Source organism: Bidens hawaiensis, unplaced genomic scaffold (genome assembly GCF_021521415.1).
Source record: "Bidens hawaiensis isolate Kalapana, Puna unplaced genomic scaffold, B.hawaiensis_p1.1 tig00020699_1, whole genome shotgun sequence".
Classification (NCBI taxonomy): Eukaryota; Viridiplantae; Streptophyta; class Magnoliopsida; order Asterales; family Asteraceae; genus Bidens; species Bidens hawaiensis.
In genome coordinates, this window is record NW_027493184.1 from 73,824 (window position 1) to 199,595 (window position 125,772).

General features: G+C 40.1%; 6 protein-coding genes, 3 long non-coding RNA genes and 3 pseudogenes across 11 annotated transcripts; 7 read left to right on the forward strand and 5 right to left on the reverse strand.

Moving 5' to 3' along the window:
• The first annotated feature begins 11,619 nt into the window (after window positions 1–11,619).
• LOC143561536 (uncharacterized) lies at window positions 11,620–12,732 on the forward strand. The gene is made up of 3 exons (XR_013140322.1): window positions 11,620–11,650; window positions 12,456–12,611; window positions 12,698–12,732. It is a non-coding gene; the product is annotated as an uncharacterized LOC143561536 (long non-coding RNA).
• Window positions 12,733–17,301: 4,569 nt separating this feature from the next.
• LOC143561546 (DNA mismatch repair protein MSH5-like) lies at window positions 17,302–24,540 on the forward strand. The gene is made up of 32 exons (XM_077049601.1): window positions 17,302–17,446; window positions 18,302–18,333; window positions 18,563–18,657; window positions 18,802–18,882; window positions 18,958–19,030; window positions 19,536–19,599; window positions 19,687–19,841; window positions 19,919–20,020; window positions 20,095–20,122; window positions 20,198–20,229; window positions 20,329–20,386; window positions 20,505–20,591; window positions 20,848–20,904; window positions 21,254–21,355; window positions 21,462–21,506; window positions 21,586–21,663; window positions 21,763–21,813; window positions 21,946–22,027; window positions 22,219–22,292; window positions 22,375–22,474; window positions 22,602–22,698; window positions 22,810–22,899; window positions 22,987–23,051; window positions 23,140–23,198; window positions 23,347–23,423; window positions 23,507–23,593; window positions 23,687–23,748; window positions 23,821–23,882; window positions 23,962–24,015; window positions 24,098–24,183; window positions 24,253–24,284; window positions 24,357–24,540. Exons 1-32 carry the CDS (start codon window positions 17,405–17,407, stop codon window positions 24,425–24,427), a joined length of 2,280 nt encoding a protein of 759 aa, XP_076905716.1. The 5' UTR covers window positions 17,302–17,404; the 3' UTR covers window positions 24,428–24,540.
• A 1,026-nt stretch (window positions 24,541–25,566) lies between these two features.
• On the reverse strand, window positions 25,567–29,154 carry LOC143561548 (GTP-binding protein OBGC, chloroplastic-like; annotated as a pseudogene). The gene is made up of 7 exons (XR_013140326.1): window positions 28,124–29,154; window positions 27,091–27,364; window positions 26,644–26,932; window positions 26,390–26,549; window positions 26,196–26,304; window positions 25,926–26,060; window positions 25,567–25,660 (listed from the first exon to the last, which is right to left on the reverse strand). The product of XR_013140326.1 is annotated as a GTP-binding protein OBGC, chloroplastic-like (transcript).
• Window positions 29,155–31,500: 2,346 nt separating this feature from the next.
• On the reverse strand, window positions 31,501–33,741 carry LOC143561547 (uncharacterized). Its single transcript, XM_077049602.1, has 5 exons — window positions 32,903–33,741; window positions 32,731–32,781; window positions 32,556–32,648; window positions 32,286–32,450; window positions 31,501–31,972 (listed from the first exon to the last, which is right to left on the reverse strand). Exons 1-5 carry the CDS (start codon window positions 33,716–33,718, stop codon window positions 31,829–31,831), a joined length of 1,269 nt encoding a protein of 422 aa, XP_076905717.1. The 5' UTR covers window positions 33,719–33,741; the 3' UTR covers window positions 31,501–31,828.
• Window positions 33,742–34,819: 1,078 nt separating this feature from the next.
• LOC143561537 (uncharacterized) lies at window positions 34,820–35,313 on the reverse strand. Its single transcript, XR_013140323.1, has 3 exons — window positions 35,279–35,313; window positions 35,085–35,193; window positions 34,820–34,949 (listed from the first exon to the last, which is right to left on the reverse strand). It is a non-coding gene; the product is annotated as an uncharacterized LOC143561537 (long non-coding RNA).
• Window positions 35,314–37,420: 2,107 nt separating this feature from the next.
• Window positions 37,421–38,533, forward strand: LOC143561538 (uncharacterized). The gene is made up of 3 exons (XR_013140324.1): window positions 37,421–37,451; window positions 38,257–38,412; window positions 38,499–38,533. It is a non-coding gene; the product is annotated as an uncharacterized LOC143561538 (long non-coding RNA).
• Window positions 38,534–43,184: 4,651 nt separating this feature from the next.
• Window positions 43,185–51,062, forward strand: LOC143561555 (DNA mismatch repair protein MSH5-like). Its single transcript, XM_077049608.1, has 34 exons — window positions 43,185–43,226; window positions 44,080–44,111; window positions 44,302–44,435; window positions 44,580–44,660; window positions 44,735–44,807; window positions 45,313–45,376; window positions 45,464–45,618; window positions 45,696–45,797; window positions 45,872–45,899; window positions 45,975–46,006; window positions 46,106–46,163; window positions 46,282–46,368; window positions 46,625–46,681; window positions 47,031–47,132; window positions 47,239–47,283; window positions 47,363–47,440; window positions 47,540–47,590; window positions 47,723–47,804; window positions 47,996–48,069; window positions 48,152–48,251; window positions 48,379–48,475; window positions 48,587–48,676; window positions 48,764–48,828; window positions 48,917–48,975; window positions 49,124–49,200; window positions 49,284–49,370; window positions 49,464–49,525; window positions 49,598–49,659; window positions 49,739–49,792; window positions 49,875–49,960; window positions 50,030–50,061; window positions 50,134–50,157; window positions 50,605–50,720; window positions 50,810–51,062. The coding sequence occupies exons 1-34, from the start codon at window positions 43,185–43,187 to the stop codon at window positions 50,894–50,896; spliced, it is 2,475 nt and encodes an 824-aa protein (XP_076905723.1). The 3' UTR covers window positions 50,897–51,062.
• A 256-nt stretch (window positions 51,063–51,318) lies between these two features.
• LOC143561549 (GTP-binding protein OBGC, chloroplastic-like) lies at window positions 51,319–54,901 on the reverse strand (annotated as a pseudogene). The gene is made up of 7 exons (XR_013140327.1): window positions 53,891–54,901; window positions 52,843–53,116; window positions 52,396–52,684; window positions 52,142–52,301; window positions 51,948–52,056; window positions 51,678–51,812; window positions 51,319–51,412 (listed from the first exon to the last, which is right to left on the reverse strand). The product of XR_013140327.1 is annotated as a GTP-binding protein OBGC, chloroplastic-like (transcript).
• Window positions 54,902–56,822: 1,921 nt separating this feature from the next.
• Window positions 56,823–59,758, reverse strand: LOC143561550 (uncharacterized). The gene is made up of 6 exons (XM_077049603.1): window positions 59,748–59,758; window positions 58,219–59,027; window positions 58,047–58,097; window positions 57,872–57,964; window positions 57,602–57,766; window positions 56,823–57,288 (listed from the first exon to the last, which is right to left on the reverse strand). Exons 2-6 carry the CDS (start codon window positions 59,002–59,004, stop codon window positions 57,145–57,147), a joined length of 1,239 nt encoding a protein of 412 aa, XP_076905718.1. The 5' UTR covers window positions 59,005–59,027; window positions 59,748–59,758; the 3' UTR covers window positions 56,823–57,144.
• Window positions 59,759–62,109: 2,351 nt separating this feature from the next.
• On the forward strand, window positions 62,110–73,588 carry LOC143561556 (2-oxoglutarate-dependent dioxygenase DAO pseudogene; annotated as a pseudogene).
• A 14,172-nt stretch (window positions 73,589–87,760) lies between these two features.
• LOC143561539 (2-oxoglutarate-dependent dioxygenase DAO-like) lies at window positions 87,761–98,111 on the forward strand. Its single transcript, XM_077049596.1, has 3 exons — window positions 87,761–88,101; window positions 88,691–89,012; window positions 97,854–98,111. Exons 1-3 carry the CDS (start codon window positions 87,761–87,763, stop codon window positions 98,109–98,111), a joined length of 921 nt encoding a protein of 306 aa, XP_076905711.1.
• A 579-nt stretch (window positions 98,112–98,690) lies between these two features.
• On the forward strand, window positions 98,691–122,393 carry LOC143561544 (zinc finger protein CONSTANS-LIKE 3-like). The gene is made up of 3 exons (XM_077049599.1): window positions 98,691–99,402; window positions 100,340–100,622; window positions 122,245–122,393. Exons 1-3 carry the CDS (start codon window positions 98,710–98,712, stop codon window positions 122,298–122,300), a joined length of 1,032 nt encoding a protein of 343 aa, XP_076905714.1. The 5' UTR covers window positions 98,691–98,709; the 3' UTR covers window positions 122,301–122,393.
• Window positions 122,394–125,772: the final 3,379 nt, after the last annotated feature.

Here is a 125,772-nt window from a genome sequence, read left to right on the forward strand (position 1 = left end):
CTTTGCCACATGATTCAAATTCATCAGTGTTCTGGTAGCGTCCATCTCTTTTATGCACTTCTGATGAAGATCTTTCAGCCACCAAAAACTGTTTTGATCATGAATAAAATGAAGTAGAAATAGCCGAAGATGAGTTAGCATCCTAGTAGCTTGTTGAAGTTTTGATTACGACCAATAATTGGATTAAATTATGAAATAGTGCAAATAAGTAGATAACTCTTTAGAGTTCTATTTCAGCTTTTAGACCAAGTCTATTTTCTTTTTTAAATACCCTTTCCAATCTAAATTACAAAACCAGCCCCTTGACTATTAGACTATATTATTAGATTATTCAAATAATTTTAATGCGTAAATGACTAAACTGCCCCTCTAGTCAACATAATTATTTAACCAGTTAAAAACTTGCGGTTATTTGAAAAGAGAATGAAATTAATAAATTGAAAAGGTTATAAAAAGTATTTTTGATTAAAAGTGTTATTTTTCTATAAAAAGAAACTACAGGATTGAAAGAGTAGTTTCTTTTAACCTTAATTCCACTATTATTCATTAAAAGGGGTGTTTACAAAGGCAAACGAGTAACAAGCTGCATCAATAGCCTTTTGATTAGTCAAACTAAGTCGTTTAAAAGTTACATTCATAGATCTAATAGCAGTACTATTATTGGCCCGTTGGACACGACTAAATCGCTCTACAGACTCACACACAAATAAACCAAAAACGCAAAGTGTTTGGTCACTCTGCACAAAGTAGTTGTTAACTAGGGTTTTCCAAACTTCTCGCCGCTTACTTGAAAAATGCTCGTTTGGTTTCAGCTTTGTTTGGTTTAAAACAATCCAAGCACAAGCAAAGGTACGCTCGGTTCGACTTCTTTTTTTCTTATTATATATCGCACAAAGGATAAAATGGTCATTGACATAATCACAGTTGTTGACATAATCACATGTATCGACATTCTATAATCATAACCCAAAATGTAACATCCTGTTTTTCCAGTTTCGGTTAATAAAATAATATTTACTAGTTATGAGTTGGGTTAAATAAATATGAGTGATGGACTTAGATTAATAAGGAATGGAGAAAGACCATGGGCTTAAGCCCATGACCCATCATATATAAACAATAATTACTCCATAATCCATTCATTTCACACATTCCATACACCACCCAAAACACACACTTAAGCTTTCTCTCATATCTCTCTCTCTCTTTCTCTAACCGAAACCAAGAAGAAGAATCGATTCTCGACCCAAGGTAATGATAGTATGATATTGTATGGATCCAAACCCGCTAGATCTAGTCGCGAAACGACGAGCCGACACCCTAAACCGTTAAAATCACAAGATCCGGATGGAATCGGGTATAAACCAAGCAAAAGATGAGCTTAGGGGTCACCCTAGCTCAGATCTGGATCGAACGGAACGAAAAACGGTGAAGAACAACTGAGATCTCGCTTTTCCGGAGAGATCCCGGTTTTCCAGCGATGACGGCGCCGGAGATGTGGGTACGAGGATAAAGGGTGTCAGAGAATGTTTCTAACATTCTCTGACCTAACCCTAGTTCGTTAGCGGAGAAATAACGAATTAACAAACAATTCGTTATGCCCATTCGTTAAGAAGAGATGACGAATTAGAAGCAGTTCGTTAAGCCATTCGTTAAGTAATTCGTTAACCGGGAACTGACGAATGAACCCCCAGTACGTTATAAAAACCAGTTCGTTATAAAGGTCCATTCGTTAAGAAATAACGAAGAAGTCCATTCGTTAAAGAATTGGATTACGAACTGAAGTTTGAAAGAATGACAGAAAGGTCCCTGTACTTAAGATAAAATGGATTAATTACAAAGAAGCCCTCGAACTTTTTGAGTTAGCAAATAAAATAATAATTAAAAATTCTAATGAAAAATGTATTAAGACAGATCAGCTCGACCCCAGACCCTGCTAGGGGCCGCCGCCCCTAGAACCCCACTGCCATGGGCGCTACCCCCGGACCCCCGTTCATTGAGGGTTATAATAAACTAGAGACACGATGGGTAGTGATAGTTAACTGATACATGTAATTGTTATACAGTTAGTCGCGCACAACTAAAGAAAGGAATAACCATTAAGATGAACGTAACCGAGCTCAGGTGAGTTTCTAGCCCCATTCCTTGTTATGTTTTCAGGGCTGTGTGCATACTCGATGTGATTAGTTAATACACTTATCATAAGTGATAAGTGTATGCCATATGATTTATGTGAAAGATATGAATGATTGCTTGTCGGTACGTGAACGATCTTCAAATATGACATGTACTGCCAGGTTATAATTAAAAATATGAAATTTATATATAATGTATGGATGATATATGTTATGAATGAATATAAAGGGATGGCTAGGTACAGAAGAAAGGGATCGAGCCCTAATAATACTCGAGGCAGAAAGGGACCGAGCCCTAATAATACTCAAGGCAGTAGGGCGTAATGCTCTTTAAAACGTATGAGCATGTAAAGTAGGGGTGTTCTTCGGGTTCGTTTTTCGGGTTTCGGGTTTTTCGGGTCGGGTTCTTCGGGTTTCAAAGTTTTAAATCTTGACCCGAAACCCAACTCGAATTTCTTACGGGTTTTTCGGGTTTGGGTAATTCGGGCTCGGGTTTTTTCGGGTTGGATTAATCGAGTTTCAAGTATCCTAGAAAACAAAACAAAAAACAAAAAAATTTATAAACTACAATGCTAAAATTAAAATAACATATTATTATTTGCTCATAAGCAAATAATCAAATAATAAATCAACATAACATGATAAAACAATCCAAAAGAAGAGTAAACTAACTCCAACCATAATCGCTTTCAATCGGGCGTGATTTAATTGTTCAATTACGATTGCTATTAGTAATAAACGGAAAACATAAATTAACAATAAACAATCAATCTATAATAGTTGTAATGACAACAATCGATCATGACTAGATTTTGATAACTTTAGTGGCTAAGACTAAGCCTATTACACCTATATATATATTTAATTTCAAAACTAAAAGTTTATTCGGGTTATTCGGGTTGACCCAAAACTTATAAATCAAACCCGAGAACCAACCCGAATTACTTCGGTTCGGGTTCGGGTTAGTCTTTTCTCGGGTTCGGGTTTTTCGTGTCGGGTTAGTTCGGGTTCAGGTACGTGATTTCTCGGGTTGGGTTTCGGGTTTCGGGTAAAAGTGACAGCCCTAATGTAAAGTATAAATAGATGTAAAGAATGTAAAAGAAGAATAAAAGAAAGAATGAAATAAAGAAAGAAGGTATATACTCATGTATGTACGAAAGAAAGATGAGCAGGTTAAGTATATGCTATGTATCTACGGATGCGTATGTATAAGTATGTGAAAGTATTGTATGTTACTTGATTAACTAGAACTCACTCTGCGTAGCTGATTTTTAGTATGCACGCAGGTGAGTAGAATGAGGCAGCTGGCTTGAGCGGGGCACATGGCAGGAGAATAAGAGACTGGCATCCAAAGACTCAAGATGTTTTATGTTTAATTGAAAGACAAAAATGTTTGCTAAGACATGTTTAAGAAGTTATATGTAATGTTTAATGAGAGTTTTATATTCCGCGAAAGTTTTAATTAACTCTGATATTTAGAACTGTTTTTATGAGTAAATCCAACGTCCAACGTAGGGCACCGGTAACGTGGCCTTACACAAAAAGTCAAAAACCGAACAACCCAAAACCAAATTTATGGGTCAGTAGTTTTTCCTAGCGGAAACCCAAAACCTAAAAATCTAACTCGAAGAACACCCAAACAAAAGTTTCACACACACTTCACATTTAGAACTAAAAGATAATTTATTGGATTATATACAAGTATATAACTAATATTTTTAAAAAAGAAAAAAAATAATCATAACCTACAACTCCTCCTTGGCGCCCACTCACTCTAATGTCTTATAACTCATTTGAAGCATAAACGTCTATTCGATCATCAACCTCTCATAAACCTATATTTATGTTTGATTTGAGAAACATTTTTGTTTAGATTACACTATAAAGAAAACATATCAATACACCGCCTCCATAAGTATACACTAGCTTAATGCCACATCATTCGAGCCATAGGCCGTATGATAGTGTGAAAAAGGTGATATGGACTGTATGATATTGTCAGCAGCCACTTTAGTTATTTATTTGGCATCAACCTCATGTTGAAATAGTTTTTATAATCATCACTAAATTGAGGAGATAGATGGAAATAAGTGTATGCTTGTGAACGCGGCCAAAATTGCTAGTTTTAAACAAATGAAAAGAAATAACAACTGTAAATTACCTCAAGGCCAGACCCAACCTTAAATGACAGCACCTGAATTAGTATCATCTTCATCAACTCATGACCATAATATCATTCTCCTCGTCATAAAACGACTTCGAAGCATAATAATCATACGATAATAACCCTTTAATATTGTCCATAAAGTCAACAATTTGGTTCCATCACAATTCTTTCAACCGGTGAACCCGTGATCATATACACAGGTTTGGATGACAGTTCAAACCAGGTACAAAATTTGGTATTTCCCAAAAACTCATCAAACAATTGGGTAAAATCAGTACTTAACCCAATTCTAACTCCTCCAGATAGAGTTGACCACAGAATCTTTTGGATATCCTTCGATGGGTTGGATTGGATGGAGAATGAAGTATTATGATTAATCTAAGATTAATAATAAAGAGACAGCAATTGTTTACAAAAGTAAGGACTTTAAACGTTGGGTTAGGTCTCCTAGCCCGTTACATTTCTCTAACAAGGCAACCATTTGGATGTCATTTTTATCTTGTTGTTAATGGGACAAACGTGTTTGATATATTGGTTCAATGGAAGAACATTAGGCATATTTTTAAAGCTAGTTTTAATACTCACGATTATTATGTACTTGGAAATTATGATCCAAAAGGCGACCAGTACTCAACATCAACGTCATACCAGCCGCTTTTTTATCATAATTTCCGAGTTCATAATAATCATGGATATCATAACTAGCTTTAAGAACATGTCTCATGTTCTTCCCTTGGACCAACGTGTCAAGCTTGTTTGTCCCATTAAGACGATAAAAATCAGGACATTCCAACATGTCTGACTTGATGGAGAGTGTAACATGCTTAAAGCCCTAACCCAACGTCTAAAATCCTTACTTTTGTAAGGAATTGCAAATCCCGATTATTAATCTTAGCACCAATCACAACCCTCCATTCTCCATTCGCACCCATCCAACCCGTTGATGGATCTCTAAAATTTTATGGCTCAACTCCATCTGGAAGAGTCAGTATCGGATTTAGTGACGATTTTACCCATTCATTTAGCAATGGGTCCGGTGAGTTTTTACAAATGCCAAATTTTACACTTGGTGTGAACTGCCATCAAACCCTGTGTATATGATCATGTGTTCACCAGTTGGAAGAATTGTGGTGGAACCAGATTGTTGACTTTATGGACAATATTAAAGGGTCATTACCGTATGATTAGTATGCTTCAAAATCGTTTTATGATGATGAGACATACATTATGGTCATGGGTTAATGAAAGTGATACTAATTCAGGTGCTATCAGTAACGGTTGGTCTTGTTTTATCTTTTCATTTGTTCAAAACTAGCAGTTTGGGCTACGCTCACAAGCATACACTTATTTTCATAAAAGATCTATTAGATTTGAAATAAAAGATCTATTGGCATCCAAGTAAAATGCATGCTTATCTGATATTCAATTGGAATGATGTTCCGTAAAATTGTTTTTTAGCTGGTCCTCTAGAGACCTAATTAGATTTTGTTATAATATTCCCCCAAGAATTTAGTATAGTTGCCACTAACCTTGAAGATCTGGAATCGGGTTGCAGTGGATCTAAACCGAGCATATCTTAAACGGTGCTTGTTAAACCCTCAACTCAACTAGGTAGATCTGACTCCATGAATCAATGATACGAGTGGATCTCGACTCAGATGGAGATGGAGATGGAGATGGTGGTAGGTAGGGAAGGTATTGTGACTTGTCAGGAGGAAGGATGATGTGGGTGTATTAGGGGTAGAGGTGCACAAATCGGTTTTTTTTTTTAAAAACCGGTTCGGTTATTAACCGAACCGGTTTTTTTTGGTCCGGAAAAAAACCGGTTCGGTTAATAACCGGACCGGTTATTAACCGGTTTTTGTATGTCAAAACCCTAACCGGTTAGACCGGTTAGGACCGGTTTAGAAACCGGTTTTTTATTAACCGGTTTTTTTATAACCGGTTTTTAGGTTAACCGATTTTTTTTTTTTTTTTTTTTTTGGGGGTTTAAGGTTTAGGGTTTAGTTTGGAAGACCGAAGCCATTCTTTGCTTTCGTTGTTAGGGTTCTTTGCTTGGAAGATTAAAAACACATAACTTTCATTTATAGTTTTTATATTAAAAATACAAACATTAAATCGTTATCGCATATTCGTAACTCAAAAATACAAACATTAAAGAATGCTTAGACACGATTACATGAACAACTTGCTGTTTCTTACTCATTATTTGCCTCCATGTTTGCTGTTTCTTTAACTAATTTTCTTCGCTACCCGATCCCGAGCTATTCCTTAGGTAATCGTCGTACGCGGCTTCTTCATCGGTCATTGGTTGAGTGTGTCCTTGATTGACCTCGTCTTCATACAAGCCCGCCTCATAGTCCATTTCCCCCTCGAGTGAGCGTTGATGTTGTGCCCTATCTAAAGAGTCCAAGTAATCCTTGTAGCAAATCGACATCTCTACAGCTGGTGGAGTGAGTCGAGTCCTCCTAATCGATATAACCCTGCCAGAAACAGAAAAAGGCAGACTCCGAAGCTACCGTGGAAGCTTGGACCGTTAGTAAATCTTTGGCCATGGCGGCGAGGATCGGAAACTCATCCTCCTTACCTCTCCACCAAGCCAGCAAATCAAGACTTCTAAATTCATCCGGAGTCATGTGTTTCACAAAGTTGGTACCACCATAACTTCCAAGTTCACTGCTTGGGGTGTTTACCTTTTGACGTTTACCGGCGTCTTCCCAAATCATGTAGTACATCCCCATTTCAAGGTCGGTTTGGGATTGGGATTGGGCAACAGCTCTTAACGAGTCATGAATTTAGGAAGACGACCCGTATTTTGTAAGGTAAACATCATACATGTTTGACAAGGTGGTGTTGAAAGCATTCTTTAAAGTTTGGTTATAATAGGGGTTTTGATCGTCGTTTAACTATAGCTCATCACAAATTTTTTCTATTAAAGCTTCAACACCACCAACATTGATGCAAGGGTTTAACGCAGCAGCACATGTCAAAACAGCGGGTAGTTCTTGAAAATATTTTCTAAATTTTTCTTTCATTTTTACACCCATATCAAAATAAGGTGCACCCCTACAATGAAGTTCACTCAACTTTGTGCACATGACAGCAATTTTTTGGTAAAGCAATGGGGCTTGTTGGATAGTAAACCCCGGATAAACTAGTTGTGCAAGATTTAAAAATTTGAAGGACCTCCGTAACGATCTCAATCAATAACCAGTTTATAGGATCGTACGGTGCACATTTACCCCTACTTGACAAAATTTGATGAAACGAAATTAATGATTCTTTTTGTTGGATGGCTTTCTCAAACATATCACAAGTCGAGTTCCATCTTGTTGGACAATCCCAATTTGGCCCCAACCATTGACAATTAGCTTCTACACAAAATTTTTTGTATCTTGAAAATGTTGTATTGTTGCTAAAAACATCTCGTAACATTCTTTTAAAATTGTTTCTTTGCGTTTCGATCACGTTTAACCCATCTTGCACGGCCAAGTTGATAATATGTGCAATGTATCGGCTATGAAAAAACGCTCCATCACAAATAGGTTTATACTTTAATTTAAATGGCCAACCGCGGCCGTATTGTTGGACGCGTTATCAAACGAAATTGAAAAGATTTTATGTTCAATCTTGTATTGTCGAATGACTTTATCCAAGAGTTTAAAAATATTTCTACCCGTGTGCGGGTAATCAAACAATTGAAACGCAACTGTTCGTTTCATCATTTGCCACGACTCGGGGTCAACCCAATGAGCCGTCACACAAATGTATGAGTCGGGCGAACCATTAGGTACCGACCACACATCCGTTGTTAAGTTTACACCAGTTTGTAAGTTTGAAAAGTATGAAATTAGTTCGGATTTAGCGTTTTTCCATGCTTTAAGACAATCTCTTCTAAGGGTCGAACGACTTACGTGTTGGTAGCGTGGTTGAACATACTTTTGCATCATCTCCGTGAATTGAGGGTTGTCGAAGTGGTTGAAAGGAAGTGTTTGTTGAATCACAAAGTTTGAAAACTGTTGACGTACCGCTTCAAGGTCGTACGTAAACACCGTTCCTTGATTCGTCATCTCCGGCTACGAACTACTTCCCGATTCGTCCTTCAAGGCCTTGCAAAAGGGCCTTTGTACATGCTCTTTTAAAGTGGAGTTTGCATCTTTGCCATAAAACTTCAAACAATGTTTGCATCGAGCTTTTTGGCTACCGTTAGACATTTCGCATAGGTCGAAATGTTGCCAAACATCTTGGTTTCGTTTCGTGGGGATGACCCGAACGACCGTTTCTCCTGTGTTCGAGGCACCCATGTTGACGGATGAAGCAGCACTTTGGGAGGCCATGATAATCGACTACGAAATAAGAGCGTATGGAGTGGTAATGTGGTATAATTGAGCGTGAGATAACAAAATAATCGCGTATGAAATAAACGTTTAGAGCGTTTGGAGTTGTATAATCGAGTGTGATCTAACCAATACACAACCTAAACTATATATAGATGTTTGTGGGGGTAAAATGGTAAAAAAAAAAAAACGGTCAAAAAAAAACGGCTGTATAGCCGTTATACAACGGAAAAAAACCGGTTTTTAACCGGTTAACCGGTTATAAAAAAACCGGTTAACCGGTTTTTTTATAACGGTCAAAAACCGGTTTATAAAAAAACCGGTTAACCGGTTTTTTTATAACCGGTTATTAAAAAAAACCGGTTTTTTATAACCGGTTCGTTAACCGGTTTTGGCTCTAAAACGTGTAACCGATATACAAACCGGCGGTTTGTAAACCGGTCAAACCGGTTTTTAAAAAAACCGGTTTTCTTAAAAACCGGTTTCCGGTTTAAACCGGCAAACCGGTTCCCGGACCGGTTTTTTTGACCACCTCTAATTAGGGGTGAGCATAAAACCGAATTGAAACCGAATAACCGAAGTAACCGAATCGAAAAAACCGAACCGAAGTATTAACCGACGGTTAAATTTTTAGTTTTTCGGAAAACCGATTTTTGGGTTTAGGTTAGGTTATCCATTTTAATAAAACCGAAAAAAACCGAACCGAACCGATTAATCGAACCTATGTTTTCTGCTTGTTTTTTTAAGATGTAATGACCAGAAACATAACACCAAAATAATCTACCATTGATGATGATGAAAATGATCAAGACTGGGTCTAAACTTTGAAGACGAATAAGACAATGAATAAAGATTCGAGAAACCTTTAGTTTTTTTTTTATTAAGAACATTGTTGAAGTTTAAACTCTACTACTTAAACAACTTTGTATTTGTTTGGTTCCACATAACACGTGTCTATTTTTGTATTTTGAATTCAATATGTATGAGGTACTCTATTTTTTTTTTTTTTTTTGAATTCTTTGTTTTTTTTGTAATTTCTACTCACAATAAAAAAAACCGAAAATAACCTAAACCGAAACCGAAAATAACCGAAAACTGAATAACCGAATAATCGAATAACCGAAAACCGATTGGTTGATATTATAAAATAACCGATAGCTTAGGTTTAGGTTTGGTTTCACCCAATAACCGAACCGTGCTCACCCCTAGGGTGTATTGTGTATATGTTTTCTTATTTTGGTCCGTGTGATTTATTTATAGATATATTTTTAAAAGTTTACATAGAATGGTAAGTGGTTGTGAGTAGAGGATAGAAAAAATTGAATAAGAAATGTAAATTTGAATGAACACTATTCATTCTCTATTTCTTTTTTAATATATTTTATTTGAAAATGGTTGTTAGTGTATGGGAGATAAAAGATAATAATAAATATGTAAAAAAATAGTATTTAATTTTATATGAAAGAGAAAATTTCGTGTTTTTAGTGTAATTATAGAGATAGAGACGCTGATATGAATGCTCTAAGTTATAAAGTTGTAATTTATCAAACTTCTTCATTTACGTTTCAAACATCATTTAACTTTTCAGAAAGTTAAAAAATCATAAGGAATCTCAAACACACCCTGAACAAAAACTAGCTTATAGCCTGCTAACTTATAACACATGACATTTATTTATGTAAAACTATATTATGGCCCCGTGTATTGCGTGTGTTCTTTTGATTATTGATAATTTATTTAAGTTGAATTTAGTTTTTTGTACATAAGTTGTATTACACGGGTTGTTACGATTATTTATTGTTAATTTATTTCGGTTGATTTTAATATTATTTTGTTCGAAAGTTTGTTTAGATTTTAAACTTATATATATTAGTCTCTTTGTCCTTTCTCTGACGTGTATTATACATGTTTGTATTACTCATGTTGTTTCGGTTGATTATAATTTAATTTTCTATGTATGAAAATACACAAATGTAATCCCTGCTAAAAACTAAATTTTAATGAATATGATAGTGAAGATGGGAATGTTTACATCAAATTTGAAAGTGACATGTACACGATTTAGAGAGATTATTCAAGGATTTTAAAATTATAAAACGTATCATATTAAGAGAATTCTTTTAAGTTAAGAGTTTAAATCATAGAAATGTTACACGTCTCAAGAGGATGTTTTTTAGAAAAGTATTTACCACTACCCTATTCATGTTCTCTTTAAGATATTTACCAATAAAGGTAAAACGAATTAACACTTTTACTTTAGTTTAAACTATTAAAATTGTTCATGAAGTTTTATCAAATTTCATTTGCAGTCCCTATATGTAAAAAGAGTAAAATATTCTTTTGTTCAACATAGTTACATAGTTACTTAACTAGGAAATTCCTAAAATACACACTTTAAAAAAGTTATTTCGAGTTTTACCCACGATTTGCAACATGTTCCCAACATACACACCACAAACAACTCGGAACGACTAGATTCTTGCTGTCAACAAGTATTTCCTAAAACTGGTCAGGACAACTATTTTAGGCTAGGAAATTGTCGGGATGAGTAATTTGTAGCACTTAACAGGTTGGGGCGACTATTTTAGGTTAAAAAAAACAATTAGGACGAGGTTTTTTTATTAAATTGTTGGTATTTTTCTTAATATTATGTTTAATTTAATCATAATTAGTTTTTATTTTATAACTTTTAAAATAAAAAGTTTTACAAGATGTACCTTTTTTTTATCCATGTGCCGACATATATCAGATGATTATTATTATTATTATTATTATTATTATTATTATTATTATAGGAGAATGAAATTAATGAATTGTAAAGAAGCTAAAAACAAATTTGGACAAAAGTGTTATTTTTGACAAATCATCATAGAGATAAAAAAAAAAACAAAAAAACATAGTTTACTTCGTATGTAGCATCCTATCATATTGTCACACACTCGAATCGATTATTTACTTTTGAATACTTGTAATTTTGGGGTTTTAACTTCTGTTTACGTCCAAGGCATCTGGTATGTATTTACAATTACCAATTTAGTCTTTTGGTATACTGCTTTGAATTTTGATCGTGTACCCTTTAATTGCAAGATTGATATGATTTTCATTTCAATCTTAAGGGCTACGGGTGGAGCCGAGCCAAGCAAGAGCTAGACTAGGCTCGAGTTCGGCTGAGTTGTGTTTTCAAGTTCTGTTCGGCTCATTATTATTCATTAATTTATTTATGTGTTTTTATATATTTTGAGAAAAAATTTAAACGAGCCTAAGCTTGGCTCGAGCACGTGTAATACCTTAAACGAGCCAAAGATTGTGTAGTGTGAAATTAATGAATACGAGTCCAAAAGAGGAAAAACTTAAAACTAAACAAGGCTCGACGAGCCTAAACGAGCTTCCCATATAAGGCTTGAGTTCAGGCTAACTAAACGACCTTTATTTGGGGCTCAAGCTCGGCTCGTTTCGAGCTTCTTATCGATTCGAGCTCGAGTACCTCGCTAGCTGCTCGGCTCATATGCACCCCGTGAGAATTAGATGGTTTGAGATGAGACAGATCAAATATCTTTCAAAATTCTAATTACTTGGAGAATTGGTTACAAGATTTTATTTTGTTCAAGTACTGAAATTTGTATATTTTTTCTGGTGTTGGAAGCCTTAGAACCGTGAAACTTGAATCGAAACTGATCAAATGAGCATTTTATATTAACAGTTTGTACATCTTGAATTTGTTAAATATTAGTACTGTGTGAGTAGAGTTTGTTGTTTTCTAGCTATGCTGTTAAGATCCTGCATTGCTGATATGTTCGAAAAATAATATCATTTTAGACTGTCACAATAGGATTGAAAAACCATCACTATATAGAAGATGGATACGAGTAATCGGCTGTCTACTGAGAGTGCAAATTGCATTGTTGGTGACCCTGCCATGGAATCTGGTGATTGGAGGGCTCAACTGCAACGATTAAGGACCGTGGACAAGATGTATGCACTTATATGGTTCTTTTTTAATGTCCTATTTATTTGTATGTGCATAATAATGCCGACGGCTAAATGTTTATTATGTGTAGAATGGATACTTTGAAGAGGCATCTTCCATTCACCAACTTTTTGTTTTTTATTTTTTTGGGGATAAATTTACAGACTAGTGATGTATTTTTACATTTTTAAGAAAATTATAATTAGATATGAAAAAATATGTTCATCAAAATTATCTGTCAAGAGAGAAAATTAATAAAGAACACTCAGGACAATAGCAGTATTTACTGCATACAACATTGATCCACAAAATATTCAAGAATTCTGTGGAAGCATGAAAATTTATTGCAACCGGATTGATGCAGGTAAAGTTACAATTATAACAATGCTCGGAAAGTTGCATAGAAAGTGTGAATTTATTAAGGGCACTGTGTTCCAACCGGGCAATTTCACGGACAAGCTTTCTCAAAATCTTTCTGCTCTTTGCGACATAATTCATATTCATCGATGTTCTGATACATACAACCAACATAAGCATCCATATCTTTTGTGCACTTCTGATGAAGATCTTTCAGCCTGCAAAATCAAATTTCCAAAATAGACCTACAAATTCCATTAATAGTTGACCTCGCAGACTATTCTTCACAATGATCAAACAAAAACTGAGTCTTCCTTAACAAATATATAGAAAAACCTCGTAGAAAAGCCAGATGAGGCAAGATATGAACATCTAGATTGACAAGAAAGTAGCCAAAAGTTATCAATCCATTTGATGCACATGTCATGAGCTCCACAAAAAACCTAATGAAACACTTTATCATCAATTGATCTTCCTAGTTGATTACGCACGTCATAGTTGCTGTCTTGTTGGGCTAGGCAAAGTCACCCACTTGCATACAACCTAATCTGATCATGTGCCCTCCTCGAGCTAGCTCCGACAATCAAAATACTAATCAATGAAAAGAATAAATCTAGGAGATCATCTATGTGCCCAAAGCTAAAAAATGAAACCCTACCTAAGATATCTTTATATAGTGTAGATGTTAGGGTGCTCGGGGCGAAGGCGTAAAGAGAGAACCCAAAGAATTCCGCGTGTCACCTAACCAATTTCACAAACCGAATTGTAACCGACACTAAGGTGGTGTTACTGTTACCGAACAAGCATTGACTAACCAATTCCTCAACAAGCATTCTTCAATCGGTTTCACGAAACCGATTCTCCATTAAGAATTTCGACCCCGAGAGGCTTGCGCTGAGCATACCGAGCAACCAAAACCTCCATGGAGGAGGTGCCCTGGGTACCCGTACACACTTATTCAGTAAAACTAAGACACACTATCCCAATGTTATCCAACATGCTACTGTGAGTTCATCAACTAACTAGTGAAAGCATATAATACCCTAAAAACCATAATTTTTCTGTGCAATTTATGTTTAGCATTAAAATTAGACATAAAATAAAATGTATACTCACAACGAGAGGACACAGCGGGTCACTTGGTTAGTTGGTTGCCTTTATCAAGGCATTTATCAGGGTTAGGATCGTCTTTTTTGCACTTAAGAAACGCAACATTTTCGCCTCTGCGTCTACCGGATATGTGCTGACATCAGCACCGCCGACGTCGGAATTGGTTCTCCGGCAACGTCTACTGCGCTTGCCATCTCAATTTGATATCAATTGCAAGCCCTCTCGAAATCAGAATTGAAATTGATGTCGATGCTTTCAAAATTTTAATCCACAGAAATTATATCAAAGATAACCACGAAACAGAATTTCGGTTAGGGTTTACGCGCACCTTTCCTTTGAGCTTTTGCAGGAAATTGATTGAAGTCTTGAAGGTGAATAGTGAGTAAATAAGAAAGCAGGGGTTTAAGGACCAGCAAATGCAACCAGGTACCCTTAACGGCCTTTTCTTTAGTTTTTTTAAAAGAGAAAAAGAAAATGAGAGTAGTTAAAAAATTGGATGTTCGTGAATGGAAAAGAAATGAGTAACGGGATTTTTGAGGGATTAAATTAATATAGTTTTTTAATAAGTTATCCTTCTAAAAATAGTATGATTATTTTTTTCTTTAATTTCTTTCCAACTCAAGAACACCTAATTAAAAAAAAATTTCTTCTCTTCCCTTCCTTTTCTTATCATTTCCTCTCATTTTCTTTTCTTTCCTTGGTTAAAAAACTCAAGAACAAGGCGTTACGGTACCATCTTTTTCTTTTTTAATTAAAAATCGGGTTAGATACCGACATTTATCTAATTTTTTCTTATGGTACATGTGGCTGTATGGGGCTTGAGTTTGGGCGATTTTGGGTGAGAAGGGCGCGAACACCCCCCCCCCCCCCGGGCCGATTTTTGGGCAAAAAGGGGCGGGGGCGGAGTGTTCTTGTCGCCCAAATTGTTTAAAAATAATATTATTTTATTATTATTATTACCGTTTCAAACGGTCAAAAATAATTTAAAAAAAAATAAATTAAACAATATATATATATATATATAAACATACACATTCTTCTTTATTTCATACATAATTCATACCTAAATTCTTCAAAAAAATCTAGCAAAATGAATCCTACAAACAACTCGAACCAACCGAAATCCATGGAACTCACCGCTATCATGACCGAAATCATCAAAAAACACGTAAAGTTTGTCGAGGAACTCAACGATATTGTGAGAGAAACCAACAAACAACACGAAAAGATTGCTGCTATGATGGAGTTGTGGGAAATGAGTAAAGAATACGAACCCCTCAAAGCGGTCGGGTCATACGAAGAGGCCGTATTATTGCAACGACGACGAGTCGAAAAAATGCGCGAATATTATGGATATTAGTATTTTTATTTTTAGTTACATATCTTTTTTTTAGTTATGTATTTTTTTGTATTTCTTTTTAATTTTAATGCATTTTTATTTAATTATTTAAATAAATTGGTTTTTATTTGATTAGTTTAATTATAAAAAGAAAATAATAAAAAAGATATTGTGGGCCCAACTTGTAACACCTACACCATTACATCCCAAAAACAAATTCTCACCCCTTGCTGACTGGGCGCCACGTGTCGCAATTCACCCCAAATTGTAGCTCCTCCACTACACATAGCATTAGTACCTTCATCGAGTTTTTCAAAAAAATTGGAAATTGTACCGGTCTGTACATAGCTCATAAAGGAACCCGATGAGTGGTTTGTTTTTTATTTATTTATCTTTGTTTAGATTTAAACATGTGACCCCCCTTCTAAAATACACATGTCTCTATCAAGTGAGCTAGCCCTACATTAATCGATGTGGTTTATTACTTGCTATGTTAAAAATAAAACTTTTACTTTCTTAAATTATAAATTTATATATTAGACTTAAAAGTTTGTGGCTCCTAATTGTGACATGTTAAATTTTATTGACGGAATATATTATATCCGATGTTAAACGTGTTAAACTTTTCGTTATGAGAGGAGTGAAAAAGGGACATGTAAGCGCTTAATTGGCAAAAGCGTAAGCGTTTAATTGGCAAAAGTGTGTTCACCTTTCATCCTCGTTAAAAGAGCATTATGGGAGATGAGAGTGAAAAAGCCAAATTAAACAAAGTAATACTAGCACGCATGGTAAACTATCGTTCATATACATACCATTCATTTACTGTTAAGCATTATTGGTAAAAATCTGCTTGAAAGAATCTATATAGAAAAAGGTAATCCAGTTTGTATAATATATGAAAGTTTTGTTGACTTCCTTTTGGTGACTTTTGACTAGTTAAGTGGTAGTATAATATATGTGCCAATTTATTACAATTCCATATTTTGTAGGCTTGGAAGTACAATTCCATCTTAGAGATTATGTGATTCACGTGTTCGTTTCACCTAGTTTATCAGAACTTGTGTTAAATTGAGTAACTCGGACACCTAATTCAAGACCGGTTAAAATTAATATTTAATTTTAGTTCTCTGTCTTAATTTTGGTAATTTTGGGATGAATTTGGGTTTGGTACGGATGAAAACCGAAATATGAAACAGATTAGTATAAAATATTTCATATTTGGTTATTGCCAACCCAATGTGAAACACCAACCCGCCCCGTATCATCAAGTCTTTGGTTTTGATTTTCCATAAATTTTGAGTTCGGGTTTGGTTCAAAGAAAAACTATAATGTGAAACATGTTAGCATATAAAATTATATTCGGTCCCGCTCAACCCCAGTCCAACTAAACCTCAAAACCAGGATCGACCCCAACACTATATTAGTCTTGTCTCCAATTTGATTATTTATAATCTTCAAGTTCAGTTCAATCCGATTCAGCTTCACCTGATACACAACCTTGTTTGGAAGTCGACATACGTACAAAGACAATCAACTTTCATCGTCTTCAATTAGGTCGGGATAGAATTAATAAAGGTCAGCGACATAGGGAGTAAAAACAAGGAAGACAGTTATTGTTAAGTGACTACCGGAGTCTATGAAATAGAGTTTAACATCTCTGTAAACTGCTCCTTCTAGAAGGTTTTTAAATACTTTAAACGGTCCAAATTCAAAGACGAAAACTTTGAACCGATACGATCAACCCAAAAGTCAGTCACCATATTCCGCATCAGAGTATAATATCATTCATTACTAAATCTAAACTAACTACATAACTTTGCGATATTATTACAAAAAAGTAAACCGAACCAAAATAGAAATAAGTTCAATAACCAACTCGATTTTCCTTCTTTGAACCCAACGGTACCACGGTGCGTTTAAATACCAGTCCATCACACACACAACACACTTCGTCGATCATTTCAATCATCAATTTCGTGCTCGATTGGTGCTATGGAGGAGGAGGTTGACGAAACTGCAGAATCAGCGCATCAGGTGTATTTTCGACGTCATTCGGTAGCTCGTACTCGTAATCAGTATATTATTCATTCGATCAGTTCGTTTCTTACACGTAATTACTTCGATTGATTAGGCATTGTTGAATGTTGATGCTGATGCTTGATACTTTGACTTATTGTGCGTTGTAATTTCATTTGCTATGTGTGTGTTGGTATTATACACTTTGATGACATGTGCAAATTGCTGCTGTGACTCTTGTTAGTTAGCTACTTTGATGACGTGTACAAATTGCTGATGTGGCTCTTGTTAGTTAGCTGATGTGGCATTAGTTAGTTAGTTGTTAATAGTTTTGTTATATAGCTGGTAGTTTGCAACAGTTTGATAGTAATGAAAATATGAGTTCATCTTTCTCTCAATCATCTCTGATTTCAGTGTGTGTGCATAATTAGACGCATTATTGCAAGCCAGTTTCCCACCAATTGCAACTTATTCAGTAGAATAAACTTTATAGTCAGTGATCCAGTAAATAAAGAAGATGAGAGAACATGAATATGGAGCAATAGAGATTTAAGTTTTAATTTTAATGAGCAAACTAGACAGGCAGAATGGCAGATAGTCTCTCGAATGGCTTTTTTAAAAACGGTCGAATCAGGCCTTGCCACGTAACAAATTGATGTTGTTTAATTAAAGGATTCCCCCATAAAAACTATTTAACGTGCTTTATTAACATTCATTCCCCTGTGCATTCTACCTTCTCCTAGATACATCTTTGGAAACACATGTTATTTTGCCTTAAGGGGATCCATTTGTGTTATAACTGTTTGTCCTAGCGTTTAATAATGCGATATTATGTGTGAATTTGTTTGGTACTAATGTGGCTTTTTCATGCAGGTCTACATGGCTTGCCTCATGCATGGTCATAGGTAAGCTTCTTAGGTGACAACAGTGGTATGCATAAGCACACTATAATGATCCATTCTTGGTTTAATTGTAATAGTATATCATTTAGTTACTGGGAATAATGTGTTCCAACTGCTAAGACTACCATCTTGATGAATTTCATGTGTCATCATCATTGAGTTGAAGTTTACATAATAATCTTAAAATTTGCAGTATCCTGCGGTTAACTCATTATGAAAATCATGTTGTCAGGGTTGGAGTTTCCTATTATGATAGTCTTACACGTGAACTCCATGTGCTGGAACTTTGGGAAGACAATACTGCAGAGTTTCCTCTAATTGATATGGGTAAATGATACTTTTGCTTATCCTCTTAAGTACAATATTTCATCCAAATTGGAGCCAACTGCTTTAGCTCATCATTTAAGATCTGGTCACCCTTCCCATTTTTAGTGTTAACTTTACTTTATTACCTATTTTATCGTGTCTCAGTCAAGTATCAGGTTAATCCTGTGATTATATACACAAGTACCAAAAGTGAAGAATCTCTAGTAGCTGCTTTACAGAAAAATGGTAACATCATAAGTTTCTTGAAGTCTCTATGCGTGTTGACGTCGTGTTCTGTAATTACTCCTGTTGGTGATGCAGATGGTGCAAGTGAGGCGCATACTGTGAAGCTTATGAAGAGTTCAATATTTAGTTATGAACAAGCATGGCACAGGTATGGTATGCATTAGGAAGGTTTTCAATTATACAATTTTACCTAATATATGGTTGCAGCCAAAAGTTTTTATTATTGATGACTGCTTTGAGGGGCACTGAATGTAAATGCATTTGACAAACATACTTTTCAACTAATGGCTAATAATACTATCTACCTTTTAGCAAATATGAACATTGGGATTAGATAATTACAGTTCATGGGTATTGTAAATACTTTTTCCTTTTATATGATCTGCCATTGTACAAGCGAAGATCATTATTTGCATATACCTTTTGTTGTGTAAATTGAAATATTCAGATTGTAATAACTAATAAGCTATTGTTCTAATAAGTAATATAAATCACTGTTATAAGACAATAGAGGCATAAGATGAATTAATTTGAATATGGCGCGTTTAGTTGCATCATTTCATTTTGCCTAATGATGTAGACGTGTTATCTCTCTGCCTCTAATCTTTTTTCTTAGTACCTATGATATTTTCTCTTTTATTTTATCAATACAGATTAGTATATCTCCGGGTAACTGGAATGGATGATGGGTTAAACGTCAAAGAAAGAATCTGCTTTGTAAGTTATCATATAATTTTACCAAGTTTTGTTGTTGGTTTGATGCGATTTTTTAAACCACTTCATTTTGCTTTCGTTTAACTGTAGCTAAGTTCTATGATGGACATTGAGAGTGAAGTGCAAGTTCGTGCTAGTGGAGGGCTTCTTGCCATATTGGAGACAGAAAGAGTTGTGGATACTATTGAACAAAATGAGTGTGGGAGTGTATCAATTGCAATAGATTCTGTCATGCAAATTTCATTGTATCTGATCATAATCTTTCCTTTATTCATACTAGAATCTACTGGTCTCTGTAATAATTTTCCCATCTAAAATGCAGAAACAAATTTCTTAAAGTTGACTCTGCAGCTCATGAGGCATTGCAGATATTCCAAACTGACAAACATCCAAGCCACATGGGAATTGGTAGAGCAAAAGAAGGGTAATCTTTTTCCTAGTTCTGTTATTCATGTCTTAAAAGTAAGTACTGAACTACTGATATCTGTTTATTTGCAGGTTCTCTGTTTTTGGCATGATGAATAAGGTGTGGAGATTGCATTCTTTATTTAAGTCTGCTTTTCCTTAAAAGTTATAATCTAATCAGTGATTTCTATTTTAGTGTGTAACACCTATGGGTAAACGTCTTTTAAGGTAAACATGGATTTCCAAGTTTAATTTCAGTAATTATAGAACTTTACCTACAAGTTTATACTGTTGGTGTTGGATAATTGTTCTTTTTTTTTGTATAAGGACATGGTTTCTCAGGCCCATACTAGACCTTGACAACTTAAATAGCCGTCTTAATGCTGTATCCTATCTTTTGAATAATATATCAGAGTTTAAGGATGACTTATACTCATTTTTCTGTGAATTTATTTCATATCTACAAAAACCCTTGTGAGTTGTTTCCTTTACTATATATTCAGATTTCATTCTTTATTTCATCTGAAGAACTGTTGACTTCTTTACTTGATACACTGAAATCTGTCAAGGATGTTCCCCACATACTGAAGGTACAACACCATCTTTTTCCTGTTTGATCACATGCTAATTTCTTTGATTGAATTTTTGTTATGGGTGATCCACAACTTCTGGAGTTGCTTTGCATGTACACTACATTTCTGCAGTAATAAGAATATTTGTTATCTTGCCATTATGATCCACTATAGCTAGTGTCGAGTCTGTTAGTATGTTATAACTGCTGAAGAATTATTCTTTTGTCTTTATCATGTATAATTTTCCCTCATTTTCATTTCTTTGTCATGGCAGAAATTCAACTCTCCAAGTTCAGTGTGCACCTGTGGTGATTGGACTGCGTTTCTGAAGGTATTCTTTGTTCTTCGTTTCATACTTTTTTTAAAGTTCCACCTAGTAGTACTCATTTTACAGAAAAGTGCGTAGTGTTCAAAATATGTCCTTCACTCTGGTCTCCAATCCTGATGTTTTTGGTCTGAAACACCTTATTTTGTTAAAATCTGCTTCTAGAGTCAGGAGCTCATGTGAACTATCTTTGCTGTGTGAATTATATAAGCAACTTGTTCGCATTTATGCGTCTGTAACATCTGTTGTAGTTGTTGATTATTGACATGAATATTAGATGACAAGTTGTGATGCTTATACATTTTATGACTTTATTAGCAACTTTTATATAACCATGTATGCTTTTATCTTGTAGAGCCTTTCTGCACTTCTGCATATCAACAAGATATTTGAACTAGGAATTTCTGAAAATCTTCAGGAGCAGGCTAACTATTTTAGTGTAAATATCTTTGAGAAGGTATTGAATTGTTTTCCCTTGCATGGTAACCCTGTAGTCTTTAGTCATATGTTACCATATCATTGCTTTAGTTGACAGGGTATTAACTGATTTTGAATTGTGACAGGCTGCTTCATGCATCTCAATGGACTTAGCTTATGTATATGAACTGGTTAGTTAGATTAAATTGCAGAAAAACATAAACATATTGAGTTTAGCAGTTATTTTCTGATTTATTGTTATTTTTATAGGTGATTGGTGTTATTGATGTAAATAGAATTAAAGACAAAGGTTACGAGACAACTGTGAAAGATGGTTTTTGTGATGAGGTTTAGGACATGATTATTGGCTTCCTTAACTACCCATTTTACTTCTTTATGTGCATATTCCATTCTCTTGACATAATTTTTCTTCATAATGCAATGCAGCTTGATGAACTGAGGCAAATATATGAAGAATTACCAGAATTTTTGGAGGAGGTGCTATTAGTTCCTATTACAAGTTGTTTTTTGATTATACAAATGTTTTAAATGAGTCAACAGTGGAACATGAAACAAAATTATTAACTTTGTGTATCATTGTGCTAATCTGATTATACCACTGCTTTACAGGTGTCAGCATTGGAACTTGCACGTCTTCCTTACATGTACAGAGACAAGGTGCTTCCACAAGTGGTTTATATAAATCAAATAGGTATGTTACACTTCTTTACCATATTTGATCTCTACAGTTTATTAGATATTAACCAGCAATACTTCATGATCAATTAAGACTTGGAGTTGAATGGACTGCTATCTTTTGAAACAAGCTGAGCTATTGTTTATCAAATGTTGAAATTGAATGTTTCTTTCATGTTCTTACTTTTGACTAATGTTTCCAAATAGGATATTTGATGTGCATTTTTGAAGAAAAGCTAGATGAATGCTTTTTAGAGGACCTTCAAGACTATGAATTTGCTGTAAGCTGGTTGCGTTAAGCAATTACTGTTTGTGAACAAGTTTTTCTGAACCCAAATTAGAAAACATGTGCTCTGTTTCTAGTTCTCAGATGAAGATGGTGATGTTAAAAGGTTCTACTACCACAATGCAAAGACACAAGAACTGGACAGCCTTCTAGGAGACATATATCATAAAATTCTAGGTATTAAATAACTTGTAACTTTCTTGTACATTTTAAATGAATTTATACACAACTTTAGGAACAAGTTCATATATGTTTTAATAAACATTTCTTGTTTCCTTTTTCTGTTTACCCAATCCTTTCCAAGACATGGAGAGAGCTATCACAAGGGACTTGGTGTCACATATTCTTGAGTTCTCAATGCATCTACTAACAGGAATCAATTTTGCAGCAGAACTTGACTGGTCAGATACATTCTCAATTTGTTCATTCCTTTTACTTTTTCATTTCCATAGAAGGCTTCTGTAGCATGGTACATTGTATGATCTTGGCTATAATTTCTCATGGATTTGTAGCCTTTTGTCATTGGCGTTGGTTGCTCGTCAAAACAATTATGTAAGGCCCACGCTGACTGCTGAACCCGTGCTTGATATTCGTAATGGAAGGTCAGAGTTTTGTGCCACTTTTCATAATAGACTGCTTAAGTGAATTCATATGCATTTAAGTAGGGAGTAACAGTTAGCTGGTTCTAGACATGTTTTGCAGGAAATGACAGTTGACACTTTTATTCCTAATGATACAAAGATAGTTGATCAGGGTATTGTTTCTTATATTGTTTGAATTTAGAAATTGTTATTATATCTTATAATATATATTTTACAAGTTTTTCATATTTCATTTCTCAGGGAATGTTCATATCATCACAGGACCTAATTACTCAGGCAAAAGCATATATATAAAGCAGGTTATTTCTATATACATTATGTTTCTTTTTGTATTTGTTTCATATAAACTTGCCTGCTGAACACAATCAAAGAATTTAAAAGTTGTTATGAAGATTGATTTTTTTTTCAATTCACCAATGACATTGTCATTTATAAATTAAAACACAGGTAGCATTGATAGTTTTTCTTGCCCACATTGGAAGTTTTGTTCCAGCAGATGCCGCGAAAGTGGGTTTAACTGATAGGTTGGGTTTTTCTTTATCCTTTTTCTCTTTATAAATGATCATAATAATCTTCAAAAATATTTACTAGTACCCGGAAATGATAGGATTTTCTGTGCTATGGGAGGCAAGCTTATGACTGCTGAACAATCCACATTTATGATTGATTTACACCAAGTGGGAATGATGCTAAGGTATGTTTTATGTAACTTAATGAGATCTTATCATCCAACCAAGAAATATTTTATATTTTTTTGAAGTTGACACTGGTGTCAAAAACTTATAAGGCATGCTACTTCTCGGTCATTATGTTTACTAGATGAATTTGGCAAGGGAACTCTTACTGAAGGTTAGTCATTAACGCTCTACGTTTAATTGGTTTTGCATTGTACACTAATCATGCCCTTATTTCCCGTTTTAGATGGTATTGGTCTCCTTGGTGGAACTATTGATCATTTTATCTCGATGTATGATCCCCCAAAGGTTTGTTACTCTTTAACTACTCATCCCTTATAACTTATGGAGTAGATCATATGACTATATGAGACTGTTTATGGTGCAGGTTCTAATTTGCACTCACTTGACCCAGATATTTGTTGATAGTCAATTATCTCAGGTATGCAACTTGAAAGATTTAAAGTTTCTGGAACATATCCATGCCTGACGAGTTAATATTTCTATATATTGACGAACACCAGTCGGATAAAGTCAAATACTACACCATGAGTGTGCTAAGGCCCGACAATAGTAGTGAAGACCTTGAGGAAATTATATTTCTATATAGGTAAATCAACAATGTTTAAAAGCTTACTTTGTTAGACATGTAGTTAATTTGACTTCTTGTATATGTCAGGCTAGTTCCTGGACATACACTTCTTAGTTACGGTGAGTTGGTATTTGCTATTCACTTTGGTGTTTCTGTTTTTATTTTTCACTCACTTTAATTCTCGCTTTCAGGTCTTCACTGTGCTCTACTTGCTGGTATGTTTAAACCATGCTACGTTAAAATAAAAATCGTGTGCATTTAATCCTATGATATCATTTTATTAATTACCACGATGATTTGCCAAAATATTCTTAGGATATCAAGTTAAAATTTTCTAATAATAAGGATATCAGTGTAATCCTTTTCTTGTAGAAATCATATATTGACAAAAGCAGGTCCGGGGGTTGTTGACCTCCGATCAGCTAAATTATCAATAGGGTATCCGGTGTCAATATTTTCTAGTAGTTTGACCCCTCTAACTGTGACGGTATAGTTGTGCAAATGTAAAAGGGTGTCTATTGTAACCCTAAATTAAAATTTTTTGTTCTATCGACCGAAGGAAAATGCATGAAGTTTTGTTTAGAGGAAAGTATTAGTTGTAGAAGGATATTCCTTTTCTTCTTTTTCTTTAATTGGGCTTGTGATATTATACAATCCTGTAGGTGTTCCTCAAGAAGTAATTCGGAGAGCAGCATCTATATTGGATGCTACCACTAAAGGGGTACATATCGATCGAGCATGTGATGAAAAGCTAACAGTTCAAGATGATCAATATAAGGTGCCATATTCAAAACATTAGATAAACGCATTACAGTTGTCTTTATCTATTTGCTCATATTAACTATAGCAGTATGAATCAAATGACAGGATGCTGTGGAGAAGATGGTAGCTTTTGATGCTATCAACGGCGATTTGACCCAGTTCTTTCAAGATATGTGTCCTAGTCAACCTTGATTTTTGTACCTCAAATCATTTTTGGCAGACATGCATTCCACGCCATTATTACATAGGTCAAACAAACAAGAATAACTGACACACACCATCTAAGGTTTTAGTGAGCATTGTTTAACAACACATTAGGTCATACGTCTTTAATGACTGTGACCCTAATGTAACTCTTTATAACAGGGATTTATCGTATGTGGGTGAGAGTGTGAGACCTAGAGTAGAAGCACACATGTAAAACACGAAACTCTTAAAAAGCATATTGACATAACATAGAATTCTCAAACTATTACAACAATTCTCAAACTATTAAAAAGCATACATCCCTCTCTCTTTTATATGATAAATATAAATCTGGCAGGTTCAGTCTAAATTATGAGAAAATTTATGTGTTTTACAACAAAAAAAGAAATAATTTAAACTGACAGAATCAGGGATGGACTGTGGGCTCGATATATTTTGGCCAATCGTCTATGGGTGAGATCCTGCCCTGCTGAGGCATATCCTTCCATTACTTACGGCAATGCATAACTCATACACATGTCAGCCACTGCATGTAAGCATCTACATATTATTAGGTTTAGCAAAGTGATAATAATAGTTAAACACGTTTTTAGCTAGTGAAATGAGTCTTTTAAATACTTAAAGCTAAAGAAGTAGGTAACAAACTAACAACATTAGCCTACTGCCTACCCTTGGAAAATTGGTTTTAGTTTTGTTGCAGCTAGTATGAAACTGATTATCCAATACTTGTAATTCGCGATATTTAGATGTATATATATATAAAGTTAAGTATGTGGTTGGATAATGCACACCTTCATAAATAAACAGCTCCTTTCTTTGACTAGAATAAAAATGGCTTATTTCCACTCTGCCCATTTCACAGAATCTGTTGAGATCTTCCTGTTAGGGCCAAAACTGTTTGGAGAATCATGCCATACCATTTCCATCTAACATGTACAAAAAGATATCAATCAGCCCAAGTATGTTATCCATGTAAACATTTGCACAGGTGGCAAAATGGGTAAGTCAGTCGAGTCTGGGTCGGGTAACGGGTTAGGTCAAAACAAGTTGGTTGACCATACCTCACCAATGATGACTGTATCGCCTTCCTTCACACCACGTTTAATTAACGACTTGTTAACACCACATGCATCTAGCACATGCTGAAACCTTCAATCAGAATCCATATATCTGTTGGAGAGCATGTACATTTCAGTATCATACTATCATTACAATTTACAACAATATTAACCAAAATAGATTAGAATAAACGTACCTCCAATTAGTCATTTGAACAAACCGTTGCAAGCCAGCTCCTTCAATATGCCATGTCTTCGAACTACTATCATGAGAGATTTGAAATTCATTAATGGGAGCCGTCCGTTGCTTTTTCACCATTTCAGCCACATGACTAAAATGCACAGGATCTCTCCAACCTACATGCGACAAAAATCATCAGATGCTTTTTAAAATAAAAAAGAAAAAGAGCAAATGTCTATGAATTTTAACAAAAATACGAAAATCACTTACTTTCTCCTTTTTTGTCTTCAATTTGTTGGCGTATAAGTTCATAAGCAGCAGTAATCAATTCTCTAGTTCCTTGTCTATTTATTGCACTGATGCAAAACGGTTCAATCCCACGCGATTGAAGGTGTTTCTGGAATGATTCCCACTTTTCATATGCATCAGGGAGATCCATTTTGTTGTATGCAACTATATACGGTTTTTCAGCAATTTCAGGACTAAACATTTCTAGTTCAAGCCGAACTGCATCGTATTCATACTCGGGTTGTTGAGATGAGCCATCAACAATGTGTACCTAAGCCTCCATTTTTATGACAAAATTATTAATTCACAATAATATTTTGAAAAGCGTCAAATATAAAAGGTGGTGACGTTGTGTAACAGTATATAACTAAGAAATGAAAATGTAAAATGAAAAGTTATTATAAAAACGAATATGAAAAAGAGGTATACCAGAGCCGAACATCTTTCGGTATGCCTAAGAAATTCATGGCCCAAACCAAAACCTCTGTGCGCGCCTTCAAGTAAACCGGGAAGATCTGCTACAACTATAGTTGAATCATAATCAAATGAAACCACACCGAGATTTGGAAGTAATGTGGTAAAAGGGTAATTTGCAATGTTTGGTTGAGCAGCACTAATAACACTTAGGAATGTGCTTTTTCCTGCATTTGGAGCTCCCACTATTCCAACATCTGCAACTAATTTTAGCTCTAATTCCAACCACCTGCTCAAAAACACCAATCACAAATGATCATCATTCAAACCTTCAAGACGGTAGCAAAGTGGTAGACACTAGAGTCCCTCGTCTCGCTTATCTTAACAAGCTGACACATTAAGCCCAAGCACAACTTGCTAAAACTCGAGCCAGTTAATGGCACGTCAATCAGGCTGTTTTATTTTTTAAGTAAATTCAAATTTTTTTTAAAAAAATTTGTAACTTAATACATTTTTATATATACAAAAAACTAATAATAATATTGACAACATACACAATTACACATAACTACATAAGTACATAACTTACAATTTATAAACTACATAGCTTATAATTTATATATATATATATATATATATATATATATATATTATAATTTAGATTATATTTTAGGGTTATATTTTATATATAGTTATATACTAAAATTTGGGCTTTACTTTTAGCATGTGGGGAATTTTCAATATTAAGATTTTTTTTAAACCTTCATTAAAATATGTCAAATTGGATTCGAGTTAAAAACATATACATATATAAATTCCAGTTAAACTAGTTAGCTACTGAGCCAGCCACGAGTTGTGCCAACCTAGGCAAAGACTCAGCTCGTTTAAAGACCGAGCAATCTCATATAGATATAGCTTACAAACAAGCCTATTTTAAGTGAGATTTTTCAAAAGAGCTTTGAGCAAGCTGTGAGCTAAAATGGCACCCAAACACCCCTGAATCATCATATAAGAACTCAAACCTGAATAAGAACGAAAAATAACTCACATTTCAGGGCCTTCTTCACCATTCTCCGCAATTCTCGGCACCTTATTCGTCCCCGACTTAAACGAAGCATTCCCCCTCCCACCTCTCCCACCCGGCAACAACAAAGCCTGATCACCGGATGCAACAACTCCAACAACACATCTCCAGTCACCCCATCCTTCCCCGCCGCCCTAACCACCGTCCCAGGCGGCACCTTCACCACCACATCCTCCCCTTTCGCCCCATTCATCTTACTCCCCTGCCCATGCCCTCCCCTCCCCGCCCGAAAATGAATACTATTCCTAAACGGCAACAACGAATTCATCGAACTCTCCACTTCCAAATACACATTCCCCCCTCTCCCACCGTCTCCCCCCGACGGCCCACCTAACGGCACAAACTTCTCCCGACGAAACGCCACCACTCTGTTCCCACCGTCACCCGACCGCACATAGATTTTCGCCCGGTCGAAACATCTCATCACCGCCGGAACCCCTTTCTCCTTCTCCTTCACATCCTCTTCCAATTCCTCTTCGTTTTCGGACCCGAATTCGTCTAACACATACTCCTCATCCTCTTCGAACTCGTCATCCGAACCCACCTCAAATAACTCAAATTTACCGTAATCAAACACTAACCCATCATTAGATTCAACCTTATCTTCCTCTACATCATCTTCTATCTTAAAATTATTATTATTATTGGAACTATTATTATAACTATTATTATTATTGATTGGTGGGTTTGGTTTCTTTTGTTTATTAAGTTGAACCGGTGGGGTTAAATCGGAGAGTTTGATTTCGGAAGAGGGATCTGAGGGGTTAATAAAGAAGTCGTCTTTGGGTGGTAAGCGGGTGAAGGTGGTGGCTTGGCCGCCGGAGACGGAGGAGAGAGGCTGAGTGTTGAGCTTTTTGGTGTTAGGGTTTTTGAGGGTGGGGTGTTTACGGGGTGGTTTATTATTGCTGTTGCGAGCTTGAGCGTATGGAGAAATGAAGGTGGATATGGATAAGGAAGAAATAGACGCCATTTTTGGGTGTTGAGTAAACTGGAGTACGAGTTATGAGCATACTAGTACTTGCAGGTTATAAATAAATTATAATATAAGATTTGCTTTTATTTTTTTTTATTTGTTATTTTTAAGGGGTGTTTGAGATTCTTTATTTTCACCGATTTATAACTTATAAACCTTTTGAAAATTAATAAGGTGTTTTAGATTACTTATATTGTGAGAGAAAAAAGTTATATAAGTTACAATATTATAACTTATTAACTTAATGAAAAATTATAAGGAGGCAAAATAAAGAATCTCAAACACCCCCTTAGTAATGTTTGATTCACGTAAGTGAATACTTATAATGAATTATTTAAGTTACGTCTTACGAGCTGTCAGTTCAGATTCGGAGTTCGCTCGGCTTTTAGTCCCACCGTGTATTATGCCAGAGTCCAGAGAGTTATGCTATGTGGCGGCACAACAACTGTCAAGTGGCAACCGGCAGTATGGTTTCCCGGGTAAAAGCCAAAGCCAAACTCTGAAGCAAGTGTAAGCCCGCTTATGAAAACATAGTCGGGCCAAAGTGGGGTAACGAGGCTCTCCAAATTAGAGAGTGCGGTGGCCTACCATACAAGAAAGTTTTCGTTCTAACAAAATTATCTGAATTCAACACCCGAATAAGTTACAACCGCATTTCATATTTTAAGTTTAAACATATTCGATTTTGTGTGGAATTCGAAAGTTGGTGATGTGCTTACGTGTTGGCTCTATGTTCATTTTATGATTCACATCTCTTATAACACATAGTCTTATATAAGTCGTATAACTTATGATGTAGCACGTTACTATCAGAGCCGGCCTAGGGGTGTGGCCGGGTAGTCTACGGCCACAAGCCCGACACTCGTTAGGCCCGAATTTTTTTTTTATAAAAAAAATATATGTATTTTTATGAAAAAAATTTATGTATAATCAATGTTTCAAAATAATTTCATAACCACTAATTTGGTCTAGTGACAAAGAATCATGACATCTAACCAAGAGGTTGTGGGTTCAAGTCTTAGTTGAGACATTTTTATGTTTATTTTTATACACAACTCAAATCCTTAACTAAGTAAGCCCACTTAAAATTAAATTGTTTAAACCCAAAATAAATGTTCCTTTTATTTAAGGCCAAAAAAATTCGCCTTTGGTCCAAAAAAAATTTCGTCTTTTCGGAGCCGGCCATGGTTACTAGTAAACCAGTCAGTTTCGGTAAGATTATACGAGTCTGGTAAAGTTATACGACATGTTTGTACTCAAATTGATCCCCATAATGGAAGTTTGTATATTTGTATACATCATACATATAGAGAGAATGATTATTGTTCAATTATAATAGGTTTCATCTTAATGGGTTTAGCCCTAGGGTTGTATGTCCAATTCTTATGTTTGCTAGCTTAATCTCTAGCTTCTCAACATCATGTCTGACTCGTGTAACTTATGTATAAAATATCCCTATCAAATACAAAAGGAATTTTGTATAAAATTGCCCACTAAAAGTAATGACCCACCAAAAAATAAATAACTTAGAGCAATTACAACTGTGGCCTTGGACTCTAAAGTCCGAATACACATGGCATTGACATACTGATGATGCAAGCATATGACATTGTTGTGGAGCTAAATCTGAAATTTAAAGTCCGCAGCTTGCAACCTTGAAACAAACCGCATAATGGGCCCTCCACCAATACCCAAAATTAAAGAAAATAATATAATAAGTTAAGTAAATTAAACATCAAGCTTCTATCTATGTTTTCAACAATCAGTTTGTGGATAATAATAATAATAATAATAATAAACAAAAAATCAAAACCCTCCACAACGGTCACATTAAAAAAATTGATACAGAATTAAAATAATAATAATAAAATCGAAAACACCCCAACAGTGACCCTGAACAAAATTAATACATAATTAAAAAACCTTATAAAATTTTAACATTTTAACCATTTAGTGTTTAAATATTATTTATGAAAAGAGGATTATATTTAGACATATGAAATATAGAAATAAATATGTTATAAAAAGTAGTTAAATGTAAATTAATTGTATAAGTAGATCATGATGTGGTAGCTTTTGGAAGTTTGTTGTTGTGGGAGAAAGTGAAAAATTTTGATAATGTGACAGTTTGTATAAGTTTGCTGTTATAGATGCTCTTAAACATGAGATGATTTGTGTACTATTAAATGTATAATGTTTCTCTAGAACGAATTATATTTGATCCCATTAGACCTGATATGGCCCACGCATCTCTGATACAAGGAGGCCTAACACTCCATGCATAGGAACCTTTCTTTACACATACACTCCGAAAGGTGGTCCCCGGTCTTGAACCCTTTTAACGGTTCACTTCCGTTCATTAAGTAATGGCGTTCATGGCCTCTAGTGTTGCTGATGGTCTTAGAATTTCGAGTTTCGTTTGACTCAGAAATTCTAAACACTTACGTATTCACGTATGTACATATAATTAAAAAAGAAAGAAAAGTATTTTTCTATATTAAGCAAAAAACCAAAACTAGTTGTAAAAGAGTAACTTAAAATGAATGGATGGTCTAATGTTTTGACAAACAATCTGAATCAGCAAAATGTCTGAAGGGTTCAGATTTTAGACCAAGTGCTAAATGCCAAAAAAACCAACACCCCTATGTATGTATGTACATATGATGACTAAAAACTGAAATGAAATAAAATGTGATTTAAGAATCTGTGGATAAAGGTTGTGGTGAAGCCTTGCAAATGGGACACCAGTTCTTGAGTCCCAGCCACTGGTTAATGCAGGCGGTATGGTACCCATGTCCGCATCCCAACCTTCCTACTTCATCTCCCCTCACAAATTCCTCCTGAAATATAATAATAAAAAAACTTATTAATAATTATTACAATAAACTTAAGACAATAATGATGTATACCTATCCGATCCATAAAACAAAAACGACCCATAATAAATGTTATTTCCTCCTAAAAATCGTCCTACCTATCCTCCTAATGTCACATGTTAATCATCCAAACAAGGGTAACATAGTGGGGCCCTTTTGTAAGCGTATAGATGATTGTCACGTGTCACTAGGAAGACGAGTATAAAGATTTTTATAATAATATAGCATTTCCCCTCAAAACATGTTATCAAATTTATGCACATGTAACATATGATACCTGACAAATGCTACATTTCTTTTCATCTGCACATGAACCGGACACCATTTTTTCATCCTCCGATTCTGCACACTCATATACACCAGTTTTAATGCACTTAGACAGTTCCTCTGCAGATAATGCTGTGTTCACAGTACCCATTTTCTCTTCAAGCACAAGTAGTTCCTGTAAATGAAATAAAAACACAGTATAATAAAGTCAAAGACGAGAAAGTAAACCTCGTATGACATTAAAAGATGAACAATAGAGCCAAAAGACAAGAAAATAAACCTCGTATGACATGTTATCAATATCCAATCTCATGTCCCTATGTTGATCAAAGAAATTAAGCCCACCAAGGAGTAAACTTGCTTCTAGTAATTGCTGTAGATATAAAAGTAATGTTAGAATCATGTACAATTGTCACCTGTAATTTATAAAGAATTAAAGACGAGAGACTAATTACCTCATATGTTAACTCATTATCTTCTTCAAACCTGCTAAGTGCCAGTAGTACCTGCAAAACACCACATTACAAGACAACATTACTACGTAACACACGCGGCATATCAAAATCAACAAAATAGGTCACATCCTTTGACCCGTTTGAAGTTAAAAGACAAACTCAGAGAAGTTACATCTGCAATTCCTTCAATGCTGTAATGACGGGCCCCGTTATCATTCCCAGAGCCAGCAATAGAACGATCTGTAGAACTATCACCCGTGCTATGATCACCACTATGACTTGATTCTTGAGTACGTGGCATGTTGGTAATGACATTTTTAGCAGGCCGCTGACTGTTTGACCCTTTGGAAGCTTTTGAATTCAATGGTTTCCGTGTCCTAACTGACGAAACAACATTTGAGGTTCTAGAAGATACCAAACTTCTTGAACTTTTAAAATCAGAAACACGCACTTCGGTTGTTGATGTCCCAACAATCTTTTTCCCCTTAGCAGATGAACTGCTTTCTCCTTGAGTCAACCTTTTCTTCCTCACAATGTTTGACTCACTATTTTGAACTCTTAAACTACTTTCCTCCTTCCTAATTTCAGTAGTTTTGGATTTCAACTTACGAGTTTGAGTTCCAGACGCATTACCTCCAGACTCATTTGAAACACTGCTTGATTCCATCTTAGAATCTTGAACAATTGAGCCTTTTCTGGTTGAAGAGGAACTGCCTATTACTTCCTTGCTAGAAGATGAACGGATAGACGGCTTCAAAGGCTTCGGTTTTGGTTTTTCTAAGGGTTTTTTAGTAACACCTTTAGTATTAGTATTAAGCCTGCCACTGCAACCAATTCGGCTGCATAATGGACCGGTTCCATCTCGATTTCCAGCAGTAGTATCTCTTACACCAGTGACTAGTTTCTTTTTCGGAGCAGAAGTACCACTAACAGCTCGTTTACCATAAGGTCCATCCATATATATTCTCTTCAAATCTTTATCTGCCATAAATATTTCTGATATTAGATGTGAAAAAACATATTATAAAAACTCGATTTTAACAATACAAACTATGATGAAAAGCTAACAGTTCAAGATGATCAATATAAGGTGCCATATTCAAAACATTAGATAAACGCATTACAGTTGTCTTTATCTATTTGCTCATATTAACTATAGCAGTATGAATCAAATGACAGGATGCTGTGGAGAAGATGGTAGCTTTTGATGCTATCAACGGCGATTTGACCCAGTTCTTTCAAGATATGTGTCCTAGTCAACCTTGATTTTTGTACCTCAAATCATTTTTGGCAGACATGCATTCCACGCCATTATTACATAGGTCAAACAAACAAGAATAACTGACACACACCATCTAAGGTTTTAGTGAGCATTGTTTAACAACACATTAGGTCATACGTCTTTAATGACTGTGACCCTAATGTAACTCTTTATAACAGGGATTTATCGTATGTGGGTGAGAGTGTGAGACCTAGAGTAGAAGCACACATGTAAAACACGAAACTCTTAAAAAGCATATTGACATAACATAGAATTCTCAAACTATTACATACATCCCTCTCTCTTTTATATGATAAATATAAATCTGGCAGGTTCAGTCTAAATTATGAGAAACAGAAATTATCTATCTAGGAACTAACTCAGAGAGAAAATTTATGTGTTTTACAACAAAAAAAGAAATAATTTAAACTGACAGAATCAGGGATGGACTGTGGGCTCGATATATTTTGGCCAATCGTCTATGGGTGAGATCCTGCCCTGCTGAGGCATATCCTTCCATTACTTACGGCAATGCATAACTCATACACATGTCAGCCACTGCATGTAAGCATCTACATATTATTAGGTTTAGCAAAGTGATAATAATAATTAAACACTTTTTTAGCTAGTGAAATGAGTCTTTTAAATACTTAAAGCTAAAGAAGTAGGTAACAAACTAACAACATTAGCCTACTGCCTACCCTTGGAAAATTGGTTTTAGTTTTGTTGCAGCTAGTATGAAACTGATTATCCAATACTTGTAATTCGCGATATTTTGATGTATATATATATAAAGTTAAGTATGTGGTTGGATAATGCACACCTTCATAAATAAACAGCTCCTATCTTTGACTAGAATAAAAATGGCTTATTTCCACTCTGCCCATTTCACAGAATCTGTTGAGATCTTCCTGTTAGGGCCAAAACTGTTTGGAGAATCATGCCATACCATTTCCATCTAACATGTACAAAAAGATATCAATCAGCCCAAGTATGTTATCCATGTAAACATTTGCACAGGTGGCAAAATGGGTAAGTCAGTCGAGTCTGGGTCGGGTAACGGGTTAGGTCAAAACAAGTTGGTTGACCATACCTCACCAATGATGACTGTATCGCCTTCCTTCACACCACGTTTAATTAACGACTTGTTAACACCACATGCATCTAGCACATGCTGAAACCTTCTATCAGAATCCATATATCTGTTGGAGAGCATGTACATTTCAGTATCATACTATCATTACAATTTACAACAATATTAACCAAAATAGATGAGAATAAACGTACCTCCAATTAGTCATTTGAACAAACCGTTGCAAGCCTTTAGTTTTTTTTTTATTAAGAACATTGTTGAAGTTTAAACTCTACTACTTAAACAACTTTGTATTTGTTTGGTTCCACATAACACGTGTCTATTTTTGTATTTTGAATTCAATATGTATGAGGTACTCTATTTTTTTTTTTTTTTTTGAATTCTTTGTTTTTTTTGTAATTTCTACTCACAATAAAAAAAACCGAAAATAACCTAAACCGAAACCGAAAATAACCGAAAACTGAATAACCGAATAATCGAATAACCGAAAACCGATTGGTTGATATTATAAAATAACCGATAGCTTAGGTTTAGGTTTGGTTTCACCCAATAACCGAACCGTGCTCACCCCTAGGGTGTATTGTGTATATGTTTTCTTATTTTGGTCCGTGTGATTTATTTATAGATATATTTTTAAAAGTTTACATAGAATGGTAAGTGGTTGTGAGTAGAGGATAGAAAAAATTGAATAAGAAATGTAAATTTGAATGAACACTATTCATTCTCTATTTCTTTTTTAATATATTTTATTTGAAAATGGTTGTTAGTGTATGGGAGATAAAAGATAATAATAAATATGTAAAAAAATAGTATTTAATTTTATATGAAAGAGAAAATTTCGTGTTTTTAGTGTAATTATAGAGATAGAGACGCTGATATGAATGCTCTAAGTTATAAAGTTGTAATTTATCAAACTTCTTCATTTACGTTTCAAACATCATTTAACTTTTCAGAAAGTTAAAAAATCATAAGGAATCTCAAACACACCCTGAACAAAAACTAGCTTATAGCCTGCTAACTTATAACACATGACATTTATTTATGTAAAACTATATTATGGCCCCGTGTATTGCGTGTGTTCTTTTGATTATTGATAATTTATTTAAGTTGAATTTAGTTTTTTGTACATAAGTTGTATTACACGGGTTGTTACGATTATTTATTGTTAATTTATTTCGGTTGATTTTAATATTATTTTGTTCGAAAGTTTGTTTAGATTTTAAACTTATATATATTAGTCTCTTTGTCCTTTCTCTGACGTGTATTATACATGTTTGTATTACTCATGTTGTTTCGGTTGATTATAATTTAATTTTCTATGTATGAAAATACACAAATGTAATCCCTGCTAAAAACTAAATTTTAATGAATATGATAGTGAAGATGGGAATGTTTACATCAAATTTGAAAGTGACATGTACACGATTTAGAGAGATTATTCAAGGATTTTAAAATTATAAAACGTATCATATTAAGAGAATTCTTTTAAGTTAAGAGTTTAAATCATAGAAATGTTACACGTCTCAAGAGGATGTTTTTTAGAAAAGTATTTACCACTACCCTATTCATGTTCTCTTTAAGATATTTACCAATAAAGGTAAAACGAATTAACACTTTTACTTTAGTTTAAACTATTAAAATTGTTCATGAAGTTTTATCAAATTTCATTTGCAGTCCCTATATGTAAAAAGAGTAAAATATTCTTTTGTTCAACATAGTTACATAGTTACTTAACTAGGAAATTCCTAAAATACACACTTTAAAAAAGTTATTTCGAGTTTTACCCACGATTTGCAACATGTTCCCAACATACACACCACAAACAACTCGGAACGACTAGATTCTTGCTGTCAACAAGTATTTCCTAAAACTGGTCAGGACAACTATTTTAGGCTAGGAAATTGTCGGGATGAGTAATTTGTAGCACTTAACAGGTTGGGGCGACTATTTTAGGTTAAAAAAAACAATTAGGACGAGGTTTTTTTATTAAATTGTTGGTATTTTTCTTAATATTATGTTTAATTTAATCATAATTAGTTTTTATTTTATAACTTTTAAAATAAAAAGTTTTACAAGATGTACCTTTTTTTTATCCATGTGCCGACATATATCAGATGATTATTATTATTATTATTATTATTATTATTATAGGAGAATGAAATTAATGAATTGTAAAGAAGCTAAAAACAAATTTGGACAAAAGTGTTATTTTTGACAAATCATCATAGAGATAAAAAAAAAAACAAAAAAACATAGTTTACTTCGTATGTAGCATCCTATCATATTGTCACACACTCGAATCGATTATTTACTTTTGAATACTTGTAATTTTGGGGTTTTAACTTCTGTTTACGTCCAAGGCATCTGGTATGTATTTACAATTACCAATTTAGTCTTTTGGTATACTGCTTTGAATTTTGATCGTGTACCCTTTAATTGCAAGATTGATATGATTTTCATTTCAATCTTAAGGGCTACGGGTGGAGCCGAGCCAAGCAAGAGCTAGACTAGGCTCGAGTTCGGCTGAGTTGTGTTTTCAAGTTCTGTTCGGCTCATTATTATTCATTAATTTATTTATGTGTTTTTATATATTTTGATAAAAAATTTAAACGAGCCTAAGCTTGGCTCGAGCACGTGTAATACCTTAAACGAGCCAAAGATTGTGTAGTGTGAAATTAATGAATACGAGTCCAAAAGAGGAAAAACTTAAAACTAAACAAGGCTCGACGAGCCTAAACGAGCTTCCCATATAAGGCTTGAGTTCAGGCTAACTAAACGACCTTTATTTGGGGCTCAAGCTCGGCTCGTTTCGAGCTTCTTATCGATTCGAGCTCGAGTACCTCGCTAGCTGCTCGGCTCATATGCACCCCGTGAGAATTAGATGGTTTGAGATGAGACAGATCAAATATCTTTCAAAATTCTAATTACTTGGAGAATTGGTTACAAGATTTTATTTTGTTCAAGTACTGAAATTTGTATATTTTTTCTGGTGTTGGAAGCCTTAGAACCGTGAAACTTGAATCGAAACTGATCAAATGAGCATTTTATATTAACAGTTTGTACATCTTGAATTTGTTAAATATTAGTACTGTGTGAGTAGAGTTTGTTGTTTTCTAGCTATGCTGTTAAGATCCTGCATTGCTGATATGTTCGAAAAATAATATCATTTTAGACTGTCACAATAGGATTGAAAAACCATCACTATATAGAAGATGGATACGAGTAATCGGCTGTCTACTGAGAGTGCAAATTGCATTGTTGGTGACCCTGCCATGGAATCTGGTGATTGGAGGGCTCAACTGCAACGATTAAGGACCGTGGACAAGATGTATGCACTTATATGGTTCTTTTTTAATGTCCTATTTATTTGTATGTGCATAATAATGCCGACGGCTAAATGTTTATTATGTGTAGAATGGATACTTTGAAGAGGCATCTTCCATTCACCAACTTTTTGTTTTTTATTTTTTTGGGGATAAATTTACAGACTAGTGATGTATTTTTACATTTTTAAGAAAATTATAATTAGATATGAAAAAATATGTTCATCAAAATTATCTGTCAAGAGAGAAAATTAATAAAGAACACTCAGGACAATAGCAGTATTTACTGCATACAACATTGATCCACAAAATATTCAAGAATTCTGTGGAAGCATGAAAATTTATTGCAACCGGATTGATGCAGGTAAAGTTACAATTATAACAATGCTCGGAAAGTTGCATAGAAAGTGTGAATTTATTAAGGGCACTGTGTTCCAACCGGGCAATTTCACGGACAAGCTTTCTCAAAATCTTTCTGCTCTTTGCGACATAATTCATATTCATCGATGTTCTGATACATACAACCAACATAAGCATCCATATCTTTTGTGCACTTCTGATGAAGATCTTTCAGCCTGCAAAATCAAATTTCCAAAATAGACCTACAAATTCCATTAATAGTTGACCTCGCAGACTATTCTTCACAATGATCAAACAAAAACTGAGTCTTCCTTAACAAATATATAGAAAAACCTCGTAGAAAAGCCAGATGAGGCAAGATATGAACATCTAGATTGACAAGAAAGTAGCCAAAAGTTATCAATCCATTTGATGCACATGTCATGAGCTCCACAAAAAACCTAATGAAACACTTTATCATCAATTGATCTTCCTAGTTGATTACGCACGTCATAGTTGCTGTCTTGTTGGGCTAGGCAAAGTCACCCACTTGCATACAACCTAATCTGATCATGTGCCCTCCTCGAGCTAGCTCCGACAATCAAAATACTAATCAATGAAAAGAATAAATCTAGGAGATCATCTATGTGCCCAAAGCTAAAAAATGAAACCCTACCTAAGATATCTTTATATAGTGTAGATGTTAGGGTGCTCGGGGCGAAGGCGTAAAGAGAGAACCCAAAGAATTCCGCGTGTCACCTAACCAATTTCACAAACCGAATTGTAACCGACACTAGGGTGGTGTTACTGTTACCGAACAAGCATTGACTAACCAATTCCTCAACAAGCATTCTTCAATCGGTTTCACGAAACCGATTCTCCATTAAGAATTTCGACCCCGAGAGGCTTGCGCTGAGCATACCGAGCAACCAAAACCTCCATGGAGGAGGTGCCCTGGGTACCCGTACACACTTATTCAGTAAAACTAAGACACACTATCCCAATGTTATCCAACATGCTACTGTGAGTTCATCAACTAACTAGTGAAAGCATATAATACCCTAAAAACCATAATCTTTCTGTGCAATTTATGTTTAGCATTAAAATTAGACATAAAATAAAATGTATACTCACAACGAGAGGACACAGCGGGTCACTTGGTTAGTTGGTTGCCTTTATCAAGGCATTTATCAGGGTTAGGATCGTCTTTTTTGCACTTAAGAAACGCAACATTTTCGCCTCTGCGTCTACCGGATATGTGCTGACATCAGCACCGCCGACGTCGGAATTGGTTCTCCGGCAACGTCTACTGCGCTTGCCATCTCAATTTGATATCAATTTAGAATTGAAATTGATGTCGATGCTTTCAAAATTTTAATCCACAGAAATTAGATCAAAGATAACCACGAAACAGAATTTCGGTTAGGGTTTACGCGCACCTTTCCTTTGAGCTTTTGCCGGAAATTGATTGAAGTCTTGAAGGTGAATAGTGAGTAAATAAGAAAGCAGGGGTTTAAGGACCAGCAAATGCAACCAGGTACCCTTAACGGCCTTTTCTTGAGTTTTTTTAAAAGAGAAAAAGAAAATGAGAGTAGTTAAAAAATTGGATGTTCGTGAATGGAAAAGAAACGAGTAACGGGATTTATGAGGGATTAAATTAATATAGTTTTTTAATAAGTTATCCTTCTAAAAATAGGATGATTACTTTTTTCTTTAATTTCTTTCCATCTCAAGAACACCTAATTAAAAAAAAATTTCTTCTCTTCCCTTCCTTTTCTTATCATTCCCTCTCATTTCCTTTTCTTTCCTTGGTTAAAAAACTCAAGAACAAGGCGTTACGGTACCATCTTTTTCTTTTTTAATTAAAAATCGGGTTAGATACCGACATTTATCTAATTTTTTCTTATGGTACATGTGGCTGTATGGGGCTTGAGTTTGGGCGATTTTGGGTGAGAAGGGCGCGAACACCCCCCCCCCCCCCGGGCCGATTTTTGGGCAAAAAGGGGCGGGGGCGGAGTGTTCTTGTCGCCCAAATTGTTTAAAAATAATATAATTTTATTATTATTATTACCGTTTCAAACGGTCAAAAATAATTTAAAAAAAAATAAATTAAACAATATATATATATATAAACATACACATTCTTCTTTATTTCATACATAATTCATACCTAAATTCTTCAAAAAAATCTAGCAAAATGAATCCTACAAACAACTCGAACCAACCGAAATCCATGGAACTCACCGCTATCATGACCGAAATCATCAAAAAACACGTAAAGTTTGTCGAGGAACTCAACGATATTGTGAGAGAAACCAACAAACAACACGAAAAGATTGCTGCTATGATGGAGTTGTGGGAAATGAGTAAAGAATACGAACCCCTCAAAGCGGTCGGGTCACACGAAGAGGCCGTATTATTGCAACGACGACGAGTCGAAAAAATGCGCGAATATTATGGATATTAGTATTTTTATTTTTAGTTACATATCTTTTTTTTAGTTATGTATTTTTTTGTATTTCTTTTTAATTTTAATGCATTTTTATTTAATTATTTAAATAAATTGGTTTTTATTTGATTAGTTTAATTATAAAAAGAAAATAATAAAAAAGATATTGTGGGCCCAACTTGTAACACCTACACCATTACATCCCAAAAACAAATTCTCACCCCTTGCTGACTGGGCGCCACGTGTCGCAATTCACCCCAAATTGTAGCTCCTCCACTACACATAGCATTAGTACCTTCATCGAGTTTTTCAAAAAAATTGGAAATTGTACCGGTCTGTACATAGCTCATAAAGGAACCCGATGAGTGGTTTGTTTTTTATTTATTTATCTTTGTTTAGATTTAAACATGTGACCCCCCTTCTAAAATACACATGTCTCTATCAAGTGAGCTAGCCCTACATTAATCGATGTGGTTTATTACTTGCTATGTTAAAAATAAAACTTTTACTTTCTTAAATTATAAATTTATATATTAGACTTAAAAGTTTGTGGCTCCTAATTGTGACATGTTAAATTTTATTGACGGAATATATTATATCTGATGTTAAACGTGTTAAACTTTTCGTTATGAGAGGAGTGAAAAAGGGACATGTAAGCGCTTAATTGGCAAAAGCGTAAGCGTTTAATTGGCAAAAGTGTGTTCACCTTTCATCCTCGTTAAAAGAGCATTATGGGAGATGAGAGTGAAAAAGCCAAATTAAACAAAGTAATACTAGCACGCATGGTAAACTATCGTTCATATACATACCATTCATTTACTGTTAAGCATTATTGGTAAAAATCTGCTTGAAAGAATCTATATAGAAAAAGGTAATCCAGTTTGTATAATATATGAAAGTTTTGTTGACTTCCTTTTGGTGACTTTTGACTAGTTAAGTGGTAGTATAATATATGTGCCAATTTATTACAATTCCATATTTTGTAGGCTTGGAAGTACAATTCCATCTTAGAGATTATGTGATTCACGTGTTCGTTTCACCTAGTTTATCAGAACTTGTGTTAAATTGAGTAACTCGGACACCTAATTCAAGACCGGTTAAAATTAATATTTAATTTTAGTTCTCTGTCTTAATTTTGGTAATTTTGGGATGAATTTGGGTTTGGTACGGATGAAAACCGAAATATGAAACAGATTAGTATAAAATATTTCATATTTGGTTATTGCCAACCCAATGTGAAACACCAACCCGCCCCGTATCATCAAGTCTTTGGTTTTGATTTTCCATAAATTTTGAGTTCGGGTTTGGTTCAAAGAAAAACTATAATGTGAAACATGTTAGCATATAAAATTATATTCGGTCCCGCTCAACCCCAGTCCAACTAAACCTCAAAACCAGGATCGACCCCAACACTATATTAGTCTTGTCTCCAATTTGATTATTTATAATCTTCAAGTTCAGTTCAATCCGATTCAGCTTCACCTGATACACAACCTTGTTTGGAAGTCGACATACGTACAAAGACAATCAACTTTCATCGTCTTCAATTAGGTCGGGATAGAATTAATAAAGGTCAGCGACATAGGGAGTAAAAACAAGGAAGACAGTTATTGTTAAGTGACTACCGGAGTCTATGAAATAGAGTTTAACATCTCTGTAAAATGCTCCTTCTAGAAGGTTTTTAAATACTTTAAACGGTCCAAATTCAAAGACGAAAACTTTGAACCGATACGATCAACCCAAAAGTCAGTCACCATATTCCGCATCAGAGTATAATATCATTCATTACTAAATCTAAACTAACTACATAACTTTGCGATATTATTACAAAAAAGTAAACCGAACCAAAATAGAAATAAGTTCAATAACCAACTCGATTTTCCTTCTTTGAACCCAACGGTACCACGGTGCGTTTAAATACCAGTCCATCACACACACAACACACTTCGTCGATCATTTCAATCATCAATTTCGTGCTCGATTGGTGCTATGGAGGAGGAGGTTGACGAAACTGCAGAATCAGCGCATCAGGTGTATTTTCGACGTCATTCGGTAGCTCGTACTCGTAATCAGTATATTATTCATTCGATCAGTTCGTTTCTTACACGTAATTACTTCGATTGATTAGGCATTGTTGAATGTTGATGCTGATGCTTGATACTTTGACTTATTGTGCGTTGTAATTTCATTTGCTATGTGTGTTGGTATTATACACTTTGATGACATGTGCAAATTGCTGCTGTGACTCTTGTTAGTTAGCTACTTTGATGACGTGTACAAATTGCTGATGTGGCTCTTGTTAGTTAGCTGATGTGGCATTAGTTAGTTAGTTGTTAATAGTTTTGTTATATAGCTGGTAGTTTGCAACAGTTTGATAGTAATGAAAATATGAGTTCATCTTTCTCTCAATCATCTCTGATTTCAGTGTGTGTGCATAATTAGACGCATTATTGCAAGCCAGTTTCCCACCAATTGCAACTTATTCAGTAGAATAAACTTTATAGTCAGTGATCCAGTAAATAAAGAAGATGAGAGAACATGAATATGGAGCAATAGAGATTTAAGTTTTAATTTTAATGAGCAAACTAGACAGGCAGAATGGCAGATAGTCTCTCGAATGGCTTTTTTAAAAACGGTCGAATCAGGCCTTGCCACGTAACAAATTGATGTTGTTTAATTAAAGGATTCCCCCATAAAAACTATTTAATGTGCTTTATTAACATTCATTCCCCTGTGCATTCTACCTTCTCCTAGATACATCTTTGGAAACACATGTTATTTTGCCTTAAGGGGATCCATTTGTGTTATAACTGTTTGTCCTAGCGTTTAATAATGCGATATTATGTGTGAATTTGTTTGGTACTAATGTGGCTTTTTCATGCAGGTCTACATGGCTTGCCTCATGCATGGTCATAGGTAAGCTTCTTAGGTGACAACAGTGGTATGCATAAGCACACTATAATGATCCATTCTTGGTTTAATTGTAATAGTATATCATTTAGTTACTGGGAATAATGTGTTCCAACTGCTAAGACTACCATCTTGATGAATTTCATGTGTCATCATCATTGAGTTGAAGTTTACATAATAATCTTAAAATTTGCAGTATCCTGCGGTTAACTCATTATGAAAATCATGTTGTCAGGGTTGGAGTTTCCTATTATGATAGTCTTACACGTGAACTCCATGTGCTGGAACTTTGGGAAGACAATACGGCAGAGTTTCCTCTAATTGATATGGGTAAATGATACTTTTGCTTATCCTCTTAAGTACAATATTTCATCCAAATTGGAGCCAACTGCTTTAGCTCATCATTTAAGATCTGGTCACCCTTCCCATTTTTAGTGTTAACTTTACTTTATTACCTATTTTATCGTGTCTCAGTCAAGTATCAGGTTAATCCTGTGATTATATACACAAGTACCAAAAGTGAAGAATCTCTAGTAGCTGCTTTACAGAAAAATGGTAACATCATAAGTTTCTTGAAGTCTCTATGCGTGTGACGTCGTGTTCTGTAATTACTCCTGTTGGTGATGCAGATGGTGCAAGTGAGGCGCATACTGTGAAGCTTATGAAGAGTTCAATATTTAGTTATGAACAAGCATGGCACAGGTATGGTATGCATTAGGAAGGTTTTCAATTATACAATTTTAACTAATATATGGTTGCAGCCAAAAGTTTTTATTATTGATGACTGCTTTGAGGGGCACTGAATGTAAATGCATTTGACAAACATACTTTTCAACTAATGGCTAATAATACTATCTACCTTTTAGCAAATATGAACATTGGGATTAGATAATTACAGTTCATGGGTATTGTAAATACTTTTTTCTTTTATATGATCTGCCATTGTACAAGCGAAGATCATTATTTGCGTATACCTTTTGTTGTGTAAATTGAAATATTCAGATTGTAATAACTAATAAGCCATTGTTCTAATAAGTAATATAAATCACTGTTATAAGACAATAGAGGCATAAGATGAATTAATTTGAATATGGCGCGTTTAGTTGCATCATTTCATTTTGCCTAATGATGTAGACGTGTTATCTCTCTGCCTCTAATCTTTTTTCTTAGTACCTATGATATTTTCTCTTTTATTTTATCAATACAGATTAGTATATCTCCGGGTAACTGGAATGGATGATGGGTTAAACGTCAAAGAAAGAATCTGCTTTGTAAGTTATCATATAATTTTACCAAGTTTTGTTGTTGGTTTGATGCGATTTTTTAAACCACTTCATTTTGCTTTCGTTTAACTGTAGCTAAGTTCTATGATGGACATTGAGAGTGAAGTGCAAGTTCGTGCTAGTGGAGGGCTTCTTGCCATATTGGAGACAGAAAGAGTTGTGGATACTATTGAACAAAATGAGTGTGGGAGTGTATCAATTGCAATAGATTCTGTCATGCAAATTTCATTGTATCTGATCATAATCTTTCCTTTATTCATACTAGAATCTACTGGTCTCTGTAATAATTTTCCCATCTAAAATGCAGAAACAAATTTCTTAAAGTTGACTCTGCAGCTCATGAGGCATTGCAGATATTCCAAACTGACAAACATCCAAGCCACATGGGAATTGGTAGAGCAAAAGAAGGGTAATCTTTTTCCTAGTTCTGTTATTCATGTCTTAAAAGTAAGTACTGAACTACTGATATCTGTTTATTTGCAGGTTCTCTGTTTTTGGCATGATGAATAAGGTGTGGAGATTGCATTCTTTATTTAAGTCTGCTTTTCCTTAAAAGTTATAATCTAATCAGTGATTTCTATTTTAGTGTGTAACACCTATGGGTAAACGTCTTTTAAGGTAAACATGGATTTCCAAGTTTAATTTCAGTAATTATAGAACTTTACCTACAAGTTTATACTGTTGGTGTTGGATAATTGTTCTTTTTTTTTGTATAAGGACATGGTTTCTCAGGCCCATACTAGACCTTGACAACTTAAATAGCCGTCTTAATGCTGTATCCTATCTTTTGAATAATATATCAGAGTTTAAGGATGACTTATACTCATTTTTCTTTGAATTTATTTCATATCTACAAAAACCCTTGTGAGTTGTTTCCTTTACTATATATTCAGATTTCATTCTTTATTTCATCTGAAGAACTGTTGACTTCTTTACGTGATACACTGAAATCTGTCAAGGATGTTCCCCACATACTGAAGGTACAACACCATCTTTTTCCTGTTTGATCACATGCTAATTTCTTTGATTGAATTTTTGTTATGGGTGATCCACAACTTCTGGAGTTGCTTTGCATGTACACTACATTTCTGCAGTAATAAGAATATTTGTTATCTTGCCATTATGATCCACTATAGCTAGTGTCGAGTCTGTTAGTATGTTATAACTGCTGAAGAATTATTCTTTTGTCTTTATCATGTATAATTTTCCCTCATTTTCATTTCTTTGTCATGGCAGAAATTCAACTCTCCAAGTTCAGTGTGCACCTGTGGTGATTGGACTGCGTTTCTGAAGGTATTCTTTGTTCTTCGTTTCATACTTTTTTTAAAGTTCCACCTAGTAGTACTCATTTTACAGAAAAGTGCGTAGTGTTCAAAATATGTCCTTCACTCTGGTCTCCAATCCTGATGTTTTTGGTCTGAAACACCTTATTTTGTTAAAATCTGCTTCTAGAGTCAGGAGCTCATGTGAACTATCTTTGCTGTGTGAATTATATAAGCAACTGGTTCGCATTTATGCGTCTGTAACATCTGTTGTAGTTGTTGATTATTGACATGAATATTAGATGACAAGTTGTGATGCTTATACATTTTATGACTTTATTAGCAACTTTTATATAACCATGTATGCTTTTATCTTGTAGAGCCTTTCTGCACTTCTGCATATCAACAAGATATTTGAACTAGGAATTTCTGAAAATCTTCAGGAGCAGGCTAACTATTTTAGTGTAAATATCTTTGAGAAGGTATTGAATTGTTTTCCCTTGCATGGTAACCCTGTAGTCTTTAGTCATATGTTACCATATCATTGCTTTAGTTGACAGGGTATTAACTGATTTTGAATTGTGACAGGCTGCTTCATGCATCTCAATGGACTTAGCTTATGTATATGAACTGGTTAGTTAGATTAAATTGCAGAAAAACATAAACATATTGAGTTTAGCAGTTATTTTCTGATTTATTGTTATTTTTATAGGTGATTGGTGTTATTGATGTAAATAGAAGTAAAGACAAAGGTTACGAGACAACTGTGAAAGATGGTTTTTGTGATGAGGTTTAGGGCATGATTATTGGCTTCCTTAACTACCCATTTTACTTCTTTATGTGCATATTCCATTCTCTTGACATAATTTTTCTTCATAATGCAATGCAGCTTGATGAACTGAGGCAAATATATGAAGAATTACCAGAATTTTTGGAGGAGGTGCTATTAGTTCCTATTACAAGTTGTTTTTTGATTATACAAATGTTTTAAATGAGTCAACAGTGGAACATGAAACAAAATTATTAACTTTGTATATCATTGTGCTAATCTGATTATACCACTGCTTTACAGGTGTCAGCATTGGAACTTGCATGTCTTCCTTACATGTACAGAGACAAGGTGCTTCCACAAGTGGTTTATATAAATCAAATAGGTATGTTACACTTCTTTACCATATTTGATCTCTACAGTTTATTAGATATTAACCAGCAATACTTCATGATCAATTAAGACTTGGAGTTGAATGGACTGCTATCTTTTGAAACAAGCTGAGCTATTGTTTATCAAATGTTGAAATTGAATGTTTCTTTCATGTTCTTACTTTTGACTAATGTTTCCAAATAGGATATTTGATGTGCATTTTTGAAGAAAAGCTAGATGAATGCTTTTTAGAGGACCTTCAAGACTATGAATTTGCTGTAAGCTGGTTGCGTTAAGCAATTACTGTTTGTGAACAAGTTTTTCTGAACCCAAATTAGAAAACATGTGCTCTGTTTCTAGTTCTCAGATGAAGATGGTGATGTTAAAAGGTTCTACTACCACAATGCAAAGACACAAGAACTGGACAGCCTTCTAGGAGACATATATCATAAAATTCTAGGTATTAAAAAACTTGTAACTTTCTTGTACATTTTAAATGAATTTATACACAACTTTAGGAACAAGTTCATATATGTTTTAATAAACGTTTCTTGTTTCCTTTTTCTGTTTACCCAATCCTTTCCAAGACATGGAGAGAGCTATCACAAGGGACTTGGTGTCACATATTCTTGAGTTCTCAATGCATCTACTAACAGGAATCAATTTTGCAGCAGAACTTGACTGGTCAGATACATTCTCAATTTGTTCATTCCTTTTACTTTTTCATTTCCATAGAAGGCTTCTGTAGCATGGTACATTGTATGATCTTGGCTATAATTTCTCATGGATTTGTAGCCTTTTGTCATTGGCGTTGGTTGCTCGTCAAAACAATTATGTAAGGCCCACGCTGACTGCTGAACCCGTGCTTGATATTCGTAATGGAAGGTCAGAGTTTTGTGCCACTTTTCATAATAGACTGCTTAAGTGAATTCATATGCATTTAAGTAGGGAGTAACAGTTAGCTGGTTCTAGACATGTTTTGCAGGAAATGACAGTTGACACTTTTATTCCTAATGATACAAAGATAGTTGATCAGGGTATTGTTTCTTATATTGTTTGAATTTAGAAATTGTTATTATATCTTATAATATATATTTTACAAGTTTTTCATATTTCATTTCTCAGGGAATGTTCATATCATCACAGGACCTAATTACTCAGGCAAAAGCATATATATAAAGCAGGTTATTTCTATATACATTATGTTTCTTTTTGTATTTGTTTCATATAAACTTGCCTGCTGAACACAATCAAAGAATTTAAAAGTTGTTATGAAGATTGATTTTTTTTTCAATTCACCAATGACATTGTCATTTATAAATTAAAACACAGGTAGCATTGATAGTTTTTCTTGCCCACATTGGAAGTTTTGTTCCAGCAGATGCCGCGAAAGTGGGTTTAACTGATAGGTTGGGTTTTTCTTTATCCTTTTTCTCTTTATAAATGATCATAATAATCTTCAAAAATATTTACTAGTACCCGGAAATGATAGGATTTTCTGTGCTATGGGAGGCAAGCTTATGACTGCTGAACAATCCACATTTATGATTGATTTACACCAAGTGGGAATGATGCTAAGGTATGTTTTATGTAACTTAATGAGATCTTATCATCCAACCAAGAAATATTTTATATTTTTTTGAAGTTGACACTGGTGTCAAAAACTTATAAGGCATGCTACTTCTCGGTCATTATGTTTACTAGATGAATTTGGCAAGGGAACTCTTACTGAAGGTTAGTCATTAACGCTCTACGTTTAATTGGTTTTGCATTGTACACTAATCATGCCCTTATTTCCCGTTTTAGATGGTATTGGTCTCCTTGGTGGAACTATTGATCATTTTATCTCGATGTATGATCCCCCAAAGGTTTGTTACTCTTTAACTACTCATCCCTTATAACTTATGGAGTAGATCATATGACTATATGAGACTGTTTATGGTGCAGGTTCTAATTTGCACTCACTTGACCCAGATATTTGTTGATAGTCAATTATCTCAGGTATGCAACTTGAAAGATTTAAAGTTTCTGGAACATATCCATGCCTGACGAGTTAATATTTCTATATATTGACGAACACCAGTCGGATAAAGTCAAATACTACACCATGAGTGTGCTAAGGCCCGACAATAGTAGTGAAGACCTTGAGGAAATTATATTTCTATATAGGTAAATCAACAATGTTTAAAAGCTTACTTTGTTAGACATGTAGTTAATTTGACTTCTTGTATATGTCAGGCTAGTTCCTGGACATACACTTCTTAGTTACGGTGAGTTGGTATTTGCTATTCACTTTGGTGTTTCTGTTTTTATTTTTCACTCACTTTAATTCTCGCTTTCAGGTCTTCACTGTGCTCTACTTGCTGGTATGTTTAAACCATGCTACGTTAAAATAAAAATCGTGTGCATTTAATCCAATGATATCATTTTATTAATTACCACGATGATTTGCCAAAATATTCTTAGGATATCAAGTTAAAATTTTCTAATAATAAGGATATCAGTGTAATCCTTTTCTTGTAGAAATCATATATTGACAAAAGCAGGTCCAGGGGTTGTTGACCTCCGATCAGCTAAATTATCAATAGGGTATCCGGTGTCAATATTTTCTAGTAGTTTGACCCCTCTAACTGTGACGGTATAGTTGTGCAAATGTAAAAGGGTGTCTATTGTAACCCTAAATTAAAATTTTTTGTTCTATCGACCGAAGGAAAATGCATGAAGTTTTGTTTAGAGGAAAGTATTAGTTGTAGAAGGATATTCCTTTTCTTCTTTTTCTTTAATTGGGCTTGTGATATTATACAATCCTGTAGGTGTTCCTCAAGAAGTAATTCGGAGAGCAGCATCTATATTGGATGCTACCACTAAAGGGGTACATATCGATCGAGCATGTGATGAAAAGCTAACAGTTCAAGATGATCAATATAAGGTGCCATATTCAAAACATTAGATAAACGCATTACAGTTGTCTTTATCTATTTGCTCATATTAACTATAGCAGTATGAATCAAATGACAGGATGCTGTGGAGAAGATGGTAGCTTTTGATGCTATCAACGGCGATTTGACCCAGTTCTTTCAAGATATGTGTCCTAGTCAACCTTGATTTTTGTACCTCAAATCATTTTTGGCAGACATGCATTCCACGCCATTATTACATAGGTCAAACAAACAAGAATAACTGACACACACCATCTAAGGTTTTAGTGAGCATTGTTTAACAACACATTAGGTCATACGTCTTTAATGACTGTGACCCTAATGTAACTCTTTATAACAGGGATTTATCGTATGTGGGTGAGAGTGTGAGACCTAGAGTAGAAGCACACATGTAAAACACGAAACTCTTAAAAAGCATATTGACATAACATAGAATTCTCAAACTATTACATACATCCCTCTCTCTTTTATATGATAAATATAAATCTGGCAGGTTCAGTCTAAATTATGACAAAATTTATGTGTTTTACAACAAAAAAAGAAATAATTTAAACTGACAGAATCAGGGATGGACTGTGGGCTCGATATATTTTGGCCAATCGTCTATGGGTGAGATCCTGCCCTGCTGAGGCATATCCTTCCATTACTTACGGCAATGCATAACTCATACACATGTCAGCCACTGCATGTAAGCATCTACATATTATTAGGTTTAGCAAAGTGATAATAATAGTTAAACACGTTTTTAGCTAGTGAAATGAGTCTTTTAAATACTTAAAGCTAAAGAAGTAGGTAACAAACTAACAACATTAGCCTACTGCCTACCCTTGGAAAATTGGTTTTAGTTTTGTTGCAGCTAGTATGAAACTGATTATCCAATACTTGTAATTCGCGATATTTAGATGTATATATATATAAAGTTAGGTATGTGGTTGGATAATGCACACCTTCATAAATAAACAGCTCCTTTCTTTGACTAGAATAAAAATGGCTTATTTCCACTCTGCCCATTTCACAGAATCTGTTGAGATCTTCCTGTTAGGGCCAAAACTGTTTGGAGAATCATGCCATACCATTTCCATCTAACATGTACAAAAAGATATCAATCAGCCCAAGTATGTTATCCATGTAAACATTTGCACAGGTGGCAAAATGGGTAAGTCAGTCGAGTCTGGGTCGGGTAACGGGTTAGGTCAAAACAAGTTGGTTGACCATACCTCACCAATGATGACTGTATCGCCTTCCTTCACACCACGTTTAATTAACGACTTGTTAACACCACATGCATCTAGCACATGCTGAAACCTTCTATCAGAATCCATATATCTGTTGGAGAGCATGTACATTTCAGTATCATACTATCATTACAATTTACAACAATATTAACCAAAATAGATGAGAATAAACGTACCTCCAATTAATCATTTGAACAAACCGTTGCAAGCCAGCTCCTTCAATATGCCATGTATTCGAACTACTATCATGAGAGATTTGAAATTCATTAATGGGAGCCGTCCGTTGCTTTTTCACCATTTCAGCCACATGACTAAAATGCACAGGATCTCTCCAACCTACATGCGACAAAAATCATCAGATGCTTTTTAAAATAAAAAAGAAAAAGAGCAAATGTCTATGAATTTTAACAAAAATACGAAAATCACTTACTTTCTCCTTTTTTGTCTTCAATTTGTTGGCGTATAAGTTCATAAGCAGCAGTAATCAATTCTCTAGTTCCTTGTCTATTTATTGCACTGATGCAAAACGGTTCAATCCCACGCGATTGAAGGTGTTTCGGGAATGATTCCCACTTTTCATATGCATCAGGGAGATCCATTTTGTTGTATGCAACTATATACGGTTTTTCAGCAATTTCAGGACTAAACATTTCTAGTTCAAGCCGAACTGCATCGTATTCATACTCGGGTTGTTGAGATGAGCCATCAACAATGTGTACCTAAGCCTCCATTTTTATGACAAAATTATTAATTCACAACAATATTTTGAAAAGCGTCAAATATAAAAGGTGGTGACGTTGTGTAACAGTATATAACTAAGAAATGAAAATGTAAAATGAAAAGTTATTATAAAAACGAATATGAAAAAGAGGTATACCAGAGCCGAACATCTTTCGGTATGCCTAAGAAATTCATGGCCCAAACCAAAACCTCTGTGCGCGCCTTCAAGTAAACCGGGAAGATCTGCTACAACTATAGTTGAATCATAATCAAATGAAACCACACCGAGATTTGGAAGTAATGTGGTAAAAGGGTAATTTGCAATGTTTGGTTGAGCAGCACTAATAACACTTAGGAATGTGCTTTTTCCTGCATTTGGAGCTCCCACTATTCCAACATCTGCAACTAATTTTAGCTCTAATTCCAACCACCTGCTCAAAAACACCAATCACAAATGATCATCATTCAAACCTTCAAGACGGTAGCAAAGTGGTAGACACTAGAGTCCCTCGGCTCGCTTATCTTAACAAGCTGACATATTAAGCCCAAGCACAACTTGCTAAAACTCGAGCCAGTTAATGGCTCGTCAATCAGGCTGTTTTATTTTTTAAGTAAATTCAAATTTTTTTAAAAAAAATTTGTAACTTAATACATTTTTATATATTCAAAAAACTAATAATAATATTGACAACATACACAATTACACATAACTACATAAGTACATAACTTACAATTTATAAACTACATAGCTTATAATTTATATATATATATATATATATATATATATATATATATATATATATATATATATAATTTAGATTATATTTTAGGGTTATATTTTATATATAGTTATATACTAAAATTTGGGCTTTACTTTTAGCATGTGGGGAATTTTCAATATTAAGATTTTTTTTAAACCTTCATTAAAATATGTCAAATTGGATTCGAGTTAAAAACATATACATATATAAATTCCAGTTAAACTAGTTAGCTACTGAGCCAGCCACGAGTTGTGCCAACCTAGGCAAAGACTCAGCTCGTTTAAAGACCGAGCAATCTCATATAGATATAGCTTACAAACAAACCTATTTTAAGTGAGATTTTTCAAAAGAGCTTTGAGCAAGCTGTGAGCTAAAATGGCACCCAAACACCCCTGAATCATCATATAAGAACTCAAACCTGAATAAGAACGAAAAATAACTCACATTTCAGGGCCTTCTTCACCATTCTCCGCAATTCTCGGCACCTTATTCGTCCCCGACTTAAACGAAGCATTCCCCCTCCCACCTCTCCCACCCGGCAACAACAAAGCCTGATCACCGGATGCAACAACTCCAACAACACATCTCCAGTCACCCCATCCTTCCCCGCCGCCCTAACCACCGTCCCAGGCGGCACCTTCACCACCACATCCTCCCCTTTCGCCCCATTCATCTTACTCCCCTGCCCATGCCCTCCCCTCCCCGCCCGAAAATGAATACTATTCCTAAACGGCAACAACGAATTCATCGAACTCTCCACTTCCAAATACACATTCCCCCCTCTCCCACCGTCTCCCCCCGACGGCCCACCTAACGGCACAAACTTCTCCCGACGAAACGCCACCACTCTGTTCCCACCGTCACCCGACCGCACGTAGATTTTCGCCCGGTCGAAACATCTCATCACCGCCGGAACCCCTTTCTCCTTCTCCTTCACATCCTCTTCCAATTCCTCTTCGTTTTCGGACCCGAATTCGTCTAACACATACTCCTCATCCTCTTCGAACTCGTCATCCGAACCCACCTCAAATAACTCAAATTTACCGTAATCAAACACTAACCCATCATTAGATTCAACCTTATCTTCCTCAACATCATCTTCTATCTTAAAATTATTATTATTATTGGAACTATTATTATAACTATTATTATTATTGATTGGTGGGTTTGGTTTCTTTTGTTTATTAAGTTGAACCGGTGGGGTTAAATCGGAGAGTTTGATTTCGGAAGAGGGATCTGAGGGGTTAATAAAGAAGTCGTCTTTGGGTGGTAAGCGGGTGAAGGTGGTGGCTTGGCCGCCGGAGACGGAGGAGAGAGGCTGAGTGTTGAGCTTTTTGGTGTTAGGGTTTTTGAGGGTGGGGTGTTTACGGGGTGGTTTATTATTGCTGTTGCGAGCTTGAGCGTATGGAGAAATGAAGGTGGATATGGATAAGGAAGAAATAGACGCCATTTTTGGGTGTTGAGTTAAACTGGAGTACGAGTTATGAGCATACCAGTACTTGCAGGTTATAAATAAATTATAATATAAGATTTGCTTTTATTTTTTTTTATTTGTTATTTTTAAGGGGTGTTTGAGATTCTTTATTTTCACCGATTTATAACTTATAAACCTTTTGAAAATTAATAAGGTGTTTTAGATTACTTATATTGTGAGAGAAAAAAGTTATATAAGTTACAATATTATAACTTATTAACTTAATGAAAAATTATAAGGAGGCAAAATAAAGAATCTCAAGCACCCCCTTAGTTATGTTTGATTCACGTAAGTGAATACTTATAATGAATTATTTAAGTTACGTCTTACGAGCTGTCAGTTCATATTCGGAGTTCGCTCGGCTTTTAGTCCCACCGTGTATTATGCCAGAGAGTTATGCTATGTGGCGGCACAACAACTGTCAAGTGGCAACCGGCAGTATGGTTTCCCGGGTAAAAGCCAAAGCCAAACTCTAAAGCAAGTGTAAGCCCGCTTAAGAAAACATAGTCGGGCCAAAGTGGGGTAACGAGGCTCTCCAAATTAGAGAGTGCGGTGGCCTACCATACAAGAAAGTTTTCGTTCTAACAAAATTATCTGAATTCAACACCCGAATAAGTTACAACCGCATTTCATATTTTAAGTTTAAACATATTCGATTTTGTGTGGAATTCGAAAGTTGGTGATGTGCTTACGTGTTGGCTCTATGTTCATTTTATGATTCACATCTCTTATAACACATAGTCTTATATAAGTCGTATAACTTATGATGTAGCACGTTACTATCAGAGCCGGCCTAGGGGTGTGGCCGGGTAGTCTACGGCCACAAGCCCGACACCCGTTAGGCCCGAATTTTTTTTTTATAAAAAAAATATATGTATTTTTATGAAAAAAATTTATGTATAATCAATGTTTCAAAATAATTTCATAACCACTAATTTGGTCTAGTGACAAAGAATCATGACATCTAACCAAGAGGTTGTGGGTTCAAGTCTTAGTTGAGACATTTTTATGTTTATTTTTATACACAACTCAAATCCTTAACTAAGTAAGCCCACTTAAAATTAAATTGTTTAAACCCAAAAAAAATGTTCCTTTTATTTAAGGCCAAAAAAAATTCGCCTTTGGTCCAAAAAAAATTTCGTCTTTTCGGAGCCGGCCATGGTTACTAGTAAACCAGTCAGTTTCGGTAAGATTATACGAGTCTGGTAAAGTTATACGACATGTTTGTACTCAAATTGATCCCCATAATGGAAGTTTGTATATTTGTATACATCATACATATAGAGAGAATGATTATTGTTCAATTATAATAGGTTTCATCTTAATGGGTTTAGCCCTAGGGTTGTATGTCCAATTCTTATGTTTGCTAGCTTAATCTCTAGCTTCTCAACATCATGTCTGACTCGTGTAACTTATGTATAAAATATCCCTATCAAATACAAAAGGAATTTTGTATAAAATTGCCCACTAAAAGTAATGACCCACCAAAAAATAAATAACTTAGAGCAATTACAACTGTGGCCTTGGACTCTAAAGTCCGAATACACATGGCATTGACATACTGATGATGCAAGCATATGACATTGTTGTGGAGCTAAATCTGAAATTTAAAGTCCGCAGCTTGCAACCTTGAAACAAACCGCATAATGGGCCCTCCACCAATACCCAAAATTAAAGAAAATAATATAATATGAGATGATTTGTGTACTATTAAATGTATAATGTTTCTCTAGAACGAATTATATTTGATCCCATTAGACCTGATATGGCCCACGCATCTCTGATACAAGGAGGCCTAACACTCCATGCATAGGAACCTTTCTTTACACATACACTCCGAAAGGTGGTCCCCGGTCTTGAACCCTTTTAACGGTTCACTTCCGTTCATTAAGTAATGGCGTTCATGGCCTCTAGTGTTGCTGATGGTCTTAGAATTTCGAGTTTCGTTTGACTCAGAAATTCTAAACACTTACGTATTCACGTATGTACATATAATTAAAAAAGAAAGAAAAGTATTTTTCTATATTAAGCAAAAAACCAAAACTAGTTGTAAAAGAGTAACTTAAAATGAATGGATGGTCTAATGTTTTGACAAACAATCTGAATCAGCAAAATGTCTGAAGGGTTCAGATTTTAGACCAAGTGCTAAATGCCAAAAAAACCAACACCCCTATGTATGTATGTACATATGATGACTAAAAACTGAAATGAAATAAAATGTGATTTAAGAATCTGTGGATAAAGGTTGTGGTGAAGCCTTGCAAATGGGACACCAGTTCTTGAGTCCCAGCCACTGGTTAATGCAGGCGGTATGGTACCCATGTCCGCATCCCAACCTTCCTACTTCATCTCCCCTCACAAATTCCTCCTGAAATATAATAATAAAAAAACTTATTAATAATTATTACAATAAACTTAAGACAATAATGATGTATACCTATCCGATCCATAAAACAAAAACGACCCATAATAAATGTTATTTCCTCCTAAAAATCGTCCTACCTATCCTCCTAATGTCACATGTTAATCATCCAAACAAGGGTAACATAGTGGGGCCCTTTTGTAAGCGTATAGATGATTGTCACGTGTCACTAGGAAGACGAGTATAAAGATTTTTATAATAATATAGCATTTCCCCTCAAAACATGTTATCAAATTTATGCACATGTAACATATGATACCTGACAAATGCTACATTTCTTTTCATCTGCACATGAACCGGACACCATTTTTTCATTCTCCGATTCTGCACACTCATATACACCTGTTTTAATGCACTTAGACAGTTCCTCTGCAGATAATGCTGTGTTCACAGTACCCATTTTCTCTTCAAGCACAAGTAGTTCCTGTAAATGAAATAAAAACACAGTATAATAAAGTGAAAGACGAGAAAGTAAACCTCGTATGACATTAAAAGATGAACAATAGAGCCAAAAGACAAGAAAATAAACCTCGTATGACATGTTATCAATATCCAATCTCATGTCCCTATGTTGATCAAAGAAATTAAGCCCACCAAGGAGTAAACTTGCTTCTAGTAATTGCTGTAGATATAAAAGTAATGTTAGAATCATGTACAATTGTCACCTGTAATTTATAAAGAATTAAAGACGAGAGACTAATTACCTCATATGTTAACTCATTATCTTCTTCAAACCTGCTAAGTGCCAGTAGTACCTGCAAAACACCACATTACAAGACAACATTACTACATAACACACGCGGCATATCAAAATCAACAAAATAGGTCACATCCTTTGACCCGTTTGAAGTTAAAAGACAAACTCAGAGAAGTTACATCTGCAATTCCTTCAATGCTGTAATGACGGGCCCCGTTATCATTCCCAGAGCCAGCAATAGAACGATCTGTAGAACTATCACCCGTGCTATGATCACCACTATGACTTGATTCTTGAGTACGTGGCATGTTGGTAATGACATTTTTAGCAGGCCGCTGACTGTTTGACCCTTTGGAAGCTTTTGAATTCAACGGTTTCCGTGTCCTAACTGACGAAACAACATTTGAGGTTCTAGAAGATACCAAACTTCTTGAACTTTTAAAATCAGAAACACGCACTTCGGTTGTTGATGTCCCAACAATCTTTTTCCCCTTAGCAGATGAACTGCTTTCTCCTTGAGTCAACCTTTTCTTCCTCACAATGTTTGACTCACTATTTTGAACTCTTAAACTACTTTCCTCCTTCCTAATTTCAGTAGTTTTGGATTTCAACTTACGAGTTTGAGTTCCAGACGCATTACCTCCAGACTCATTTGAAACACTGCTTGATTCCATCTTAGAATCTTGAACAATTGAGCCTTTTCTGGTTGAAGAGGAACTGCCTATTACTTCCTTGCTAGAAGATGAACGGATAGACGGCTTCAAAGGCTTCGGTTTTGGTTTTTCTAAGGGTTTTTTAGTAACACCTTTAGTATTAGTATTAAGCCTGCCACTGCAACCAATTCGGCTGCATAATGGACCGGTTCCATCTCGATTTCCAGCAGTAGTATCTCTTACACCAGTGACTAGTTTCTTTTTCGGAGCAGAAGTACCACTAACAGCTCGTTTACCATAAGGTCCATCCATATATATTCTCTTCAAATCTTTATCTGCCATAAATATTTCTGATATTAGATGTGAAAAAACATATTATAAAAACTCGATTTTAACAATACAAACTATGACCTATAGGCCGATAATACAGTTTGACCTATGATAATCCCAACTCTCACTTTTGTTACCAAGAGCAATCTTAGTAGCATAATTATCATACAGTTTACACTCGATTTAACTCAATTTCATTTGCACAATTTTCCATTCCGTTCATAACTATCATTGTGATCGAAATCAAGTGGAAATCAAGTATAATTCTTAGATAACTACGCTACTGTAAATCTGTAATTGCTCTTAGCAACAAAAGTATAAGTTGGGAATTGGGATTATCATTAGTTAAATTCTAATAATGGATTATTATCGACCGATAATCCAACTTTCTAACATATTAAGCTGTTAATCACGAAAACCTATATTCTATAGCATAATCAATATTTCAAAAACCACAACCCTAAAATCCCAAATATAAACTCATAATTCACCACAAACAATAATTAATAATAATAATAATATAACACGTACGAATAATAAAAATAACACATAGATGATTCGTAATAACAAAATTCGTCAACAAAATATTAAAATCAAATGATTCAATCATCCATGAACCGATCCTAATCCATAAACCATGATAACAGAACAGATTGAAGCATGTATGTTAATCAATATCAGATAAACCCTAATTAATTATTGATAATAGTAATAATAAAACTTACGAATTTGAGAGTTGTTGCGTATGGGAATGAAGAGAGAGAAAGAGGGATAATATGTGATGATTTGGTTGGTGATTCCAAAAGATACGAATGAAAAGATAAAAAAGACAAATTTAATGGCTAAAATGCCGCCCGCCCGATATATATTGTCGCATGAGTTATGGGACCATTCAATATTTTGTTATTATAGAAACTAAGTCAACCACCGGAGAGAGAGAGAGAGAGAGAGAGAGAGAGAGAGTTAACTACTCTACTTACAATATGGAGTTAGTTTTAACTTTCGATTTTAAAACATTAGTGTAAACACTTTAAGAAACAATTTTGTTTTTAATGTGTTTAGGTCAGCTGTTATATTGTATTTTTGTTTGTTATTGAAAAAAAAACAAATTTTCTATGTTGTAATACGTGTTTTTAAGCGTTCTTTGACTATGTGTTATGGTCTTTCGAAAGATGCTCGGGGTTTATTTGGCCTTGCAGGTACACCATGTCGGTTGTTTGCCTAGGAAACTCGAAGAAATTTCAATATTTCTCTTTCGCATCACACTCCACCTTGCATTCCACTCATGATATGTGTTATGTAATGTTTTTATTGTTAGTGGAAGGTTTTACCTACTCTTATTTTTATTTATTAGGTAACTAGATTTAGAGCCCGTGTAATACACGGGATTATACAAATTATAAAATTACATGGAAAAAATAGTCAATTTGTCAAATCCCGAATCTTTTGATTATTTCCAAAAATGTTAATAAAAGTAAATTTGAAACCCGAATCATGTTTAAAATTCTAACTTTCACCCGTTTGATATTTTAAAGTCAACACTTTGAACTCGTAACAAATCTAACGATAAATCTATTTGTATTCTCAAACTTTAAAAAATACTCAGATTTCTCATTTTGACCCGTAACAAATTTTGACACAAATGTATTTAACTTGTATCAAACAATTTATTTACCAACTTTTGACTGTATAAATCAATTTAAAGTTTCACAAAACCCGAAACAATCCTACATAAAAAATCAAGAAATTAAATATGATAAATTTATTGCATATGAAAGTGATTGGTATATATTTAACAAATAACCGGAAAAAATATATAGTTTACTAAATTAACTTAAAAAATAAATTGATAGATTTAAAACATATATTTATAATTTATAAACTTATATGACAAATGTATATATATAATATAAACATAATGTAAAAGGAAAGTAAATATGACATACATTAGGGGTCAATTAAGATCTTGGTTTTGAAGGGAAAAATGTTATGAGGTTTAACCATAAACTGACATGTGTCACAGTTATTTTCTTTTATTATAATATATTGATTATTCTAAAACTAGTAAATGCTATTTTCATTAGAAAAAAAAAAAGAGGAAAAAGTTAAACGGTACATGATTGGGGAGTATAAAAGTGCACAAATTGGGCATTGAGCAAAAATGGAATCATATATATAAGCTTAAATGGACAACAAGAACATAAACCCACCCAAAATAAAACTCCCGCTCATCCTTCCATGAATCCTCTCGTGGCATTATTATAATATTAATATTAATCTATATCTATCTATCTATAATATATATAAACGAAAACATAAAATGCTTACGTGTTGTGGTGTGGTCGCTCCCTCTTTTTTTAGAGTCACCATGTTTGCTTGATTTTTAAATGGAGGTTTCTCATGCATTTGACCCAAATTCACGGGTATGGGTCTTACCAAACCCAGATATACCTTAAACGGGTTATAACATCTTATTAAATAAAAAATTATTCTCACCAAATTATTGATGTGAAAATCCTATAAAATAGGATATACTAAAATTATTATATGATTTTTTTAAAATAAAAGATATTTATAATTAAGAAACAATTTTATAATAAAAAAATAAGCGGGTCTTGGATCTCACCAAACTCAGATAGTCTTTAAACCGGATTATAACATCTTAGTTATTTGTGAAACCCTTTTATCATCAAACGTTAAGTATATTTTAAATTTCCTTACAATAAATAAAATTAAACTCAAAAAAGTATATAAAAAACGAGTAATGTAAAACAATCCTTGTAATACAGGAGATAAAAACTAGTATTAATATATTAGTGTAGTAACATTTTTTTTTCATGGTTATTTTATTATAATAATAATTATTATATTTGTATTAAGTTCGTTATGGTTTTTAGTATTATTATATTTTGATATTACATAATGTTATTAGTATTATTATTATTATCTATTTCAATTAAATAACTAGAAATGGTTTAGGATTTGGTAGGATAACATTAAATATTATTATTATATTTTATATATATTGTTAATATTATCATGCTAGCTAATTTACTATATCTATACACAAATTTTAGCAGCATATACATGGCCACCAAAAGTAGCATTCCAGTGATCGATTTTCTTGATTTCCCAAATCAATCATCCAAACTGATCTCAGCTAGTGAAGAGTGGGGTTGTTTTAGGCTGGTCAACTTCCACCACGTCCTTCCTACGACTCTCATGTTCGAAATGAAGGTTGTGGTCCGATCTTTACTTGATCTACCCGTGGAGATCAAGCGAAGTGAAGAAACACTAACCGGACCCCGGGCAGGTTACTGGTAACCTGGGGGTTGGAGAGATGTTTCCCACGAGGGGTTAGACCATTGGAAGATGGTTCTTCTGATAACCTGCAAAACAGACACCGTGAGCTTGTCACTGAGAAGGGGGGGGTTCCTCCTTGTGACCACCCTCCGGCGTGAGAATCAGACTAGATTGCTCTTTAAATATAAAAGTATATTAAGAGATTGCTAGAGCAGATATCAGGTATATTATGATGATAATGTAATAAGATATGATAAGATGAGATGATCATACCATTTGTGGTATTTATAGCCGAAGGTAGGTTTCCAAGGGGTTTAGCCGGCCCAACACGCTACCAACTGTAACCTATGCACGTGCCCTGCCTGTGAGTGGTGGATAGGTAGCGTCTGACACAGAGCAGGCGTGTCGTGCACTCTTCCTCTTCTGCCAACTACAGGCTAGGCACGTGGTATGGCAGGAGTTGGTGGGTAGGCGGCGGCTATTGGTCACAGTGCTGTGGCGTGCTGTCTGCCATGCTGCTGTCAGTGAGCTGTCGCATCTCTGATCAGATCTTTTGCCCATACCTCGTCAGGTACAGTAAAAGATCCTTCAGTATACGGACTGGCTTATTTGGGCGGGAGTATTCCCCCTCCCGCCTCTGTGCGGGATTGCTCCCGGCTTGGCTCATTCCTTCAGGTGACACTGAACGATTGAGAGCTAAGTGCCTTGTGCGTGTAGCCATGCTGCGCGGGTGGCCTTCCCTAATGGCTTGTATCCGAGGCTGCGGGGACAGGCGGAGTCCTTCACCATTGGGAGGCATTTCCTGCGGGACCAGCTTGCGTACTGCGCGTAAGGACGTCACGTCTCTGAGCATGGTTGGTCCTGCGGATCCAGTTGGTCTCTGCGCAGACGTCCCTGTTTAAGGTGAGTCTTGCGGGTCCAACTGGGCTCTGCTGGGACCTACCTCTTCAAGTCCCCCCAGTCCAATGTTCTTCTCATGAGTGTTTAATGAAGTGAGGTGAACTTTTGGACTTTAAGCAAGGGGTTTTGAAAAGGGTTTTGTAAGGTTTTCCATGGGGATTCTTTCCGCGGAAGTCCTTGTCACTTGCAGAAATGCCCGAGTTTCCTGCTTGGTCTTTGGGTATGATGCGGGTAGGTCTGTAACCTCCTCGCAAGTCAGGAGCGTTGAGTCCCAGTTGTATGTATTTTCCATGAGGTTTTGGTAGTTTTGAACATAGTGATCAATTATGTTAAGACCACCAATTCCATCCTGGAGCTTCAAACAACGTAGTTCTCGATGTTCCCGCTATGCGGGGATGCTATTTCCGTTTCCGCAAGCATTGCCCAGAAGATCCTTCTTGGTTTCAATTCCCAGCGGAGCGCTAGGTATGTGAAGGGTTTTGCCTTAACACTGTACCTGGGCTCGTCTTACGGTTACTTTACTCTCAAGGTATTCCTGGCGTCAATTCCCTGCGGGTGCTAGGTATGTGAAGGGTTTTGCCTTAACACTGTACCCGCATCCGTCTTACGGTTACTTGTTCACCAAGGTTCTTGGCTTCAATTCCCTGCAGGTGCTAGGTGTGTGAAGGGTTTTGCCTTAACACTGTACCCGCAGCCGGCTTACGGTTACTTGTTTGCCAAGGTTTATTTGGCTTCAATTCCCTGCGGGTGCTAGGTATGTGAAGGGTTTTGCCTTTACACTGTACCCGCATCCGTCTTACGGTTACTTGCTTGCCAAGGGGTAAGGGGTATTTTCCCGCTTACTTTTTAATACTTTCGAATTTTGAATTTTGAAATTCGAAGAGTTGGTGAAAAGATAAACCTCTGAAATGTCGTGCGACGGTTTCTTCTGACTGTGTCAGGACGTGCAGGAAGTTATGGTGACGTGACAGAACATGGTCATTCCAGTTGCTTTTTCAGGCGCGTGGGAGCGATTTTTCGGGCGCGTGGCCGCGAAATTACTGGCACACGTCCTTTCAACAGCTGTTGCCAGCTTGCTTTTTGCCACGTGTCATAGTTTCATTGCGCATTTGATTTCTCTCTCCTCCGCATTAAATTCACCGCATTAATTGCGATTACTATATAAAGGGGGAGAGGGTTATTTGCAATTCACACTTTCCACTTTCATCTCTTCTTCTCAAGTAATTTCCGGCGAATTTTTCTGTTCAGTAAAGCATTACCCTGAAATCTCTTTTCGTCTTTCTTCCACCATGTCTTCTCATGATGCTGACGACCAGAAGACTGCTGGCGAATGCCAGTGCTCTCTTCCTGTCGATCTGTACCAGTATATCATCAGGAAGTTCATGCTCGAGTCTCTCGAGCCTGAGTTTCCTGAACCCCACCATACTGTGTACGATGCCCCTAGTGGCAAGATCGGGGTTTATGCTGCATTCTTTGTCTACGGGAACCTTAGGTTTCCGTTGACAAAGTTTGTGTACCGTGTCCTAGAGAGGCACGGTGTGCACCTGACAGAGGTGCACCCCATGGCCATTGCCAAGGTCCGGCACTTTGAGTGGGTGTGCCGGATACTGGGCCTTGAGCCCCTCGTTGATCGCCTGATGACCTTCTATACATGGAGGTGCATCCAAGGGTGGTACACTCTTACAACCCGTATCAAGGGTTTAAAGATTTGTACCACCGAGCGGAGTCTTCGCTCATGGAGAAGAGAGTTCTTCTTCATATCTGCTCGCGCCATCCCCATCGCCATGAAGTTCAAGAATGGCCAGGCGCTTCCGAACCTTCCCGCCCTCAACTACGAGGAGGCGGAATGGTTCTCGAAGATTTCCCGGGTCCAGTCCCCGGTTTTCCGTTTTCCGGAGTCGGCGATGGTGATGTTGGGGATGAGCCGGGTGTGGAAGGCGGCGAATGCGGATAAGGTTCCGATCGTCCTTGAATATGGTTCGAACTCTGTCCCTTATGGTACGTCTTGTTTCATTTTGCTGACCTCGATTTTTACTAACTTTCTTGTTGATTTCAGAGGGGAACGATCTTCAGTCGCTCCTGAACCCGCGGGAGGAAGATGGTCCCGCGCGGATGGGTACTCGTGCTCTGGACGAGAACGAGTTGCCCATCTTAGAGCAGACCGCGGGTCGGTTCGTGGAGGTTTACCCGCCAGGCCAAGAGATCCTGAGCCACCGACGGCCAGGTAAGCCTATCTTCTACCCTGAACCTCTCAATGCTGTGCCTGCTGCTGGAGTTCATGACATTTCTTCTTCTGAGGAATCCGCAGAAGGTCCTCCACTGGTGCGGAAGAAAAAGGCTGCCGTCGGGAGGGGCAAGGAGAAGGTGGCCTCTACGGCCGACCCGGTAGTCCTATCTGACTCGGAGTCAGATAATGCAGAGGTGGCGGGGAAGCCCGGTGGTGAGGAGACCACCGCTCCGGAGGCTGCAGGTGTTACCTCCGGGGAGGCAGCGACGACGACGGTTACCGGTGTCAAGAGGCCGGCTCCATCGGGTTCGCCCCCGCTCGTCCGTGTGTTCAAGCTCAAGAAACCCCGTGAGTACCCCCATAATTCTTGTCTAGATTTGTTGTTTCAAATAAATTTTTCTAACACTTTTGCTTGTGCAGGTGTGGATGTTGACGCATTCCAGGGTGGAGTTGGAGCAAGTATTCCCCCGCCAATGACGGTAGGCTCGGTCAGCCTTCCCGAGGCGTCAACCCAGGCGTCTACGCCTGCTTCCGCTGGTTCCAGCCTTCCTGAGGCCGTTCCAGCTGAGAAGGTGTCTCCGCCGGCCGTGAGTGCAATTTTTACAGCATCTTTCACGGAGCCGGCGGTTACTGTTGCTGAGGAGGTGGCGCCAAACATGGCTACCACAGCGGCTGCCACTATACCTGCGCCACCGGCACCAACGGCCGGACCATCAGGTATGCGCCAGGCTTCCCGCCGATCTATGCCACCTTCCCGTCTGCCTGACCTGTTGGATGGATTTCCTTTAGGTTCAGGTGATGGGTTTGGCGGCTATCGGCCTGTTATTGACCCTACAGGTACGTAGGGTTCTTTTTCCCTTATATATTTTTATCATCTTTTCCTAACTGCCTTTGTTTCTTTTGCAGTGTCGGATTCCAATGAAGTGTATGTTCCAAGATGGAACATACGCCGAGGAACAACCCTTCGCACCCCTGTGGAGTGCGTGGACTGGGCTCGCCACGCTGCTCCTCATGGTGCGTTGGGGGAAGCCATGGCTAGCTACCAAGAGGGTAGGCTAACCAATGAGCTTCGGGTTCTCCAGGCCCGAACGCAGCCCCGCGTCGAGCTGCTTTGTCGTGAAAACGACAAGTTAAAAGCAGCTCGCGCCAAAGATATATCTGAAGCGCGGGCTCTTCGGGAGGAGAACCGGCAGTTGGCCGCTGCCGCAGCCGAGAAGGAGAAGGCATTCAAGGCCCTCGAGGTTGAAGTCCAGGCGCGACTCGAGGCCCGCTCCAAGGCTGCCCAAGCTGTGAATGAACAGCTTCGGCTGGCCAAGGAGACTGCGCGAAACTCAACTGAGAGGGCTGCCAAGGCTGAAGCTGTTGCTGAGCCACTTCGCGAAGAGAATGAGCAGCTTAAATGCAAATTAAAGGCTCTTCAGCATGCTCATGACGCCTTGGCAATGGAAGATGCCAAGAAGCTGCAGGAGATCCTTGACCAGAGGGGGGTGCTTGACCGCACTGAAAGGAAACTCAAAAGCGTCGAAGAGGCTGCCGCCAAGGAAGTTCAACTTGCCAACCTTGATAAAAACGGAGCCGAACGTGCTTACAAAGAAAGTCAAGCTACCCTCCAATGGCTGCTTCGAGAAGCGTTGCCTCAGGTATCTTTATCTTTTTCTTTACGCTTTCCGCTCGTAATTTAGAAAATGTTCTAACTTGTATTCTTTTGTAGGTTGCGCGTCGGGTCCTTTCAGAGACTTCTTATGACGATGCGATGAGCGCAGCCCTCAACGCTTCTCATGAGGATGGGGAGAAGACTGGCTTCCTGCTTGGTCTAGGGTTTGCTGAGAGAGGCTTTCCGCCCTCCAACTTCCCTTTATTCAATGTTAATACTGAAGCTGCTTATGACCAAGCTGTGAACCAGTACGCTGCCTTCCCGCATCCAGTGGTGGAGAAGGTGAATGAGGCTGCTGCTGCTGATGATGGGCTAAACATCCTTAAGGCTTTCCTTGGGCAGCCACGCTCAGACGGTGCTGGTCCAAGCGGAGGTGGCCCTGAAGCCTGATCCTGAAGATCTCTTCCCACCGCTAGGATAGACTTAGCTTTGTATAGATTTCTTTTAGGCGGGTAGTTACCCGGCCACTGTTGTAATACATCATTGAAATATTAATCTTTTTGCGTATAAGACTGTTATTTCCTTCTTTGGGTTCCTTGCTTTATAAACTTATGACTTGCATGTTTAAATTAGCAATTTTCCAAGTGTTCAGAATAAGAACCTTTGAACGTGGTTGATAGTGGGTTAAAGTTTCGCTTCCTCCTTCGTGATTGTGCGGGTAGAACCGTCACTTGCACTTGGTAGGATGGCTAAACTTTAATTTTTATCTAACCTGCGTGCTGGTTTTTCTTACTTTTTTAGGATAAGTTAACCTTTGAACGTGGTTGATAATAGGTGTGAAGTTTTGCTTCCTCTTTCGTGATTGTGCGGGTAGAACCGTCACTTGCACTTAGTAGGATGGCAGAACTTTACCCTTATCTGACCTGCGTGTAGGTTTCTTATCTTTTGAGGATAAGTTAACCTTTGAACGTGGTTGATAATAGGTGTGAAGTTTTGCTTCCTCTTTCGTGATTGTGCGGGTAGAACCGTCACTTGCACTTAGTAGGATGGCAGAACTTTACCCTTATCTGACCTGCGTGTAGGTTTTTCTCATCTTTTGAGGATAAGTTAACCTTTGAACGTGGTTGATAATAGGTGAAGTTTTGCTTCCTCTTTCGTGATTGTGCGGGTAGAACCGTCACTTGCACTTAGTAGGATGGCAGAACTTTACCCTTATCTGACCTGCGTGTAGGTTTTTCTCATCTTTTTAAGAATTTTGTTTTGAACCGTTCGACGCGCGGTTGTTGATAGGTTAGTGTTCATTTTCCTTTCATGATTCATGCGGATAGACCGGCACTTTCATTTAATGGGATGAACTCTTTCAAGTGACCTGCGTGAAGGTTTGCCACGTTATTGGGTTCGTGCGGGTAAGACCGCCTTCCCACGCAACGACTTCACGTAATGTGAATGTCGTCACCAGTGTTGGATAGTTTTAACCGTTCGACGCGCGGTTGTTGACAGGTTATTATTCAGTTTCCTTAATGATTCATGCGGATAGACCGACACTTTCATTTTTGGGTGCTGAACTTTTTCCCCTTCAACTGACCTGCGTGAAGGTTTGTCACGTTATTGGGTTCGTGCGGGTAGGACCGCCTTCCCATGCAATGACTTCACGTAATTATGCGGTGAAAACCGGCATATTAGTGTCCAGAAAAGTATAAATGTAAAATCATCAGCTTCGATATTCTTAAAGAGAATCATTTCCATTAGAAGTGGCTCTTGGCCTTCTCTTTACAAATTGGAATTGATTACATGCAAACTGTGTAATTGAACTCCCTTCCATGTTGGGATGGGAGTGCCATCGAGCCGATACGCACCTGGTTCGGGATCTCGTTCTTTACGCAGCATGTAGTCTCGATTTTGAAGCTGGAATTGGTTCGTGTTTTCCCCAGCTGGGGTTCTATACGCACTCGCCTGCCTAGCTTTTATTTCGCCACGAGGTGCGCGAGCGTCCCATCTCTGACGAATGTTTCGACCATGTCTTTTACGTCTATGCATTCTTCGGTGTTGTGGCCTTTTGTTCTGTGATAGTCACAGTACTTGCTCCGATCAGCATCGTGACGATGCCGGATTACTGGAGGCTTTGGCCATGGGAGCTCCTCAGTAGCAAATATGTCAGTGACGCTTTTGGTAAGTGGCGTCCACCTGGAGTTCCGGTGCGGCTTTACATTATCCCTTTCACCCAATCGGTGCTGTAAGCCGGATGAGGTGTCAAAGTTTACCCTTGACTGCCAAATGCCTTGCTTCCGTTTTTTGTTCAATCGGGCGGTGAGGACGTTGTCCTCTCTCGTCATCTGGGTGTAAAGGTTTGTGTTCTGCGGAAGGTCTCTACCCAGTTGCTTCTCCGTTTCCGCATAGCGTTTGGCTGCTGTCATGATGCCATCCCATGTGGATGGCATTCCATCTTTACCCGTTAGGGTGCGGATAAGCTCTGGGTCTTGCGCGCCCTGGATGAAGGCTGCGCGAACAAGATCCTCGCTGATATTGCCCAAACTTAACTTCTTTGAGTTGAAGCGAGTGATGAAGTTTGGCAGAGATTCATCTTCTTCCCGTGTGCATTTGAGGATTGTCCATTGCTCCTCGGTATACTTTCGCTGCTGGCTGAAGTGTTGGCTAAACTTCTGCTGGAAGTCTGCCCAGTCGTAAATGTGGTTAACCGGTAAACGATCAAACCAAGCCCTAGCAGCCCCCACCAGCGTCATTTGGAACATGTAACACCACGTGGGTTCCGTCCAATTGCTAACGGTTGCCCCCGCTATGAACCTGTTCAAATGATCGTCTGGATCAGATAGGCCGTCATATGTGCCTATGTTAGGCATTTGTTTAGCACTTTTCGGGGCAATTGCTTCAGCAATATCCCTTGCAAATTTGGACGTTCCTGCATTTGTAACGTTTGGTCTGAACGTTTTAGAGAAGTCTCGTGGACTTCCATCTATGCTTTTTGGTTTGAAGGCTTGTCCAAAATGCCTTTTCGGTTGGGTTTCCGTTTCTTTACGCTTCCCTTTTGCCTTATGACGAGGGTTCGCGTCGGAGTCGGATTCCTCCGAGTCATCCTCCCAGTATTCGAATTCGTCGGCCTGTCGCACGGAACGCAAGCGTTCGTTCAACTCAGCCTGGAATTCCTTTTGTCGTGCCTCCGCCCATGCCTTGACTTCATCGAGAGTCTGGCGGGGGAGTCTTCGTTTTTCAAACTGGGTATCGGTGGATCCCAGTAGGCGGTCATTTACTGCACTTGCCCCTGCTTTAGTAAGTGGGGTAGTGTTCGTAAAATTTACTTCACTTGCTCTGGCTTCGGTAGCCGGAGTAGTGTTTGTAAAAACTGTGTTGCCGGTATTCCCCCCAATAGCTGGGGTTGTGGTTACCGGAATTTCTCTAACCATCTTTTGTATAAAGTTTTGAAAAAACTGGAGAAAATTGTAGTTCTAGCTTTATGCACGGATGGCGCCAATGAAGAAACACTAACCGGACCCCGGGCAGGTTACTGGTAACCTGGGGGTTGGAGAGATGTTTCCCACGAGGGGTTAGACCCTTGGAAGATGGTTCTTCTGATAACCTGCAAAACAGACACCGTGAGCTTGTCACTGAGAAGGGGGGGGTTCCTCCTTGTGACCACCCTCCGGCGTGAGAATCAGACTAGATTGCTCTTTAAATATAAAAGTATATTAAGAGATTGCTAGAGCAGATATCAGGTATATTATGATGATAATGTAATAAGATATGATAAGATGAGATGATCATACCATTTGTGGTATTTATAGCCGAAGGTAGGTTTCCAAGGGGTTTAGCCGGCCCAACACGCTACCAACTGTAACCTATGCACGTGCCCTGCCTGTGAGTGGTGGATAGGTAGCGTCTGACACAGAGCAGGCGTGTCGTGCACTCTTCCTCTTCTGCCAACTACAGGCTAGGCACGTGGTATGGCAGGAGTTGGTGGGTAGGCGGCGGCTATTGGTCACAGTGCTGTGGCGTGCTGTCTGCCATGCTGCTGTCAGTGAGCTGTCGCATCTCTGATCAGATCTTTTGCCCATACCTCGTCAGGTACAGTAAAAGATCCTTCAGTATACGGACTGGCTTATTTGGGCGGGAGTATTCCCCCTCCCGCCTCTGTGCGGGATTGCTCCCGGCTTGGCTCATTCCTTCAGGTGACACTGAACGATTGAGAGCTAAGTGCCTTGTGCGTGTAGCCATGCTGCGCGGGTGGCCTTCCCTAATGGCTTGTATCCGAGGCTGCGGGGACAGGCGGAGTCCTTCACCATTGGGAGGCATTTCCTGCGGGACCAGCTTGCGTACTGCGCGTAAGGACGTCACGTCTCTGAGCATGGTTGGTCCTGCGGATCCAGTTGGTCTCTGCGCAGACGTCCCTGTTTAAGGTGAGTCTTGCGGGTCCAACTGGGCTCTGCTGGGACCTACCTCTTCACGAAGAAACCTTAACACCAACATGGCTAGCGGTTATATGGCTCCAACGGCCAAAAATCCACTGTATGAGGCCCTAGGGTTATACGATATGACGTCTCGTAGTGATGTGGATAACTTTTGCTCTCAGTTGGATGTGTCGCCCGATCAAAGGTATCTCTCTCGTTCTCTAGATTTCTACAAGCAACAACGTACGTTGACCGCCTTCTACGTACTTTGTGTGCACTTGAATATAGTAATAGTTGGCGGCTACTGTATAGTAATAATAATATTACCCTTTATAGCAAGTGACGATCCGGAAAAGAATTATATTTATTAATTTGCATTAAATTATCTTTTTGTGGTAATTTGTGAAAATTACGGGTATGGTTGTATACGTTCTTAATCTTTTTATGTCAATGAGCTAGTGGTGGAGTAGTAATGTCGTAAGTGAGAGACTTGGTGTTCCATGTGACACAAGTTCGATTATGCCCTCGGTATTTACGCCCATGGGTATATCTTAATGCACAGGGCGTTAAAACTGGGTTTACAAGGTTAACGAGGTGTATACCAGTCTCTTTATAGGCTAAGAGGCGTTTAATGCAATGTTGGTAATGTTAATGGGCTTTAAAATGCTCTACACACAACCGCAATAATTTAAGAATAAGTTTAAAGAGAGGTAATTAATGGCGGTTAAACAATTTACTTAGGTGAGATGGAGTGAAATGGGGTAAAGTAGGTGATGTGGTGCCTACGTGGAGTTAAGAAGCTTGAATGTATACCCCCATGGTCTTAATTTCAAAGGCACGGGGGTGATGATGAGAGACTAGGCGAGTAGGTGGTTTTCACTAGTTGGATAACTGAACTAAACGAGTTTTATCTCACTACACTGTCGTGCTAGCGATTGCTCATGGACGCTAGCCTTAGGTGAGGGTTTTCCAGGATCGAAAGACGAGTGTTATATCCCGATGTGATGAATTTAGTCAGTAGCTCATTTGAATGATTCGTTAACCGTTAAAAAATCAATCCTTTCATAAACAAGTCACTCGTTTATCTCTTTATTCAAAAACATATGAGATTGAGTTACTTAACATAGAAGGGGAGCTCAAACTTAGACAAAGAAACTCAAAAACTTTTAACAAACGGAAATTTAAACTAGAGGTCAGCTCGTGTAATACTTTGAGCTAACTAATTAATTTTTTAATAGATACTAAAAACCAACAGAGTCGAAAGCTAGTCATCTAAAGAACAAACAAACTCAAAATATACAACCGGTAAAAGCAAAATAAGGAAACACACCCTTTAGGGAATACTACAAACTAAAGGGTTCTTAGGTAACCTCTTAATGGTCATCGAGAGATACCTTTTGATGGTTCAAAGTCTAATAACGGTTAAGAGGTAACTAAATGATTAAGAGTACCCATTGAGATGTTACCTATTAAAAGTTAAGAGGCCATGAACCATTAAAAGGTTGTTTCTTAACGACTATTATGATATTACCAAACAACCTCTAAAAACAAAGCAGCATGACACCAATTTTGAATCCATCCAAATAGAATATGTCTCTTTAAAGAAGAGTATTAGCTTTTAGCGACTTAAATTGTAGAATTCGATACCGCGACTATATACTTTTAGTTAAGCTATGTGTAGTGAAGGGGCTACAAAATGAAACGATTTTTGACATTTGTCACCCCAAATCCCCATTTGCCATCCCTTTTCTCGCCCATTATACTTACCATTATAAACTTTTCTCTTTTTCCTTTTTTTTATAAAGAGAGACAATTATGAGATACGCTGAAGCAATACATGAGCTTTTGTTGGAGATTACAAAGAAACTAGCTGAAAGCTTAGGAGTGAAAAGTGAAAGCATGGGACTTGAGGAATGGCCATGTAAATTCAGAATAAACAAATACCATTTCACTCCTGAAAGTGTTGGATGCCCATGTGTTCAAATACACACTGATTCTGGTTTCCTCACCATCCTCCAAGACGATGAAGGCGTTGGTGGTCTCGAAATCATGGACAAGTCCGGTAAGTTCATAGCTGTGGATCCATGGCTGAACACCCTTCTAGTTAACCTCGGCGACATGGCAAAGGTGTGCTTATTATAGTTTCCTTTTCATTTTAATTTTGATTAGTAAGCAGGTAAAGTTTATATTGGAATATTAAAAAAAAAAACTTATCTTGTTTTTATACAAAAAAATTAGTAAAAACACAAACTGGACACCACAGTGATTAGCGGATTATGGGGTATATTTTCTGCAACGCTAAAAAGAACCGAAACTCACCGGTATAGAAATTGAAATCTAAAAAAATGAATACTAGTATTGGTAGTAATGAATGCAAGTTATTGATGAAAATAAAATTAAATGACAAATACAACATTATCGAAACACAAAACCATAAACTTGATGCTAGTATCGATACCGACGTTCGGTTAGTATAGATTTGACACATTACTTAAAAGTTAACTTGAGAACTTGAATCCGAAATGAAGAAAAAGTACCCTCACTTGTTCTAAAAAGCAAATCTCGTGGATGAGATTCACTCCAAGGTGGGGAGGATGTAACATCGTGAAAATATCGGATCAAAAATACCAAGTTTTCAAAGTTAAATGACCAAAATGAAACTTCTAACTTTCTGGCCAATCGCGATACGCGACGGCCAAAACCATGTCATCGCATACCGCGATGACGTGGTCTGACAGCGAGACACGTGGCCCGCACTGCGTCAGCCACGTGGCACACGTGGCAAGTCTACGTGGTGAGTCATCACCCTACGTCGTGATACGCGACAGCCTGTTATTTAGACCATCGTGTATCGCGATAGGTCCTAAACTCAACCTATAAAAGGGGGCCATCAGCCCTCTCACTCATCACACAAATATGTTATCTCACTTTCTCTCTCTAGAAAACCATTATCTCACTATCTCATAAAGCGTGCCCGACCTCCTCGTAATTCGTGCCCTAAATTGACGATACCCCGAAGTACGTGACTTACACCGATGACATTATCCCGAAGAACGTGCCACCACAAGACAAGCCGATGCCCTGCCTTGAAGTAGGTGCGAACGAAATACGAAGATTGATGTGTCTCGATTTACGTGAAAGAAGGTGTTGATCAAGATTATTCAAGATACGTAAAGGCGTTAAAGTGTTGCTCTAGTGTCTAGGGTATAATAAGTCAACCAAGGTAGGGATAATGCCCGAATAAAATATTAATAAAATATTAAAAGGCTTAAACCGACCAATCAGTTTGTTTCAGGTCAAAACGGACCATTTTATAATGGTATCACTTTTGTTCGTGTCATTTAAAAAACATATCAAATTTGGTTATGAACCAAACCGATACCAGCTATTTTAAAAGGTTTTTTATTTCTATTTGATTTTTACTCCTAAAAGTTAATGCGTGTACGTAATATATTTTTAATGAATCAAATTATATACGTCTTTCTTAAAATTGATCTTAAAATTGATGTGTGATAATTTGTTTGAAATTGACGTGTAATACAAGTTTTTGTGCTTCAGGTTATAAAATATAAAGGTAACCCAAAAATCTTTTCTCAAAACTACAATATGCAAGAAGTGCCACAGTAATCTAGATTATACCCTTATCGATTTTGCTCAAATCTTAGTTTGTTGAACTTTTACTTGTTCAATCGTAGCCACGCAATGACTCTGGCTGTGCCTTTTGAGTTTATTTTTAAAACTAATTTCTAGCCTAAATACTTTTGAGTTTGATTACACTGATATTTAGCTCTAGAAAATATAACTTAAAGACTGATCCAATGGATGTACCATGTAACTGGTACTTCATCTCCAATACCTCATATGACCCCGCCGTAAAGTGTGGGCTTTTTTGCTAGTTTTGTTGATTTATTTATGGCTACACGTTTAACCCCTAGCCCTAATTAAAACATGCAATATGTATATCTTATAGTCATCAATAATTATCAGAAGTTTCTTTTTTTTTTCTACACAGAGACTCTTTTCAAGGATAAATCCATTCTCCTACATTTTAGTCATGATTGATCGAGTTTAGTTTGTTTAGCTTAATATAGCTTGACTCATTTTGAGATGTATTATCAAAACTTGACTCGACACGTCATTAACTTTTCAACAACGACACACCCTCCCTTTTATCATTGCGGTTAAACTAGACTTTTGACATGTGTCACACTCCCATTCTAGGCCTAGGGGTATGATCCATAGTTGGTACCATATTTGTAAATAAATCAGAGTTACGGGTTTTAGCGGAAAACTTTATAAAAACATAAGGATCGATATTATAAATATTTACAATACAAAAGACGAGACGAAAGTCTCGTTTTAAGTTTACTTGTTTATATGTTTTACAAAACCACCATATTTTATATTTATACAAAATTATCCGAGCCATCGGATTCTTGAGTTTCTTCGTCTTGCAAGCTCTATTCCTGATTACCTGTAAAATGTTAAATAAAATACGCCAGCAACGAATGCTGGTGAATATGCTGACGCTAAAATATTTTCTTTACTTAATTACCCCTCGAGACCACGTAAGCCTCGGCCCATCTTGGCTTAGGAATAATCAAGTTAAACAATCATTATAAACTCGAGTCTCTACACTAGATCACCTCAGCATAACACCGCAGCGTTCCGACGTACTTAGGTACCATAAATATACACAAGGTCATTCTCACTCGAACATACTTTGGTTCGGCCCATCGTGGCTGGAGGTCGTGACCAGGCGTGGTGCGATGTGCCCACCGCATACCACATATGTAAGGATCCAGACAAACGTATACCACAGCCTGATGGCTAGGTTTATACTCTTATTTACAATGTTTTTAGAGACACGAAGCCTCATGTAAAGTTTTACACATAACACGTTTTTTTGTTTGAAAACAAGTTTATAAAAGTGGGGCGTATTCACCTTTCAAATGGGATCGGCTTCCAACACCGTCCGTTGAGTCTTTCTCGCTATCTCGCACCTATAGTACGAGTATAACTTTCATTAGTCGGATACACGATCCCGCTTAAGACCTTTAGTCTTATTTATCTCGATAAACCTTTAGTTCATAATCTCTTTTTACTTTAAAACCTTTAGTTGAAAAGTAATATTAATAAACCTTTAGTTTATTTATAAAAACCCGACGCTTCTTCTTCATTAAGAAACATATTTCTTTCTTTATTATTTAAGTATACTCATTACACTTAAATAATATATTTTATAGCAAAGAATATTTATACATATATATATACTCATATATATATATATATATTTTATTTCTCTTTCTTTATTTTCTTTGTTATTCATTTCTTTGTTTATCGGGAATAACTTCGACTTGGGTATTAAGCCTTTATAATATTTTATTATTATTATTTTGGTCGGGCATTATGTCTACCTTGCTTGGCTTAGAAATACCCTTCTCACTCGGGCAGCACTTCGACTCTATCTCTCTTATCCACACACGCTTGATTAATCCTTTGACACGCTTATCGAGTCACCAGCACGTACTTCGAGATAGCTATCCGGACGTCGGGCAGCACCTCCTCTTTACTCGGAACGTCGTCGGAAAGTGGCACGTTTATCGAAGTGTAGGGCACGGAAAACGTGGTAACAAGGCACGTAAAACGAGGTGGATCGATGGCACGTAATTCGAGGTCTAGAGAGAGAGAGTAAGTGTGTGAAATTGAGGTGTGTTTGGCTTGAACCCGTAGCTGCTATTTATAGGGCTGACTCTGGACTCCATCGCGGTACGCGATGGGTCACTTGGCAAGCCCATCGCGTACCGCGATGTAGGCTTGTTGAGTCAGTGCCTAGACCTGCCACGTGGCAACACGTGGCAGGAGCTGAGCCACGTGGCGGACGTGTTGCCACGTGGTGACACGTGGCGGCAGGCGTTGCCACCGTGTGCCACATGGCACACGTGTGACTACGTGTCAGATACCCCATCGAGGTACGCGATGGGGTGCTCCTCTGATCGATCGCGTAGCGCGATGGGTCAGAAATTTCAGAATTTACAATTTAGTCCCTGGGTTTGGATTTTGACAAATTTGGTCCTTTGACTTTTAGAACTTGACATTTTTGGCCCGAAATTTACGTGATATTACAACATGCCTTTAAGAATATCTTAACAAACATCCAAATGTCCTGATTGTAAGTTAAAAGTGTTAATTATCATGGGTAAACACCAAAGCTCAACAAAAATGATAAAAATTAATAAGATCACCTATTTTGAATAAAGACACAAAATAAAAGGTGAAAATGAAATGAAGTATATAGTACAAATAATAATTAAGTATAAAATATAAGATTTACAAATTTAAATAATTCTGACACGTAACAAGTGAAAATGGTTAGGATTCGGTAGGATAGCATTAAATAATATTATTATATTATATATATTGCTAATATCATCACATATTTTTCATGAGCTAACTTTAGGGTGTGTTTGTTTACCTCTTAATGGATCTGAATGGGTTCTGAATCTGATTCTGTCAGACTTCCCTTTTGTTTGTTTCATCAACAACTCACATCTGAATGATTAATCACACATCTGAATGGTTCAGCTTCAAAAAATTGCTGAATGATTCAGACACCCACCACAAGCATTCACCATCCTTCTCCACCACAAGCACAACACATCCACCACATAAAATAAAATCTATGCCTAATGGTGTCTTTAACCGTTCTATGCTTGATGGTGTCCTACAATTGCTGGAATAAGGTTGTTTTGCACCGGAAATCACATGTTAGCCATCAACCTTTGTCATTACATATTTCAAATAGACGAAGGGATATCCATCAAATTGCAGAAAAAATAGGTGTACGCGTCGCGTAGCGCGGACAAAATTCTAGTTGTTAATAAAAATACATTTATATAGGAGAAAAGTGTAGTTGTGTTATGAAGACCCATACTTTTTGTACTTAATAGTTGATTTGTTTCATGTGATTGGTGATGTTGAATTCTTTTGATATGTTAATAGTTTTGTTAATTCTACATAGTCATTTAGATGTCCAACCAAACAATACTTACTGGTTCGGCACTTACTGGTTCAGAGCCTCTTAACCAGTCAGACCTCTTATTGATTCAGCACTTAATAGTTCAGCCCCTGCCAAACAGCCCCTTAGCTTAATATCTATCTATACACAAATTTTAGCAACTGAAGAAACACTAACCAGACCCCGGGCAGATTACTGGTAACCTGGGGGTTAGATAGATGTTTCCCACGAGGGGTTAGACCCTTAGAAGATGGTTCTTCTGATAACCTGCAAAACAGACACCGTGAGCTCGTCACTGAGAAGGGGGGGGGGTTCCTCCTTGTGACCACCCTCCGGCGTGAGAATCAGACTAGATTGCTCTTTAAATATAAAAGTATATTAAGAGATTGCTAGAGCAGATATCAGGTATATTATGATGATAATATGATAATGTAATGTGTTGAGATGATCATACCATTTGGGGTATTTATAGCCGAAGGTAGGTTTCCAAGGAGGTATGGCCGGCTGCAACAGTGTTCCTGTTCATCAACAGTAGCCTACGCACGTGCCCTGCTGGTAGTTGGTGGGTAGGCAGCGGCTGATAGTGACCAGGCCTGCTGTATACTATTCCCTTTCCACCAACTGCCGGCTACGCACGTGGTATGACAGTAGTTGGTGAGTAGGCAGCGGCTAATAGTGATACAGTACAGGAGCATGCTGCTCGCCATACTGTATCAGTGAGCTGTCGTATCTCTGATCAGATCTTTCGCCCATACCTCGTCAGGTACGGTAAAAGGTCCTTCAGTATACAGACTGGCTTATTTGGGCGGGAGTATTCCCCCTCCCGCCTCTGTGCGGGATTGCTCCCGGCTTGGCTCATTCCTTCAGGTGACACTGAATGATCGAGAGCTAAGTGCCTTGTGCGTGTAGCCATGCTGCGCGGGTGGCCTTCCCTAATGGCTTGTATCCGAGGCTGCGGGGACAGGCGGAGTCCTTCACCATTGGGAGGCATTTCCTGCGGGACCAGCTTGCGTACTGCGCGTAAGGACGTCACGTCTCTGAGCATGGTTGGTCCTGCGGATCCAGTTGATCTCTGCGCAGACGTCCCTGTTTAAGGTGAGTCTTGCGGGTCCAACTGGGCTCTGCTGGGACCTACCTCTTCAAGTCCCCCCAGTCCAATGTTCTTCTCATGAGTGTTTAATAAAGTGAGGTGAACTTTTGGACTTGAGCAAAAGGTTTTGAAAAGGGTTTTGTAAGGTTTTCCATGGGGATTCTTTCCGCGGAAGTCCTTGTCACTTGCAGAAATGCCCGAGTTTCCTGCTTGGTCTTTGGGTATGATGCGGGTAGGTCTGTAACCTCCTCGCAAGTCAGGAGCATTGAGTCCCAGTTGTATGTATTTTCCATGAGGTTTTGGTAGTTTTGAACATAGTGATCAATTATGTTAAAACCATCAATTCCATCTTGGAACTTCCAACAACGTAGTTCTCGACGTTCCCGCTATGCGGGGATGTTATTTCCGTTTCCGCAAGCATTGCCCAGAAGATCCTTCTTGGTTTCAATTCCCAGCGGAGCGCTAGGTATGTGAAGGGTTTTGCCTTGATACTGTACCTGCGCTCGTCTTACGGTTACTTTACTTCCAAGGTATTCCTGGCGTCAATTCCCTGCGGGTGCTAGGTATGTGGAGGGTTTTGCCTTTACACTGTACCCGCACCCGTCTTGTAGTTACTTGGTTGCCGAGGAATACTTGGCTTCAATTCCCTGCGGGTGCTAGGTATGTGTAGGGTTTTGCCTTAACACTGTACCCGCGGCCGTCTTACGGTTACTTGTTCGCCAAGATTTTCTTGGCTTCAGTTCCCTGCGGGTGCTAGGTATGTGAAGGGTTTTGCCTTTACACTGTACCCGCACCCGGCTTATGGTTACTTGTTTGCCAAGGTACTTGGCTTCAATTCCCTGCGGGTGCTAGGTATGTGAAGGGTTTTGCCTTAACACTGTACCCGCATCCGTCTTACGGTTACTTGTTCACCAAGGTTTACTTGGCTTCAGTTCCCTGCGGGTGCTAGGTATGTGAAGGGTTTTGCCTTTACACTGTACCCGCACCCGGCTTATGGTTACTTGTTTGCCAAGGGGTAAAGGGGTATTTTCCCGCTTATTTTTTAATATTTTCGAATTTTGAATTTTGAAATTCGAAGAGTTGGTGAAAAGACCAGAACAGTCCAAACCTCTGAAACGTCGTGCGACGGTTTCTTCTGACTGTGTCAGGACGTGCAGGAAGTTATGGTGACGTGACAGAACATGGTCATTCCAGTCGCTTTTTCAGGCGCGTGGGCGCGATTTTTCGGGCGCGTGGCCGCGAAATTACTGGCACACGTCCTTTCAACAGCTGTTGCCAGCTTGCTTTTTGCCACGTGTCATAGTTTCATTGCACATTCGATTTCTCTCTCCTCCGCATTAAATTCACCGTATTAATTGCGATTACTATATAAAGGGGTAGAGGGTTATTTGCAATCCATACTTTTCACTCTTCTCTTCATCTTTAAGGCGATTTCCGGCGAATACTCTTTTATTCAATCGAGCATTCTCTCGAAATCGTTCTCTTCTTCCTCTTTAAGATGTCTTCTCGTGATGCTGAGGCTATAGCTGACGACAGGGGTACTGCTGGCGAGTGCCAGTGTGCTCTGCCCGGCGATCAGTACCGGTATATTGTCAGGAAGTTCATGCTCGATCATCTCGAGCCTGAGTTTCCTGAATCCCACCAGACCGTGTATGATGCCCCAGAGGCAAGATCGGGGTTTATGCTGCATTTTTTGTCTATGGGAATCTTAGATTCCCGTTGACAAAATTTGTTTACCGTGTCCTTGAGAGGCACGGTGTTCATTTGACCGAGCTGCACCCCATGGCGATCGCCAAGATTCGCCATTTTGAGTGGGTGTGCCGGATTTTGGGCATCGAGCCCCATGTGGACCGCCTGATGACCTTCTATACCTGGAGGTGCATCCAAGGGTGGTACACCTTGACGACCCGTATTAAGGGTCTGAAGATTTGCGACACCGAGCGCAGTCTTCGCGCGTGGAAGCAGGAATTCTTCTACATTTCTGCCCGCGCCATCCCCCTTGCCATGAAGTTTAAAAATGGCCAAGCGATACCGAGCCTTCACGCCCCCAACTACCAGGAGGCGGAATGGTTTTCGAAGATATCCCGGATCCAATCTCCGGTTTACCGGTTTGCGGAGTCCGGGATGGTCATGTTAGGGATGAGCCGGGTGTGGAAGGATGCGTCTCAGGTTCCTATCCTTCTCGAATACGGTTTGAACTCTATTCCCTATGGTATGTCTTGTCTTTCTTTTTGATACAAGTTTGTCTTCTAACTGTTTCTTTTCTTTCAGAGGGAAATAATTTGGAGTCGCTTTTGTTCCCGCGGGAAACCGACGGTCCCGCGCGGATGGGTACTCGTGCTCTGGACGAGGGCGAGTTGCCCATCCTGGAGCAAACGGCGGATCGTTTTGTGGAGGTCTATCCGCTGGGCCACGAGATCCTGAGCCACCGGCGGCCAGGTAAGGCGATATTCTTTCCTCAACCCCTTAATGCTGTACCCGCTGTTGGAATTCTTGACCTGTCTTCTTCTGAGGAATCCTCAGATGCTCCTCCACTGGTGCGGAAGAAGAAAGCTGCTGCCGGTGGGAAAGGGAAGGAGAAGGCCTCCACGGCTGGTCCGGTGGTTCTCTCTGACTCGGAGTCAGATAGTGAAGAGGTGGCGGGGAACCCCGGTGGTGAGAAGACCACTGTTCCGGAGGCTACGACAGTTACCTCCAGAGAACCAACGAATACGACGGTGACCGGTACCAAGAGGCCGGCTCCATCGGGCTCCTCCCCGCCCGTCCGTACGTTCAGGGTCAAGAAAACCCGTAAGTACAATCATAATTGTCTTTGTATATTTATTACTTCATAAATTTATCTTAACACTTTCTTCTTTGTGCAGGCGCGGATGTTGACGCATTCCGGGGTGAAGCGCAGGGGAGTACCTCCCCGCCAATGACGGTAGGCTCGGTCAGCCTTCCTGAGGCGTCGACCCAGGTGCCTGCACCTGCATCCGCTGGTCCAGTTGCTCGTTCCTTTGAGCCAACTGTTCCTGCCGAGATGACGTCACCGCCGGCTGTGAGTGCGATTTTTACAGCATCCTTCACAGAGCCGGCGGTTACTGCTGCTGCTTACAAGGCGGCGACCACGACGGCGACCACAACGGCGACCACGGCGGCTGCCACCATGCCCGCGCCATCGGCACCGATGGCCGGACCATCAGGTACGCGCAGGGCTTCCCGCCGATCTTTGCCACCTTCCCGTCTGCCTGACCTGTTGGATGGATTTCCTTTAGGTTCAGGTGATGGGTTTGGCGGCTATCGGCCTGTCATTGACCCTACAGGTGCGTAGGGTTCCTTTCTTTTTCCCTTATGTTTTTTATCATCTTTTCCTTACTGCTTTTGTTTCTTTTGTAGTGTCGGATTCCAATGAAGTGTATGTTCCTCGATGGAACATACGCCGAGGAACAACCCTTCGCACACCTGTGGAGTGCGTGGACTGGGCTCGCCACGCTGCTCCTCCGGGTGCGTTGGGGGAAGCCATGGTTAGCTACCAGGAGGGTAGGCTAACTAATGAGCTTCGGGTTCTCCAGGCCCGAATGCAGCCGCGCGTCGAGCTGCTTTGTCGTGAAAACAACAAGTTGAAAGCAGCTCGCGCCAAGGACATATCTGAGGCGCGTGCTCTTCGGGAGGAGAACCAACAGCTGGCGGCAGCTGCCGCCGACAAGGAGAAGGCCTTCAAGGCCCTCGAGGTTGAAGTTCAGGCGCGACTCGAGGCCCGCTCCAAGGCTGACCAAGCTGTGAATGAACAGCTTCGGCTGGCCAGGGAGACTGCGCGAAACGCAACCGAGAGGGCTGCCAAGGCTGAAGCCGTTGCTGAGCCTTTGCGTGTGGAGAATGAGGAGCTCAAGGCCAAATTAGAGGCTCTCCAACGCGCTCATGATGCCTTGGCAATGGAAGATGCCAAGAAACTCCAGGAAATCCTGGACCAGAGGGGGGTGCTTGACCACACCGAGCGGAAGCTTAAGGGCGTCGAAGAGGCTGCCGCAAAGGAAGTTTTACTTGCCAACCTTAACAAGAGCGAAGCCGAACGCGCCCATAACGAAGCTCAAGCTGCCCTCCAATGGCTTCTTCGAGAAGCGTTGCCTCAGGTATGTTTAGCTTGATCTTCTCGCTTTTCTTTTGTAAGAAAAGGTTCTAATACTTGTGTTTTCCTTGTAGGTTGTGCGTCGGGTCTTTTCAGAGACCTCTTACGATGATGCTATGACCGCAGCCCTCAACGCTTCTCATGAGGATGGGGAAAAGGCCGGCTTCTTGCTTGGTTTAGGGTTTGTTGAGAAAGGCGTCCCGCCTTCCAACTTCCCTTTGTTCAATGTGGATACCGAAGCCATTTATGACCAAGCATTGAACCAATACGCCGCCTTCCCGCATCCAGTGGTGGAGAAGGTGGACGAAGTAGCTGCTGCTGATGATGGGTTAGCTGTCCTCAAAGCGTTCCTCGAACCACCCCGTTCTTCTGACGGAGCGGGTCCAAGTGGAAGCGGCCCTGAAGCTTGATCCTGAAGATCCCTTCCCATTGCTAAGATAGACTTGTATATATATTTTTTTTCTTTTAGGCGGGTAGTTACCCGGCCATTCTTGTAATATATTCTTGAAGTATTAATCTTTTTGCTAAGATTGTTATTTCCTTCTTTGGGTTCCTTGCTTTATAAACTTATGACTTGCATACTTAGTTTAAATTAGCAATTTTCCAAGTGTTTAGAATAAGTTAACCTTTGAACGTGGTTGATAATGGGTTAAAGTTTCGCTTCCTCCTTCGTGATTGTGCGGGTAGAACCGTCACTTGCACTTGGTAGGATGGCTAAACTTTAACCTTCATCTGACCTGCGTGTAGGTTTTACTTTTCGAAATTTCTAAGGCATTAAGATAAGTTAACCTTTGAACGTGGTTGATAATGGATTAAAGTTTTCGCTTCCTCTTTCGTGATTGTGCGGGTAGATCCGTCACTTGCACTTAGTAGGATGGCAAAACTTTACCCTTATCTGACCTGCGTGTAGGTTTTCCTCATCCTTTGAGGATAAGTTAACCTTTGAACGTGGTTGATAATAGGTGTGAAGTTTTGCTTCCTCTTTCGTGATTGTGCGGGTAGAACCGTCACTTGCACTTAGTAGGATGGCAAAACTTTACCCTTATCTGACCTGCGTGTAGGTTTTCCTCATCCTTTTTAAGAATTTTGTTTTGAACCGTTCGACGCATGGTTGTCGATAGGTTAGTGTTCAGTTTCCTTTCATGATTCATGCGGATAGACCGGCACTTTCATTTAATGGGATAATTGAACTCTTCCCCTTCAACTGACCTGCGTGAAGGTTTGTCACGTTATTGGGTTCGTGCGGGTAGGACCGCCTTCCCATGCAATGACTTCACGTAATTATGCGGTGAAAACCGGCATATTAGTGTTCAGAAAAGTATAAATGTAAAATCATCAGCTTCGGTGTTAAAGAGAATCATTTCCATTAGAAGTGGCTCTTGGCCTTTTCTTTACAAATTGGAATTGATTTACATGCAGATTGTGTAAATGAGCTCCCTTCCATGTTGGGATGGGAGTGCCATCGAGCCGATACGCACCTGGTTCGGGATCTCGTTCTTTACGCAGCATGTAGTCTCGATTTTGAAGCTGGAATTGATTCGTGTTTTCCCCAGCTGGGGTTCTATACGCACTCGCCTGCTCAGCCTTTATTACGCCACGAGGTGCGCGAGCGTCCCATCTCTGACAAATGCTTCGACCATATCTTTTACATCTATGCATTCTTCAGTGTTGTGGCCCTTTGTCTTGTGAAAGTCACAGTATTTGCTCCGATCAGCATCGTGACGATGTCGGATTATTGGAGGCTTTGGCCATGGGAGCTCTTCAGTGGCGAATATCTCAGTGACGCTTTTGGTGAGTGGCGTCCATCTGGAGTTCCGGTGCGACTGTACATTATCCCTTCCGCCCAACCGATGTTGCAAGCCGGATGAGGTGTCAAAGTTTACCCTTGACTGCCAAATGCCTAGCTTTCGTTTTTTATTTAGTCGGGCGGTGAGGACGTTGTCTTCTCTCGTCCTCTGGGTGTAGAGGTTTGTGCTCTGTGGGAGATCTCTACCCAGTTGTTTCTCTGTTTCCGCATAGCGTTTTGCTGCTGTCATGATGCCATCCCATGTGGATGGCATGCCATCTTTACCCGTTAGGGTGCGGATGAGCTCTGGGTCATGTGCGCCCTGGATGAAGGCAGCGCGAACAAGATCTTCGCTGATATTGCCCAAACTTAGCTTCTTTGAGTTGAAGCGAGTGATGAAGTTTGGCAGAGATTCATCTTCCTCTCGTATGCATTTGAGGATTGTCCATTGCTCCTCGGTATACTTTCGTTGCTGGCTGAAGTGTTGGCTAAACTTCTGTTGGAAGTCTGCCCAGTCGTAGATGTGGTTGACCGGTAGACGATCAAACCAAGCTCTAGCAGCCCCAACAAGCGTCATTTGGAACATGTAGCACCACGTGGGTTCCGTCCAATTGCTGACGGTTGCCCCCGCTATGAACCTGTTCAAATGATCGTCTGGATCAGATAAACCGTCATATGTGCCTATGTTGGGCATTTGTTTGGCACTCTTTGGGGCGATTGCTTCCGCAATGTCCCTTGCAAACTTGGACATTCCTGCATTTGCAACGTTTGGTCTGAACGTTTTGGAGAAGTCTCGTGGACTTCCACCTGTGCTTTTTGGTTTGAAGGCTTGTCCAAAATGCCTTTTCGGTTGGGATTCCGTTTCCTTACGCTTCCCTTTTGCCTTATGGCGAGGGTTCGCGTCGGAGTCGGATTCCTCCGAGTCATCCTCCCAGTATTCGAATTCGTCGGCCTGTTGCACGGAACGCAAGCGTTCGTCCAACTCAGCCTGGAATTCCTTTTGTCGTGCCTCCGCCCATGCCTTAACTTCATCGAGAGTCTGGCGGGGGAGTCTTCGTTTCTCAAACTGGGTATCGGTGGATCCCAGTAGGCGATCATTTACTGCACTTGCCCCAGCTTTGGTAAGTGGGGTAGTGTTCGTAAAATTTACTTCACTTGCCCCGGCTTCGGTCGCCGGGGTAGTGTTTGTAAAAACTGTGTTGCCGATGTTCATCCCAGTAGCTGGGGTTGTGGTTACCGGAATTTCTCTAACCATCTTTGTAGAAGTTTGAAAAAACTGGAGAAAAATAGAGTTCTAGCTTTATGCACGGATGGCGCCAATGAAGAAACACTAACCAGACCCCGGGCAGATTACTGGTAACCTGGGGGTTAGATAGATGTTTCCCACGAGGGGTTAGACCCTTAGAAGATGGTTCTTCTGATAACCTGCAAAACAGACACCGTGAGCTCGTCACTGAGAAGGGGGGGGGGTTCCTCCTTGTGACCACCCTCCGGCGTGAGAATCAGACTAGATTGCTCTTTAAATATAAAAGTATATTAAGAGATTGCTAGAGCAGATATCAGGTATATTATGATGATAATATGATAATGTAATGTGTTGAGATGATCATACCATTTGGGGTATTTATAGCCGAAGGTAGGTTTCCAAGGAGGTATGGCCGGCTGCAACAGTGTTCCTGTTCATCAACAGTAGCCTACGCACGTGCCCTGCTGGTAGTTGGTGGGTAGGCAGCGGCTGATAGTGACCAGGCCTGCTGTATACTATTCCCTTTCCACCAACTGCCGGCTACGCACGTGGTATGACAGTAGTTGGTGAGTAGGCAGCGGCTAATAGTGATACAGTACAGGAGCATGCTGCTCGCCATACTGTATCAGTGAGCTGTCGTATCTCTGATCAGATCTTTCGCCCATACCTCGTCAGGTACGGTAAAAGGTCCTTCAGTATACAGACTGGCTTATTTGGGCGGGAATATTCCCCCTCCCGCCTCTGTGCGGGATTGCTCCCGGCTTGGCTCATTCCTTCAGGTGACACTGAATGATCGAGAGCTAAGTGCCTTGTGCGTGTAGCCATGCTGCGCGGGTGGCCTTCCCTAATGGCTTGTATCCGAGGCTGCGGGGACAGGCGGAGTCCTTCACCATTGGGAGGCATTTCCTGCGGGACCAGCTTGCGTACTGCGCGTAAGGACGTCACGTCTCTGAGCATGGTTGGTCCTGCGGATCCAGTTGATCTCTGCGCAGACGTCCCTGTTTAAGGTGAGTCTTGCGGGTCCAACTGGGCTCTGCTGGGACCTACCTCTTCAGCAACACACAACATGGCCACCAAAAGTAGCATTCCAGTGGTCGACTTTATTGATTTCCCAAATCAATCATCCAAACTGATCGCAGCTAGTGAAGAGTGGGGTTGTTTTAGGCTGGTCAACTTCCACCACGTCCTTCCTATGACTCTCATGTTCGAAATGAAGGTTGTGGTCCGATCTTTATTTGATCTACCCGTGGAGATCAAGCGAAGAAACCTTAACACCAACATGGCTAGCGGTTATATGGCTCCGACTGCCAAAAATCCACTATACGAGGCTCTAGGGTTATATGATATGGCGTCTCGTAATGACGTGGATAACTTTTGCTCTCAGTTGGACGTGTCACCCGATCAAAGGTATCTCTCTCGTTCTCTAGATTTCTACAAGCAACGGCCTTCTTACGTACTTTGTGTGCACTTGAATATAGGTAATAGGTAATAGGTAATAGTAATATTATTATCCTTTATAGCAAGTGACGATCCGGAAAATAATTATATTTACTAATTTGCATTAAATTATCTTCTTCTTTTTTTTAATTACATCCACTAAAAGCAAAATAAGGAAACACATCCTAGAGGGAAGACTACAAACTAAAGGTTCTTAGGTAACCATTAAGAGACTATGAACCATAAATTATAAATTGTCTCTTAATGACTATCATGAGATTACCAAACAACCTCTAAAAACTATAAACAACATAACACCAATTTTGAATCCATCCAAATAGAATATGTCTCTTTGAAGAAGAGGATTAGCTTTTAGCGACTTACACAATAGAATTCGATACCGCGACTATATACTTTTAGTTAGGCTATGTGTAGTGAAGATGCTACAAAATGAAACGATTTTTGACATTTGTCACCCCAAATCCCCATTTGCCATCCCTTTTCTCGGCCATTACACTTACTCTTATAAACTTTTCTGTGTTTCCTTTTCTTTATAAAGAGAGACAATTATGAGATACGCTGAAGCAATACATGAGCTTTTGTTGGAGATTGCAAAGAAACTAGCTGAAAGCTTAGGGGTGAAAAGTGAAAGCATGGGACTTGAGGAATGGCCATGTAAATTCAGAATAAACAAATACCATTTCACTCCTGAAAGTGTTGGATGCCCATGTGTTCAAATACACACAGACTCTGGTTTCCTCACCATCCTCCAAGACGATGAAAGCGTTGGTGGTCTCGAAATCATGGACAAGTCCGGCGAGTTCATAGCTGTGGATCCATGGCCGAACACCCTTCTGGTTAACCTTGGTGACATGGCAAAGGTGTGCTTATTATAGTTTCCTTTTCATTTTAATTTTGATTAGCAAGCAGGTAAAGTTTATATTTGAATATATTAAAAAGAAAAAATAAATGTATCTTGCATTTATACAAGAAATTAATATAAACATAAATCGGATACCATAACGATTAGATGATTATCGGGGTATATTTTCTGCAACGCGCCCTTATAGAAATTGAAATCCAAAAAAATGAATACTAGTATTGATAGTAATGTTGTTCTATCAATAATGAATGCAAGTTATTAATGAAAATAAAATTAAATGACAAATACAACATTATCGAAACCGAAAACCATAGCTTGATGCTAGTATTAGTACCGACGTTCGGCTGGTATAAATTTGACACGGTACTTAAAATTTAACGAACACTACTAATTAGATAAAAATCAAATTGTTTGGAAAAATAAATATGTATGATTGTGTTGTGTACTATTAACGGGTCGGTATATGTTATTATTATTTAAATTTAAATTTAAATTATAATACAATTTATTTAGCTTTCTTGAATAATCACAAGATAACTGAAGAAACACTAATCGGCCCCGAGCAGATTACGGATAATCTGGGGGTTAGATAGATGTTTCCCACGAGGGGTTAGACCCGGCAAAGATGGTTCTTCTGATAACCTGCAAAACAGACACCGTGAGCTCGTCACTGAGAAGGGGGGGTTCCTCCTTGTGACCACCCTCCGGCGTGAGAATCAGACTAGATTGCTCTTGAATATAAATGTATATTAAGAGATTGCTAGAGCAGATATCAGGTATAATATGTAATACGAGATAGTATATGATGATAAGATGATAAGATGAGATGATCATACCATTTGGGGTATTTATAGCCGAAGGTAGGTTTCCAAGAAGGTGTAGCCGGCTGAATAGTATTCCTGTTCTACCAACTGTGGCCTACGCACGTGCCATGGTAGTTGGTGGGTAGGCAGCGGCTGACAGTGACCAGGCCTGCTGTGTACTATTCCTTTTCCACCAACTGCCGGCTATGCACGTGGTATGACAGGAGTTGGTGAGTAGGCAGCGGCTAATAGTGATACAGTGCAAGAGCATGCTGCTCGCCATACTGTTGTCAATAAGCTGTCGTATCTTTGGTCAGATCTTTTGCCCATACCTCGTCAGGTACAGTACAAAAGATCTTCCCGTATCGTACGGACTGGCTTATTTGGGCGGGAGTATTCCCCCTCCCGCCTTTGTGCGGGATTGTTCCCGGCTTTGCTCATTCCTTCAGGTGACAACTGAATTATTGAGAGCTAAGTGCCTTGTGCGTGTAGCCTTGCTGCGCGGGTGGCCTTCCCTGATGGCTTGTATCCGCAGCTGCGGGAACAGGTAGAGTACTTCACCATTGGGAGGCATTTCCTGCGGGAACAGCTTGCGTACTGCGCGTAAGGACGTCACGTCTCTGAGCATGGTAGGTCCTGCGGATCCAGTTGGTTTCTGCGCAGACGTCTCTCTTCAAGGTGAGTCTTGCGGGTCCAACTGGGCTCTGCTGGGACCTACCTCTTCAAGCCCCCCCAGTCCAATGTTCTTCTCATGAATGTTTAATAAAGTGAGGTGAACTTTTGGACTTAAGCAAAGGGTTTTGAAAAGGGTTTAGTTTTAAGGTTTTCCATGGGGATTCTTCCCGCGGAAGTCCTTGTCACTTGCAGAAATTCCCGACTTTCCTGCTTGATCTTTGGGTATGATGCGGGTAGGTCTGTAACCTCCTCGCAAGTCAGGAGTGTTGAGTCCCACTTGTGTGGATTCTCCATGAGGTTTTGGTAGTTTTGAACATAGTGATCAATTATGTTAAAACCACCAATTCCATCTTGAAGCTTCAAACAATGTAGTTCCCGACATTCCCGCTATGCGGGGATGTTATTTCCGTTTCCGCAAGCATTGCCCAGAAGATCCTTCTTGGTTTCAATTCCCTGCGGAGCGCTAGGTATGTGAAGGGTTTTGCCTTAACACTGTACCCGCGCTCGTCTTACGGTTACTTTACTTCCAAGGTATTCCTGGCGTCAATTCCCTGCGGGGTGCTAGGTATGTGAAGGGTTTTGCCTTAACACTGTACCCGCACCCGTCTTATGGTTACTTGGTTGCCAAGGTATTCCTGGCGTCAATTCCTTGCGGGTGCTAGGTATGTGAAGGGTTTTGCCTTAACACTGTACCCGCACCCGTCTTATAGTTACTTGGTTGCCGAGGTATTCTTGGCTTCAATTCCCTACGGGTGCTAAGTATGTGAAGGGTTTTGCCTTAACACTGTACCCGCACACGTCTTATAGTTACTTGGTTGCCAAAGTAAGGGGTATTTTCCCGCTTACTTTTGAATCTTTTTGAAATTTTGAAATTCGAAGAGTTGGTGAAAGGATAAGAACAGTCCAAACCTCTGAAACGTCGTGCGACGGTTTCTTCTGACTGTGTCAGGACGTGCAGGAAGTTATGGCGACGTGACAGTATATGGTCATTCCAGGCGCTTTTTCAGGCGCGTGGGCGCGAATTTTCGGGCGCGTGGCCGCCAAATTAATGGCACGCGTCCTTTCAACAGCTGTTGCCAGCTTGCTTTTTGCCACGTGTCATAGTTTCATTGCACCTTCGATTTCTCTCTCTTCCGCATTAATTGCGATTAGTATATAAAGGGGGAGAGGGTTCTTTGTAATCCACACTTTCACTTTTCTCTTCATCTTCAAAACGATTTCCGGCGAATACTCACCTTTTCAGTCGAGCATTCTCTTGAAATCGTTTTCTTCTTTCATATCTACAAGATGTCTTCTCACGATCTTGAGGCTACAGCCCAGGAGGCTGGGGTGTACGCCGATGGCAAGAGTACTGCTGGCGAGTGCCAGTGTGCTCTGCCTGTCGATCTATATCAGTACATCGTCAGGAAGTTCATGCTCGAGTCTCTCGAGCCTGAGTTTCCTGAACCTCATCAGACGGTGTATGATGCCCCCAGACGCAAGATCGGTGTATATGCTGCATTCTTTGTCTATGGGAATCTTAGGTTCCCTTTGACAAAGTTTGTGTACCGTGTCCTAGAGAGGCACGGTGTACACCTGACCGAGGTGCACCCGACGGCGATCGCGAAGATTCGCCACTTCGAGTGGGTGTGCCGGATTCTGGGCATTGAGCCCTTTGTCGACCGCATGATGACCTTCTACTCTTGGAGGTGCATTCAGGGGTGGTATACTCTGATAACCCGGATCAAGGGTTTGAAGATTTGCGCAACCGAGCGCAGTCTTCGCTCATGGAAGCGGGAGTTCTTTTTTATCTCCGCTCGCGCCATCCCTCTTGCCATGAAGTTCAAGAATGGGCAAGCACTTCCCAGCCTTCACGCCTCCAACTACCAGGAGGCGGAATGGTTCTCGAAGATATCCCGAGTCCAATCTCCGGTTTACCGCTTTGCGGAGTCCGGGATGGTGATGCTCGGGATGAGCCGGGTGTGGAAGGATGCGGATGCGCGAAAGATCCCGATCGTCCTCGAATACGGTTTGAACTCTGTTCCTTACGGTATGCTCTGTTTACTTTGTTTATATAGGTTTGTCTTCTAACTGCTTTTCTTTTATTTCAGAGGGGAACGACTTGCAGTCGCTCTTGTATCCGCGGGAGGCTGACAGTCCCGCTCGGATGGGTACTCGCGTTCTAGATGAGAACGAGTTGCCCATCCTTGAACAGACGGCGGATCGGTTCGTGGAGGTCTATCCGCCAGGCCATGAGATCCTGAGCGCCAGGCGGCCAGGTAAGGCGTTATTCAACCCTCGACCCCTCAATGCTGAAACCTCTGCTGGAATTCCTCTAATCTTGTGTTCTGATGAGGAATCCGCAGATGGTCCTCCGTTGGTGCGAAAGAAGAAGGCTGCCGGCGGGAAGGGAAAGGCGAAGGCCTCCACTGCCGATCCGGTGCCTCGGTCTGATTCAGAGACCGAGAGCGAGGAGGTGGCGGGGAACCCGGGTGGTGATAGGACCACTGCTCCGGAGGCTGCGACTGTCACCTCCGGAGAGCCCCGGAAGACGACGGTGAGCGGCGTAAAGAGGCCAGCTCCATCGGGTTCGTCCCCGCCTGTCCGCACTTTTAGGCTCAAGAAAACCCGTAAGTACAAACTTTTTTTTTTTTTTAACTTCGTAGCTTTCCATCATTAATACTTATCTTCTTTGTGCAGGCGTGGATGTTGACGCATTCCAGGGTGGAGCGGGGAGGAGTACCTCCGGACCCATGACGGTAGGCTTGGTCAGCCTACCTGAGGCGACGACCCAGGCGGCTGCGCCTGCGCCTGCTTCCGCTGGTTCAGTTGCTCACTCCGTTGAGCCAACTGTTCCAGCTGTCAGTGCCATATTTACCGCATCTTTCACTGAGCCGGCGGTTACTTTTTCTGCGCATTCCGCAGCGGCGACCACGGTTGTGAGTTCACCTCCAGTGAGTTCACCTCCGTTGGTTTCTACCGCGGCGGCCTCCATGCCTCCGACGTCGGCAGCTACAGCCGATCCTTCAGGTATGCTTGGGGCTTATCGCCAACCTCTGCCTCTTTCTCATCTGCCTGACCTCTTGGATAGATTTCCCTTGGGTTCAGGTGATGGGTTTGGTGGCTATCGGCCTGTTGTTGACCCTACAGGTGCGTAGGGTTTTTTTGGCCTTTTTTTTATCATATTTTCCTAACTGCTTTTTGATTTTTGCAGTGTCGGATTCCAATGAAGTGTATGTTCCACGATGGAACATCCGCCGAGGAACAACCCTTCGCACACCTATGGAGTGCGTGGAGTGGGCTCGTCACGCAGCTCCCAGTGGTGCGTTGGGGGAAGCCATGGCTAGCTACCAGGAGGGTAGGCTAACCAATGAGCTTCGGGTTCTCCTGGCCCGGATGCAGCCGCGCGTCGAGCTGCTTTGTCGTGAAAACGACAAGTTAAAAGCAGCTCGCATTCAAGAAGTAGCTCGGGCGCGGGCTGTCCGGGAGGAGAACGTAAGGTTTACCGCAGTGGCTGCGGAAAAGGAGAAGGCCTTCAAGGCCCTCGAGGTTGAAGTTCAGGCCCGACTCGAGGCCCGTTCCAAGGATGCCCAAGCTGTTAACGAACAGCTTCGGCTGGCTAAGGAAACTGCACGGAACGCAACCGAGAGGGCCACCAAGGCTGAAGCTGTTGCTGAGCCTCTACGCGTGGAGAATGAGGAGCTTAAAGCCAAATTAGAGGCTCTCCAGCAGGATCATGATGCCTTGGCGATGGAAGACGCCAAAAAGCTCCAAGAGATCTTGGACCAGAGGGGGGTGCTTGACCACACTGAGCGGAAGCTAAAGGGCGTCGAAGAGGCTGCGGCTAAAGAAGTGTTGCTTGCCAACCTCAACAAAAGTGAAGCCGAACGCGCCCGTAACGAAGCTCAAGCTGCCCTCCAGGAGGCTTTGGTTGCCAAGGAATGGCTTCTTCGAGAAGCGTTGTCTCAGGTATGTTTAGCTTCACGCTTTTCTTTGTAAATAGAAAAGGTTTTGATACTTGTATATTTTCTTTTGTAGGTTGTGCATCGGGTCTTCGCGGATACGTCTTATGACGATGCTATGAGCGCAGCCCTCAACGCTTCTCATGAGGATGGGGAAAATGCCGGCTTCCTGCTTGGTCTAGGGTTCGTTGAGAAAGCCATCCCGCCTTCCAACTTCCCTTTATTTGATGTGGATACTGAAGCTGTATACGACCAAGCAGTGAATCAGTATGCCGCATTCCCGCATCCGGTGGTGGAGAAGGTGAACGAAGCTGCTGCTGCTGATGATGGGCTAGCTATCCTTAAAGCTTTCCTTGAACCGCCACGCTCTACTGATGGTGCTGGTCCAAGTGGAAGTGGCCCTGAAGCTTGATCCTGAAGATCCCTTCCCACTGTTAGGATAGGTTTAGCTTGTATAGATTTATATTCTTGTAGGCGGGTAGTTACCCGGCCATTCTTGTAATGAATATTATGAAATATAAATCTTTGTGCGGGTAAGACCGCTATTTTCACTGGATTACTTGCTTTATAAACGTTATATGACTTGCATACTTTAGTTTAAATTAGCAATTTTCCAAGTGTTTAGAATAAGTTAACCTTTGAACGTGGTAGATAATAGGTTGAAGTTTTGCTTCCTCTTTCGTGATTGTGCGGGTAGGACCGTCACTTGCACTTAGTAGGATGGCTAAACTTTACCTACATCTGACCTGCGTGGAGGTTTTTCTCATCATTCTGTTAGAAATTTTCTAAAGTATTTTGAATAAGTTAACCGCTCGACGCGCGGTTGTCACTAGGTTCGGTTTCCTCTCATGATTTGTGCGGTTAGGACCGGCACTTTCATTTAGTTGGATGACCAAAGTTTACCTATGACTGACCTGCGTGAAGGTATGTCGTTTCTTGGGTTTATGCGGGTTTTGCCGCCTTCCCCACGCAACGACTTTCACACTTATGTATGCGGTGAAAACCGGCATTAGTGTTGAATAAATTAACCGTTCGGCGCGCGGTTGTTAATAGGTTAGTGTTCAGTTTCCTCTATCATGATTCATGCGGATAGACCGGCACTTTCATTTAGTGGGATGACTGAACTTTACCTTTAACTGACCTGCGTGAAGGTTTGCCGTTTTTTGGGTTTATGCGGGTTTTGCCGCCTTCCCCACGCAACGACTTTCCACGTAATTATGCGGTGAAAACCGGCATATACGTGTTGAATAAATTAACCGTTCGACGCGCGGTTGTTAATAGGTTAGTGTTCAGTTTCCTCTATCATGATTCATGCGGATAGACCGACACTTTCATTTAGTGGGATGACTGAACTTTACCTTTAACTGACCTGCGTGAAGGTTTGCCGTTTTTTGGGTTTATGCGGGTTTTGCCGCCTTCCCCACGCAACGACTTTCACACTTATGTATGCGGTGAAAACCGGCATCAGTGTTGAAAGTTCATAAAAGTATAAATGTAAAATCATCAGCGTCGATGTTCTAAGGAGAATCATTTCCATTAGAAGTGGCTCTGGGCCTTTTCTTTACAAATTTGGAATTGATCTACATGCAAACTGTGTAATTGAGCTCCCTTCCATGTTGTTGGGATGGGAGTGCCATCGAGCCGATATGCACCTGGTTCGGGATCTCGTTGTTTACGCTGTATGTAGTCTCCAACATTGAAGCTGTAATTTTATTCGTGTTTTCCCCAACTGGGGTTCTACACGCATCAGCCTGCTCAGCGTTCATTGCGCCACGAGGTGCGCGAGCGTCCCATCTCTGACAAATGCTTCGACCATGTCCTTTACGTCTGTGCATTCTTCAGTGTTGTGGCCTTTTGTCCTGTGAAAGTCACAGTATTTGCTCCGATTAGCATTGTGACGATGTCGGATTATTGGAGCCTTTGGCCATGGGAGCTCCTCAGTGGCGAATATCTCGGTGACGCTTTTGGTGAGTGGCGTCCATCTGGAGTTCTGGTTCGACTGTACGTTATCCCTTCCGCCTAACCGATGTTGCAAGCCGGATGAGGTGTCAAAGTTTACCCTTGACTGCCAAATGCCTAGCTTCCGCTTTTTGTTTAGTCGGGCGGTAAGGACGTTGTCTTCTCTTGTTTTCTGGGTGTAGAGGTTTGTGCTCTGGGGGAGATCTCTACCCAGTTGCTTCTCCGTTTCCGCAAAGCGTTTTCTGCTGTCATGATGGCATCCCATGTGGATGGCATGCCATCTTTACCCGTTAAGGTGCGGATGAGCTCTGGGTCGTTCGCGCCCTGGATGAAGGCAGCGCGAACAAGATCTTTGCTGATATTACCCAGACTTAGCTTCTTTGAGTTGAAGCGAGTGATGAAGTCTAGCAAAGATTCATCTTCCTCTCGAATGCATTTGAGGATTGTCCATTGCTCCTCGGTATACTTTCTTTGTTGGCTGAAGTGTTGGCTAAACTTCTGCTGGAAGTCTTCCCAATCGTAGATGTGGTGGGCCGGTAGACGGTCGAACCACGCTCTAGCTGCCCCAACAAGCGTCATTTGGAACATGTAACACCACGTAGGTTCCGTCCAACTACTGACGGTTGCCCCAGCTATGAACCTGTTCAAATGATCGTCTGGATCAGATATACCATCGTAAGTGCCGATGTTGGACATCTTTTGGCACTTTTCGGGACGATTGCTTCCGCAATGTCCCTTGCAAATTTGGACGTTCCCGCCTTTGCAGCATTTGGTGTAAATGCTTTCGAGAAGTCACGTGGATTTCCACCTGTGTTTTTTGGTTTGAAGGTTTCTCCAAAACGCCTTCTCGGTTGGGAGTCCGTTTTCTTACGCTTCCCTTTCGCCCTATGACGAGGGTTTGCGTCAGTATCGGATTCCTCCGAATCATTGTCCCAGTACTCTCCGAATTCCTCAGGCTGCTGGAGTGAACGTAAGCGTTCATCCAACTCGGCTTGGAATTCTTTTTGACGTGCCTTCGCCCACGCTTTAACTTCATCGAGTGTTTGGCGGGGGAGCCTCGTTCGTTCTCTCTCTAACCGGGTATCGGTGAATCCCAGTGAGCGATTATTTACTGCACTTGCCCCAACTTGGGTAACTGGGGTAGTGTTCGTAAAATTTACTGCACTTGCCCCGGCTTGGGTAACCGGGGTAGTGTTCGTAAAAACTGTGTAGTCGCCGGTATTCCCTCCAGTAGCTGGGGTTGTGGTTACCGGGGTTTCTTTAACCATCTTTCCAGAAGTTTGAAAAAACTGAAAAGAAATGAAGTTCAAATTGTTTGGAAAAATAAATATGTATGATTGTGTTGTGTACTATTAACGGGTCGGTATATGTTATTATTATTTAAATTTAAATTTAAATTTAAATTATAATACAATTTATTTAGCTTGCTTGAATAATCACAAGATAACGGTGTGATTGAAGGTGTGGAGTAATGGAAGATTTTGTAATGTGAAACACAGGGTACAATGCAAAGAAGCTAAGATACGAGTATCAATTGCATCTTTCCTTTTGGGGCCAATAGGGTCTGTGGTGGAACCGCCACCAGAACTAGTGGATGATGATCATCCCCGCCAATATATCCCTACCACGTATGAAAATTACAGGAAAATTATGCTTTCGAAAAATTTGCAGGCGGGTGAGGCTCTTGCTTTCTTGCATGCACCAATGTCCGACAAGTGATAAATCATCATGATTTATGTGAAGCAACATAATTTTGTTGATTTATTTTATTGCTATACGTTTAACACCTAGCTCTAAATTAAACTTACAATATGTATACCTTATAGTAATCAATAATTATCAAAACGTTTCTTTTTTTACTAAGCATAGACTCTTTTCAAGGATAAATCCGTTCTCCCACATTTTAGTCATGATCGACCGAGATTGGTTTGTTTAGCTTAATATGGCTTGACTCATTTTGAGATGTATAATCAAAACTTGACTCGACGAGTCATTAACTTTTCAACAGCAACACACCCTCCCTAGTCCCTATTTATACACTACCTAAAACCATTGTATCTTTTTTACCATTGAGGTTAATCTAGACTTCGGATACGCCTTTAACGAATATATTAACAAACATCCAAATGTCCTAATTGAAAGTTAAAAGTGTTAATTTCTAAGAGTAAACACCAAAACTCGCGCCTTTAACGAATATATTAACAAACATCCAAATGGTTCAACCCGTCATTCGCAATCCACCTTACTCGGATAACTTCACTAGATATCAGAGAGAGAAAATAATCACTCCCAACCAACAAACACACACGCCTTCAGAATGGCTGCAACCCTCCGCGACTCCTGCAAAACGACTTCCGCCAGCTTATTCTGCAAAGCAGACTCCGCCTACCTCTGCATACCATGCGACGGCAACGTTCACGCCGCCAACAAGCTCGCCTCTCGCCACGAACGCCTGTGGATGTCTGACGTATGCGAACAAGCTCCGGCAACCGTCACCTGCAAGGCCGACTCCGCCGCGTTATGCGCCACATGTGACCGTGATATTCACTCCGCTAATCCTCTAGCTCGCCGCCACGAGCGGTTTCCGGTTGTTCCGGTTACCGATCTCGCCACCGCGGCGGCGGCGAAGGGTAGTTACGGAGGAGTAGACAGCAACGATGAAGCTGAGGAAGCGGAAGCTGCCTTGTGGCTGCTTCCGAATCCGAATATTAATAAAATCGTTAATGGATCTAATGATGATGATGATGATGATAATAATAATAATAATTTGACTGGATTGGAATCGGAGTATTTGTGTAAGGATATAGATCTGCGTCGAAAAGTTAATCGGATCGGATACGGTTCACAATCAGACGGTGTTGTACCGGTACAGAGTAATGTTAATAATCATCAGTTCAAAATTTCATCATACACACACGATGTAGTGGAAGGTGTACCTGCATATGATGTTGATTATGTCGTCTCTAAACCGGTTATGTACAATTTTGCATATCAGTCGATCGGCCAAAGCGTAAGTTTAATCCGAATGGTCTCGGATTTTCTGGTTTCGTTGAATAATAGGCCTGTAAACGGACCGAAAGTGTTGGTAATCAGACTTTGGAACTCACATAAAATTGCTGGAGACACTCTACTTTCATTCAATACCAAAGAAAGGTTTAAATAGTACAAGGAAACAAAATAACCACCGGATAACTAACTACCACTAACATAGCACGTACCACCTAAAGACCAGGACACGAAACCCACGAATACATTAAACAAATACTGAATAAATAAACTAAGAGGACTTAATTTTCGGCAGACTCTTTTTCATAATGCACGACGACTATTGGTGACTCAGCTCCATGACTCCATTACTTGACTAAAAAGAAAAGACCACGTGCTTTGAATTTATTCCAACAGAAAGTTCATAAACAGTTTGAGGTGAAGTTCGTTTACTTAATAAACGATCATGAATATATTTTATTATTCATTTAATTAAACAAACGAACATGAACATAACTTTTGTTTGTTCATATATATTCATGAACATCCGTTTAAGTTTGTATTCGTTTACGTTCTTGAGCTGTTTGTTTAGATTTTAAGCGTACGAATATGAACAAACACGAACACGCATTTTGTTCATTCATTTATGGTCATGAACATCCGTCTGTGTTCGTTTAAGTTTGTTTGTGTTCATTTCAGGTCGTGAAATGTTCGTTTAGGTTTTAAACGAACGAACACACGTTTTGTCCGTTTAAGTTTGTTTGTTTGTGTTCTTTTACATTTGAACTGTTTGTACAAACACGGAAAATGCTTGTTTTCTTAATAAACGAATATGAACACAGAAATTTGTTCGATTATATATTCGTGTTCATGTTCGATTATATGCCTCATTTATGTTCGTTCGATTAGTTAACAAACTTATTGTATAACAGTTACTAATCATATAAACTTGTTATTATCAGGTATCATCATCTTCACTAGAATTTGAAGTAGGCGTTGTTCCGGACCACAACACAGCAATACCGGATGCATTAAACAACAACAACCACCACCAATCATCAACGGAGGTTTATCCAACTCCGTTAATAGGACCTGACCGAGAAGCCAGAGTGTTAAGGTACAAAGAAAAGAAGAAGAACAGGAAGTTTGAGAAGACGATTCAGTACGCTTCGAGGAAGGCCTACGCAGAGACGAGGCCGAGAATCAAAGGAAGATTTGCTAAGAGAAGTGAAATGGATGTTGAAGGTTGAAGAGGTAGGTCCCAGCAGAGCCCAGTTGGACCCGCAAGACTCACCTTGAACAGGGACGTCTGCGCAACGACCAACTGCTCCAGCAGGACCCACCATGCTCAGAGAACCTTACGCGCAGTACGCCAGCTGTACCTGCAGGGAAAGCCTCCCAATGGTGAAGTACCCCGCCTGTTCCCGCAGCTGCGGATACAAGCCATCAGGGAAGGCTACCCGCACTAACAGCAAGGCTACACGCACAAGGCATTAGCTACTTCAGTAGTCACATGAAGGAATGAGCAAGGCGGGAACACTCACGCCTAAATGAGCCAGTCCGTATGCTTCTGGAAGATCTTTCGTACTATACCTACTAAGGTATGGGCAGAACAGACGATTTGACCAGAACAGCCCGTGAACCAATCACAGGGTGACAGCTCACCGACAACAGTACGAGGAGGAGCACCCTCTAGTACTGTTTGTCACTATTAGCCGCTGCCTACTCACCAACCCTTACAATGGGACGTGCGCAGCCTACAGTTGGTGGAACAGTGCGTAGCCGGCAGTAAAGGAACAGTGTACAGCCGACCTTGTTACTGTTGGCCGTAGCCTATCCACCAACCAGCATGGCCTGTGCGTAGTCCACTGTTGGTAGAACAGGAATACTATTCAGCCGGCTGTTGTAACACCCCGACCAAAGGCGGATTATACATCGGGGCGCCACATATTGCTTCATTACTCGCGACACTATTGGTGTCAATATTTATTAATACACATTTTATCGCGCACGCGCAGCGGGAAAAATAAAGAACATAAATCAAACATAAATCAATATATTATAAATTATAACATTCAAACAACATTAACTTGTCTTGATACATTTTAATTCTAGGTCCAAAAGTAAAAACGTCCTACGTGTCCACAAGCTCCAAAACAGCTACTGCAAACCTGAACATGTGTTAAAATAAACGTCAAACACTTGCGTGTTGGTGAGAAATCAAGTTTAATAGATAATCATAGATAATCACAGTAAATCTGCGCGCAACACGTGTATGTCTAGAGTTTAACAAGGGTGTAATCAGATTGTGATCAAGCCTAAGATAGTTCATAGATCATAGTTCAATCCATGCTCCCAATTGAGCATAAAAACGAGAAAACATCTGTGCAAGTGTAAACCAAGAAAACCGTAAACGATAGGTCTCCCGTGTTCAACTAATGGTACCAACGGAACTGCGGAATAGGCCGAACAAAGCGGTTAATGATACACACATACAAATAAACAGCCAAGTAAACGTCCTCAACACATGGGATACTGCGCGACTAAAGTTCGTAAACAAGTTTAAGACTCAAGTTTTGTATGAACACATGAACATCCCAAAGCGTTTAAAATAAAAAGGGATTAGATACGAGATAACTCACATGATAAACGATGCGGTGATAGATAAAGCAAGAACCAACTTTAAACAAGCACAAGTTAACCTATAAATAAGATTATTGTTTTAACGATTGGTTTTAAGTCTTGATTATAAGTTAGCATAATTAATAAGTAAATTATTATATATACATATATACATTACCGGAAAAGCAGGGCAGAACGGAGGAAGACGGAGGCGGAGAGGGAGGCGGCAGGAGGACAACGGCAGAGAGCAAAAAGGGAGGAAGAGATAATAAGTGTAGTGTGTGAAGTGTTAAGAAAATAGTACTATATATAGGCAAACCCTAGGGGACACAAACCCTAGAAAAGATCTCCAAAAGTAAAAGATTCCAAAAGCAAAAGATATGGAAAGATATGGCAGCTGCAGGGGGCAAAGGAAAAGCTGACAGGGAACAGTAAAAAGCATGGGCGGGTCAGATAAAGGTACTGGTCAAGCATGGAAAAAGCAGATCTCAAAAGATTATGTCAGTCACTTTATCTGCCAACCAATGGGGTTGGCGCGCATGTTGCGCCGAAAGTAACTTTTCAGACATAAAGCAGATTAGGTCAACAGCTCAAAAGATAAGACAACACAAAAGCAAACGGCTAGATTAAACAGAAGAAAACTCAAAGGGTTTAGCGCGAGAAGGCTAAGGCGCGAAGGCAGACACAGAAGGTCATGAGAGCGCGAGCGCGAAGGCAGACAGAACCAACCTTAACGCGTCGCGGAAAGAACTACCATTTCTAAGCGCGCCGCGGGAAGAATCACATTTCTTAGCGCGCCGCGGGAGGAACTAAAATTCCTAGCGCGCCGCGGGAAGAACTATAATTCTTCGCGCGTCGAGGGATGAACTACGATTCTTAGCGCGCTGCGAGAAGAACTACAATCCTTAGCGCGTCGCGGGAAGAACTACCGTTCTTAGCGCGCTGCGAGAAGACTTACAATTCTTAGCGCGCTGCGAGAAGAGTTCGTCTCGCGTATCGCTGAAACAGGTGGTCTTCACGCAGGATTCCTTGTAAGGGGTCTGGCGCGTGGAGCTGCGCAGACAACCTTAGGCGGGAAGGAACAAAGGACAAGCAAAGAGTTAGAAGAAAAGAGGGAAACAAGGCTTAAGGGCGGGACAGCGACAAGAAGGCGGAAAGAGAGAAGAGGGATGGGACGGCGGAAAGGAAAAGAGAGAAAGAGGCGGGAAGGAAAATATATATTTTATTATTAAAAGTAAAATACAAGTATAAATATTAAATAATAAAAGAGAGATCGGGTCAGAGAAACGGGTACCTGGGTCGGGTCGGATCGGGGCAGATGTCACAGTCTCCCCTACTTTAAGAAATTTCGTCCCGAAATTTATCTCGAAGTAGGTTGCGCAGAGAACAGGTGCGGGTACTTGATCTTCATTTGATCTTCCCTTTCCCATGTAAACTCGGCTCCGCGCTTGGACTCCCAACGAACTTTCACGATAGGGATACGACTGCGCTTGGTTTGCTTAACCTCGCGATCCATAATCTCAACAGGCTTCTCAACGAAATGCATAGTTTCATCAACTTGAACTTCATCAAGCGGAATGTGAAGGTTCTCGTCAGCTAAACACTTCTTGAGATTGGATACATGGAACGTTGGATGCACATTACTGAGCGCGGGCGGCAGGTCAAGTCTGTAGGCAACTTTTCCCACACGCGCGAGAATCTTGAATGGACCAACATAACGAGGAGCAAGCTTACCTTTCTTCCCAAAGCGGACAACACCCTTCCAAGGCGACACTTTGAGGAGAACAAGATCACCAACTTGAAATTCGAGAGGCTTTCGCCTACGATCTGCGTAACTCTTCTGTCGGCTTCTGGCAGTCAGCAAATGATCACGGATCTTGGCGATTTTATCGGTTGTCTCTTGAACAAGTTCGGGTCCTGTGATTTGAGTTTCACCCACTTCGCTCCAACAAATCGGGGAGCGGCACTTACGACCGTAAAGTGCTTCAAATGGGGCCATACCGATACTGGAATGATAGCTGTTATTATAAGAGAACTCGATCAAAGGCAGGTGTGAATCCCAATTACCTCCAAAATCAAGAACACAAGATCGGAGCATATCCTCAAGAGTTTGAATAGTTCGCTCAGACTGACCGTCAGTCTGAGGATGATATGCTGTACTCATGTCCAAGCGAGTTCCTAGAGCAGATTGGAGAGATTTCCAAAAGCGAGATATAAAACGGCCATCGCGATCGGATATGATGCTCAAAGGAGTACCATGGCGGCAGACAATTTCCTTGACATAAAGCTGCGCGAGATGCTCAACACGGTAGTTTTCACGAATGGGCAGAAAGTGAGCAGATTTAGTCAATCGATCCACTATTACCCAGATGCTATCATGTTTGCTTGCTGTCAAAGGTAACTTGGTAATAAAGTCCATCGCTATACCTTCCCATTTCCACGTAGGAATTTCTGGTTGTTCGAGCAAACCAGATGGGCGTTGGTGTTCAGCTTTAACTTTAGAACAAGTCAGGCACTTAGCTACGAACACAGCAATATCCTTTTTCATACCGGGCCACCAATAAGTTATGCGCAAATCCTTGTACATCTTATCAGCGCCGGGATGAATAGAATACCGAGATTTGTGCGCTTCACTCAGGATATCAGCGCGAAGATTCACATCACAAGGGATCCAGATGCGATTGAGATAGCAGAGAATTCCACTCAGATTAGGGACAAAGAGTGCTTCCGCGCCACACGCTAACTCGGCGCGAAGGTTACCATTACTGATAGATGCGCGCTGCGCGTCACGAATACGCGATTCAAGGTTGCCTTGAATCGGCGCGAAGTGAAGCTGGGTGCGCGGCAAGATACAGTTAAGTTGGCAGGGTTTTCGGCTGAGCGCATCGGCTACCACATTAGCCTTACCAGGATGATACCGGATCTCACAATCGTAATCGCTGATGAGTTCGTTCCATCGGCGTTGCCTCATGTTAAGTTCCTTTTGACCAAAGATATGCTGAAGGCTTTTATGGTCAGTGTAGAGGATACACTTAGTACCATAAAGGTAGTGTCTCCAGATCTTCAAGGCAAAAACAACTGCACCAAGTTCGAGGTCGTGAGTTGTATAATTCTTTTCATGAACCTTAAGTTGCCTTGATGCGTAAGCGATAACCTTGCCTCGTTGCATAAGAACACAACCGAGACCTTGGTTGGATGCATCGCAATACACGACAAAATCATCATTACCCTCAGGTAGCGCAAGAACAGGAGCTTCACACAACAAACGCTTGAGCGTCAGAAAGGCTTCATCTTGCTTCGAGCCCCAAATATACGGTTTACCTTTGTGCGTCAGAGCTGTTAAAGGCAAAGCGATCTTCGAGAAGTTTGAAATGAAGCGCCGGTAATAACCAGCTAAGCCCAGAAAGGAACGGATCTCAGAAGGAGAGGATGGCGTAATCCAGTTCTTGATTGCTTCAATCTTGGATGGGTCGACATGAATACCCATCTTGTTTACAACATGACCAAGAAACTGTACTTCATCAGACCAAAATTCACACTTGGAAAGCTTAGCATAGAGTTGCTCGGCTCTAAGCTTTTGCAATACCAATCGGAGATGTTGCTCATGCTCGGTCTTGGTCTTAGAATACACCAGAACATCATCGATAAACACGATCACGAATTTATCCAAGAAAGGCCTACACACCCGATTCATTAGATCCATGAAAACGGCGGGTGCGTTGGTTAGACCGAAGGACATGACCAAGAATTCAAAATGGCCATAACGAGTACGAAAAGCAGTCTTCGGAACATCTTCATCGCGGATACGCAACTGATGATAACCAGAACGGAGATCGATCTTCGAGAAACAGGAGGCACCTTGGAGTTGATCAAAGAGGTCGTCAATACGCGGTAAGGGATACCGGTTTTTAATGGTGAGTTTGTTCAACTCGCGGTAATCAATACACATGCGAAACGATCCATCTTTCTTTTTAACGAACAACACCGGAGCACCCCAGGGCGAAGAGCTAGGGCGAATGAATCCTTTAGCAGTCAACTCTTGGAGTTGGCTGGCCAATTCTTGCATCTCAGCGGGTGCAAGACGGTAAGGAGATTTGGCTACGGGGGAAGCACCAGGGACAAGATCAACACGAAACTCGACTTCACGAGCGGGAGGGATACCAGGAAGATCATCAGGAAAAACTTCAGGAAAATCACGCACAACAGGGATATCGCGAAGCTTCTTTCCTTCATCGGGTTTAACCACATGGGCTAGAAATGCAATACACTTCTTCCGCATGAGTCTTTGGGCTTCGGCGCAAGACATAAGTTTAAGACCACTGGAGGGTTTTTCGCCGTAGATGTGAAGATCACCATTTTCTCGAGGTATGCGAATCAATTTCTTGGCGCAAATAACTTCGGCGCGATTCTTCGAGAGCCAGTCCATACCAATAATAACATCAAAGCTCCCAAGAGGCATGGGGATGAGGTCGATCAGAAAATCGTTTTCGTTAAGGTTAAGCGTGCAATCTTTAATCACAGAGTTAATTAAAACAGTTTCACCGTTAGCCAATTCAACTGAAAAATTATCTTTTAAATCGTTGCGCGGTCGCGCAAGCTTCTGCTCGAAGGCGCGAGAAATAAAACTTCGATCGGCGCCAGTATCAAAAAGTACAGAAGCATAAAATCCGTTAAGCAAAAATGTACCATTAACTACGTCGTTATTCGCTTGCGCTTGGTGCGCGGTTATGTTAAAAGCTCGGCCACGCGTCACTTGGTTCGAAATTTGGTTCACCGGATTCGCTTGAGTAATCTGAACTTGTAGCCTTGGGCACGCGTTCCGGAAATGACTTGGATCACCGCAGTTAAAGCACGATCTGGGTCGTGGGTTTTGGTAAGTTGGCTGTGGGTTCTGCGGGTAAGCTGGTGGTGTTGGCGCAATCGGATTGAAGGGAGGGGTTCTACAGTACTCAACGGAGTGACCTACGCGGCCACATCGGTTACATTGTCGACACGGGACTTGAGGTGGGTGATGAAGTCTACAGGTTGGGCAAAAGGGTTGGTTTCCTGTGTAAGGTTTCTTAGTTGGCGGGGCAGGGAGTGCTGGATTGGTTAAGGCATAGTTGTGGACTACAGGAGGTGCTGGGTAGGTTGACAGTGGGTTAGGCGCGTAAACTGGGGGTTGATAAATGGGTTGTTGGACAATGGGCGGGTTGGTAAGCGCATAGGCTTGTCTGCGCCTACGTTTCTGGTTATGGTTTGAGGGTTCAGGTTTGGTTTCTGCGGGTTCAGGGGCAGTTTTGGTGGGTTTGGTCTTCTCAGTTCCCCGTAGGAACAGGGTTCCTGCTCTGACATGGTTGTCGCTGAGCACAGCGGCCAATTCGATGGCGTCAGAGAGGGTAACTGGGTTTCTGGCCCATACAGAATCTTGAATTTCCATGGGGAGACCCCCAAGGAATTTCTCGATGGCTCGGCGGGAAGGGGTAACAAGGTGAGGGACCAGTAAGCTTAGCTCGTGGAAGCGCGTCGCGTACTCGCGCGCTTCACCGCTGTATTGCTTCAAGTTCCAGAATTCTTCCTCCAGGCGCTTAACTTCGTTGGGAGGGCAGAATTCTCGCGTAAGAATTTCCTTGAATTCCTCCCATGTCATGCTAGAAGCAGCCTCTGCGCCACGCGCATGAGCTACTCCATTCCACCATGTAAGCGCTCTGGATTCCAGGACACTGGAAGCATATAGGGTTCGTCTGTCTGAGGGGCATTGGGTGTGGAGGAAAGCGTTTTCAATCTTCTCAAGCCATTGGAGCATCACGGTGGCTCCTTCAAGACCTGTGAACTTCGGAGGGTTACCCGCATTAAAGGACTTAATGTTATAACTGGTGGTGTTGGTATTGTTTTGGCTCAAAGCTTGGGCTATTGCGGCGGCCATTTCCTGGGAACGTTGCTGTCTACGCATGCGCGAGGCTTCTCTTCTCTGAAATCGGCGAGATAGCGGAGGCATTCTATAAAAATTTTAATTTTAGTTAATATCTTGGTTTTATCGCAAAGTATAACTTTATAAAGCTTGGTTTCACGGAGTTAGATACTATCAAGAGTTAAAGTAAAATAAATGATCCTAAATGCAGACTTAATAAAGGTAACAAATTCGAATCAGAAATCGACAATTCATGTATCACCATGACTTTCCGAATTCCCAATTTAAAATATACGAGTAAACGAGTATTGGAGATTGACGATTCATGTATCACCATGACTTTTCAATCTTCAATATAAAATATACAAGAAAATGAGTATTGGAGGTTGACAATTCATGTATCACCATGACTTTTCAAGTCTCCAACCTCATAACATAATCGTAAATGGAAATTGAAAATCAACTATTCATGTATCACCATGACTTTTCGGATTTTCAAATCCAACAAACGAATATGTAAGTAAAATCAATAAAAATCGAAATTCACAAAAATCGAAATATCGCGGAATAAAATCATATACTGTTCAAGCGCGAGCATATTCATAAATAACGAGTAATTAACAATAAGCGCGCAAACATGAGATTTCTCTCATGCGCGAGAAGGGACTCTTAGGTATTCTAGGCCGTTACGTCTAACCACCTATCCTAAAGTCAACAGCTCTGATACCAATCTGTAACACCCCGACCAAAGGCGGATTATACATCGGGGCGCCACATATTGCTTCATTACTCGCGACACTATTGGTGTCAATATTTATTAATACACATTTTATCGCGCACGCGCAGCGGGAAAAATAAAGAACATAAATCAAACATAAATCAATATATTATAAATTATAACATTCAAACAACATTAACTTGTCTTGATACATTTTAATTCTAGGTCCAAAAGTAAAAACGTCCTACGTGTCCACAAGCTCCAAAACAGCTACTGCAAACCTGAACATGTGTTAAAATAAACGTCAAACACTTGCGTGTTGGTGAGAAATCAAGTTTAATAGATAATCATAGATAATCACAGTAAATCTGCGCGCAACACGTGTATGTCTAGAGTTTAACAAGGGTGTAATCAGATTGTGATCAAGCCTAAGATAGTTCATAGATCATAGTTCAATCCATGCTCCCAATTGAGCATAAAAACGAGAAAACATCTGTGCAAGTGTAAACCAAGAAAACCGTAAACGATAGGTCTCCCGTGTTCAACTAATGGTACCAACGGAACTGCGGAATAGGCCGAACAAAGCGGTTAATGATACACACATACAAATAAACAGCCAAGTAAACGTCCTCAACACATGGGATACTGCGCGACTAAAGTTCGTAAACAAGTTTAAGACTCAAGTTTTGTATGAACACATGAACATCCCAAAGCGTTTAAAATAAAAAGGGATTAGATACGAGATAACTCACATGATAAACGATGCGGTGATAGATAAAGCAAGAACCAACTTTAAACAAGCACAAGTTAACCTATAAATAAGATTATTGTTTTAACGATTGGTTTTAAGTCTTGATTATAAGTTAGCATAATTAATAAGTAAATTATTATATATACATATATACATTACCGGAAAAGCAGGGCAGAACGGAGGAAGACGGAGGCGGAGAGGGAGGCGGCAGGAGGACAACGGCAGAGAGCAAAAAGGGAGGAAGAGATAATAAGTGTAGTGTGTGAAGTGTTAAGAAAATAGTACTATATATAGGCAAACCCTAGGGGACACAAACCCTAGAAAAGATCTCCAAAAGTAAAAGATTCCAAAAGCAAAAGATATGGAAAGATATGGCAGCTGCAGGGGGCAAAGGAAAAGCTGACAGGGAACAGTAAAAAGCATGGGCGGGTCAGATAAAGGTACTGGTCAAGCATGGAAAAAGCAGATCTCAAAAGATTATGTCAGTCACTTTATCTGCCAACCAATGGGGTTGGCGCGCATGTTGCGCCGAAAGTAACTTTTCAGACATAAAGCAGATTAGGTCAACAGCTCAAAAGATAAGACAACACAAAAGCAAACGGCTAGATTAAACAGAAGAAAACTCAAAGGGTTTAGCGCGAGAAGGCTAAGGCGCGAAGGCAGACACAGAAGGTCATGAGAGCGCGAGCGCGAAGGCAGACAGAACCAACCTTAACGCGTCGCGGAAAGAACTACCATTTCTAAGCGCGCCGCGGGAAGAATCACATTTCTTAGCGCGCCGCGGGAGGAACTAAAATTCCTAGCGCGCCGCGGGAAGAACTATAATTCTTCGCGCGTCGAGGGATGAACTACGATTCTTAGCGCGCTGCGAGAAGAACTACAATCCTTAGCGCGTCGCGGGAAGAACTACCGTTCTTAGCGCGCTGCGAGAAGACTTACAATTCTTAGCGCGCTGCGAGAAGAGTTCGTCTCGCGTATCGCTGAAACAGGTGGTCTTCACGCAGGATTCCTTGTAAGGGGTCTGGCGCGTGGAGCTGCGCAGACAACCTTAGGCGGGAAGGAACAAAGGACAAGCAAAGAGTTAGAAGAAAAGAGGGAAACAAGGCTTAAGGGCGGGACAGCGACAAGAAGGCGGAAAGAGAGAAGAGGGATGGGACGGCGGAAAGGAAAAGAGAGAAAGAGGCGGGAAGGAAAATATATATTTTATTATTAAAAGTAAAATACAAGTATAAATATTAAATAATAAAAGAGAGATCGGGTCAGAGAAACGGGTACCTGGGTCGGGTCGGATCGGGGCAGATGTCACAGCTGTACCTTCTGGAAACCTACCTTCGGCTATAAATACTCCAACACCTTGGAATGGTAAGGACATCATCTGATATCTCAATCTTGTCTAGCAATCTCTTAATATACACTTATATTCAGAGCAATCTAGTCTGATTCTCACGCCGGAGGGTGGTCACAAGGAGGAACCCCCCCTTCTCAGTGACGAGCTTACGGTGTCTGTTTTGCAGGTCCCCTGAAGAACAACCTTCTCTGCTGGACCTCATCCTCGTGGGAAACATTACTTAACCCCCAGATTATCTATAATCTGCCCGTGGGTTCATCTAGTGTTTCTTCATTGGCGCCATCCGTGCATAAAAGCTAGAACTGATTATTAGTTTTTTCAAAATTTCTGAAGAAATGGTTAACGTTACTCCGGTCCCAAGGCCAGTAATCGACCAAGAAACCCCGGTAACCACAACCCCAGCAACTGGGGGGAACACCGGCGGTTATACAAATCTTACGAACACTACCCCGACTACCCAAGCCGGGGCAAGTGCAGTAAATATTCCACTGGGGTTCACTGATGCCCAGTTGGAAAAACGAACGAGGGTCCCTCGCCAAAAACTAGATCAAGTGAAGGCGTGGGCCGAAGCACGTCAGAGAGAGTTCCAAGCTGAATTGGATGAACGCTTGCGTTCAGTTCAACAGGCTGACGAATTCGGCAGTACTCGCCAACATCTCAATATGAACAGTGAGTGCGAGTACTCAGACGACGAGAGGGAAGAATCCGATACCGACGCAAACCCTCGCCATAAGGCGAAAGGGAAGCGTAAGGAAACGGACTTCCAACCGAAAAGGAATTTTGGGGAAGCTTTTAAACCAACAAATGCGGAGAGAAACCCGCGTGACTTCTCCAAAACCTTTAGACCAACTGCTACAAATGCAGGAAAGTCAAAGTTCGCAAGGGACATTGCGGAAGCAATCGCCCCGAGAAGTGCCAAACAAATGTCCAACATTGGCACTTATGATGGTCTATCCGACCCAGACGACCACTTGAACAGATTCATTGCGGGGGCAACCGTCAGTAACTGGACGGAACCCACGTGGTGTTATATATTCCAGATGACTCTGGTTGGAGCGGCCAGGGCATGGTTTAATCGTTTACCGGTCCACCACATATATGATTGGGCGGACTTTCAAAACAAGTTCAGCCAGCATTTCAGCCAGCAGAGGAAATATACTGAAGAACAGTGGACGATCCTCAACTGCGTTAGAGAGGAGGATGAATCTTTACTAGACTTCATCACCCGCTTCAACTCCAAAAAGCTAAGTCTCGGCAACATAAGTGAAGATCTTGTTCGCGCCGCTTTCATCCAAGGCGCCGAATACCCAGAGCTTATCCGCACATTGACGGGTAAGGATGGCATGCCATCAACATGGGATGCCATCATGACGGCGGCCAAGCGCTTTGCCGAGACGGAGAAGCAACTGGGAAGGGATCTTCCCCAGAGTACACACCTCTACACGCAGAGGACAAGAGAGAACAATGTTCGGATCGCCCGGCAGAACAAAAAGAGGAAACTAGGTATCTGGCAGTCAAGGGTAAACTTTGACACCTCATCCAGCTCTCACCCTCTTGTTGGCGGAAGAAATCACACACACCCTTCAAGCCAAAAGCACCGGTGGATGCCACTCACCAAAAGCGTCACGGAGATATTTGCCACTGAAAAGCTACCATGGCCAAAAGCTCCAATGATCCGGCAGCGACCTAATGCGGATCAGAGCAAATCCTGTGACTTCCACGGGACAAAAGGTCATGGTACGGAAGAGTGTACATCCTTGAAGGATATTGTTGAAGCATTCGTCAAGGATGGAAGACTGGCACACCTGGTGGCATCAATCAAGAAGGGAGGAAGGAACGACAACCGGTACCGAGGCAACGGACGAAAGCCCGTTGACATCAGCATCAACATGATTCATGGTAATATCAGAGGAAGAAAAAGGCGAACGACAGAACCATGTGCGTGGAAGGAAGCTGAGGTGCGCTTCCCGCGAGTGCCAGGAGGACCCAGCAAAGAAGGCCCTATCGTCATCAAAAGCCAGCTGGGGCACTACATCACTTCTCGCACTCTTGCTGACAACGGCGCCTCGTCAACGGTGATGTACAGGCAGTTCTTCGACAAGCTAGATGACGAAGACAAGGAACGCCTGGAAACGATCTGCGCCTCGATGGAAGGGTTTGATGGCAGCACAAACACCCCCTGAGTATCCTATCTTTCCCCGTCACTCTTACGGATGGGAAACACTCCCGCACAGAAGATGTGGACTTTGTCGTGATGAGGAAGCCACACCACACATACGACATTCTCTTCGGGAGAGACGGGATGGCAAGATTCAACGCCGTGGTATCCTCAGTCCACGGCATGATGGGATGGCCAACAGCTGAGGGTGTAGCGATGATCACCGGCATTCCCCAGGTATGCATCGCATCTGTCTCATCTAAACCCAAACCAAAGATGGCTAAACCAACCATCACCGTACCAGAAAGATGGGCCTTCAACGGCAAGTACCCTGACCAGGCCGTCTCCATTGGCCCAACAATTGTTGATCCTACACGCACCTTACTCAAGCGCTTATTACAAAAAAACGCTGACATCTTCGCGTGGACACCAGCTGACATGACTGGTGTACCCCGAAGTAAGGCAGAGCATAAGCTCAAATGCGATTCGGCTGTTACGCCGATCGTACAAAAGCGCAGAGTAATGGGGCCAGAACAAACTAACGCGTGTAGAACCCAAGTCAAGGAACTCCTTGACGCAGGCATCGTACGCGTTAGTAGATATCAAACTTGGGTTGCAAATCCCGTTATGGTACCGAAGAATAACAAACAATGGCGCATGTGCATAGATTTCAAAGACTTGAACAAAGCATGCCCCAAAGATTGTTATCCGTTACCCGAAATTGATCTTAAGGTGGACTCGTTGGCACCGTTCCGCCTTAAATGCTTCCTGGACGCGTATAAGGGGTACCATCAAATCCACATGGCCGTTGATGATCAGGACAAAACCGCTTTTCGGACGCCCGATGGCACATTTTGTTACCAAATGATGCCATTCGGACTTAAGAATGCCGGGTCCACATACCAACGCCTGATGGACAACCAGTTTCATGCCCAAATTGGGAGGAACTTGGAAGTCTACATGGATGACTTGGTCATCAAAAGCCCTGACCCAGAAGCGATGTTGAAAGACATCGAAGAGACTTTCAACACGCTCAGGAAGATAAACATGAAGCTCAACCCGAGCAAGTGTGCCTTTGGAATGGAAGAAGGGAAGTTCTTGGGGGTCATCGTCACTAAAGATGGCTTCAGAGCGAACCCTGAAAAGGTCGAAGCCATTATCAAAATGGAATCACCTACTACCATCAAACAGGCTCAGACACTGAATGGACGACTAGTGGCACTTAATCGCTTTTTGGCAAACCACGCGGATAAGTCGTTTCCCTTCGTGTCAACGTTGAGAAACTGTTTAAAGAAAACGCACTTCCGTTGGACACCAGAAGCGGAAGCAGCTTTTCAGGAGATTCGGTCACGCTTGATCGAACTCCCAACGCTCACAGCACCAAAAGCGGGAGAGGAGTTAATCCTATACCTTTCCGCAACATATAGAGCAACCGGGGTAGTCCTGCTAGTAGAGCGAAAAGGCATCCAGATGCCAATCTATTATGTCAGCCGTATCCTAACAGACGTAGAAACCCGGTACTCTACCCTCGAAAAATTAGTCTTAGCACTTATACACGCTTCACGCAGGTTAAGACGATATTTCCAGGGTCACCCAATCACCATTCTCTCCAACTTCAAACTTGCAAACGTTCTAGGCAAACCCGAGTTATAGGGACGCCTAGCCAAATGGGCAATTGAGTTGGGGGAGTACGCGATAAAGTATAAGCCAAGACCAGCCATAAAAGGCCAGGTTTTGGCCGACTTTATTGCAGAAGTGCCTGCATCGCGGGAAAAAGAGTGCCAGGAAGAGGCTCAACCCTCTCCAGCACAAGACATCAATGATGTCTGGCGACTCTACACTGATGGAGCAGCCAGTAACGAGGGTTCAGGCGCAGGGCTGAAACTAACCAACCCAGAAGGCCAAGAATACACTTACGCTATTCGACTGGATTTTCCAAGTACGAATAACGAAGCCGAGTATGAGGCATTCTTGGCTGGGCTGAGAATTGCGCGTAAGATGGGAGTGAAAAACTTGGAAGCCCACGTGGATTCCATGTTAGTAGCCAATCAAATCAACGGGACGTACACGGCCGTGAACGACACAATGGCCCTGTACCTCGCACAAGCAAAATCCCTTATGCGCGATTTCAACGACTGCAAAGTCATACACGTCAAGCGAAGTGAAAACAAATCTGCGGATGCGTTAAGCAAGCTTGCATCGTTAGCCTTCAACCACTTAGGAAAGGACATCCGCATTGAACTCCTCGAGACACCTTCGGTCCCGCACAAGGAAATTTGTGTCATCCAAACCGGCACATAAACATGGATGACACCAATAATAAAATACCCTGCGGCAGGTACACTACCAGAGTCAAAAACACAGGCTAGAAAACTACGCTGTAAAGCACTGAATTATCAACTCATCGATGACATCCTTTACAGACGTAACTTTCTTGGCCCACTCTTAAGATGCGTGGACAACCAAGATGCTGACTACCTCCTAAGGGAAGTACACGAAGGCATCTGTGGAGTACACGCAGGTCCCCGCGCTGTTGTAGCTAAGCTAAACAACGCGGGATACTTTTGGCCGGGGATGCATACGGATGCGCTGGCATACATCAGAAAATGCAGGTCTTGCCAGCTTTACGCACCCAACACGCACCGCCCGAAGAATGAACTTGTTCCAGTCACCTCTTCATGGCCATTTCAGAAGTGGGCCATCGATGTGACAGGCCCATTTCCTACAGCAGCAGGAAATGTTCAGTTCCTAGTGGTAGCCATCGACTACTTCACCAAGTGGATAGAAGCAAAACCCTTAGCCCAAACAACCGCGAAACATATCAAAAAGTTTATTTGGGAATTTATTATTTGTCGTTTTGGACTTCCACAGAATTTGGTGAGCGATAACGGCACCAACTTTGCTGACAAGAAGCTACAACAGTGGCTGAAAGAACTTCAAATCACCCACACCTTTACCTCAGTGGCACACCCGCAAGGTAATGGTGAGGTGGAAAGAGCAAATAAAAGCATCGTCGAAGGCATAAAGAAAAGACTCTTGGAACACAGATCCGGCTGGGTGGACGAGCTTCCGCACGTCCTTTGGGCAAACAGAACGCTGAAAAAGGCCAGTATGGGAGAAACCCCGTTCAGCCTCACTTATGGCACTGAAGCCATGGTCCCGGTCGAAATTGGTTTACCCTCACCAAGGGTCTTGATTCAGCCAGAAGACAATGATGCGGAAAGACGGTTGGACCTTATACTAACCGAGGAACGCAGAGACTTAGCCGCAGTGCGTGAAGAGAACTACAAGCGACAAATGCAAAAGTACTACAACACGCGGGTAAAACTCTGCAACTTCAAGGTAGGAGACTACATACTGCGTAACAACGAGGCTTCGAACCAAGAACGCCCAGGAAAGCTGGCCCCGGTCTGGGAAGGGCCATACATCATCAAAGAAGTCCTGGGAAAGGGCGCTTACCGGCTCGAAAGGCTCGATGGCACTCCCATCCCAAGAACATGGAATGGAGCTCAATTACGCAAATGTTATATGTAGATCAATTCCAAACTTGTAAAGAAAAGGCCTAGAGCCACTTCTAATGGAAATGATTCTCCTTTCACAATGTGTTGATAGCCTTACATTTATACTTATGAACTTCCCACACTAATGTGCCGGTATTCACCGCATAAATGGGGGAAGAAGTAAGTCGTTACGTGTGGAAGGCAGCAAAACCCGCATAAACACAACGCTAGAAATCTCAAGTTTTAAGGAAAACCTACACGCAGGTCAGATGTAAGTAAAGTTTAGCCATCCTTGTAAGTGCAAGTGACGGTCTTACCCGCACAATCACGAACAAGGAAGCAAAACTTCAACCTATCATCTACCACGTTCAAAGGTTAACTTATTCTGAACACTTAGAAAATTTCAAAGGAAAAGATGAGGAAAACTTCCACGCAGGTCGGATATAAGTAAAGTTAAGCCATCCTACTAAGTGTAAGTGACGGTCATACCCACACAATCATGAAAGAGGAAGCGAGACAAACTTATAATTTGCCACGTTAAAAAGTTAACTTATCTAAGTACTAAAGAAATTGCTAAGTTAGATCAAAACATGCATAAAATAAACAAGGCAAAGAACTAACACAATCTTTATTTCATCAAATTCAAATATTACAAAGATAGCTATACAAAAGCAAAAAATCTACGCTAATGGTGGAAAGGGATCTTCAGAATCAAGCTTCAGGACCACTTCCACTTGGACCCGCTCCATCAGTAGAGCGTGGCGGTTCAAGGAAAGCTTTAAGGATAGCTAGCCCATCATCAGAAGCAGCGACTTCATTCACTTTCTCCACCACCGGATGCGGGAAGGCGGCATACTGGTTCACTGCTTGGTCATAAACAGCTTCAGTATTCACATCGTACAAAGGGAAGTTGGAAGGCGGGATGCCTTTCTCAACGAACCCTAGACCAAGCAGGAAACCGGCCTTTTCCCCATCCTCATGAGAAGCGTTGAGGGCTGCGCTCATAGCATCGTCATAAGATGTCTCTGAAAAGACCCGATGCACAACCTACAAAGAAAAAATACAAGTATCAGAACCTTTTCTATTTACAAAGAAAAGTGTAAAGACATAGAAAAGCGTAAAGACATGAAAAGCTTACCCGAGACAACGCTTCTCAAAGAAGCCATTCCTTGGCAACCAGAGCTTCTTGGAGGGCGGCTTGAGCTTGGGTACAGGCGCGTTCGGCTTCGCTTTTATTAAGGTTGGCAAGCAACACTTCCTTTGCAGCAGCCTCTTCGACGCCCTTTAGCTTCCGCTCAGTGTGGTCAAGCACGCCCCTCTGGTCCAGGATCTCTTGGAGCTTCTTCGCGTCCTCCATCGCCAAGGCATCATGAGCCTGCTGGAGAGCCTCTAATTTGGCTTTAAGCTCTTCATTCTCCACGCGTAGAGGCTCGGCAACAGCTTCAGCCTTGGTGGCCCTTTCAGTTGCGTTCCTAGCAGTTTCCTTAGCCAGCCGAAGCTGTTCATTAACAGCTTGGGCAGCCTTGGAGCGAGCCTCGAGACGGGCCTGAACCTCAACTTCAAGGGCCTTGAACGCCTTCTCCTTCTCCGCAGCCGCGGCGGAGAGCCTCCTATTCTCCTCCCGGACAGCCCGCGCCTGAGCTACTTCCTGAATGCGAGCTGCTTTTAACTTGTCGTTTTCACGACAAAGCAGCTCGACGCGCGGCTGCATCCGGGCCAGGAGAACCCGAAGCTCATTGCTTAGCCTACCCTCCTGGTAGCTAGCCATGGCTTCCCCCAACGCACCACTGGGAGCAGCGTGACGAGCCCACTCCACGCACTCCACAGGTGTGCGAAGGGTTGTTCCTCGGCGGATGTTCCATCGTGGAACATACACTTCATTGGAATCCGACACTGCAAAAAACAAAAAGCAGTTAGGAAAAGATGATAATATATATATATATATATATATATATATATATATAAATTAGGCCAAAAGAACCCTACGCACCTGTAGGGTCAATAACAGGCCGATAGCCGCCAAACCCGTCACCTGAACCCAAGGGAAATCCGTCCAAGAGGTCAGGAAGATGGGCAGGAGGCAGAGGTTGGCGAGAAGCCCCATGTGTACCTGAAGGATCGGCCGTCGAGGCCGATGACGGAGGAGGCATGGTGAAGTCCGCCGCGGTCGCCGCTGCGGATTCCGCAGCAAACGTAACCGCCGGCTCGGTGAAAGATGCGGTAAAAATGGCACTCACAGCCGGCGGTGACGTCATCACAGCTGGAACAGTCTGCTCAGAGCGAGCAACTGAACCAGCGGAAGCAGGCGCAGGCGCCTGGGTCGTCGCCTCAGGTAGGCTGACCAAGCCTACCGTCATTGGCGGAGAGGTACTCTGCACTCCACCCTGGAATGCGTCAACATCCACGCCTGCACAAAGAAGATAAGTATCAATGATGGAAAACTATGAAGTTAAGACAAAGGAAGTTTGTACTTACGGGTTTTCTTGAGCCTGAAAGTGCGGACGGGCGGGGATGAACCCGATGGAGCCGGCCTCTTCACGCCGGCCACCGTTGTTATACTGGGCTCTCCGGAGGTGACAATCGTTGCAGCCTCCGGAGCGGTCTTATCACCACCGGGATTTCCCGCCACCTCTTCGCTCTCGGTCTCCGAATCAGACCGAGGCGCCGGATCGGCAGTGGAGGCCACCTTCTCCTTCCCCTTCCCGCCAGCGGCCTTCTTCTTCCGCACCAACGGAGGACCATCTGCGGATTCCTCATCAGAACATACGATTAGAGGAATTCCAGCAGAGGTTTCAACATTGAGGGGTTGAGGGTCGAATAGCGCCTTACCTGGCCGCCTGGCGTTAAGGATCTCGTGGCCGAGCGGATAGACCTCCACGAACCGATCCGCCGTTTGCTCTAGGATGGGCAACTCGTTCTCGTCTAGAGCGCGAGTACCCATCCGAGCGGGACCATCAGCCTCCCGCGGGTGCATGAGCGACTACAAGTCGTTCCCCTCTGAAATAAACAGGAAAGAAGTTAGAAGAGATTCTAAATCAACAAAAAGAAACAAGGCATACCTTAAGGAACAGAGTTCGAACCGTATTCGAGGACGATCGGAATCTTTCGCGCATCCGCTTTCTTCCACACCCGGCTCATCCCGAGCATCACCATCCCGGACTCCCCAAACCGGTAAACCGGAGATTGGACCCGGGATATCTTCGAGAACCATTCCGCCTCCTGGTAGTTGGAGGCGTGAAGGCTGGGAAGAGCTTGCCCGTTCTTGAATTTCATGGCAAGGGGGATGGCGCGAGCGGAGATGTAGAAGAACTCCCGCTTCCACGAGCGAAGACTGCGCTCGGTTGCGCAAATCTTCAAACCCTTAATTCGGGTTATCAACGTATACCACCCCTGGATGCACCTCCAAGTGTAAAAGGTCATCAGGCGGTCAACATAGGGCTCAATGCCCAGAATCCGGCACACCCACTCGAAAGTGCCGGATCTTGGCAATCGCCATCGGGTGCACCTCGGTCAGGTGCACACCGTGCCTCTCCAGGACACGGAACACAAACTTTGTCAATGGGAACCTAAGATTCCCATAAACAAAGAATGCAGCATATACCCCGATCTTGCCTCTGGGGGCATCGTACACCGTCTGATGGGGTTCAGGAAACTCAGGCTCGAGAGACTCGAGCATGAACTTCCTGACGACGTACTGATACAGATCGACAGGCAGAGCACACTGGCACTCGCCAGCAGTACTCTTGTCATCGGCTGTAGACTCAAGATCACGAGACGACATCTTGCAGATGAAAGAAAACGATTTCGAGAAAAGGCTCGACTGAAAAGTTGAGTATTCACCGGAAATCGTTCTAAAGATGAAGAGAAAAGTGAAAGTGTGAATTACAAAGAACCCTCTCCCCTTTATATACTAATCGCAATTAATGCGATGAATTTAATGCGGAGGAGAGAGAAATCGAAGGTGCAATGAAACTATGACACGTGGCAAAAAGCAAGCTGGCAACAGCTGTTGAAAGGACGCATACCATTAATTTCGCGGCTACGCGCCCGAAAAATCGGGCCCACGCGCCTGAAAAAGCGTCTGGAATGACCAGGTACTGTCACGTCACCATAACTTCCTGCACGTCCTGACACAGTCAGAAGAAACCGTCGCACGACGTTTCAGAGGTTTGGACTGTTCTTATCCTTTCACCAACTCTTCGAATTTCAAAAAAATTCAAAAAGATTCAAAAGTAAGCGGGAAAATACCCTTTACCTTGGCAACCAAGTAACCATAAGACGGGTGCGGGTTCAGTGTCAAGGCAAAACCCTTCACATACTGAGCACCCGCAGGGAATTGACGCCAGGAATACCTTGGCAACCAAGTAACCATAAGACGGGTGCGGGTACAGTGTCAAGGCAAAACCCTTCACATACTGAGCACCCACAGGGAATGGACGCCAGGAATACCTTGGAAGTAAAGTAACCGTAAGACGAGTGCGGGTACAGTGTCAAGGCAAAACCCTTCACATACTTAGCACTCTGCAGGGAATTCAAACCAAGAAGGATCTTCTGGACCATGCTTGCGGAAACGGAAATAACATCCCCGCATGACGGGAACGTCGAGAACTATATTGTTTGAAACTCTATGATGGGATTGGTGGTTTTAGCATAATTGATCAATATGTTAAAAACTACCAAAACCCCATGGAGAATCCACACAAGTGGGACTCAACGCTCCTGACGTGCGAGGAGGTTACAAACCTACCCGCTTCACACCCAAAGATCAAGCAGAAAAGTCGGGAATTTCTGCGTGACATCAGGAAAACCGCGGGAAGAATCACCACGGAAAACCTAAAAACTAAACCCCTTTTCAAAACCCCTTGCTAAGTCCAAAAATTTACCTCACTTATTAATAATTCATGAGAAGAACATTGGACTGGGGGGACTTGAAGAGGTAGGTCCCAGCAGAGCCCAGTTGGACCCGCAAGACTCACCTTGAATAGGGACGTCTGCGCAACGACCAACTGCTCCAGCAGGACCCACCATGCTCAGAGAACCTTACGCGCAGTACGCCAGCTGTACCTGCAGGGAAAGCCTCCCAATGGTGAAGTACCCCGCCTGTTCCCGCAGCTGCGGATACAAGCCATCAGGGAAGGCTACCCGCACTAACAGCAAGGCTACACGCACAAGGCATTAGCTACTTCAGTAGTCACATGAAGGAATGAGCAAGGCGGGAACACTCCCGCCTAAATGAGCCAGTCCGTATGCTTCTGGAAGATCTTTCGTACTATACCTACTAAGGTATGGGCAGAACAGCCCGTGAACCAATCACAGGGTGACAGCTCACCGACAACAGTACGAGGAGGAGCACCCTCTAGTACTGTTTGTCACTATTAGCCGCTGCCTACTCACCAACCCTTACAATGGGACGTGCGCAGCCTACAGTTGGTGGAACAGTGCGTAGCCGGCAGTAAAGGAACAGTGTACAGCCGACCTTGTTACTGTTGGCCGTAGCCTATCCACCAACCAGCATGGCCTGTGCGTAGTCCACTGTTGGTAGAACAGGAATACTATTCAGCCGGCTGTACCTTCTGGAAACCTACCTTCGGCTATAAATACTCCAACACCTTGGAATGGTAAGGACATCATCTGATATCTCAATCTTATCTAGCAATCTCTTAATATACACTTATATTCAGAGCAATCTAGTCTGATTCTCACGCCGGAGGGTGGTCACAAGGAGGAACCCCCCCTTCTCAGTGACGAGCTTACGGTGTCTGTTTTGCAGGTCCCCTGAAGAACAACCTTCTCTGCTGGACCTCATCCTCGTTGGAAACATTACTTAACCCCCAGATTATTTATAATCTGCCCGTGGGTTCATCTAGTGTTTCTTCAAAGGTGATGACACAGTCATCTCGCCGGAATCCTTATACGGCGTTGTTCCATCCTACTAATATTATGTAATACTAATCCTAATGTTTTGTCACTTGTATTTTATGCATTTTGATTAACCTATGTGTAAATATATACCAGGTGTAACTTTTAACTATCCATTTGGCAAGCGCTATGTTGTTAAATATTACATAGTTATTTAGATAATAGACAATGTGTTATGTGCTAACTAGAAAGTGTTAGTTAAAGCATTACTTAGGTATGAATTAATTGAATAATTGTATTACTTGTAACTTGACGTGCATATTACATTTCAACTTGACGTGTAAGAGATTATAAGTCTTTACTTAAATGTCAATGTACTAATAGGTCCCAGTTGATAATGTTATGTCACGTTGTCAACACATCATTCAGTAGATGTCGTTTTCAATATAGAGAAATTATAAGTGTCGGTGAAACATAAAATAGACATCAATGCTGAATTTGCTTTATTATTGTATTTTTTTTGTGATAAGAAGTTTTGGAGGATAAAATGTAAAGAATATTTGAATATATTTTAAACCCTTGTTTCATGTTTGAATATAATTTCAAAGAGAAAAGATCAAATAAGAAGTTTGATTATTCTAAGAAGGCTAGGAAGGAGGGTATTTTTGTCTAATACCTTAATATTGAAAACCCATTTAATTTAATTTCAAAAACCCACTTAATTAAAACCCACTTAAATTTTCACTTATCTCCTACAACCACCACCGCCCACCACCACCTTGCTGGAAAAGTCTTCGGAAAATAAAACACTATGAAAAACACAATGAAAAAGACACAATGTAAAAAACACAATGAAATAAACACTATGAAAATAAAAACACAATTAAATTACACGTAAAAAACACAATGCAAAAAACACAATGCAAAAATAAAACACACTTGTATAACACAATTTTGGTAAAACACACTTTGTAAAAAACCCACGATTTTTTTTATTTTTATATAGCAATATGGTACTCATATAAAAGATAAAAAACACTTGTTATTATGGTGAAATTGTTTTGAAAAAAATGGCGTATAAAAAGTTATGGGAGTTTTAAAATGAAGGGGGTATTTGACATGTGTCTTGCATGTGGAGAGAGAAAGTCAACAAATGTGTTATCCCTATTATGTTTTTACCCTTGTTTTACACTTTATGATCTCTCTAATCTAATCTCAACCATTCAATTCTCAAATGAATGAACAAGATTATTTCCTATCCTTCTTAAAAAAACTAACCTTCTTATTATAACTCAACCCTAATTTCAAATTCTAATATAAAGAAACACCAAGGGCATACGTAGCGCTTAAAATCTCTATGGTACAATTGTCACGTTATGTCATGTTAGTTTTTTATTTGTCACGCTATGTTATGCCGGTTTTTTTTTAAATTTGTAACATTATGTTATGTTTTTTTTATTTGTCACGTTACTTCATGTTGGTTTTTATTTTATAAAATAAATTTCAGTATTTATTTTCCGTTATAATTATTAAATTTCTTTTTAACCTAAAACGATATTAATTAAACTTATTTTTTTTAATCTTTTTTTCTTTCTCATAGCGCCTCCAATTGATTGTTATGTCTTCAAATGTGAGAGACGTGGCATCAATTTGGAGAAGAGACGAAAAAGCGTCATCAAACGGGGACTATGAGAGAGAGAGAGAGAGGTGCATCTGTTAGAGGGGCGAGCCCAGCAGTCTATCCAAAAAACGTTAACACAACTTCATGTGTCAAGGGCCTTATTAGGCTATGTGTAGTGGAGGATCTACAAAATATGGCGTTTTGTGCCATGTGGCGCTCAATCATCAAAGGATGAGTTTTTGTGTTTGGGGTGTAGTGGTGTTGTAGCCCCTATATATGCATATACATTATATCACACACACATTTGAATATAATAATAATTTCCAAAACAACATGAGAGGTGACAAATACTCGCCCCCCCAACCACTTATCACCCACTTATCGTTGTTGTGGGGGGGGGGGGGGTGTTCCAAAATTTTGTAGCTCCTTATCACATGTTTTGTTGCCCCAATGCGTATGGCCTTAGGGTCCTCTTATAACGGACAAACAAGCTAGCACTTAACATCCATCCTTAAAACATGCATTGCTCTCTCTATTTATTATATCTTAACAACATAACAAAAGGTATACATGAATGATTACTTGAGATAATGAGATAGGTGCCCCTTGTTGACTTCTTGTCTTCTTGGAATGTCCTATCTAACTATTCTAATAAATGCATATCAATTTTCCAACTTGTCAATCCCATAGCCCTCCTCATCTTTTTTTCAATCAATTTTCATATATGGTCCTTAGTCATTTCAATATATGACATTAAAATTATAGGTTTATTCCAACTAAATCCATTACTACATATAATAAGTATTCTTCATATGGATTGACAAGAGACGATTAGTGAATTTTGAAGTGTTAATTAAAGTGTTTATTATGGTTTTTATTCAAAATAACAAATAATAAGCATTCGATTCATAATATGTGGAATGAGAACAATTGATTAGAACTAAATCCTGATAACGTCAGCGGCTAAGGCTTAGCCTTTAATACCTAAAAATACATATGATTTTAAAACTAAAAGTTTTCGGGTTAACCCGAAACATAAAATTCGGAGCCAAGAATCAGCCCGAATTACTTCGGTTCAGGTTCAGGTTAGTATTTTCTTGGGTTCGAGTTTCTCGGGCGGGTTAGTTTGGGTTCAGGTACAGGTTTTCTTGGGTTGGGTTTCATGTTACGGGTAAAAGTGACAGCCCTACGTTCAACGATTATAAATAAGAATCACTACATTAACTTTATGCAACTTTAAATTTTCTAATATTCTTTTAACTCAGAATAATCACTATTATTTGAACATGGTTTTAATGTTAGTATGTATTTTTCATTTTCCTGGCAATTACATTCATATGAAATAAACAAATCATTTTGTTATATTTATATTTTCGGTTTTTATGTTGCTCGATTATACAATTTTTAGTTGTAAAATATAAAGTCAATTAAAAATTTGTCATACACAGAATATTAATGACAACAAATTTATCATTATCAATCAATTTCAAATTGTAAAGATTCTAAGGATGATTATATCATCAAAGTTCAGGTATATGGTTTTTGGGATAATCATGTTTTGTTTTTGATAAACATGAACAAATTTTTAATTGACTTTATATTTTACATATATTCAAGAAATTTTATTTAGTTAATATTTTGTAATTTTACATATGCTTAGATCCTTGTGTAATCTTATTTATGTAATTTCTGTAATTTTAATTTAATTGTAATTGTATTAATAATATATGATCAATTTGTTGACTGTATTTCACTTAATGATCAATGTTTAAAATTTTCAATAATTACCAGTGTAATACACGAGCCTCAAACTAGTATACTATATACCAAGAAGGCAAAGACATGTTATATTGTTATAGTTTTGGCTTGTTTTTCACATATTAACAAAAAAGATCATTCATTTATACTTTCTTAATTGTAACATTTGT

What these genes read in the sequence shown, in the direction of transcription:
- LOC143561547 (XM_077049602.1), bottom strand. Translation starts at nt 33,718, where the DNA reads ATGGCAGATAAAGATTTGAAGAGAATATATATGGATGGACCTTATGGT. An exon ending in ATAATGAGTTAACATATGAG is followed by an intron (nt 32,649 to 32,730) that starts GTAATTAGTCTC and finishes TTATATCTACAG; the next exon opens with CAATTACTAGAAGCAAGTTT. An exon ending in TTGATAACATGTCATACGAG is followed by an intron (nt 32,451 to 32,555) that starts GTTTATTTTCTT and finishes TTTCATTTACAG; the next exon opens with GAACTACTTGTGCTTGAAGA.
- LOC143561546 (XM_077049601.1), top strand. Translation starts at nt 17,405, where the DNA reads ATGGAGGAGGAGGTTGACGAAACTGCAGAATCAGCGCATCAG. An exon ending in TTTGCAGCAGAACTTGACTG is followed by an intron (nt 22,699 to 22,809) that starts GTCAGATACATT and finishes ATGGATTTGTAG; the next exon opens with CCTTTTGTCATTGGCGTTGG. An exon ending in CGATGTATGATCCCCCAAAG is followed by an intron (nt 23,883 to 23,961) that starts GTTTGTTACTCT and finishes TTTATGGTGCAG; the next exon opens with GTTCTAATTTGCACTCACTT.
- LOC143561550 (XM_077049603.1), bottom strand. Translation starts at nt 59,004, where the DNA reads ATGGATGGACCTTATGGTAAACGAGCTGTTAGTGGTACTTCTGCTCCG. An exon ending in ATAATGAGTTAACATATGAG is followed by an intron (nt 57,965 to 58,046) that starts GTAATTAGTCTC and finishes TTATATCTACAG; the next exon opens with CAATTACTAGAAGCAAGTTT. An exon ending in AGAAATGTAGCATTTGTCAG is followed by an intron (nt 57,289 to 57,601) that starts GTATCATATGTT and finishes ATTATATTTCAG; the next exon opens with GAGGAATTTGTGAGGGGAGA.
- LOC143561539 (XM_077049596.1), top strand. Translation starts at nt 87,761, where the DNA reads ATGGCCACCAAAAGTAGCATTCCAGTGGTCGACTTTATTGATTTCCCA. An exon ending in GACGTGTCACCCGATCAAAG is followed by an intron (nt 88,102 to 88,690) that starts GTATCTCTCTCG and finishes TTCTTTATAAAG; the next exon opens with AGAGACAATTATGAGATACG. An exon ending in ACCTTGGTGACATGGCAAAG is followed by an intron (nt 89,013 to 97,853) that starts GTGTGCTTATTA and finishes GTGTGATTGAAG; the next exon opens with GTGTGGAGTAATGGAAGATT.
- LOC143561544 (XM_077049599.1), top strand. Translation starts at nt 98,710, where the DNA reads ATGGCTGCAACCCTCCGCGACTCCTGCAAAACGACTTCCGCCAGCTTA. An exon ending in ATCAGTCGATCGGCCAAAGC is followed by an intron (nt 99,403 to 100,339) that starts GTAAGTTTAATC and finishes TGTTATTATCAG; the next exon opens with GTATCATCATCTTCACTAGA. An exon ending in AAGTGAAATGGATGTTGAAG is followed by an intron (nt 100,623 to 122,244) that starts GTTGAAGAGGTA and finishes GTTTCTTCAAAG; the next exon opens with GTGATGACACAGTCATCTCG.
- LOC143561555 (XM_077049608.1), top strand. Translation starts at nt 43,185, where the DNA reads ATGGAGGAGGAGGTTGACGAAACTGCAGAATCAGCGCATCAG. An exon ending in TGCCTCATGCATGGTCATAG is followed by an intron (nt 44,112 to 44,301) that starts GTAAGCTTCTTA and finishes TAAAATTTGCAG; the next exon opens with TATCCTGCGGTTAACTCATT. An exon ending in GTTTCCTCTAATTGATATGG is followed by an intron (nt 44,436 to 44,579) that starts GTAAATGATACT and finishes ATCGTGTCTCAG; the next exon opens with TCAAGTATCAGGTTAATCCT.